At 36.9% G+C, this 144,179-nt stretch overlaps 1 protein-coding gene across 3 annotated transcripts; it reads right to left on the bottom strand.

Moving 5' to 3' along the window:
- Positions 1-30,647: 30,647 nt before the first annotated feature.
- On the bottom strand, positions 30,648-128,843 carry LOC131162301 (DEAD-box ATP-dependent RNA helicase FANCM). 3 transcript variants are annotated; one of them, XM_058118620.1, is made up of 23 exons: positions 128,709-128,843; positions 128,337-128,622; positions 127,427-127,570; positions 125,731-125,813; positions 125,499-125,613; positions 100,689-100,780; positions 100,501-100,555; positions 100,300-100,421; positions 100,093-100,206; positions 93,873-94,066; positions 91,308-91,438; positions 91,153-91,213; positions 90,950-91,020; positions 80,078-80,127; positions 79,847-80,012; positions 75,222-75,367; positions 74,815-75,150; positions 74,659-74,725; positions 69,919-70,590; positions 69,311-69,793; positions 69,036-69,087; positions 63,192-63,341; positions 30,648-31,620 (listed from the first exon to the last, which is right to left on the bottom strand). In XM_058118620.1, exons 1-23 carry the CDS (start codon positions 128,760-128,762, stop codon positions 31,029-31,031), a joined length of 4,236 nt encoding a protein of 1,411 aa, XP_057974603.1. In that variant the 5' UTR covers positions 128,763-128,843; the 3' UTR covers positions 30,648-31,028. The 3 variants fall into 3 exon arrangements, with proteins under 3 accessions (XP_057974603.1, XP_057974605.1, XP_057974604.1); XM_058118622.1 differs by having other exon boundaries at positions 74,815-74,934; positions 128,709-128,830; XM_058118621.1 differs by having other exon boundaries at positions 75,240-75,367; positions 128,709-128,830.
- Positions 128,844-144,179: the final 15,336 nt, after the last annotated feature.

The raw sequence follows: 144,179 nt of genomic DNA, 5'->3' as shown, positions 1-144,179 counted from the left end.
GGATTTCGATGTGTGATCTCCAAATTTTAAAAATATTTTTTATTTGTGTTTATACTATAGTAGGAAAGGCTCGAATCCTTTATTTATTCAGTTAAACTATGTATATTGAATTTCTATCATTTAGCGGGTTTTTGTATCAAACTTGTGTGATATATGTTGAAATGGAAATGAATGTATTTTCTATACTACTAATATAGAATATGGGAATGAAATTCCAATTTGTTATACTGAGAATGTGAAAAACTGAGGCCAGTGATACACCGAGCTGAATCAGTAAACAAAGAGGGGTAAATTGAGTGAAAAGACGCCGGTTTGAACCCGCTGAGATTATTTTTATACTATTGATATAGGGTTGAAAAATACTTTCTTTGCAGAGTTGAAATAAACTACTGTTATATGATACAGCGCAATATCGTAGCTAGATGTACACGTGCAACCACACATACCAAACGATGTGGGTACCAAGATGGTCAGCTAGCAGGGTGAAACCATTGGCTGATATTGGGCCAATGGAGGCAGTCGGATTGTAACTAGGTACTCGATAGTGCCTGCACGAACAAGGCATTGGACAAGTACCAGTGCACAACCCGAGCCACGAGGTAAAACTGGTTTTAGGGATATTTTGCTGTTGGTCATCTAATAAATCATTAAATGGTCGAAAGACAAATGTGGGAATTTTTTAATATGAATAATGATATACCTGATGCATTACTGTATTGAAAATATTTGATTTATATTCCAGATGTTGAATGAAAATATGCATGTATGCAGTCACACACTGATGTAACTCCTTCTTCCTTACTGAGAGGTGTCTCACCCTATCTTACAAACTTTGTTTTCAGGTTTGTCCGTGCATCGGTCCTTGTAGATAAAGGGACTGGGGAGGTTATTTTGGTTAGCTTACATAAGCATATAAATTTTTTATTAAACTTGATGAAATTCCTTTTTGGAGGGTTGTAATATGACGATTATTCTAAGTCCGAATATATGTAAATTATGGATGTATTAGTAAACTCTGGTATAAGGTTAGTAGAAATCCCAATGGATGTTTATGTTTTTCTGCGACATTTACATCATGATTATGTATGTTTTACACCCGTATGTCTGTGTTTTGGCCGGTTGTTTCCATATCTTGAACAGGTATAGGTATTATGTATGAATGAGTGACACCTTGGTCCGAATAAAGGGTCGGGTCGTTACAAGTGGCGAAGACAAGTCAACTTGTCTTCACCCAGTGAGTGAGTGAGGGTTGACTCACATGAGTCAATCTAGGGTGAATTGTGGACTGGGCCACATGTGTGGCTTGGCACGTGGGGTTTTGGGCTTTTGGTTTAAAAAAAAAAAAATTAAAATGGACCTCAGGTTCATATTTTGAAAATGGGACTTAAGGTTTTAAAGTTAAGATATGGCCCGGAGTCATTTTAAACTAGTCTTAGGGGTTTTTAAAATGTAAGTGCGCTTGGGTGTTTTTTGAAAAATGAAAATGGGCTTGGGTAATTTTAAAAATGAGCACAGGCTTTGGTAATTTAAAATGGGGGCCCAGGGGTTTTAATTGGATATGGGCTTTGGGGCTTTTAAAAAAGTAAATGTAAGTGGGCTTTAGGGGGGTAGTTTTCAAATAGGCTTGGCCCAGTTAGATTTTTAAAACAAAACGGGCTAAGGGTAAGTTTTCAAATGAGCTTGGCTCGGTTAGATTTTTAAAAGAAAACAGGCTAGGGGTAAGTTTTCAAATGGGTTTGGCCCAGCTATATTTTTAAAACAAAACGGGCTAGGGGTTTAAGATCAAAATAGGCCTCGATCTAAATACAGTGGTCTGAACCCAAGTTTGGGTTCGGGTCTTAGGGATTCAGGTCCAGGTCTGAGGGGCTTCCATCCTGAGTTCAAGATTCAGGTTCAAGCATGAACTTGAATCTGAGAGAAGGTACCTGCATTCACTCACATATTCACAATGATCATAAGAATCAATTTAAAAATGTAGGGTTTTAGATAGCTACCCTTCTCTTTCCCTCCTCCGGTCTTCTCTCCTTCTCCTATGTATCTTTCTAGTGTTTGTTCAGTCTGAGAGTCTGACAACCTTTTTGTAATCTGCTTCCCTGCTCCTCTCTTTCTCCGCTTCTCTGCTCTTTAGAATTTGATAAAGCTTCTCTAACCTCTGAGGTTTCTCAATTTCTGCAGAACCTCCATCCTCTAACTCTTTCTTCTCTCAATTTCAACATAGGTTTTCTAATGCTCTGAATTGTTTCCTGCTACAGTGCGAGCCTCCCTATTTATAGGGAGGCTTGGGGGTTGATTTTGGCGCCAATTTACCTCTTTTAATAAAATTCCCTACGCTGGCAAGGAATATTTAACAAACTTATTTTGCACATGTAAATTTCAATTTGATTGCATTTTTTATTTTCTAAATTTACCTTACTTTCTGACGTGTTGCTTCTTTTTGTGCGCAGCTGACTTGGGGAATTCTCAGACATGCCAGCTGGCAGCAAGGGACTGGAGGACTTGGAATTTGCTTGTATTTTATATCTATTATCTTTTGTATTTTCTTTTATGACTGTAATTTGTATGTACCGCAGTACTTCACTTACTGCAACATCTTTTTGTAACACTCTTTCCTCTTTCCCTGTAATTTGTACTTTTATTTCTGCACTTTTTTATTTCCCTTGCAATATTTTTGATGTATTTTTACTTCACGTGTGCACACATGCCCTTCCCTTTTTCAATGAAATGAGACATTTTATTTCTTTTGCAATTTTGACTGAGAGGAAACTCCTGGTTGACCTTTTATCTAGGAAGCCCATGGTGACATAAACATGATTTAAAATTCCCTGGAAATTGAAATATCTTGTTTTAATAAAACTCAATTTAAAATGAAAATTTCAAACTCCCAAAAATTGAGTGACTCCATTCAGTAATTTGAAAGATTAGGCACTCTAAGACTCCGATTGAAAAACTAAAATTTCTAGAATGATAAATGAAAAAGGAACTCAAATTTGGAAAATGCAGGACTTGACTGAGCATGTTCTAATTAATTTTGAACTTAAGGAACATAAGCAAAACTCGGTTTAATTTTTGAATTAAAAGGATTTGATTGATTTTTGTTGAAAATGCTAGAGTCGATTCATCATTCTTAAGGAAATTAATTTGAACTCAAAAAACACCATTGAAGGTGACTGGGACTCGGGAACTTAACTCAATTACCATTGCAAACTTGATTTTCAACTAGGTGAAGCAAAAGTGCTCAATTAATTTTGAAACTCATAGTCCCCGACTAAAAGTTAAGGAATTAATTTTCTGAAAATGTTGGGGCTTAGATTTGAAACAGAACATGACTCCTTTTTGAAGTAACATGGACTCCTTTTTTAAGTGAGCATAACTCAATTTTGGGAGGCTCGGAATTCAATTGGGTTTTCTTAAAAAGATCTTTTAACTCCAGAGACTCACAACCAATTTTATTTTACTGGGTGCTTCAGGAAGGGATCTGGTTAAAATTGGGGTGTCTACAATTGCCCCTCTTTGTGGGCTTTGTTGCTTCAATGTAACAGTAGGAACTCTCCTACGTTATTTGTAGCAACAAACCTGTAAAGATAAAAGACACCTATTTTAACCAAGTCACACAACTGCCTGAAGCTGCCAAATCGACTAAATGCAATTTCCTTCTACCAACTGGGGATGAGAGAATTTAAATTGGGCAAAAATAGGAATGCTGCACAATTCTCTAAGAAGTTGGTATCCCTATTTTTTTTTTTTTTTTCGGATTAGTAGGGGTTAGTGATTAGTGGGGAATCACAAATGGTTGAAGAGGATTTGCATCGGATGTGAGAATCCGAGCTTGTGTACTCAAGGGGATGATGAGTATCGGATGCAAGAATCTGAATTGTGGTGGGTACAATGCTCCGAACAACATAATGATGTCTTGCTGCGATTGTGATAATCCGGGCCGCAACGGATTCAATGATCCAAGCCAAAACAACACTAGCAAGGCTTGTTGTAGATGTGATAATCCGAGCCACAATTGATACAATGATCTGAGCCAAAACAACACCAGGATGGCTTGTTGCGGGTGATAATCCGAGCCACAACGGATACAATGATCTGAGCTATCACCCGAGCCACAACAGATACGATGATCCGAGCCAAAACAACTCCATGATGGCTTGCTGCAGATGTGATAACTCGATCCACAATGGATACGATGATCTGAGCCAAAACAACTCCAGGATGGCTTGCTGCGGATGTGATAATCCGAGCCACAGCAGATACAATGATCTAAGTCAAAACAACTCCATGATGGCCTGCTGCAGATGTGATAATCCAAGCCATAGTGGATACGATGATCCGAGCCAAAACAACTCCATGATGGCTTGCTGCGGATGTGATAATCCTAACCATAGTGGATACGATGATCCGAGTCAAAACAACTACATGATGGCTTGTTGTGGATGTGATAATCTGAGCCACAGCAGATATGGTGATTTGAGCCAAAACAACTCTAGGATGGCTTGATGCAGATGTGATAATACGATCCATAGCGGATACAATGGTCCAATCCAAAACAACACTAGGATGGCTTGCTGTGGATGTGATCATCCGAGCCATAGCAGATATAATGATCCGAGCCAAAACAACTCCATGATGGCTTGCTATGGATGTGATAATTAGAGCCATAGTGGATACGATGATCCGAGCCAAAACAACTCCGTGATGACTTGCTGCGAATGTGATAATCCGAGGCGTAGCGGATACAGTGATTTGAGTGAAAACAACTCCATGATGGCTTGCTATGGATGTGATAATTTGAGCCACCGCGGATACGATGATCCAAGCCAAAACAACACCAGGATAGCTTGCTGTGGATGCAATAATCCGAGCCACTGCGGATACGATGATTTGAGCCAAACAACTTAATGATACTAGGGTGTGAAATTCTGAGTTTGGAAAATGGTTACTCCACTAGGGAAAACCCAATCAGGTGCAAAGTCCTGAGATTTCAAATAAGTGCTCGAATGTAGGGCCTAAAAGTTTCAAGTGGTGCCTGGGGTCAGCTGCACCAATTTCTAAGTATGTAAATCAATTTGTGCCTAGAGTTAGCTCTTCCAGTTTCAAAGTATGTCAATTAATTAGTGTCTGAGGTCAGCTGTCCCAGTTTTAAAGCAAATAAATCGATTTGTGTTTGGGGTCAATTGCATCAATTTCAAGGTATGTCAATCTGCGCCTAGGGTCAATTGCCCTAGTTTCAAAGTATGTCAATTCGTGCCTGGGGTCCGTTGCCCTAGTTTCAAAGTAAATCAATGTGTGCCTGAGGTCAGCTGCCCCAGTTTCAAAAGTAAATCAATGCGTTCCTGGGGTCAGCTGCCCCAGTTTCCAGGTAAATCAATATGTTCCTGAGGTCAGCTACCCCAGTTTCAAAGTAAATCAATGCATGCCTGGGGTCAGCTGCCCTAGTTTCCAAGTTAATCAATGTGTGCCTAAGATCAATTGCCCCAGTTTCAGAGTAGATGTCTCAATTGGTTCCTGGGGCAAGCAACCCCAGTTTCAAAGTAGATAAATCAATTTGTGCCTGGGGTCAGCTGCCCCAGTTTCAGATATTAGCACAACAGAAATGGCTCAGTTAGGGGTGTACTTGGACATTTAGAAGCCTATTCAACAAGCCAAAAATGAATGAATGATGCTCTATTACTATATGTGTGCATGTTGCTACTTCCGAACGCCAAAATGCGGGGGTAATTATGCATGTTGCATGAGATGATACGCATGCAGTTTGTATTTTATTTTCTATACAGTGCATGAAATGCACGCTGATGTGTGAACTTTTTTTTTTTCCAACGTGCCCATAATCGACAATCCCAACTCTGACCTTGGCCATTTTTCAAATTCCAATCCAATATAAGAGAGTCCCTGAATTGATTCATTAAAAATTCAACCTGTCATTTGCCCCAATTACATTTATTTTTCATTAATCTTGGCCAAGCTTTCAACTTCTACTCTGATGTGCAGACACCGGAACTTGCTATAATGACGCTCAACATGGAATTTACCCCAGTTAAATGCATCTATAATCGCTCCTGACCATGTTTTCAAATTTTACTCTGATGTGAACACACCGAGACTGGCTATAATGAAGATCAACACGATATTTGCCCTAATTAAATGCATCTGTAACTGCTCCTAACCATGTTTTCAAATTATACTCTGATGTGAAGGCACTAGGACTGGCTACAGTGAAGCTCAACACGGGATTTGCCCCAATTAAATGAATATATAACTACTTCTGGCCATGATTTCAAATTCTATGCACCGAGACTAGCTACAGTGAAGCTCAACACAGAATTTGCCCCAGTTACATTTATTTGTCACTGATCTTGGCTAAGCTTTCAACTTCTAACTTCTATTCTGATGTGAGGGCACCGGGACTGGCTATAAGGAGGCTCAACACGAAATTTGCCCAAGTTAAATGCATATGTAACTGTTCCTGGCCATGTTTTCAAATTCTACTCGAATAAGCAGATCTCAGAACTAGGTCCCAGAAAAGTAATTTCAACAGCCTTGCGGGATACTTCTTTGACTATTCAATTGTTTTTTGGAGCTTTTGAAGGACGAAAGGGGTTTTAAAGATGAATGATCATGCATTTTGGACATCAATTTTGCAAAATCAAAAGGTTATATGCACAAAATAGATTATTTATGATGAGTCCCTCAAATGCACTATTTTAGACCCTCATTTATTTTTGTTTATCCTCATTTAACTATGTATTTACCCAGAGTTATTATTGTTCATAGCTATGTAAGGTTTGTTTGTCTTTTCAAAAAAAAAAAATAGGTTAAAACCATGGGGTTAGGTATTACAAGAAGCCAAGGAGGATTTGGAGGACTCAAAGCTCAAATCAGATGCTCAGCCAAGCTCCTGAAACTTCAGATCATCAAGGGACAAAAAAATGATGTTCGACCATATGGTGCGACTAGCAGCATAAGGGGCGACTAAGTCTTTATTCGTAAACTCTAAGGTTTGGATTGAGATCAAAATGCTGCAAGGTTCAACCGAGTCCTCGACCAAGTGACCCTCCAGGGTGACCACATCGAGATACTGAGCTAGAACTGAGAGCAGAATTACCGAGATTCTCGACAAAATGTTCGACCAAGAGACCTTAAGGGGCAACTATGTCGAGTTCCTAAGATTTCTTGAAGATCGAGATCCTGCAAGTCTTGACCATCAACTCAACTAGAAAGACCTTGAGGCGCTACGTAGTCGAAGACATTGAAGATTTGAATTCCTGATTTCCCGTAAGTCTTGACTAGTCGCATAAGAATTGCATAGGAGCGACTTGGTCTACAGCGACGATCTTCTGCGCGAGATTTGCTGTAAACTTTCCTTACTATAAAAAAAACCTTGTAAACCCTAGAGCCTGTAAGTATTCTCTACGAACACGAGCTATGAGTTCCTCTTTGGCCTCTCTTAGATTAGTAAGAGACTTAAGATGTAATTGAGATCCACTTTAGATTAGGAGTAGAGTAGATTTCAATTCCTGTTTCGGTCTGTGCATGAAGTGTCTGACGACCTATGACAGTCGGTGGCATTCTTGTGCTTCCATGTATATTACACGATCTTCTTTTATACTTTCTAGTGTTAGTGACAAACGTAATGAATGCAAAGGGATGATATTTTTACATGCTTTCTCCTTTACTAGCTTTCACTTTACTGCTTTCTTTAGTTGCTTTTGATTTATTTCTATGTGTGTGATGAAAGGTTGCAGATAAAGATAAGCACTACTATGTCTCTGTCAGAGGGTAATAGTTGGCCACGGATTCCTCGGAGGTGTTTTTGATCGTTGAGACAGGGTATACTCTGGTTCCCGACCGTGCTCCGAACAGTTGGTGCACCCTTACTACCTTGTGCCCTCGTACGTCCCTCTCCCGCTTTGGCCTGAGATTCTTGGGTTGGTACTTCTATCGAAGCCTAAAGGAGTGTAGTCAGAGGCATGGCATCTAGTGCCTGATTTATCCATCAACATGGCTTTGTAGGAGTAGGGTAACATAGGTTTTACATGCTTTCCAGTAGTGTTAGTTTACATGCTTTTGTTTAATTGCTTTCCATTAGTTGGATAGAAAATACCTTTAAAAATATCATCTTTTACTTCTTTTCATATCAAGGCTTTAGTAAACTAATTTTGAAGAGGTCTTATAACTGCACTTTAAGTCTCCATGGATCAATACCCGACTTCCCCACTTTCTACTAAAGTTGGGATAGTTAGGTAGCATAAATTTTATCTTTGGTAGTTAAGGACCCAAGTCTTGGAGAGCTTACCAAATTTTGGCACCGTTGCCAGGGACTTGGCTACGGTTATGAACCAACTTCTAATTTAGGGTATTGTTGCATTGTTCTTTTGATTTGCTCTCCTTTGATTTTCACTTTCTTTATTATTTTTATTTTTATTTTTGTTTACTATTTCTGAAGTTTGAATCTTTGTGCTTAAAAAGTGTGTATGTTTGGTCTACGTTCTTTGGAACCTGAGATTGAAAAATCTTGTAGGTCCCTTAGGAAAAATATCTCTAATCTAGAGAAAGCAGAGTCGGCTAAACTAAAAGTCATGGTTGAAAATAACCCACTGGTTCCACTAAAAAAATCCCGAAACCTCAAGCTCCCTTCCTACCTGTGGTAGGAGAACAACCCCTTCGACCTCTTAGGGACTACTTTGTACCTAATGCATACACATCGCCATATTGCATCCGATTCCTAGATGTCCAAGTAGCTCAATTTGAGATTAAGACTTCAATCATCTAGATGCTACCCAACTTTCATGGGAATACCACTGAAAATCTTTATCAGCATCTGGATGAGTTCTTAGAGATTTGCTCCACCATCTATATACCTAATTTTAGTGACAACGCCCTTTGTCTTAGGCTTTTTCCAGTCTCTCTAAAGGATAAGGCCAAATATTGGCTGACATCTGACTCACTTCTAAAAATGAGCAGCGCAAAGGCTGTCCCAAGTATAGAAGTTACGTCATGTAATAATTAGCCCAAATAGTTTAGATCGTCTCCTCAAAGAATGCATATTGGTTTTAACTTGTGTAAAAATAAAAAGAAGAAACTAAGAAAACAAAGGTTTACTGAACATGGTTCAAATTCGGTTTCTTAGGATTTTTGAGAATTGGTGGTGAAATTAAAACAAGTTGAAACCTAAAACAAGAACATAATACGCCTAAACAGGAAAATACTACCATGCAATTAAACAAAAAAACCAACTGCACCAACTTTTTTTAATTCATTCAACCATCCAAATAAACTATAAAAACTTCAAAATAAGCAAATTAACTAAGGGTCTAACAAAAAGTCCTTCAACAATAAAATACCTTAACACATTACTTGAACAAATATTTAAAACCAACGTTAATTTTAAATAAACGCAGCAAAACAAACTCAACACATAATATAACTTAAACTAGATTTAATGACCTTAAATAAAAAGAGAAACAAACTGACCATAATAATAAATATTAACTCAAATAAACATTTATGATTCAAAACAGAGAGAGAGAGAGAGAGAGAGAGAGAGGAGAGAGAGAGAGAGAGAGAGAGAGAGAATTGAAGCAACTACTTTAACTAACCCCAAACAAAATTTAAACTCAACAGAGACATTAAATTAAATAAAAAAGGACAAACTAAATTTAATAATGCTCCAACAAATATTAAATTAACACAAAGAGAGAGAGAGAGAGAGAGAGAGAGAGAGAGAGAGAGAGAGAGAGAGAGAGAGAGAGAGAGAGAGAGAGAGAAAGGGAGAGATTAAACAAACATTAATCTAATAAATAGTTCTTAATCTAAACAAATGTTTAATCCCAGCTTGAAATGGAAACAAACTAAAATTTTAGCAATAAAAATAACTCTAACAATATTAGAATAACACACACACAGACACACGCGGAGAGAGAGAGAGAGAGAGAGAGAGAGAGAGAGAGAGAGAGAGAGAGAGCAATGTAGATGGAGGTGGCTGGCTCGGGTCTTCAAGCAGCAGCTTCTTGGGTCTCCCTGCTGTCCAGTGGTGCAACTCCCCATGAACATGAAGACCCACACGCAAACTCTCTGCCCTCTTCAAAACCCTACACCCCTTTTCATTCGAGCCTACTTTTCTTTCCCTCTTCCTTTTCCTTTGTTATTCTCCTACCTTCCTAAAAAGCCCCCAGCGCCTCTATGGCCCTCCACACTAACTCCTTTTGCATGGCCGAGTCACTTCAAGACCCGACCTTTTTCTTTTTTCCTTTAATTTGGTTCTCAACGCAGCTCCAATTCGGCCCTCAACTCACACACACACACACACACAAGCCTCCTTTCTTATTTGCATAGCTAGGTTTTTTCATTTCCATTCCAGCATATACACAGCCAGCAAAGCCCATTCACGCATGGCCTGCTTTTCTTCTTTTGCTTGTGCCTTGCTACACATGGCCCAATGTACCAACTGTCCACATAAGACCCAGTCCGCTCCCTTCTTTTCTTTTTCTAGCCTATGGTTGAAGCCCCATGCATGCATGTCACATGCAGACTCCCAAGAACTACCAAGGCCAACCTTCTTGATCTTCAACTTAGCATGCATGGGGTCTCAATTGTCCACACGTCACGGCCAATCTATGTCTTTATGAACACGGCTCAGCTTTCAAAAATTATCCTCAAACACACGGCGTCTCCTTGTCACGCGCATGGTTCACGTACATGGTTTCTCTCACGCACGACCCGCGTACATCTTTAATGTCCAAAAATTGTTCTGCAATAATAGGACACGAATGGCTGTAAATTTATGACAAAAATAGGTTATTTATCTCAAAATTATCAAATGAGCTCAACATTAAAATATTAGACATAATTAGACATTTAATTAAAATTATAATCATCAATGCATGAATTTAAATGTCTAATTACACATCTTTGACGCATAATCAATGTCCTTAAATCCAAATTCAGTGACCAACTGGGCCACCATGCAACATGAATTTTATATTATTGGATTTTTGGTATTTGCTTAGACGGACTCTAGGTTGAGTTATACTCGTTGCAAATTGAATTGAACCACGGCATAAATTTTTTAAATACCCAATTCACTTCCCTCTTGGGAATACACCAATTGTAACATAGGTGTTCTAATGTCATGTAGGATAAAGTTGATTAGTGATGACTTTATCGATTTATTTTGACATATACCTCATTCCCCGCCCATTTCAAAATTTTCATCTCAAGTTTGTCATTTGAGTCGAGGTAATTTGGAGAGTCACCAGGCAAGTGATAGCCCAACATGTAAAATTTATTAAGTGTTACCTATGATCAATACAAGTGCCTAGATAAGAATTTTGTAAAGACCTTGAATCAATTTTACATATCAACACAACTAGCCCAGTACAAAACAATCCAATGCCACTTTAGCCCTCTCTCCCTCTCTCTTATTTCTTTTATCTTTTATTTAATCAATTTTATATCATTCTTCCCTCTTCTAATATGTGTCTATTCATTTCCGTCATTTCTCCCTCTACAATTTTTTACAATTTCTATAATTCTCCTCAAATAATTTCCTATTCCACAAGGTTCCCATTGCAGACAAGACATCTATCTCAACAGCTCTTATGGAGCTAGCATCATGAATACATTCACATTTATTATCTTCGTAACCAATCACTCCATATCCATATCATCACATTTATTAGGCTCTTTTCAAAGGAAAGAGCTATTGGAACTCCACATTTATTTTCATTTTAATCAATGACAATCTTACCCTTAGTTTTTCTAATGAAATGACAAATTTGTCATCTTTTATAACTTTTTGCATGCAAAGTGAAAAGTTAAAAGAATAAAAATTGTCATTTAATACTGTATAAATAATTACTTATTTTGTTTAAAATATACCCTAAAAAGGTCAATTTAACTTTTTATTATTCATTCAAAATCATGTACATTTTATGTTACACTCTATTAATTGATTGTGTGATAACAATATATTTTTAGTAATGGCGCCATTAGTATGCCCGACAAGTTTATGAATCAATTAGGCTTAAGTGATAAGAAATATTACACTTAGTAAGGTCATTTGATCGATTAGATCAGTTAGACTAGTGGGTCAACCTAGCGGTCGAACCGATAACATTGACATGATGTCATATATATAATTATGCAAGTAAGTATTTGTGCATGTGTGTGTGTAAAACTAATTACCTATGTACAAATTTGTAATTATAAATAATAAAAATTTAAAATATCTAAGAATTCAAAGTTTAACCCTTAGCATTTTGAGTATTTACTCTTTTAACATTAATGTTTTAAAAATATTTTTTAAACTTAAAATACATTGAATGGGCTAACCAAGTCGTAAACCCAGATCAAACCGATTTTGACTGGTCAGATTGGGTTGGTCAATTTTGGACTGAATCGCTCCATTTTCAATTTTCCAAGTTCATACGGGCCTGATAAGTGACCAATTCAACTCAAACTAGGTCAGATCGGTCTATCCAACCCAATTTTTAAAATCATAGTTGTGGACAAGTAAAAGTATGATATTTGGCTGGTAAGTCTAGCACTACTTTTATTGTGTAGGATTCAGAAAAAAAAAAAAAAAAAAAAAATCACATTGGATTTGTAATACTGTTTTTATAAAGCTTTTGATAAGAATAGCATATTGATTAATCAAATTGAATAATCAAACAAAATAATATATAATAATAAAAAAAGCTATAAGCATTTACAATCTATTTTATTATTATATTAGTTGTGGGCATGCATTATGTGCATGCTTCACTACTCATTATTTTTTTAAAAAAATTTTTTTTTAAATTATAAAGAAAATAATTAGTAATTAAAAAATATTTAATTTTATATTTATTATAAAGGTTTTCTTAAATTTTAAGAGCATTTTAGGATAATTATGGATAGTTACATATGTTTTGAGATAATTTGTGTTGTTATAGGAATACTTTTGACATAATCATAAGGGCATTTTGAGATAATTATATATAGTTAAAGGGGTATTTTGGAATAATTATGAGAAGTTATAGTGATAAATTTGATATTTTAGAGAAAAAAAAAAAGACATAAAAAGGAGAATCTCTATATTGTGTTAGAAATTTTAAATCATATGTTTTATGATAATATGTAGTTATATTTATTATTACATAATATTTCACAAATTAAATAGTCAAAAACGTTACAAGTCTTTGCTAAAAACGATACCACAATTAGACAAATAAAATATCACTATAGACATGTTAATAATAATACCTAATAAAAATTTTAAACAAGATTAAATAAATGTTAGTTAAGAAAGTAATTATTTTCTAATCCAATAATAGTAGAATTTTAAAAGCGATACATATGATAATAACAATAATAACAATAATAGCATAATATTAAATAGTTGTAATATTATCATTCATAAACCTAATTTTAATCTTAAAGTATTACTAACAACGGCGATAGTGCAATGAAATGGATGTTGATGAAAATAGTTATAATAATAATAACGTACTCACAATCATTGAGTAATAATATAATTAAATGTTAATTTTATTTTTTCCACCCTCATGTTGGGGGTTATGAATCATGCAACATCCCAAAAATTTTGAGTTAATTGTGAGATTGCCCCCCCATTATCTAGTGTTGGACCCTACCCACCTTAACTAATTTACCTAACTTCCAATCTTATTAAACCCTACCCACCTTAACTAATTGACCCAAAAGCATGGTGACCTAAGTCTAAAATTGACCTAAGTTTATGTTAAACAGAAAATGCATGCAAATTTATCAAACCCAACAAGTTTGGGCAAATCCAAGTGACCTAACTAGATTAGATATGCATGCACGGGTTTGCACTTTGCACCAAACACAATAACCTACCCTAAGAGTTTAAAATTTTTAAACATCTATCCTGAGATTTTAAAAATTATCGGGGGCCTCCCTTGAGATTTATCAAAAAGACATAAATTTTTTCCTTATATTTTACAAAAAGATTAATTTTTTTTTTTTTCATAAAATGTCTGTATCTTTTTCCCAAATCTCATGGGAGATTGTAGTATTACTGAAACTTCAAAAGAAGTCTGTGACATTTTTGAAACATAAAGGAAGATCTCTGTCCTCAAGAAAGGTGAGTGTCCTTTGCCCAATTTATTATTATTATTATTTTACAATTTTAGTTATACATTGTATTTTTGTTTCCTATTCAATTGTTGGAATAATAATAATAATAATAATAATAAGTAAGGCTAAATTAGTAAATTGCAAAAGTTGGAACTTATAGTGCAAACCATAAGTTAAATCCACCCACAAGATCATATGGTTCATACTTTTGGGTAATCAATGATTACAAGATGGTGGCTAGACAATACATTAGAATTAGAATGTCAACCCATTTTTTTATTTTTTATTTGCGGTTCAACATAAAATCAACTTGATTTTAAAATTAGATCAATGTCTTTTGTGGTTATTGGTAAATCCAATCTCAATGTAACGCTAATATTTAAAATATTTTCTCAAATATAGCTAAAGGGAGATGTAAGAAAATTACGGCAAACTTTTGAAAACAAATTGAAATTAAATCTTTAAACTATTAAAATCAACACTAAATCTTTAACCTATTAAAGTCAATACCAATTTAGATGGTACAAATCAATCCGATGATTAATTTATAGTTGGGATTGACATTTCTTAATTTGTAAGTTTAGGAAGTATAAAAATAACCTCAAATATTAGTCCTCAAAGTGAAATTAATCCTTCCATCATTTATAATTATACTTCGATAATAGCAATAGTAAACATAATACAAGTAAATAAATATAACAATAATGTCACTGAAAAAATAAAAATAGATAAACGGAGAGAAAAACAATTAATTGAGTTTAGCACTCCATGAAATGGAGGGAAAAGAAAGTCACTCCTTTTATCCCATCATCATTATTCCCTTTCTCATGTATTATTTACAAACTATAACGTTGAATATTTGATGTAGAAAAGAGTTCTTCTTCAACTTTGACATGGCATCATCTTTTGATATTCAAAAAGCATGAAGAATGAAAGAAAGGGACTGGAAGGAGGAAAGAAAAAATTCAATGGGTTTTGAAGGAACGCTAGAGAGAAAAGAAAAAATACTTTACATTGCATTTGAGAGCATGAATTTAAGGCGTTAAACTTAGATTTGAGTAGATTTCGACAAAAGCCAATATAATTTTGTATTACATAAACTAATTGTGGTCCACCTCTTCCCTGGACTCCATGTACGTAGGAGCTTTATGCACCGAGCAATCCTTTATATTATCCAAATCCACACAAATTCAAATTGAAAATCTCGCCCAAACATAGGATTAAATCCAAAGTGTTGGCTTTTTGAGTCTGATCCCTATTTTGATGCTGACAAATCACAAGTTACTTATGTGTATATTTAGTAATTGAACAAGTTATAATTCAATATGCACATAAGGAGACTGGTAATGGAAGCCTTGAAGGACGTAAAGACTATACACTCAGATGCATTCCATGATGTCAGAAGAGTAAAGAAGAAGACATAATTGATTTGATTTGTATATATGCATTTAGGTTTTTATATTTTGATCTGTAATAATGCATGCATTTGCATGATATGTTTAAATGCTCAGATTGACCATAGGTTGACCATAGGACACCTAACATTTCTCCAAAAACCTTTTTCTAAAAGACTAAAATCATACAAAAGGTTTAGAAATAATTTAGGGTCAAATTTGGGGCAAAAACAGATTTTGGTCGACTGACGTGGAAGTTTTTGGGTTAATTAAATAGCCTCGGTCGACTAACCCAATAACGTTTAAATTACCACGGTCAACCGAACACTCCGTAGGCCAAAATGTCAAAAGTTTGACTTGTTCGGTCAACCCACCCACTTTTGAACTAAGCTTCCTAAATCGACCGGCCTCTGAAAATTTGACTTTTTCACCTACTTGGTCGACCGAACTTATAGTTCAAAATCACATTGGTCGACCGAACCTCATAAGTGATCAACCGGCCTTTTTGCCTTGGTCGACCGAACCCACGAAGGGTTCCAAGTTGCCTTACGATGGTCGACCGTTCAATTTCTCTAGTCAACCAAACCTTGTTTAGAAACTCAAATTTACACAAGTTAGGTCGATCGGCCCTTGACTTTGGTCGACCGAACCTCTCGGGTTCCAACTTTTTTAAATGTTAAAAATGCATTTAAAATTAATTAAACTTTTCTAATAATACGAGCGTGTCCCTAACGGTCATATTTTCCTGAAAATCTATAAATACCCCTTTATTAGCCAAGATTAGCAACTTTGATTAGTTTAAAAATCTCTCAAATTATTTCTTAATCAAAGTTCCCGCAAAATATTTTTCATTACAAAAATCCTTCTTTGGGGCAAATTTTTTATACTCTCCCACTTTCTTCACTTTATTTACAAATTTTTTGGAAGAGTGCATTTTAATTTTTGGGCATTCATTTTCATTCAAAGCATAATATTCTCACTTTTCCTTTAAGCTTTGAAAATCATTTGAGAATATTGCTTGATTTTTCTCTCGATTATTTTCATGATAAATATTTTTGGAAGAAATTATTTATTGAATAAATATTTTTCTTGAGCTTAAACTCTAGATTCTCCAAACGTTTTTATTTGCAAGATGTTTGTCAGATAACATATTTATCATTTATATATATTCATATATTTTTATTTGTACAAAATTTGTTGAAGAACAAAATCCTAGGTTCTCTTATATTTTTATTGAAATATATTCTTGGAGAAAATTTCTTATGAGAGTTTAAATTTATTTTGAAAGCACTCTTACTCTACTGAGCACATTTCATGTCATTAGAGAGTGCATGTATTTGAGCTTTTGATGTGTACATCCATGCTTGTATTTAGAAGCGTTTTAATATGTACAAAAGTTTTTTTATGTTGGATTCGGCCCGGAATTGAACAGGAGAGTCTCAGCCTCATAAGAGAGATCGGTTTGGTTTAGCCAGGAAATTGAACTAGGGTGTCTATGCTCCGTAAGGGAGACCAGTTAGGTTCAGCCTGGTAATTGAGTTGGGGTTTACCTCGCCCCGTAAGGAGAGGTTGTAACGGCTTCTGCTCCACCCATTTAAGTGAGTAGAGATAGTTTAATCCTTAGGGGCTATGCCCAAGGCAGGGACATAGGCTAATTTGGCCAAACCTCGATAACAAATCTGTGTGTCACTCTCTATCTATCTCATTTAAATTTTCGCACTTAAAATTGTATATGTGTATTCTTATTTATTCACTATTACAATTATTAGCATGCACACATTTAAATTAAATGAGATATACTGCACATGTGTATAACTGCACTCATAGTTTAATTATTTTTCATATATGTTTGTATTATAAAAATGAGATATGATATGTGGTGAATCAGCGCAAAAGTTTAATTTAGCCAAAAGGTTTTTAAAACCCAATTCACTCCCCCTCTTGGGATCACACCAATTCCAACACAAAGTTCGCCATATTAATTCATATGAATCTTGACCCCCATTCATCTAATTTTAAATCCAATCCATATGTTGAAATGGATGCGGAATAATCAACTACCAAAGAAACTTCATTATAATTTCTATATTTATGCATGGGGCATTTGACAGGCACCAAGTCTGAAATTCACACGTTCAGGGAAAAGGGAATGGTAATCAACAAGCTATGATTGAAATAATAGAATTGCCAAAGTATGCACATTGCTAGATGTTGGGGTTGGATCTAGGAGCAAAAATCACATACGAGCAAAAATCAACAATAGAAATGGAACACTAGATTTACGTGGTTCAGTTGAATCAACCTATGTCCACAGAGCACACACCAAATCACTATAACTGGGAGAATAATACAAGGAGGAGGAGGCTAGTGCCCTCACCTCAACTCTCTCTCTTTCTCACACACAACACACTCTGCTCCCCCCACTCTCTCTCTCTCAATAGAGTACACTATGTTCTTGCCCACATACAATCCTTCACAACTCACATCTTGCCCCACACCTCACAACATAGATTCCACACACATATATCACATATATATGCATGGATGTGGGGTAAAAGTCAAGCAGAGGCGGCTGAAATTTTAGCATGGTCGGCAGGGTTGGTGACCACCGTTCTCCAACATCAACGAATGTGGCTGGGTTGGTGCGGCTGCCTACTCCATTATGAACCACACCCTAACAATCTCCACCTTGGCAAGTATCAACTCCCAAGTCCACAGCTCTACCTTGATACGAACTCGATCAAGGCAAATCTTCATAGTTTGGTTCAAACGTATGAACCATGCAAAGAACATCGCCTTCTTCATTAGAAAACCAAACTCGTCTGTCTGTTTCTGACGACATGTAGTTGTCATCATCTAAGGTCAAACCACCAACCACTGTGGTTCCCATCACCTGATACAACCTACGAGACTCCTTTCCAGTAAAACCATTGAGTTATGTTGAGTCACCTCAATAGCCCCACCTGTGACAGAGATTTGAAAACCCTTAGAATCCTACCGACTAAGGGAGATCAAATTTCTTCCCATCTTTGGAATGAAGTTTATGCCATCCAAAATACGGACCGCTCCAACATGCATCTTCAGCTTCATAGATCCAATCCCTCTGACATCATATGAAGACCCATCACCGAGTGATACTGTACTGCAACGTTCTTTGAAAGAATGGAAAAAATATTTCTTAAAACAAACATGAACTAAACTCCCAGAGTACAAAACTCATCCATCATCTTTTGGACTGCTGCAAGCATTCATGTTCTTTCCCATCAATTTCTGGTACTCCCTCTTCTTAGGTCGTTCTTCTTGTAGTATCGACACTGCACATTATTTCAATTGATTTTTCGATGTAAGCTACTTGCCATTACAAGGACCTCATCATTATCATGCCATGTGGCATGCTCCGATACATTGACACCATTCCGTGTCTTCTTTTCTTCAACATACCGTTTTTTATCTTCACAGTCTCTTTTGAAGTGGCCTTTTTATCACACCAATAGAATACAACCTTGCTCGTGTCTCGTCCTTTTGATTTTGAGCACCATTGTTTACCTCCAAGCTTTCAATCTTTGCCTCTTCCTTGTCTCTCACTATTAGCCACCAAAGCTTTCTCATGAGAAGTCACAACCGGCTTTTTTAGTGTCTCACAATCTTAAAGTGATGTCATCACATCATCCAACTTTAAGGTATCCTTCCCCATGAGCAGTTACCAAACCATCAAATGAAGCTAGTAGAGATGACAAAAGTAGAAGTGCCTTATCCTCTTCATCAATTTTCACATCGAGACTCAATAACTAGGTCAAAATCTTGTTGAAATCATTTGTGTGATAAAAAAAACTACTTCCCTCATTCATTCAGAGTTGATAAAGTTTCTTCTTCAGGAAAAAATTATTAGTAAGGGACTTCGATGTATACTTCTGCTCCAATTTCTTCCAGAATTCCATTGGTGAAGTTTTGTCTAACACTGAATATTTGACTTCATTTCTTAGACACAATCGGATTGTGCTGACCGTCTTCATCTCCAAATCGCTCCAAACATTGGCAACCATACTCTTTGGCTATGTCTCGATCAACAGCTTGGTCAAGCCTTATTGAACCAAAATATCCTTCACTATGCTCTACCACAAGCTAAAGTTGTTCCACCCATCAAACTTCTCCACCTCAAATTTTGAAATGCCAACACCTGCCATTTTACTCCGAATCTCAAAAAACAGAGAGCATGTTTGGATCCAAGATGGCTGAAAACCTTAGAAATGGTTCAATCCATTCGAAAAACGGATCTTAAATGGCTCTGAAAAGTTTGGACAAGCTTCTAGTCAAAAAGGTCAAAATTCAATAAGCTTTAACGGAATATTCCCTCTTGACTGACGGAATATTCTAACGGCGTTAGTGACGCTGTCTGTTGACGTGGCGCTATGGGGCCACCTACTGACATGGCACTTTAGGGGCCCATTGTGGGTCCCAGCTACAAACGTGGCAGCTGACGTGGCGTGGGTCCCCACTGACGTGGCTGCTGACTATGCAGCCTACATAGCGCTAATGTGGCTTACTGACATAGCCATCAACCTAATGATGTGGAACCGATGCCTTGCTGATGTGGCACGTTGACGTCAGTCGTCTTCCTCCTTCAGCCTTGCCGGGAGTTCACCGATGCATGGGCGTGCATGAGAACACCTGAAGATCACTGATGGCGCATGAAGGCACGTGGGGGCTAATGGGAACATCGTTTAGCCATCAATGGTGCGTGCAAGCGCGTGCGTCCTCATCTGAGCTCTATTTGAGCTTCGGTTACCACCATTGGCTTCGTCTTGTAGAGAGGAACACGTTGGTGGTCTCGAGACTGAGTTTTGAGCTACTAGGCAGAGGCTCCAATTTAGAAATTTTGCTCTAATCTAATGATTTTGCTCCAACCTCGGTCTGATACCAATTTTTGGGGGTAGATCTAGGAGCAACAATCACACACGATCAAAAATAAACAATAGAAATGGAACACCGAATTTATGTGGTTCGGATGAATCGATCTACGTCCACGGAGCACACACCAAATCACTATAGCCGGGAGAATAATACAAGAAGAAGGAGGCTACTACCCTCAAATCAACTCTCTCTCTCTCTTTCTCACACACAACACACTCTACTCCTTGCCACTCTCTCTCTCTCAACAAAGTACACTATGTTCTTTCCAACACATATATATTTGCAACTCACATCTTGCCACACACCTCACAACATAAATTACATACACACACACACACACACACACACACACACAGATATATATATATATATATATATATATATATATATATATATATATATATATATATATATGCATGGTGTTGGAGTATAGCCTCACAAATTGAGAAAATGGAATTGAAATCTAAAGAAGCATGTGTCAAAGTAGGAAAACATGAAGGAAATTAGCTATTCTTTCTGTTATTATATTTTAGCTCTATAAATACCTCTCTATACCTAATTAATTCATTAAGTGAAATTCATTCTTCCTCTTAGTTTTCTGCTTCAGTTTTATGTTCATCAAAAACTTAACATGGTATCAGAGCAAGCTTTCTAATTCTTGCTTCTGCACATATAATTTTTTTTCTTCTCTTTTCCTATTATGCTCTGGAATCTTTTCCCCATAGAATTTTCTGCTCCTATGATTCTTGCATACATTCTGATATAAATTTTTCCAATTCAAAGTTTCTGCTTTGGAATTCTGTTCTTGAATTCTACAATTCAAGAATTTTCTAATTCTTGTATTTTCTAATTCTGCAATTCAAATTCTTGCAATTTAAGAATTTTCTTGAAAAATAGCTGAATCAAATCCCCAGATTCTTCAGATTCTTCTCGTTTATCAACTAATTCCCCTGTAAATCCTTTCGATGATTCTTCAAGCCCATATTATCTTCATCCTAGTGACAATCCAAGTTCTTTATTGGTCTCAGCAGTCTTTGTGGGAGACAACTACATTGCTTGGAGTCGATCGATTACTATGGCTTTAACCGTCAAAAACAAAATAGCTTTCATTGATGGTTCGATTACTGCTCCTACAAATCAGCATGTTCATCACTGCTTGGCTTCGTGCCAATAATTTGGTTCTTTCTTGGCTCATGAATTTTATTTCTAAAGATATTAGAAATAGTTTGCTTTATATAGCATTTGTTGTAAATCTCTAGAATGAATTGAAAACAAGATATTTGAGAAGTGATGGCCCAAGGGTTTTCATCTTGAAAAATCTTTAAGCTCCATAACTCAGGGTTCTTCATCGATCACTAAATACTTTAGTGCTTTCAAAACCTTATGGGATGAGTATGTTAGCTATAGGCCATTGCCAACTTGCACTTGTGGAAAAATGGCATGATGCACTTGCAATCTTTTTGATTTCTTGCTACTTCGCCAGCAATCTAACTATGTGTTAAAGTTCTTGGTTGGGTTAAATGATTCGTATGCTTCAGTCATGAGTCAATTACTTCTTGCTTTCCCATTTCTAATTATGGCTAAAGTTTTTTCTTTATTGCTTCAAGAGGAAAGTCAAAGACAACTAACCAATTTTGTATATCATGAAACCCATGCCATGTTAGGCAAACAGAATACTCAACCATTTGCTCAGACAAAGTTCTCCACAGACAAGCATAAGAAATCTTCTTTACACTACACTCCATGTGGATATAATGGACATACAATAGGAAAATGCTTCCAACTTCATGGTTACCCTCCTGGTTGGACTGGACCTAAAGGAAAGCGAAATCTTCCTACTGCCCATGCTGCCATTTCATCTGGAGAAGTTTACATTCAAAATAGTAGTGAGAATCAACGGTTTTCTTTAACTTCTGAGGAATTTACTAAACTACTAGTACTTGCAAATTCAAATCCATCAATTACACCAGCTGTGAATCTTGCTACTTCTCAATCCTCTGGTAAATTACTATACTCTTGTTATTCAGTTTCTTCAACTTCACAATATAATTTCTCTTGGATCTTAGATACTGGTGCAACAAATTACATGATATGTTCACCCCTCTTATATTCTTTTACACCCAAGCAAATTAATACTTCCATTAATTTGCCTAATGGCATTTCTGTCCCAGCTACTTATATTGGTACTGTTTGCCTCTCAAAAACATTATTTTTGCATAGTGTGTTGTGTGTTTCAAGTTTTTCATTCAATTTGATATATGTTTCCAAATTGACAAAAGAATCTAATATCTCTATATTTTTTTTTAATTCCTATTGCCTTTTACAAGAACAATCAACAAAGAAGATGATTGGGATTGCATTTGAGAAGCATAGACTTTACCATTTATCTTCAACAACCTCAAAAGAGGCTACCTGCAATCCACAAAAGTTTAATTCTTCATTTTTTGTTTCAACCATTAATCAACCTCAATTAGATCTTTGATATTATAGATTAAGGCATGTTTCTACCTCAAGATTACCTTTTCTTAAACAATTAGAATCACCCATATCTCTTGGTTCCTCAAATGTTTGTGATATATGTCATTTAGCAAAGCAAACAAAGCTTTCTTTCCTTGCCTCTCAACCTTTTTCTGCCTCTAGATGGCCAAGGGCTTGTTTCTAACAAAAGTGGAAAACTCGAACTATACATTCCAAGAGAATGTTGTTGGGGTGAGGTCCCCTCGGAGTGGCAAAGACAACATCTGTAACGGTCATCTTGCGAGGGGTAATGCGAGTTTCCTCTGAGAGAAGTTCAGTGAGAGCTTGATCCAAAGTAGGTAAGGGACTGCGATGAAGGAGAGATGCACGGACATGCTCGAAGTCAATAGTGAGGGCCATTAGAAAAAGAACCAAGTGTTGACGATCCCGATAGTTGGAAATTTTTTTACCATTAGTGGCATTTGTAAATTCTGGTTCTGAGAAAGCAAGTTGATCCCAAACATAGTGCATCTTAGATAGAAATTTATTGATGGATTGCCCAACTTGTTGTTGCATTCAGTGTAAGGTGCCCATAAGTTGATATTGATGAGACAAATCTGCGGTGGTGTAACATTTCTCCAGAAAGTCCCAAAGTGATTTGGCAGTTTTGAATTTCCCAAACTGAAGACTAATGGAGTGTATGCACGCATTGCGAATCCAAGTGATGATGTGGTGGTTTTTGCTATCCCACCCCTCAAGACGATCTACGTATTTGATGTTTGCTTCACCATTAATTTTCTCCTATTTGGTGATATCGTCAGTGACATATTGCCAAAGCTTTCTTCCCTTAAGAAAGCTCGACATAGCCTGAGCCCATATAGTGTAGTTGGGACCTTCCATAATGATGGCAATGGGTATTGAAGCCTTAAGATGCTCCATAGTGTGCAAAGGTGATGACAGTTTCCGGAGGAGGGCAGTTGTCTGAATGTTGTTGAGACAACTTGTTCTTAGTATCTCAAACCGTCAATGGTTTGCTGAAACCGTCGATGGTTTGGCTCGGGAACCTAGCATAGATTTTCAAAATTTGAATGTGAACGTTAAGTTGGTTGGGTGTTTAGAGGGAAAGCCTCCTTGGTGTTTATATATACATCAGTCTAGGTGTATTAACATTGTAAGAAAAATCTTGTAAGTGAGATATGTTGGAATTGGTGTATTCTCAAGAAGGAGGGTGAATTGGGTAATTAAAAAATTTCTTCCTAGGTATAACTAATCCAGCAACAGTATACCACAACCTATAGTCTATCTAGAACATATACCAATTCAATATATAAATAGTATAATCAGAGTAATGAAAAATATCATACATGTGCGAAAAATAAATTGCAGATAAATAAATCTAACACCAGATATGATATTAGGAATCACCCAATACTGCCTACGTGCCCGCCTCAAGCTCACAAGTAAGAGAATTCCACTATGGTTGCTCACTTGCGAGTGGAGCAACACCGTTTACAACACCTAACTAGGATGGTGCACCTAATTCTCTTAACCGGGTCTGAACCAATCTGGGACTATTCACAAGGCTAATCTCTCTCTTCTAATCATACGTCAGGAATACAATAGATAATCAAATGAAATATTTTGTACAACCAAATATGCTTCTACTACAAGTAAATGTGTACAACACTACAACTCAAAATGCACTCACGTATGATATGAAAATAAGCTCAGTGTGAGTGGTGATTTTTCTTAAAATAATTTATCAGAATCTTTGAGTAAAATGTATGCAGTGAATATTTCAAAGATTCAACTTCAAAATATCTCTTCCCAAAAGATTTTCAAAGAACTTGTTCAAAAGAAGTTAGGGTTTCGTTTTCAAATGAACTTGCGAAAATAATGTGTGTGTGTGTAAGCACGATTGCAATAAGACTTTCCTAACACAAGATAGATGTGCTCAAGTCTTTCAAAATAACCAATATAGATTTTCTCCCAATAATATTTATCAATAAAATATATGGGAGATTCCAGAAGCTTACTCTCAAAAGAAATGATATTCAAAGTATGAATATTGAGAATAAATGCTTTGAATAAAAATGCCCTAAATAAAAACTCTCTTCCAAAATAGATTTTTCAAATAAAGAATGAAACGAGAGTTAAATACAACAACAACAACAACAAAACTAAGCCTTAGTCCCACTAAGTGGGGTCGGCTATATGAATCCTTTTCCGCCAATTTATGCGATCATGGACCATTTCTTTTGATAGATTCAAAAACATTAAATCCTTACTCACTATCTCCTCCCAAGTTATTTTAGGTCTACCCTTACCCCTTCCACTGCCCCCCACAATAACTAAGTCACTCTTCCTTATAGGTGCACTATAAGGCCTACATTGCAAGTGTCCATACCATCTGAGCCGTCCTTCCCTTATCTTATCTTCTATAGGAGCTACTCCTAACTTACCACGAATATGTTCATTCCTTAATTTATCTTTTAATGTTATACCACTCATCCATCTAAGCATCCTCATCTCAGCAACTTTTACTTTTTGGATATTATGTTTCTTCGTCGCCTAACATTCTGATCCATATAGCGTAGCTGGTCTTATAGCTGTCCTATAAAACTTCCCTTTCAATTTTAAGGGTATTCTACGATCACATAGAACACTTGAAGAACTTCTCCATTTTACCGAACCTGCTTTAACTCTATGCATTACATCATCTTCAATTTCTCCTTCAGCTTGCATAATAGATCCAAGGTATCAAAATCTACAAGTACTATTTATTTCTTCATCATCAAGTTTAATTTTGTCTCCAATATTCCTCCTATCATTACTAAAATTACATTTCATATATTCTGTTTTATTTCTACTTATCTTAAAGCCTCTAGATTCCAAAACTTCTCTCCATAATTCTAACTCAGCCTCTACTCCATCCCTAGTTTCGTCAATTAATACAATATCATCTGCAAACAACATACACCATGAAACCTCCTTTTGAATACTTTTAGTCAATTGGTCCATCACTAAAGAAAAAAGATAAGGACTCAAAGCAAATCCTTGATGTACACCTATGGTAATTGGAAATTCTCTAGTTTCTCCATCTATAGTCTTTACACTAGTCATTACTCCATCGTACATATCCTTAATGACATCGGTATACCTACAACATACACCCTTTTTTTCTAAAACCCACCATAGAACTTCCCTAGGTATCCTATCATATGCTTTCTCAATGTCAATAAATATCATATGCAAGTCCCTCTTCTTTTCCCTAAACTTTTCCATTAATCTTCTTAAAAGATAAATAGCTTCTGTGGTAGATCTCCCAGGCATAAAACCAAATTGATTTTCTGAGATCTTCATTTCTAACCTTAATCTTTGTTCAACTACTCTTTCCCATAGTTTCATCGTATGACTCATAAGTTTAATTCCACGATAATTATTACAATTTTGAATATCTCATTTATTTTTGTATATAGGTATTAAAGTGTTTTTCCTCCATTCATCTGGCATTTTCTTAGTTTTTACAATTGTATTAAATAAATTAGTTAACCATATAATTCTGTTATCACCCAAGCATTTCCAAACATCAATTGGGATGTTATCTGGTCCCATAACTTTCCCATTTTTCATCTTTTTTAGTGCAAACTTAACTTCATTAACTCTAATTTTTCGAATAAATCTTATATTTTTAGTCTTTTCCTCATTTGACAATTCTAAATTTAAGCCTTCTATTTGGTTTTCGTTAAACAACTTACTAAAGTAACTTCACCATCTTTCTTTAATATCTTCGTCCTTAACCAAGACAATATCATCCTCACTTTTTATACATTTTACATTTCCTAAGTCCTTGTTCTTCCTTTCTCTAACTTTAGCAAGTTTAAATATATCTCTTTCCTCTTCTTTTGTACCTAATCTATCATACAAACTATTAAATGATCTATATTTAACTTCACTAACGGCCCTTTTTGCATCTTTTCTTACCTCCTTATATTTTTCAAAGTTATCGTTGTTTCTACATTTTTGCCACGTTTTATACCAAATTCTTTTTGTCTTTATGATTTTTTGTACATCTTTATCCCACCACCAACTTTCTTTGTTATTTGAGAATCTTCCCCTTGATTCGCCTAAAATCTCTTTTGCTATCTTTTTAATAGAGCTAGCTAATCTATTCCAAAGAGTATTTGAATCTATCCCATCCTCTAAGGTCCAATCCCCATCTTTGATCATTTTATCTTTAAATTTTATTATATTTTCTCCTTTTAGGTTCCACCATCTAGTTCTCCTACACTGGTTTATTTTATCCTTTTTCTTCCATTTTTTAATGCATATATCTAACATTAAGACTCTATGGTGTGCGGTTAGACTTTCACCTGGAATAACTTTACAATCCTTGCATGATACACGATCTACCCTCCTAGTTAAAAAAAATCTATTTGACTTCTATTTTGTCCACTTTTAAAGGTTATTAAGTGTTCTTCTCTCTTCTTAAAGCAAGTATTCATTATACTAAAATCATATGACATAGCAAAGTCTAAGATCATCTCCCCAGACTCATTTTTGTCTCCATATCCATATCCTCTATATATCCTTTCATAATTTTTATTATCTCTTCCAACGTGTCCATTCAGATCTCCTCCTATAAATATTTTCTCAATCCCTGGTATACCTTATATAATACTATCCATATCTTCCCAAAATTAACTCTTAAGATTTTTTACTAAGCCAACTTGAGGAGCATAAGCACTAATGATATTTATTATCTCTTGTCCTAATACCATTTTGATTTTTATAATTCTATCCCTTACTATAATCACATCCACAATGCTATCTTTTAAGTTTTTGTCTATAATAATGCCTACTCCATTCTTATGTTTTTCTTTTCCAATGTACCAAAGTTTAAAACTTGATTTATCGATTTCTCTAGCTTTCTCTCCCACCCATTCAGTTTCTTGAAGGCAAATTATATTAATTCTTCTTTAATCATTGTATCCACAATTTCCATGCTTTTACCCGTAAGTATCCCTATATTCCAAGTTGCTAATCTAATCCTAGTTTCCTAAACTAATGTCTTTACCTGCCCACGTCCAGAATGATGTAGGAACCCTCGCATATTTGACACCGTACCTGAGCGCTGACACGGCACGTCGCTTTGGGGCGACGACCTAGCCCACCCTTGCCCACTTTTCGCTACACCCAGGTGGTTCAAGTGCAACGCGTTGCTCGTAGGGGATGCCCTAGCAAATATTCGGTAAGGATTAATATCATAGTAATCTGACAAATTGTACGCTGGCTGTCAGCTGCCTAATGCAACCCTCCTCCTTAACCCGGGCTTGGGACTGGCTGTGTGTGAAAAAATTAGGACATTTGTAAAGATAATGCCTCAAATGAATGCTAAAAAACAATGTTCTCTTGTAAGATTTATCAAAAGAATAATAAAAGATAGTAAAAAATTAAGTATATATTTTGAGAGAATTTTTGGGCTAATCTCATTACTGCTCAAGAGTTATGAGGGGGTATATATAGAGTTGGGAGGATTTTTGACCGTTAGGGACATATTAGGTATTTTGGAAAATATTTAATGATGTTTAATTAAAAATAACTCTGTTTTACACACGGTAAAAATGTCCAAACTGAGAGGTTTCAATCGCCCAAGTCATAGGTTCGGTCGCCCGAATAAACACAAATGGAAAATGTGTTTTTCCAATTTGGTTGCCCGAGAAAATGGTTAGGTGGTTGAACCAGGCGATTTTCAAAATGTTTGAGGTTCGATCGCCTAGACTCAACGCCTAAGGGTATTTTGAACGTGAAGTTCGAGCGCCCGTGGAAGGTGAAAAAGTTAGCATTAAACGTTCGGTCGACCGAGAACATTTAGTTCATTTTAGTTCAATCTTCCGAGTTCGGTCAACAATTTTGACTTTTCATATATTCGGTCGACCAAGGCATTTTGAACGCACAAGTTTGGTCACTCGAAGCCCTTTCAATTTTAAAGCCTAAGTCATATTTTTACCCCCTGATTGCATCATTATGATTTGTAAGATTGAGAGGGTTTATCAAAGTGGATGTGCAGGGACCTAGGGTCAATCTAAGGTCTAGGCTTTTTAATTTAGCCTAAAAAATCTAGTGTCGATCGACCGTGTCTGTGGTCATTTGTTTCCATATGGTTAATCTACGATCATGTTGAGCTTATATTCCTACCATACATGTCATGGATTAATTATTACAGAGCGATATAAATTATTACAGACCCAAATATAATAAATGCATTTATAATTTAAACAGTTTTCTTCTTCTTCTTTGCTCGTTCATGGAATGAGTCAAATACATATAATCTTAGTTTTTCTTTTGACTTCCAAATCCCTTAATCTTATATGTGCTGAAATTTAGACATGTTCACATACTTAAGCACACATAAGATACTAGTGTTTTATCAGGATCAAAACAAAGATCGGACTTAAAAAGTCAACAAGATAATAAAAGTTCTTTGCCAATGGCTCCCTTGGATGTAAGCATTACCGAACCACGTAATTCCTTGTATTTTTCTTACTTTCATTTGATTGTTGTGGCTATGTTCTATAATTGTACTTTACTAATTGCTGTGTTAGACTTTTGTTGTGCAAATTCGTGCGTTTTATGCAACAGAAACCCATTTAACATGACCTATTGATATCATTTACTTTTACTATACCAAATACAGGATAAAAGTAACTTAACCAAGCCTAGCCCTTTTTCATCCATTAATAAAACACACACACACACATACATGCACACCTTAAAAATTAGAATATCTATATCAATAAATAGATAAGAAAACAAAAATAAAATATTTTTTACTATTATCTCTTAGTACGTTTTTCATGCTATGTAGAAATTTTAAATTATGTTATGCTTAAGGAAACTTTTAGGTTAGAGCATCTAATCACATCACATTTTAAACAATCATCTCTACTTTTAGATTTTTTTTAAAAAAAATTTAATAAAAAATATTGATTCAAGTCAATCTTAATTTCCTTTCATGCTGATTCTCATACAAGAAGCCCTTTCAAGTCTTCCCCCATTGTTGTATTTTTTTAAATTATTTTGGGATGCACTATTACTGCTCCCAAAAAAAGTTGGTAATGAATTGCCGAATATAACCTTCATATACTGCTTGTCTTTTCACTGAGAAAATAAAAACTAAGGGGTAAAGTTGTCCTTTAATATATTAAATTTGTCATTGAAGGGAGTACCAGTAGTATTTTTTTAGTATGAATAGCACATTTTTTCGTATAATAATTAAGGTTGTGGAATTGCTAGTTCAGTTCAACTTAAAATGTACAGAACCCAAATTATTTGGAGGAGCGAATGAAAACTATAGAGCAGAAACCAAAACCAAATCGACGGAATGGAATTGGGTTGGCTCTACTAGCGAACCTATTGAAATGATGAGTCTTCTCCACAGCAAATGCTATAGGGCATGGATTGCTAAGTATTTTTTTTTTTTTTTGGTAAAAATTGTCTAATCAAGAGGTTCATTTCTAATATAAATCTAAAAGTATAAGATTAGATAAGGGAATATTTAGATTGATGAAATTAAAAGAAATTTCTTCGCCCTCTATTTAATGCCTATGCCATTAACATGTGGTTGTATTGTGAAAAAGAACATCATAGTTTCTATATTTATGCATGGCGCGTTTGACAGGCACCAGGTCTGAATTTCACATGTTCAGGGAAAAGGGAATGGCGATCAGCAAGAAACGATTGAAATAATAGAGCTGCCAAAGCATGCACACTGCTAGAAACAATAAAATGCTAAAACTTATGCATATCGTCATATTTTAGGAGCTCATTATTTACAATAACATTTGAATACAACGAGTCTTGGCTATTAAATATACAGAACAAGCAACAAAACACAACATACATGCGAAACCTTTTTCCCCTTCTTGTGTAGGTGGATTTTCCACCATGAATACATGTGATAAATTACATCTTTTCTGCACTATGATGCCCATCTCTTTCTAACCTATGATAATAAAGCCTAAATCACATCTATCTGATAACAAAATTTAATTCGTTCATTGATCTGACAAGCTTCCTTTAGATCAACAAATTTGTCCATTTCTAGGTAAAAATAATTAGCACTTGCATCATAAAGGAACTGAATTATTTTTTTTCCCTAGAAATTCAAATCCCAAGATCAAATGACGGAGAACCCAGAAGATCAAGATTTTGTGGGTTTGATTCAGGAATCATATTCTGTTCCTGCGTTGACAACGCGGATTTGGATTTGAGAAGCATGGCAGCTTGTGCCTCCACTTCATCAAGATCAAGACCATCATAAAATTGATCGTCATCAAGCACATCAGTATTCACCTGATTTTTATCAGATTGACCCTGTAGGCATGAAACATTGCAGGAAGCCTCCAACTGAAAAGAGAACTCCTGCTCCAAGTTAACTACAGGAACAGAGCCAGCTTGATGAAAACTCAATTTTCTCTTTCGACCTTCCACTTTCTTCTCATTTTCTTTTAGACAAATACCTGCTGTGTGTAGCTCTGCTTCTGAAAAACTTCCCTCTGGGTTTAGTGGATAAGACACAGAATTTACTCCAGCAGACTGATTTGCAGATCCAATTACAGTTGTCTGGAAAGAATTCACGGTATCTGGAGTAAACCCAGGTTTGGTCATCCTGGTGCTAGGAGCCACGCAGTCAGGACTTAACTCAGTGTTAATGTTTGACAGCCTTCCTATAGGTGTTTGGCTGAGCAAAGAACGCCTGTTGTAAACTTTAATCGATTAGTTCTAGCCCAATGCAGCATTAACACAACAAAAAGTACAAACAATGAGATTCAAATTAATTTTGAATATCAACTGAAAGAGTGATCATTGGAAGATTTCAAGACCAGTTCATGCCCGTGAAAGCATTAAAAAAAATCACAATAAAAGACATTGTAAACAACAATTACAGATCAAAGAATGAAGAAATGAAACTTAAAATTAGAAAGGCTCACATTGATGCTTTGATAAAAGAAATATTATGATTGACCTAGATATGAGAGAAGTTTGTAGTAGAAGGACAATGGTCAGAAGAGAAGTCAATTTTAAACAAAATGCAGCAGCAGATACAGCACCAGCAGTGTGCCAAAGTTGTTGCAACTTGCAAGGTCAATTCAGTGGTCAAAAAACAGCTTCCATTTTCCTTTTTCATTTTTACTTCAAAAAATTACAAAAAATGCTACCTTGTTTTCCAATTTTCCAATATTTGCATAGAAAAGTTGGGAAACTACAAAAGGTTATCTTTCAGTTTTTCTATACATAATAAAATTGAAAAAAAAAAGGTAGCCTTTTTGGAATTTAAAAAAATATAGAAATGGAAAATGAATTTCTTTCCACAAGTGAACAGACCCTAAGTTACTCCTCCATTTCCATAATAACTGGTTCCAACTTCCTCAAGTGTTGAGAAATTAAGGGCCTGTCTAATACCACCTTGTTTTCTAGTTTATCAACATTTGTATGGGCAAGTTGGATCTTTCTATTGTTATTGTATCCAAGTTCTCCATATAAATGTTGGAAAACTCAAAAACAAGGTGGCATAATTCTAATTATTTGGAAACTAAAAATGGAAAATGGAAGTTGTTTCCCACAACTAAACATGCCCTAAAGTTCTCCACATTTTAGGGAACTTTAAGAAATATTTAGATCGCTCTTTTGTTTTTAGTGTACAGGACCTGCCTTCATCTTCTTTAATGTCAGTTTGAACCTGCATTTTTCTGTGCATTACTAAATTTTCCATTTTTTCATTAGCAAGCATCCTTATAGTTGTTGGGGTCTCGGGAACAAGGGTGCTAAAGCAACCTTAGTTTTAATATTTTTCTAACAGTAAAAATTTTAATAAGTTCCCCTTTTAATAATAATAAGATAAGGCTATGACCTTTAGCTTCTTTTGGCTTGCCCCTTGTATAGGTTGGGAAAGGAGGAAGGGCTTTTTCAGCTTGCAGCTTACTTTCCTGCTTCCATGAGGCTTAAGGAAAACTGTGTAAAACAAACACTTAATATAGATGCTCAGACCCATTCTGTTCTATGGAAAATAAATAAACAAATGAACACTAAGATAAAATGACTTGAGGTTGGGGACTTCAGCACACAATTACTGGTCAGATTACATAAATTCCCTTTCAGGAATAACCTCTAAAAGAAATCATCTCCCAGAAACAACGTAAATAAATAAACAAGCAATAATCTTTTTCATATTTTAAAAAAAGAAATTATACTGATCTTTGCACACAACCAGCGCTATTTTTCACTCTCTTTTAAGCTAACCACCCCACTTCAAGCTCACATCAATGTTTACCTCACCTGCCCAAATCTAAAAAGTTGTTTTACAAGATTTTAGTTTCTTAAATATCACCACCTGTAATTACTGACCAGCTGAAATGTGTCCAAAGCAATGAAGGCAATCCAAGTAATCAGCAGCATTCGACTTACCAAAAGCAAACTCAGAACAGACTATCCAAAATTGCAAACTTCAAGCCACAATGCTTCTGGAAATTCCAAAGCCACAGAGTATCTACTTGCAATAAGCACCACACCAGTTTTAACAGGATACAATAAAAAGGATGAAATACCCTCAAATATTAGATGTACGAACTAAAGGAACAAAGTTGAAGGAACTTTGCTGCATGCCCATCCATGAACACAATTATGTAGGTATGCCTACAGAAGAAGCCATCACAGAAGACAGTACACCAAACCAGAAAAATAAATAAATAAATAAATTCAACAATGGATCCACAACCTGTCCAGTTGAAACCCTCTGTTAACTCAAATCAGTTGGTAACTAAATTGGTATTCCAATTAGCAACCACAGTAACAGTTGCCCTAGTGTCCAGAAATTAGAACTTCTGTACAGCTTGCCCAAGAAGAATAAAATATGTGGTGCCAAAAGCACCAACAAACACCTCAGGAATTAGCCAGTGCCCAACAAACAACAATTCACCTAATGAAGCAGCCCTCCTAAATAATATGGGAAACTATTAACAAAAAATGAGCAAATGATATCCTGAATATAACCTCGAAACATTTGTAAATATAACCAACCGCCCAAACCTTGAAAACCAGAAAGATAGAAAAAAGGAGTTGGTGGTTAGGGGGAGGATGCTGGGCAAGGAAGATGAACAAATGATAGCTCCAACCTTGAACAGAAGAAGCATCAGATTCACCTAGCAGGGATATTTATTTCTAACCAGCTTTGAGAAAACATGTAGCTTTTCAACCATGTAGAATCATGTGTTATGTATTTAAAAGGTTCACTGACAAGAAAAATATCAAAGAAGAAAGAATATGTAGATTTTGCGAATCATTAATGCTCTGAGAAGTCATTCCAGGTTTGGTCCCACCAAAGCAAGATCCTGGGAGAGGTTGCTAGAATATGACACTAACTTTTCTCTTTTTTGGGGGTGTCTTAGGGGGCTGCTCTCCAAGTCTCAAAGACTTGAATCTGCACACTTACACTTGACAGCCTTGACATTTTTACCATAGTACAAGGATATGGGCTTCCTGATAACTGACATTCTATTTGCTCTTCCTTTTCTCCTTGATTACCACAACTGAGTCTAAATCAATGCATTAAAGCCTTGGTCCAAGCATGAAGGCATTGAAGCTACCTGGGTGGATCAATCCCCTCAGACCCGTCGTGCAACTGCAACTCACCACCACTCAATCTGGTAATATAACCATATAAGCACTGTGGGAATTGCAGATTTATACAGAAAACATACGGCAAATTTTGTTAATATTAAATTAAAAGTTTTTTAATTAAAATCTGCTTAATGTAATGCATGTTACCAATTTAAATCAATATTTCAGTACTTATACACACACTGACTCATACAGACAGACTTGAAGATCATGGGTTTGAGTCCCAAAACAGAACCCTGGAGTTAAATGCACTTTGGTTCACAAATTTTTTTTTTTTTTTTAATTATCTTAATTTTTTAAATCACTATACATCATAAATCATTGCAATCTAGAGCGATTATTGGACTGAAATTGCAATTATTTATAATGTACAGTGACCACATTAGAAAAAGAATTGCAATGGCTAAAATAGAAAATCTTCAAAAATTTAAATGCTAAAAGGGTATTTAGACCCCAATGTGGCATGGGAACTTTGTGCATTGGTTGTGTCATTTAAATATATAACTTAAAGCGTATGGTCAATTTTCAATATCTTATTATTTACTTTCATGTAAATATTTACTTTTCAATTAATAATTTCATCTAAATTGTTGAAGCATTGGGTAAAATGGAAGACCTAATCACAACGATAGGTCCCTCTGTCTATTATAATATATGTCAATTACATATGTCAAGTTCATTACAATGACCATAATACCCTTATTAAGTCATGCTTACTAACTTAACACTAGCACATACCAAAAATGACCAAAATAACCGTTAACACTCTAATATAGGACAAGAAGCAAGACCATGGGTAGATCTTTTTTGGAGATTAATTTAGAATATTAGGGTCAAGGAATTGCTGGGTTTAGTATTATTAGTATTATTTTTGCTAGGCTAGTGGATTATGTGTTTAGTTTAGTATAGGGTAATGCGTATTTCGGGGCCTTTTTGTAATATTTATGTGTTTTAGGAGTATGTTTGTAGTTTCATGTAGTTTTAGGGGTATATAGGTAACTGTTATTTCTTATAAATAGTGTGTGAAAGCATGTAGGAGTTGGTTATTGTTGAAATTGAATTGATAGTGGACATGTGATTTTCCCCCTTGTATCTCATTCCTTCTCTTCTTTCTTCCTTCTTCTTCCCATCTCTCCTCTATCTCTCCCAAACTATTGCCTGTAGTTCCACGACGCTGTCCTACATCATTTGGTATCAGAGCCCAATCAAGATCTCCATCCTTCCATTTTCAGTCCCCAATTTTCCTTCCAATCGTTCTTCTTCTTCCCCCTTCCTTCTTCTCTTCCTCTTCTTCTCTAATTCTCTCCGCCTACGATTTCTCAATCATTTCTTCCATTCTGTCCAACACAATACCTTTCTTCTTCTCTTCTTCTTTGTTCTGTATATGATTCTCTTTCTCTCTCTACTATTCCTTCTCTTTTGTTGAGTCCCAAACTCTTAGCTGCCTTCTAATTCTATTCTGTCATTCTGCTTATGTTTCTATCTTTCAGTTTTTCTTTAGTTATCTCTCTCTCCTTTAGACCTGGCAAAATGGATAAAAATCCGTTAATCCGACACATTTTAACAGACTTATAATCAACTGGCTAAATGAGTCGAATATGGTTTTCCATTTTCAAATTCGCTTCCTTAGTGGTCGGATCGGGTTTATCTGGTGGATATCCACCAATCCGCTAAAAAGGTCTATTACTAATTAACCCGTAAAAGCCCAGCTGCCCTGCCAAGAGCCCAATGCGGCAATGCCCACACACCACACAGACAGCCTACACGACCAAAAGTCCGTCACTCCCACTCCCATGCCAGCCCAATCCCAGATCTCAAAGTCTCACACCCAATATCACACGAGCCACAACGATGACGATTCCCATTGCCGTCGCCGACTGCCACCCACGAGCCACGATTCCCTTGCCCAGTCGGCCCTCGCCAGATGCCCATCTCTGTCCTTGCTCTCTTCTTTCTCCCTCCTGGCTTTTCTGATCTACGATCCCAACTTTGAAGCCGATTCGGGTTCTTCTGGGGGATTTTGTTGCTGCGTGATTGTGGTTTCGGAAGATTCCTCCTCCTTTTTGTCGTCTTGGTGACCTCCTCCTTCGATGACGTTGATGATGAACCGGTTAGCCCAGATCCTTCTGCTTCTGAGGAATGGGGAAGTGTTGAAATGGGGAGGGGATGGAGATTGATGAGAGAGAGAGAGAGAGAGAGAGAGAGAGTGAGGGGTGTGGGTTTTCGGGTAGCTGCGAGAGATGCTATCGGGAAACGAAGGGGTAGGGGGAGCACCATAGCTATGCACACTGATTTTTGACACACAAAATCACATTACTATATTTTATTAGAGCCACTCTCCTCCTTTACCAAATTATGGGGCAATGGGCTTTGCTCATATTTTTGGGAGAAATTTTATTTATTTGTTTGCTAGGTTTGGTTCCTAAGAGTAATGAAACTAAATTATCATTAAAGTTCTAAATTTTTTGTGAAAAATAAAAATTGCAATTTAATTTGGTTTTTTATAATTTAAATTGTGATGCAATATTTGTGCTCAAATTTTTAGAAGGGCTTGACTTGAGAAGATAATGGAGACAACAATAGACTTTTGTTTATATGTTTGGTACATATAAATGGAATGAAATATTAGGGATGGTGAATAGAATTGAATTTATTATCTAATTTTATCCTTCTTAGCATTCAAATTTTCATTCCATATCTTTCTACTCCCATTACATTTGACAAATCAAACATGAAGTTAGAAGGCACTATAGCAACCAATCCCACATATTTGAGTTGGCTCGAATCATTTGAGACTATTAGGTATTATACATACATACATACATACATACATACATATATATATATATATATATATATCCTTAATATATAAAATATAATTAAAAAATTGATTTATGATCAATCGATCGATTTGTGGCTTATATTTTACCTTTCTTTTCTTTCTTTTTTAAGTTTTTCCTGCATGGGTTTTTGCTGGTATTTATTAATTAAGTTACTTCCAATGTCATCTTAAAAGTTCGTTTGAGGCCACTGAAGACGATTTAGCATGGTATGTATTAATTTGATTGCTTTGATGTTGTAGTCTATAAGTTAAATTGTGTCACTATGATTAAAGTAAAATAGGCAAGAAAAATAATCCATGCATTTTTTATGTGATTTCTTAACTGTTTAAACATGAGTTCACGTTAAAAAAAATGAACTTGTATTTTTAGTGTGTGGTTGTTGATCAACTCTTGATCCAAGATTTTGCTCAATTTTTGCATTAACCATTTTTATTAAGGGTAAAATACATGTGCAAGAAAAAAAATTACCCTCTTCTTGTTGTGAAGAGTGAAGGCTAATACCTTTTTTCTATTGAAGGGATTAAACTTAACATTTTTATAATCCTAGGAACTACCATAAAAATATATTACAAAAAGGAAAAGAAAATATCATGGAATCCTCGTATGGTTAAATGGGCATAGTTTAAGCAATAGGCAAAATATCATAAAAGAAAATATTACATGAATCAGGAGTTGTTAATTGGTATAAACGATTGAATGATTGATATAGTTACTAGAAAAATTAAAACACAAACTAATCGCAAGTTATTGTATACAACTTAAATTATTATGACACAAAATAAATTATTAATAAAATCATATTTGAGAATGGCGGATTATCCGCCCATCCACCATGAATTATCCGACCCAAAATCACCTAATCCGCCACTTAAACGAGTCGAATATGGATTATGATTTCTTCACCCGATAATCCACCTTATCCGCCATGGATTATCTGACCCAATCCGCTTTGCCAGGTCTACTCTCCTTCTCTTCTTCTATTTCTCTCCCGTAATTCTCAATTCTATATCTGATTTCTGATATCTGTTGCTGTCTTTTCTACTTGCACCAGTTTTCTATCCAACAGCTATTCCTCCTCTCTCTGTCTCTCTGTTGCTCTTTCTGATTCTTACTTCAATTACCAGTCCTAGATTTCAACAAAAAAAAAAAACACCCGCAACTTCCACCGAAATTACAACCATGCCCCTCAAAATTCAAATCCTAACTTCAAGCCATCATATTCCAACACCACCCATACCATCAAAAACAGACTCTTACGAAAGGTCCCTTCCTAAAATTTCATGTCCATCTTATGAGCAGTGTGGGCCTACGTGCCACCTGAAAATTTTCCAGCCATCACCCTTCTGAAATTCTTAAGTTCCTAGGATATTTTGGCACACCACTGTGACCAAATTTCATCACTAGGGCGGGCCTTGCTGGCAGGACATACGCCCCACATGCCGGTGACACCCGTGAGGAAACCTGCCAGTCTCCTTTATTCTCCAGTTTTGTAAGAAATTGTTCCAGCCACAAGACTTCGGGTTTTTTACATGATATTTTCATCTGCAGCATGACATTTTTATTGGGGACATGATATTTTTGCAAACAAGTGCGATATTTTGAGATGAAAGACTATAAATTGAATATTTGTACCACTAGAACTTTGGAGGATGGATTTGTCACTGCCAGCAATAAAAATCAATTTACATTGCAGCATTCGTGAGTTTTCTACATGAATTTTTTAGTTTTTGCATGGACTCTAGGTCTAGGCTACATACAAATTGAAGAAGATTCTTGAGAAATTGGGTGTCAAAATTGAGGTTTACATGAGTAGATTGACAATTTTCGGCAAGTTGTGTTAAGGAATTTTGGTGATATATAGTTGCAGTATATATATGTGTATACACACACACACACACACACATATATATAAATCTAGCAACACTGTGACAACTTAGTGCTTACTGGAAAAAGGAATTGCCTTTATCATACTCTGGGCATAATATCAGTTTCTTAAGTGTGGAGAAAATGTGCCTGCAAGTTCATCATAGTAGGAAGATCTCCTATGAATGTGGTTTCTAGAGATGGAATCTCTCGTATGCAACTTCATTCATAACCCCACGCAAAACCTTATGACATATCTTGGACTGATAACACTACTTTACATGTTTGAGACAGATGTTAGGTTCCTATCCAAATTTGTATTATTTTGATAAATTTTGGTTTGATATCTTACCCATGAATATTGGCGAACTCAAGGACATGAGAACACGTAAGTCTTCCACTATAAAGGTAAGAAGATCATTTTGAAGTATGCTCTACCAACCAACCATGACAAAGATTCAAAGATTATTGATTGTGGCGAAGTTACGCAACTTGAAGACACTATAAGCAAGGAAATGCATGCGTGTGAAGACATCTGTTGGAAAGTTTCCAAATATATCTAATCAACGCTCCTTGATTAGAGGAGAAATTTCTGTAATTACGTAAATATTCTTAGGAGATATTCTAGGATATATTCTTAGGAGATATTCTAGGAGATTTTGTTAGCAATTGTCATTCTCTCCTTTTGTTATTATTTCCCTTATTATTCTTTCCTTTTAGATTATCCTTGTAGTCTATAAGACATTCAAATTGTACCTTAATTTAATATAATAAGAAATACTATTTCAATTCTTCTCCACTTCTAGATGATATCAGAGCCTGGTTTTTTTTCCTTTCGGCAATCATAGCCTCTAAAACTTAGGCTTTATTGCCTTAACCTTGTTCAGCCTCCATTATGTCTGAAATTTCCAAAACTTCCACCATGGCCAGACCTGAACCTGTGGTCAACACCAAAACTGAAACCAAAATAGCCCATACCGAACCCCATTCAGTCCAATTCACCAATATTCGTCTCAATGAAGCCAACTTCTTGAGATGGTCTTAGTTAGTTTGAATATATATCCGCAGGAGAGGTAAGATTGGGTACCTTACTAGTGAAACCAAGGCCCTTGACAGAGCAGACCCATCATATGCTATATGGGATGCTGAAAATTCCATGATTATGACTTGGCTTGTGAATGCAAAAGATTAAGATAGTGCTAATTACATGTGCTACCCTACTGCAAACGAACTCTGGGATAATGTTAGTAAGATGTATTCGGACCTTGGAAATTATTCTCAGATTTATGAATTGCAGCAAAAAATTGGCAAGATCCAACTAGGGGAAGACAGTGTGACAAAGTATTTTAATGTCCTTAAGGGAAAGTGACAGGAATTGGATCTATTCAATGATTATGAAAGGAAGAGCCCTGATGATTGCAACTACAACAAGAAGATGCTAGAAAATGCAAGAATTTTTAAATTCTTGGCTGGTCTCAATGATGAGTTTGTTGAGGTTAGGGGGAGGATTTTTGGTAGACAACCTCTACCTCCAATTGGAGAGGTATTTTCTGAAGTGAGACGTGAAGATTGTTGTCAGAATGTTATGCTAAAGAAAAAAGAGCTGATGGAATAGTGGAGAACTCGGATTTGGTTGCTGCTAATCCTACTGTTTTGGCTGCTGCTAATGCCTCTCTACAACGGTCATATCCCAATCAAAAATCTTGAGTATGGTGTGACTATTGTAATAAGCCACGCCATACAGAGAAACCTGCGGGAAACTACATGGAAAACTAGCAAATTGTAAGAGCAGCAAACCTGGACCTAGAAACAACCAAGTGATTCCTAGAGCAAATGAAGCCCAGACCAATGTTCTAAGTTCAGAGCAGATGGATCAACTTCTTCAACTACTGAAATCCAATCCGATATCCGGTACTTCTATTGATTCCTTGGCCCAAACAAGTTATATGTCGAGTGCCTATTCCAATTCTTAAGCCTTTACACCATGGATTATTGATTCAGGTGCATCCGACCATATGACCAGTATATCTCAATTGTTTCAATCTTATTATCCTTGGCCAAGTAATAAAAAGGTTAGGATTGCAGATGGGAGTCTTTCATCCATTGCAGGAGCAGGTTCAATTAGAATTTCTAGTAAAATAGAAATAAAATGTCCTTTTCCTAAACTTACTTGCAATCTTCTGCCTGTTAGTAGATTTTCTCATGATTCTAACCGTCATATCATATTCTTTCATTCTTACTGTGAATTTCAAGACCAGAACTGGGGGGGCAATGATTGGCAGTGCTAGGATGATCGATGGCCTTTATTATTTTGATGATACCCTATTCAACAATAAACAAGCCTAGGGCTTGAGTGATAGTACTTGTTCAATCCCTATGCATGTTCAAATAATGCTTTGGCATCTTAGATTAGGGCATCCTAGTTTTTCTTATTTAAAATATTTGTTGCCTAGTCTATTTAAAAATTTTGATTGAACTTCTCTTCATTGGGATGTTTGTCATTTATCAAAAAGTCATCTAGTTCCTTATAATTCAAAAGGCTACCATGCATCAAAACCTTTTCATTTGATTCATAGTAATGTTTGAGGTCTCTCTAAGGTTACTACCTTATCTGGAAAAAAAAATGGTTTGTGACTTTTATAGATGATCATACTCGGATTTTTTTGGGTATATTTGATGAATGGAAAATCTAAAGTTGAAATATTATTCAAGAATTTTTATAGTATGATCGAAAATCAATTTCACACAAAAATAAGCATACCTCATACGAATAATGGTACAGAATATTTCAAACAAGTTTTGGGAAATTTTTTGAAAGAACGAGGGATTCAACATCAATCCACGTTTCGTGACACCCCACAACAAAATGGCATCGCCGAAAGAAAAAATCGTCATTTAATTGATGTTGCACGGGCTACAATGTTTTCTATGCATATTCCAAAATATTTGTGGGGGGATGCTAGTCTAACTACTTGTCACCTTATTAATAGAATGCCTACCCGCGTGCTGCAGTATATCACTCATTTGGCATGCCCAAAAAAATCCTTTCCTGATAATAGGATAATTTATAATCTGCCTCTAAAAGTATTTGGATGCACTATTTTTGTTCATATTCCAGCTCATCTTAGATCTAAACTAGAACCTAGGACTGAAAAATGTGTGTTTCTTGGATATGCTCCCAATAAGAGAGGGTACAAATGTTTGAATCCAAAAACAAACAAAAAAAAATTCACACCAGCATGGATGTCGTTTTTGTAGAAAATCAATCTTTACTTTAACCAAACTTATCTTCGAGGGGAGAAAGAGAGTAGGGAAGATCAGTTTTGGCAAACTTCTACACTAATGCCTAATGTTTTCCTTGACATTGACATCCCTCTACAAAACATTCAAGGAACTGAAATTTTAAATAGTGAAAAAATGGAAATCCCAATCTGCCTGTACAAAGCATAAGGGCATCACAAACATGGGGAGAATTGCTACAAAATAATCCCTCTTATGAACTTCGTGATTATACTAGAGGCAGGTATCGTTCTAATACTAAGGATCATCCCACAATTTCAGAGCAAAATCAATCAACACCTCCAAAAACTGGTCATTTGGAAATCCCAAGTAATCCTTCTACTACACTTCCAGATCATCAATCTACTGACCTTGATGTACCTATAGCCATTAGGAAAGGAGTTAGAACCTGTACCACACAACCCATTGCCAAATATTTATCATACCATAGACTCTCTCATAATCATAAGGCCTTTACATCCAATATTTCTCACCTATTTGTTCCAAGGACCATTCAGGAAGCTATGGATCATCCGGATTGGAAGTTAGCAGTTCTTGATGAGATGAATGCACTACGGAACAACAGTACTTGGGAAATTGTTGATTTATCAAAGGAAAAGAAAACTGTAAGTTGCAGGTGGGTGTTCATAGTTCAATGCAAGGCTAGTGGCAATATAGAGAGATATAAGGCGAGACTCGTTGCAAAAGGGTTTACACAAACATACGGAATTGACTATCAAGAAACTTTTGCTCTAGTGGCCAAGATAAACTCAATCCGAGTGTTACTCTCCTTAGCTGTACATTCTAACTGGTCCTTACACCAGTTGGATGTAAAGAATGCCTTTTAAATGGAGATCTAGAGGATGAAGTGATTATGGAATTACCACTAGGTTTTGAAGGTAATTTTGGCAGGGATAAGGTGTGTAAATTGAAAAAATCATTGTATCGGCTCAAGCAATCTCCGAGAGCTTGGCTTGAACGCTTTGGGAAGGCTATAAAGGGTCATGGTTACAGCCAAGGTCAAGTTGATCACACCATGTTCTATAAGCACTCAAATGAAGGGAAGGTTGCTATTCTAATTGTCTATGTTGACGATATTATTTTGACAGGTAATGACAACAAGGAACTTGAGAAATTAAAACAGATGCTTCCTAATGAATTTGAGATTAAAGACCTGGGTGCCTTAAAGTATTTTCTCGGTATGGAATTTGCAAGGTCAAGAAAAGGAATTTTTGTTTCACAAAGAAAATATGTGCTTGACTTGCTTGGAGAAACAAGTTTACTAGGGTGTAAAGCAGCTGAGACACCTATAGATCCTAATCTTAAACTACAACCTGCCAAGCCTAAAGAAGTAACCAATAGAGACCAGTACCAAACATTGATTCAAAGGCTACTTTATCTATCATATACACGTCCTGACATAGCCTTTGCTGTCAGTATGGTAAGCCAATTCGTGCACTCACCAAGGCCTGACCACTTTGATGCAGTTTATAGAATCCTGATATATTTAAAGGGAACTCCAGGAAAAGGTCTATTGTTTGAAGACCATAGACATCTACAAGTTGAGGTATACACTGATGCAAATCGGGCTGGGAATATAACCGATAGAAGATCAACTTCTGGTTATTGTGCCTTTGTTGGTCGAAATTTGGTTACATGGCGAAGCAAAAATTAAAAAATGTGGTAGCTAGGAGTAGTGCTGAGGCAGAATTTAGAGCAGTTGCTCATGGAATTTGTGAAGTGTTGTGGATTAAAAAATTATAGGAAGAATTGAAATTCATTCATCCATTACCTATAAGACTGCATTGCGATAAAAAATCTGCCATAGCCATTGCTCACAATCCAGTGCTTCATGACAGAACAAAACATGTTGAGGTTGACAAGAATTTTATAAAGGAGAAGCTGGACAATGAACTGATTTGTTTACCCTATATCCCTACTATTGAACAAGTAGCAGATATACTTACAAAAGGACTACCAAAGAAGTAATTTGAAAATTTAATCGGCAAGTTGGCTTATGTAAGACATCTACAAACCAGCTTGAGGGGGAGCGTTGGAAATTTTCCAAATTTATTCAATCAACTCTCCTTGATTATAGGACAAATTTCTATAATTATGTAAATATTCTTAGGATATATTCTAGGAGATTTGTTAGCAATTGTCATTCTTTCCTTTTGTTATTCTTTCCTTTATTATTCTTTCCTTTTAGATTATCCTTGTAGTCTATAAGACATTCAGATTGTACCTTACTTTAATATAATAAGAAATACTATTTCAATTCTTCTCCACTTCTAGAACATCCAAAGTCTTTTAAATATTCTAGTTGTTGAGTCCATCATTCCCGATGTGTTCATTGATGTCAATTATTACTTCAAGTCTATGGTCCCAAGAAAAATGTGGTTTCTTGCATCATTCAGGCACCAACTTTCGAAGAGGTCCAGGTTTGCTTCTTAATTTTGATCGTTTCACATATCAAAATTTAAGGCAAAATTTTTTTCAAATTTAGGGATGTTTGATGTGGGACAAGAAGCAAGACCATTGGTAGGTACTTGTTACATACCAATTCAGAAGAATAGGATCAAGGGATTGTCGGGTTTAGTTAATAGTTTATTATGCATTTAATTTAATTAGTATAGGACTGCGTAATTGAGGGTTTGTTCGTAATATTCGCATATTTTAGGGGTGGGTGTGTAATCTCATGTAGTTTTAGGAGTATATATGTAATTTCTCGTGTTATGGCTTTCTTATTGTTAAAGCTGGATATACATTGTTGGCCCACAACCTAATAGCTTAAGCTTTTAGGTGAAGTGGTAATCTAGCATGGTATCAGAGCTAGTTACTAGGAGGTCCTAGGTTCTAGTCTTGTTGCCTGCATTTATTGTGTGGTGTTTAAAAAAATTAATTGTTTTCCCTATCATGGGTGTTATTTATTGTGTATTTATCTCTCCACTTGTTGTTGGGCTGCACGTGCATGGGAGTGTTAAAGCTTGATATACATTGTTAGCCCACAACCTAATAGCTTAAGCTTTTAGGTAAAGTGGTAGTCCTACACTTCTAAATAGTGTTTGAAAGCCATGTAGGACTTTGTTATTGCTGAATTTGAATTGATAGTGAGCATGTGATTTTCCATTTTGTATCTCCTTCCTTCCCCTTTCTTCTTTTTATTCTTCCCAACCCCTCTCCTCTATCTCTCCCAAATTATGTGTTGGTTGTAATTCCACGAAGCTATCTGCAAAACAATTCCCCCTCAAAAGCATAGATATCAGATGCTCCTAGCTTGTTACAAATCAATTTAACATCAGCACCCCTAAGGCTTTGGTGAATAAGTCAGCAAGCTACAAATTAGACTTCACATGAGTGGTTGCAATGAGCTTTTGCACAAGTTTCTCCCAAACAAATTGGCTATCAACTTCAATGTGTTTTGTCAGCTCAAGGAAAACCGGGTTGGGGGCAATAAGAGTAGGAGCTTGATTATCACCATGGTCTTAAATTTCCATGAAATTTTCAAAATTCCCATCCAAATTTTTGCTTTTTATCACCCTCCAAATTGAAATGGCAATCCATTTCTATCTTGGATGATTATTGTCAAATTTCATCGAATCAACCAAAATTTATCAAAATCTCAAAATTTCACTGAAACTTATTGAAATTTTAACCATGGAGTGGAATTTCCTTGGAATGCAAATGTGGTTTACACGCAAAGTGAAATTTATCTATTAATCTATCTTATTTTTTTATTAAAACAAAAGATTATTATAAGGACTTTTGAAATTATATGGAAAAACAAACTTACAACAACAATTTAACAATTCATATCTATATTATTTGTATTTGTATAATAAATAATATTTAATTGATTTATGAATGTCATTTATATTAACCAAATATGTTTAATACACATATTATTTTACAACTATTGCACCCCAGATACAAGATATTAGGTATACCTCTTATGTCAATAGTGGCAAGACTAAGGCAAGAAATACTTGATGACAAGCAAGTTGTAGGGTTACCTGAGCAAGAGATGCAATGGGAAGGGAATCTTGTTGGGATGCTTGATACCGAAGGAATTTGGACTATTATTTCTCTAACATAGATACAATATGCTACTCCTCACTTGAGCCCGTAAGTGTCAACCTGTGCTGGCTGCATTAGAGATCTTAGGCGGTTTACCTTAAAGATACTAACAATGCTCAATAGTATGACCTTCTCTTCCACAACAAGTGTGCTTGTGACCTCGCCCATAGCCACTTGAACCACCTCAAGAACATCTGCTACTGATGTGCCCTAAAGAAGCACAAAGAACATAACAATAAACATGAACAAAGGATGGCAACTCTCCACTAGCAAGAATCTAGGACCGGATTGCCTTAGACTCGGGTTTCAAACCCACTAGAACCTAAAGAACTGTTTTTTGTCCCTTACTTTTGTATCTCATGAAAATTGGCAATTATGGTTGCATGATGTTAAGTTCCTTATGGACATGCTACATCTCTACATCATACTTTGTGGCACTCTTATTTTCTGTTGAAACCGAAAGTACTCCAGTGATAGATCATATATAAGTGTAATGCAACTAGAATACAAGAGCTTGACATAATCCCAAATCTCCTTGCATCCATCTAGATGCAGCACATCCGTCCAATATAGGGTTCCATCGAGTTCCACAAGAGGGACACCAAATGCATCTTCCTGAAGCCACACTTATTCCCTTTTATCACCAGAGGGCCTAGAAGAGAACAAACGTTCAGATTTACTAAAGCCTGTCAAATCAATCTTAAAAGCCTTAAACCACTGAACAAAATTTTTTTATATTAAAAATTATCTAAAAGAAAAAGACATAATTACAGTGGAATGAGGATAAAAAATCTTCAAAGGAAAAAATGCAAAAAGAAATACTTAAATACTAAAAAATTACATTATAGCTGCCTTCCAATCTCTTTGCGTATTGGACAGCAAAAGACCCCTCAAAAACCCCAAAAGAAGAAGTAAGAAAAACAACTTTCTCCCAAAGAAATCTTAGAGAGGTCTTCTGATCATTAAAAACTACAGCATTCCTTTCAAGCCAAAGTGGTCAAAGAATTGTAAAAACAGAACAATCCCAAAAAACTATCCTTTCTCACCTTCTCAAAGCCCCAAAACTTCACCTTCAAAAAATGTTGAATGGTAGCCGGAGCTGCCCAATCCTTACCAAAGTATGAAAACAAATTGTTCCACAAGTTCCTCACTACCTTACAATGAATGGACATATGGCTACTAGTCATATTAGACTCATAGAACAACATACAAATATATAGAGTGAGGGCTTTGTAGGGCCTCATCTCTTGCATATCATAAGTATTGATCTTGTTGAGAATTATAGTCCAAATGAAATGAATCTTCTCTTTCCAAACAGCTTTGTGTAAGAGGAAAGCACTAGGATTTGTGGAACTTATGAGAGTGGAAAAGAAAGATTTTTAAGAGAAAGATCTGAAGCATCTCCAATCCACACCCAGTAAACACGCTAACTCATGAACCTCTTTTTCATTGAGATTCCTAAAAACTTGGAAATTCCAAGGAATAGAGCCCCCTTCAAAAGTATAAAAAGCCGAAATTGATGCATTGTGAATAGAAGTCTAGACAAGTGCAACACCAACATCTCCAACAAAGGCTCGCCAAACCAAATGTCCTCCCAAAAATGGATTTTTTCCCCATTGCCCAAAATAAAACGTGTGAGAGGAAAGAAAAGGACAGCAACTTCGGAAGCAAAGTTCCAAGGACTCGTATGAGTGGCAATACCACTCTTGCTAGAATCCCACCAATTCCTGTGTATTCCATACTTTACTCATTATTGCTTGATACCATAGGGAATTAGATTCTAAGAGAAACCACCATAACCATTTCCCTATTAAGGATATGTTCTTAGAAACCACATGACAAAGACCCAAACCACCTTCTAACTTAAGACTCTTAAAAACATACCAACTAACTAAATGATCCCTTTTATTCTCCAAGCACCTAGCCACAAGAAACTTCTAATAATCTTCTCCCACTTCCCAACCACCCCAACGGGAATTTAGAAAAGGGATATAAAATATAATATATTAGCTAGTGAAGCACTAATGAGAGTGACTCCATCCCCTAGTCAAAGACAAGCTCTCTTCCACACTTCTAATCTATTCCCCACTCTCTCAATCATTGGGTCCAAAACACATCTAATAAAGGGTTAACCCCTAGGAAGACCAAGATAAGAGAAATGCCAAGCTAAGGACTCACAACGTGCTAAAGATTCAAAAATCTCAAGATCCCTACTACACATTAATGCCCACTACACCACTCTTGGACTTGGACATATTAATCTTCAACCCTAAGATTTGCTCAAAAATTACAAGCAAAGTTAAAACCTTGAACAAATTTCACAGTATTATTTTCAAGGAAAAAAATAATATCATCCGCACACTGAAGGTGAGACACCCTCACCCCCTTCCCTCCTATAGATAGGCCACTAATAACCCTTAGGTCCTCAAGAAATCATCCTACTAAGAACATAATTTAGAGTAAACAAAAATTGGGATAATGGGACTCCCAGCCTTAACCCTTGTGAAACACAAACCAATCCCTAGGCTGCTTAACCCTTGTGAAACATAAACCAATCCCTAGGCCACCTCATTACCAATCACCAACAGAATAGTAAAGCTGAGACACCCTCTTATCCACTTACGCCAAAGATTTACAAAACCCTTTTTTTGCATAACTTTCTCCAAAAACCCCCAATTGACCATGTCATGGGCTTTTTCAAAATCCAATTTAAATACCACAACCTTCTTGCCTCTCCTCCTTGCATCCTCCATCACCTCATTGCTACCAAAATGCATCTAAGATTTCTTTTTCATTCACAAAAGTATACCACGCCAAAGACACTGTATCCCCCAACACCTCTATCAACCTCCTCAAAAGAACAATAGAAAGCATTTTATTAACACTAGTAACCAAAAACTGATAGGCCGAAAATCCTTCACACTCCTAGACCTATCCATTTTTGAGATAAGAGCAATGAAAGTAGAGTTGATACTCTCTTTGTAGGATGATTCACACTTTTAATTTGTGGGTCTTTTAATCTGCATGTGCAATCAAAATCAATTGTTCACGGTTGAAGCACATATTTTCTACATTTCTGTATCTACAACTCTATATGCACATGCATGTATACATGTACAAGTATATGGATGTATAAATATGTTCCCATACATATCCATATGCATGTGACCACACATGTATGTGTATAATTTGTTGGCCTAACAAGGCTTAATCTCGTTTTGATGATAACAAATCAAGGTTACTTAACATGTTCATTTGAGTTTTAGTTTCAGGACTTAAGTGATCTTATGGTTTCAAGTGGATGTGCTTGAAGAGAAGAATGAAAAATCACACTTAAGGCTATGAGACATGATAAACATGAAGAATTCAAGTTATGTGAGACATGAAACTCATTGAAGCAGTGCATAAAGCTCAGAAGAGTCTTGGAAGCTTCATAACATGAAGACTTAGGCACTAAGATAGGAAAATCGTATGAAAGTCCCATGTAAGTACTTCGAATTCCAATATTGATTGATTAAAGCTCCTAGGATATGTCATGGGACTTAGATACCTGATTTTAAACATGGAAAATATTTTTTCAAAGTCCAAATTAAGTTTTCCAGTACATGAATTAAGTTTGGAACCAAAAATATTGAGAAACAAGGTTTGCTGAAAGGACAGGCGACTGATGATGTCTCATCAGGCGACGGTGGTGCTATTGTTTTTGAAAATATGCAAACAGAATAGGCACAGACGACTGACCTATCGAGCACGGTCGACTGACCCCATTCTGACTTTCAGAATACACTGATTTTAAAAGAACACAGGTGACTAACCCTTCAAGGACAAGCAACTGATGCGTATGTCGAGTTACAGTGCTCATCGTGTTTCCATATCTTGCATGATTGGTTTCCAAATTAAGAGAAAGTCTTAAGGAAACTTTTTTAAAACCCTAGTGCACTATTTAAACATCATATTCTCGCACATTAGGGTAATGAAAATTTCAAAAAGAAAGAGAACGGCACGTTCATACTTTGAAAAGCTCTCTAGTTGTACTACTGTTGTGTTCTCTGCAAATACTCTCAGAAACTGATCTGATCTTTCAAATCTCATACGTTTGAATCAATTCTGGTGATATACTTTTGAGCTTCAACTTTCATATTGTTTATTTGAAGTATTGTTTTGAATCTAATGTGTACTAATCTGTTCATTTGAGGAGTTTTTTTCTTGTACAAGCAATTGTTGTTGTTTGTTGTATTGTTTGACGGTTCAGGTATTGAATCGTTGCATAGTGAGAGGGTGTTCTCGTTAGAGAGGCGAACTCCACCTTTAAGGGAGAGAGGTTGTAACTTTACCTAGTAACAAAGTTGGGAAAGAAAATCCTCACAGCGGGTTGCTTGGGGCAAGGACATAGGCTGCGGCCGAACCTTGTAAAAACAATAGTGTTCAGCTTTCTCCTCCCTACTCTTTTTATTTCTGCAAGATATAACCTGCGTGCTTGAATATATTTTCATTATTATCTTGCAAAATATTGAATGGTGTGGAATATCGAATATTGGTAAATATCCATTCTTGTTGAATATCATATTGTGCTGAAATTCTGAACTTGTTAAATATTGAGTCTTGCTGAATACTGGTTGTTTGTGATTAAACTTGTATCAGCTATATGGTTGAGTTGTTGGATTAAAATTTCAAATAAACATATAACTTTGAATCTGCAAGTAATTTATCTGAGGAGGAACAAGTTGTAAATTGATTTTCAGATGAAAGCATAAGAGCTGAAATCAAAAAAGTGATTTACAAAATCTGTTTCCAAAGGAAAATTTAATTATTGCTGTAAATCAGTTCTTAATCTCTATTATACCATTGAGGCTTAAAACGAATCACTGAGTTTATTTTTTAGTACATTGTTGATTCTAGCAGAAAATCATATTCTAAACAAAGGGCCTAACTGAATGTATTAATTTTATTTCACTTAGTAAATTCAGATTGTGCATTGATCTTTACATTCATACTTGACTTCTTACTTACATAGCTTGATAACTAATTAAAAATATTGTTTGTGCTGGACGTTAAAATAGTTAAGGGTTTAAGTACATAAAGAATTCCGCAAATAAATTTTTAAATACCAAATTCACCCCCCTCTTGGGAATACATCCTAATTTCATAATCCACATATTTGAATGACTGCATGAGCAACCAGGGATATCTGTGTGCAACTGCTAGTGATGTATGCATAAGCATGTGCACATGCTTTTTGCACATGCATATATACACAAGCATGTGTGTTCATGCATGCAATGCTACATGCATGCGTGCAAGTGAGTCCATATGAATTATGTTGATGCACATGCAACATACAAATAACTTCTGTAGAGATGACTTAGATTCAAATAATAATATAATATATCATATATAATTCCATTTTTTTCACATTATATAGACAGTTAGATTCACAAATTCTTTTAAAAGAAACATGCAACAATTTTTTTGTAAATGACGAGATTTTAAAGTTTCATCCCTTAAAATTCTAATGATATTAGGAATTATTCACAAATATTTAATCTGAAATAGCATATCATCTATGAACAAAAATTACTAAAATATAGAAAAACATTATGCACAAAATTGTTACTAAAAAACTCATACAATTTCTTATAGTTAAAATATTTAATGAATATCATGTGTTGTCTATTTACTTAGCTTGCATCAACTTTTTATCAAATTATGATTTATTATTTATTGTGGACATAAATACTATGCAAATCACATGCCAAAAACATGTGAATGGTGTGTGTGCTTGTGCAAATATCCACATATACACATTATTCATCAATATTTAGGGCTTTTTTAAGGTTAGTTAACAAGGTAAACTCTACTCCCCCGCCCCCCGGCCAATTCAATCTTTTTTTCAATCAACAGAGTTGCTTTTCTTGTTCAATTTGTATTCATTAGAAACATGTTGAACAAGCAATTGACATCACTTAAATCTTTCATCAAAAAATTGTTAAGCATCATTTGAGAGGCTAACACAGAAGGCATGTACTAAGGAGATCTTGCCCATACAAGGATAGCATAGGCTTCAACCCTTGTAAGGTGCCTTTTATAGGGCAAAACCATAAGGCCTAGTGGATCAAAGAGAATACCTTGCTGGAGTTGGGCTAAAACCATTACATTAGACAGAAATTTACATGATTATTGTTAAGATTTGATTAAAATCAATGACCTAACTTGAAGATAGGTCTCTCCCTCTATTTATGATACAAATTAAATACATTCTAATGACAAAAATACCCTAACTCTCACTAATTAACACACTAACACACTCAATAATAATAATACTAAAAGACATATATAACCTCTAACACTCTCCCTCAAGCAGGAGCATCAACAAGCTGGAGCATAAATGTCGTAAGCTCCTAGGTTGTTACAAACAAATTTAATACGAGCACCCCTCCCCCCAAAAAAAAAAAAATGCTTTGGTAAACAAATCAAAAATTTGCATGTCCGACTTCACATAAGCGGTTGCAATGAGCTTCTGCACAAGTTTCTCCCGAACAAAGTGGCAATCAACTTCAATGTGCTTCGTCAGCTCATGAAAGACCAGGTTAGGGGCAATATGAAGAGCATCTTGATTATCACACATCAACTTCATAGGCTGAGAATGCAAAAAAAAAAAACCCAATTCTTCCAACATGTTCTTCATCCAGACAAGTTCACAGATAGTGTGAACCATAGCTCTATATTCTAATTCAACACTTGAACTTGCCACCACAGTTTGTTTCTTACTTTTGCAAGAAACCAAATTACCACCAACCAAGATACAATATGCAGTAGTAGATCTCCGATCGAAGGCAATCCAGCCCAATCTGCATCTGTATATCCATGATATAAGGGTGATCCTATAGAGAATGAGAATGAATCAATTGTATATTCAATCGTGTATTCTTTACATACTCGGGTCCCTATTTAACATGTACACAGAGAATAAAATATGGAAAAACAGAAGAGGACACAACTTGCAGTTGAGATGTGTAGTTTAGCTTCGGTGGGGGGTCTCAATTTATAGCCTCTGGCTTGTGGCAAGATCTCATGGTAGGTGGTGGTGGCTCACCCACCATGATAGGCGGTGGTGGCTAACCTACTATGGTAGGTGGTCGTCATTCACCAACCGTGGCCGTCATTCACACTGTTGGTCATCATTCACCAACCGTGGCCATCAATCACATTGTAGGGATGTCTACACTCCCCCTCAAGTTGGATCATAGATGTGGAACATATCCAACTTGCCAATGAAATCCTCAAAGAGTTGCCAAGGTAGTCCCTTGGTGAATGTGTCTGCAATCTACTCCTTAGTAAGGACATATGTCATGCAAATAGTTCCTTCTTCCACCTTTTCTTTAATGAAGTGTCTGTCAACTTCCACATGTTTGGTTCTGTCATGCTGGACAAGGTTGAGAGAGATACCGATAGCTGCCTTATTATCATTGTACAACTTGATAGGTAAGTCTAACTCAACATGTAGTTCTTCCAATAGCGGCATAGCCTCCGCAGCAATAATCCTTCACATATTCCCTGAGCAACAGCTCTAAATTTTGCCTCTGCACTACTCCTTGCTACAAAATTTTGCTTCTTGCTTCTCCAAGTGACCAGATTTCCCCATACAAAGGTGCAGTATCCAGTCGTGGATCTTCTATCCTCTGTAGAGCCAACTCAATCAGCATCGGTGAATATTGCCACTTCCTTTTGTTCACTTCACTTGAACAATAAGCCTTTCCCTGGAGATCCCTTTAGATATCTTACGATCCTGAAGGCTGCTTCCTGGTGTAATTCTTTTGGAGATTGCATATGCGGACTTGCTACACTTACTGCGAAAGCTATGTCTGGTCTAGTATGTGACAAGTAGATTAGTTTGCCGACTAATCTTTGATATTTCTCCTTATATAATGGCTTCCCAACATCTTCTGTTCCTTTTCTAGCTTCAATAGGTGTGTCGCTTGGTTTGCAACCTAGCATGCCTGTTTTGGTCAGGAGATAAAGGGTGTATTTTCATTGTGGAACACTAATTCCCTTCTTTGACCTAGCTACCTCCATCCCTAGAAAGTATAGCATTTTCCCCAAATCCTTCACTCCGAATTCTATGGCTAGAACTTCCTTCAATCTTCCTATCTCCTCAATGTCATCTCCGATGAGGATAATGTCGTCTACATGCACAATCAGAATAGTCTTCTTCCCATTTTTTTTGTTTGAAAAACATAGTATGGTGGGACTGTCTTTGGCAGTATCCCTCTCCTTTTATCACCTTTGTAAATCTATCAAACCATGCCCTGGGAGATTGTTTGAGTCCATATAAGGACTTTCTCAATTTACAGACTTTGTTTTCCTCGGCCCTTTTACTGAATCCAAGGGGTAATGTCATGTGCACTTCTTCTTTCAGCTCACCATTTAGGAATGCATTTTTTATGACGAGTTGTTGAAGTAGCCAATCTAGATTGGCTGCCAATGATAGAAGCACTCAGATAGTGTTCAACTTTGCCACAGGTACAAAGGTTTCTGTGTAATTGATGTCATACGTCTGAGTATATCCTTTTGCAACCAACCAGGCCTTGTATCTTTCAATTGTCCCATCTGTTCGGTATTTTATAGTGAATACCCATTTGCAGCCTACTGGTCTCTTTCCTCGTGGCAAATCTATACCCTCCCATGTTCCATTCTTTTCCAATGCCCTTATCTCCTCCGTTACAGCCTCTCTCCGTTCCGGAATTTCAAGTGCCTCCTCAATGTTCTTTGGAATTTTAACCTTGTCAAGGTTAGAAGTAAAGGCACAGTATCCCATGGACAAGGTATTATAGGACACAAATTTTTCAATTGGATGAAGGGTACATGAACGAGGATGTTTTCTAAAAGCAATGGGCATATCAATATCATCCTATTTATTAGGAGTCGGTTCTATTACCTATTCTGAGTTGTTGGGAGGTTCTTGGTTGGGCTCTTGGTTGCTCGGAGCTGCCACCAATTTTGACTCTCTTGGTGCTTCGGGTATGAGTTTTTCATTACCACTTGGCTTCGGCCCTCATGAGTAGACTAGTGTCTCCTTGTTATTCTGTTGTTCTATCTCTCCCCCTGGGTTTAAATTCCTTCTATGACTGGCAAGGAGGTGGAGGAGGATGGTAGATTGGTAAGAGGAAATTCTAGGAAAAACATGTCACCATTGGAATTATTCCGAGTCTGGGATTCGCTCTTATTCTCCCCCTGAATAGAAGACTTGGGATAGAATGAAGTGGTCTTGAAAAAGGTGACATCAAGGTTGATAAAGAGACGACCACAAATAGGGTCATAGCAGTTGTAACCTTTTTGAGATGGAGAATACCCAAGGAAGAGACACTTGGTGGCCCAAGGATCCAGCTTGGTGCGCTGGTGAGGGTGGACATGCACGAAGGCAGTGCATCAAAATAAACGAAGAGGGAGATTGGAGTCCAGCTGAGAGGTAGGGAAAAATTCGAGAAGAGTGTCAAGGGGTGTAGCATAGGACAGAACACAACTGGGCATTCTATTGATAAGGTAAGTGGCTGTTAGAACAGCATCACCCCAAAACATTGTAGGCATGTGGGTAGTGAGGCTCGTGCTACCTCAAGAATGTGTCTATTTTGCGTTCGGCAACCCCATTTTGTTTATGGGTGTCAACGCATGAGCTTTGATGAATTATCCCTTTTTCTTGAAAGAAAAGACCCAAGGTGTGGTTGAAATATTCCGTGCCATTGTCAGTATGCAAGATTTGAATCTTGGTGTGAAATTGTGTTTGGACCATGGCATAAAAGTTAATAAACACCGAACGTACTTCAGACTTATCTTTTAACAAGTAGACCCAACAAGTACGAGTGTGATCATCAATGAATGTCGCAAACCATTTTGTGTGAGTGCGATTAGAAATTCGGGAAGGTCCCCATACATCACTATGAATGATCGTGAAAGGTTTTGTGGGTTTGTATTTGGATTTTGGGAATGAAGTTCTTCGGTGTTTTGCGAGTCCACACACTTCACATTGAACATCAAGAGACATTTTATTCGAACATAGCAAAGGAAATAAATGACACATGTACTGAAAATTGGGGTTACCCAACTGAGAATGCCATAGCATTAGGTCACTATTCTTAGGGATAGAGACAGAATTACTTTGACACTGACAACTCATTTTGGCTTCCTCGAAGTAGTAGATTCCCTCATACTCCTTGGCACTGCCAATCGTCGTCCCCGATGACAAGTCTTGAAAAACACAATGGGATGAAATAAATTTAGCAGACCAATTGAAGTGTTTAGTGAGTTGGCTAATAGACAAAAGATTACAAGATAATTTTGGAACATGAAGAACAGACTCTAACGTAACCGAGTCAGAAATCCGAATACTCCCTTTGCCGGCTACAGGAGCAAGAGATCCGTCAGCAATTTTGATTCTTAGGTTACTAGCACATGGGGTATATGATAAGAAAAGGTGATAAGAGTCTGTCACGTGGTCAAACGCTCCAGAATCTATAATCCAAGGTGTATGGTTACGAAAGGTGTATAGGGCTTGTGAGAATTTACCTCCGTGTGCCAAATTACCAGATAGAGTATTTCTTGGTGACTGACTCGAGGCTTGGAGAGTAGATAGCATCTCCATGATTTTTTGTAGTTGGTCATGGCTAGAGGTGCTGCTACTGCCACTGTCAGAATGGTTGCTCGCCACTTGTTGCCTCTCGGGTTGAGTCTAAGAACAAGCTTGATAGCCTCTGGTTTTGGTGCTCTGCCGTGGTTTCCAATCAGCTGGCTTGCCATGAATCTCCCAACAATTATCCTTGAACAGCACACTGTCCTCAGCACAGCGCCATTCTTCTTCGCTGCTTAAATCCAGTTCTTGCCATAGTGCCAACATCTCCATGTAATAGTTTGCCACCTCCCTCTCACCTTATTTCATCTGCCATAGGCGTTTCTTAAGTTCAAAGACTTGGGAAGAACTCTCCTCGTCAAAGTAGGTTTCTCAGACTGCATCCCACAACTCTTCGGCCGTGGGTAGGAATATATTTGTTTTCCCGATAGTTGGCTTCATGGAGATGATAAGCCATGAGGTTATCAAGGAAGTCTCTAATCTCCATTGCTGGAGTGTCACAACATTCGTTGAATCAGGTATCTATGAGTCACTGAAAAGATACCCGAGCTTTCCTCTGCCGTCGACTGCGAGTTTCACGGACTGGACCCATTCTCAGAAATTCTTCCCGTTGAGTTTTTCTACCAACAGTTGGACAGAAGAGCCATCTAGTCCATTCAAACTGATGATGGCATTGGTTCGACTCGTTTGAGTCTCTAAGGTTGTCGACTCTCGACTGTTGATGGAGTTGTCCCCCATAGTTAGCTTGGTTTAGCAAAAAACCAACTCTGATACCATGTAGAGATGAGAATGAATCAATTGTATATTCAATTGTGTATTCTTTACATACTCGGGTCCCCATTTAACATGTACACAGAGAATAAAATATGGAAAAATTGAAGAGGACACAAGTTGCAGTTGAGATGTGTAGTTTAGCTTTGGTTTGGGGGGGGGGGGGGGGGGGGTCTCAATTTATAGGCTCTGGCTTGCAGCAAGATCTCATGGTAGGCGGTGGTGGCTCACCCACCATGGTAGGTGGCAGTGGCTCACCCACCATGGTAGGTGGTCGTCATTCACCAATTGTGGCCATCGTTCACACTGTAGGGATTTCTACAGATCCTAATCACGATATAAAAGACCTCTCCCGGGGTGCACCTTTGAGATATCTTAAGATGCAAATTACTACTTCCCAATGACTTACCCATTGAGAATCTATAAATTGACTCACAACACTTGTTGCTAAAGATATATCCGTCCGAGTAACTGTGCGATAATTCAACCTTCCAACAAGTCTCCAGTATTGTCTAGGATTAGGTAGCAAATCACCCATATCCGACATTAACTTGATGTTAGGATCCATGGGTGTATCAACCGGTTTAGATCCCAACAAGCCAGTTTCATCCAACAAAGCAGGAACATACTTACTCTGTGACACAATAGTTCCGATACAAGATCTAGATACTTCTATACCCAAGAAGTATTTCAACGGTCCCAAATCTTTAGTCTAAAACTTAGTCCGTAGAAAAAGCTTGAGACTTCGAATTCCTTTATCATCATCACCTGTAATAACAATATCATCCACATAAACAACAAGAACGATCCTACTCGATGAAGTTTGACGATAAAACACGAAATGACCCACAACACACTATCGAATACCAAACTCAAGTTCTGCAGTCCTAAAACGACCAAACCATGCTCCGAGAGACTGTTTTAAAACATATAAAGGCTTCTTGAGCCAACACACTAAGCCCGACTCCCCCTGAGCAACAAACCGAGGTGGTTGCTCCATATAAACCTCCTCCTCAAGGTCACCATGCAAGAAGGCATTTTTCACACCTAGCTGATGCAAAGGCCAGTGACAAGTAGTAGCCAAGGAGATGAACAAATGTTTTGATGTAAGTTTGGCAACCGAAGAAAAAGTATCAATATAATCTAGACCATACACCTAAGTGTATCCCTTAGCAACAAGACGGGCTTTTAGACAAGCCATAAAACCATCAAGGTTTACTTTCAAAGTGTAAATCCAGCGACAACCAACCAAAGGCTTGTCAGGAGGAAGAGGTACCAACTCCCAAGCACCATTGTCATGTAAAGCATTCATCTCTTCAACCATAGCATCCCTCCACCTTGAAAGGCTTCCAAAACATATTTAGTAAGGGTAGTAGATGATAAAGCAATGATAAAACAATAATAGGGGGGTGATAAGGAGTCATAAAAACATAGTTGGAAGTGGGGCGTTGAGGCTTGTACCTTTCCAAACATCAATAGGAGGATCAAAATCATGGAAAGTATGATCATCAGACGAGGAATCCAAAGGCGTGATAGTAGAAGCTAGAGGGGACTCTCTTCCTTGGAGTTGCCATCGCGAATACACCTACAAATTAAGATGATCAAGGCGATGAGAAGGACTTGAACTACATGGAGACTTAGATGATTGGTCGGGCAAGGACAGCAATGTAGAATCTGGAAGATTAGGCAAAGGAAGAGACTCATTGAGCTCAAAAACGCTTAGTGACTAGGTGTAGTACGACATCAGCAGAAACAAAGAAGCAATGCAGCACGAGGCTATGACAACGATATCCCTTTTGGGTATATGAGTAGCCCAGAAAGACACATTTTATAGCATGAGGATCCAACTTATCCACCATAGGCGTTAGATGATGAACAAAGGACGCACACCCAAAAAAAACAAGGAGGAAGAGAAAATAAAGGTGAATTAGGAAAGAGAATGGAGTAGGAAATTTTACAACTAAGAATAGAGGATGGCATTCTATTGATCAAATAACAACCAATAAGTACAGCATCACTCCAAAACACTTCAGGAACATGCATTTGAAAAAGTAAAGTGCGAGTGATTTCAAGAAGATGTCTATTTTTTGGCTCTGCAGCCCCATTTTGTTGAGTAGGGTGGGCACAAGACGATTGATGAACAATACCATACTGACTCTGTAAGTTGTGAATTGTGCACTGAAAAACATTTTAGAGTTATCACTTCAAAGTATTCGAACTGACAAATCAAATTGAGTCTTTATTTCAAAAAAAAAAAAAGAGCACAAGATACATGAAATAACTCAGATTGATCTTTTATTAAATATAACTAAGTCATTCTTGAATAATCATCCACAAAGTTTACAAAGTACCGAAAACCCAACTTGAACACTACTAGTACCCCTAACATAAAAGGAATTGCAACCACATTTATCGACTCAGGAAGGGAAAGAAACACGATGATGCTTTCCTAGCTGACAAGACTCACAATTGAGACTAGACAATAGAACTCAAACTAGGAACAAGACATTTTAACTTTTCCAATGAAGGATGACCCAAGCAACAATGAACTTGGAAAGGTGTGGAAACAGTAGTGCAAGCAGTGGAAGAAGATAGTGGCTCAAAGTGATAGAGTCCACCAGCTTCACGCCCTCCACCAATTTTCTTCCTCATCTTCAAATCATGAATAACCACGAAATCAAGGAAGAATGTCACTAAACAATTCGTCAATTTAGTAATTTTTCTAATGGACATAAGATTGAAAGGAAATGTGGGAACATATACAACCGAAGGAAGAGAAATAGAAGAAGTGGGATTTACAATCCCAATTCCCTTAACTACAGTAGTGGATCCATCAACAAGAGTAATACAAGGTAAATTTGTAGGATATTGAAGAGTGAAAAAAAAGCTAGGTATACCTGTGATATGATCAATGGCAGCGGAGTCTATGACCCAAGGACAAGGACGAGAAGTACTGGATGATAGGCATACTATGTGATTACCTGTTTGGGCAAGAGATGCAATGGGAAGAGAAGCTCGTTGTGATGCTCGATACCACTGGGACTTGGAATACTCTTCCTTTGACATAGAGCTAGTACATTGCCCCACACTCAATCCCAAAGTAAGGAGTCGGTAGAGGTTGCATTGGCTGCCCCCAAAGGTGTGAAGTCCGGTGGCTGCATTGGCAACACATGAAGGTCTGTCGTGAAGATCCCAACACTGCTCAATAGTATGATTATTCCATCCACATTGAGTGCACTTGCAAGGAGTGCCTCTGCCTCATCCACTTCTACCACTACGACTACTCAAACCACCGCGATAACTTATGCGGTCATTTGGTAGAGAACCAGAATCACCCTGTTTAGCAAAGGCTGTCCTCTCAAAGCTAGATGCAAGAGCAAAAGAATTTGTGCTAAAGGAAGCACAAAAGACACGGGAATAAACATTAGCAAATGATGGCAGCTCAGCACTACTGAGTATCTGGGACCGAGCTGCCTCAAACTCAAGCCTCAAGCCTACTAGAACACAAAGACCAGTCATCTACTCCCTCTGCTCCTGCATCTCACGAGCATCAGCAGTTATAGGTTGCACAATGTCAAGATCCTCATGAATACGCATCATCTCTCAAAAATAATCTGCAATGCTCCTATCTCCTTGTTGTAACTGAAAGTACTCCTAGGATAAATCATACATACATGTAATGTTACTGAAGTACATAAATTTGACATAATCCCAAATCTCCTTGCATGTATTTAGATGCATACACATCCGCACAATCTGTGGCTCCATCGAATTCCATAAAAGGGAAACGATCAAGGCAACTTCTTGAACCCACACGTCTTTTCTCTTCTCATCAGAAGAATCAGATTGGAGCAAGTGGTCAGATTTCCCTAATCCTGCTAAATAAATCCGAACAGCTTTAGACAATTGAACACAATTCTTTCCATCCAACCTCTGAGTCGTTATTTGCAGCAGCGATGAAGGAAACAAATTTTTGGGTTTCATAGATTCCATCCCAACACTCACAAATCAGCAATCACACCAAAAACAAGAAAAACAATCAAAATTAATCGGGACAATCACAAACTATGTGAAGCACCAACACAACGATGGACGAGGTGAACAACTCACCAACGGATATAGTACTGCCATAGCACTTGCAAATCAGCAACCACAACAAAAATAAGAAGAATAATCAATAATCATAACAATCAAAAACCATGTGAAGCACCAACGCAACCACGGACGAGTTGAACAACTCACTGATGGATATAGCACTACCACAGCGTCACAACTGAACATATGAAAGCGGCCACGGCTCCAAAAAAACTCACAAGAAAGCTTCACAAACCCTGAACAGAAATTAATGGAATACCGCAAGTGCATGGTCGAAAAAGGTTGAATTTTTTAGCAAAAAAGTGGCTTAACAGCTTGATAATATAATCTAAAGAAGGAAATAGAGCATGGCAGAAGAGGAAAAAAAATAAAGTGGTTGGAACTTCACTCATGCGCCGGCGCGTGGGGTCAGCCCTGTCAGCATTTGGCCGGCGCGTGGAGGCAGGTGGAGTGCCCTCCGTCAATCGGATTTTGTGGGCTGGGTCGTTGGGGGGTCTAATTATGGGTATATGGTTGGTTTTGTGATTTAGTATGGGATGGAGGTGGATCTAGGAAGAACAGCCTCGGGGAATGGTGTGTTCCGGCGACATCTGAGGGAAATAGGGTTTAGATAGGATCTTGCTCTTATACCATGTTAGGATTTAATCAAAATGAATGACCTAACTTGAAGATAGGTCTCTTCCTTTATTTATAATATAAATTAAATACATTCTAATGACAATAGTACCCTTACTAACTCTCACTAATTAACATACTAACACACTCAATAATAGTAATACTAAAAGACATATATAACCTCTAACATTTATATACCACATTTTTATTTTAAATGTCATTTACCTCAAAACAATAGTTCTCCCACAAATTACATGCAATCAAGAAAAAAACATTTGTAGTTCCTAATATGGGCACCATCTATATTTTGAATATTCTTAAATTTCACAAACAATGTTAACGAGTTCACTTTGTTTTTACATATGTACCTTCATACTTATATTTATTTTATGTGATCAAAATATAGCATATGTGCCTCTCAGACGGGGGCCAATATTCATTCTTGCAGGCTAACAGGCATACGAAAGAGAAAGAGAAATTGCAGACCTGTAAAATGCCATCATGTCAACTCTATCTTCTCCAGCTTGAGTACCTGCTGCCGTAGGATTTATCCTGTCATCGATGAAACTATCATCATATGAATTATTGTCTTGGCCATCTTCCTCATCATCAGATACTTCAGTGTCCGAAGATACCCTGAACATCACAATAAAACACATCAGCATGACAATATAGTCTATTAAAAATTACTGATATTCTCAAATGCTGAAGACACCTACCCAAAACCATATTCAAGTCTTCCACTAAACAGAAATATGATCATCACCTACCAACAACTAACCAACAATCGACCATCATTGACTGTAAAAATACTACTACTACTAAAAAAAATGGTAACAATAATAATAGCAGGAGCAGGAGTTATAATATTTCAAAAAGAAACATACTATTTAGAGTAAGAAGCATCTTAGTCCCTCCAAGTTTGAGCTGGTGTCAATTTAGTCCGAGTTTCAATTTTAAAATGTCAACCCTACAGTTTAATCCTATCCCAATGCCAAGACAGGGTACATAGGGACATTTACAGGTGATGCCACATCATATTGTAGAACATCTCTCTCTCTCTCTCTAACAACAAGACTAAAGAATAGCTGCACGCTAGCCCTTTTTCAAGTCATCAATAAACCCTGAAAACTAAGAAGACTACAGTAACAGAGAAAATTACAAAAAAAAAAAAAAATGAAAAAAAAAATCAAAACAAAACCAGAAGACTAAAGAGTAGTTATATTAGATTACCACTTAACCTTAAATCTTAAGCTATTACTTTGTGGGCTAACAATGTATATCAAGCCTTAACACTCTCCTGCATGTGCAGCCCAACAGCTTGCGGAGAGATAAACATATGATAGATAATGCCCATTACAGGGAACACAATAATTTTTTAAACACCACAAAATAAACACAGGCAACAAGTCTAGAACCTAGGACCTCTTGGTAACCAGCTCTCATACCATATTAGATTACCACTTTACCTAAAAGCTTAAGCTATTAGGTTGTTGGCCAAATCCCTTTTCCAAACCCGACACAAAACCTTCAGAGACAGAAGATAAGCCCCCTCTATACCAAAAAATATACTAAAAGACTTATTTAAAGTTTCTCAAGAGAAAACACCATGCAAATACAAACAAATGAGAAACATTCTCACCACCTAAATGACACAGCACACATACAACAGGAGATAAGGCCTTCTTTGAAGGACATAATTTGTATTAATGCTCTTAAGGGCTGCAATTCACATGAATGCCTTGATTTTGGGGGGAACTTTAGATTTTCAAATGAATGATTCTAGTCAAAAAAAGGACGAATATTAGGCACAGGAGCAAGATGATGAAAAAATAATTTGTAAGAGAAGTGCCAAAAAAAATCAAAGATATAATATCCCTCTTGAATGTAAGATGAATAGAATGAAGTACATTAATCAAAATAATAAGACCATAAGTGTCCCAATATTCAAGTTACAAATATGATACCGATTTCAAGAAAGTAAATCCCATTAAGCAAGAAATAAATCAATAATGGAGCATTACGAAGATAGGATAAAAGTTACAAATAAGGAAAAGTTCAAAAGAAACGAGCTTCCTAAATCCAAGGATCTTCCAAAAACTGAATCTTCTCACCAATAGCAACTTTATATTCACCTGTAGATAGAACGTGCAAAATTGGGAATATAAGGTTGTTTAGTCATGAAGAACAGTTTTCCTTTTTCATTTTTCATTTTCTAAATAATCACAAAACATCCAGCTTATTCTTCAGTTTTGCAACATTTGCATAATGAAACTGGAAAAAGTAAAAAAAATTTACACTATTCACTAGTGGAAAATAGTTATATTCTCTATCTCCAATTTTTCAAATAATTACATAACAGCGGCCTTGCTTTCCAATTTTCTAAATTTGAAAAGGAAAGATGGAAAAAATCCTTTTATTGTTTTCTACATTTTTATTTTTTAAATATTTTTAGGAAAATTGGAAAATAAGGTGTGATTTTGTTATTATTTGGATATCTAGAAATGAAAAACAAATAAATGTATTTCGCAACTGAACAAATCCTTTATTTGCTATCTTTTAATATAAAGCTTGGAAAAATAAAAAATAAGCTGGCATTTTTATAATTTTTGGAAAAAATAAAAATGGAAAGTAAAACTGTTTTTCACAACTAAATAGGCCCTAAATTTCCATGGACTAGCATGGCTAACGTTCACCTCACCTTTAGCATCCAACTGATTCTTTTTTAAGCCTATATTCAGAATCACCTAATGCCACAAAGAGCAATTCTAAACAAAATCGCCATAACCACTTTCCCACCACGGAGATGTTTCACCACTGTCCTCCTTACATACAAACCATATCCCATCTATCCAAATGATCCCAATAACTAAAACCATATCCCACCTGTCACTCTAACTAAAATCCCATACTAATCTGTAAAATGTACCATATCCAACCAAACCAAATCATCCCTCTTACTAAACGCCACACCAAACATTAAAAATCCCTTATATTTTTTTCAACTGATGAGATACACATACCAAAAACCTTACCGAGGATAAAAATGATAGATGAGAATCAACAAAAGACATGACGGAATCAAGTGACCATAACTCTTGAAGTAACAAAAGAAGTTCAAGAACCCTCCACCGGTCCAGCCTCCTAGAAATCTTCTCAACCACAATCCCAAAAAGAAATGGAATTAGGACTACCACCCAAAATACACAGATAAGTAAAAGGCCAATCGAAAATAGTACAGCCCGCTACCAAGGCACCATGAGAAAGAACACTAGAATCAATATTAAGCATCACAATCCCACACTTAGATATTAATTCTTAAACCAAAAACCTTCTCAAAGACTTGTGAAATAGCTAACACATTAGAAAACTCCTTTTATAACCTCAAATATGAAAAGAATGGTATAATCAAGTGTAAGTGACAGATATACCCCTCTCCCCAGCATTCTGCCAATACATCCACAATGAGGGTGAAAAGGAAATGTGACAAAGGATCAACTTGTCTATAACCACGCCCATCTTGCTTGGAAGCCTTGAACCAAGACTAGGGTTCCCCATTTAATTAAGGGCAAAAAGACCAGAGAAAAATGCAACCTTAATTCTCCCAAGCCTGTTCTCATCCAACACCCTATCAACAAACCTCCAGAAAACTCAACCATAAGCTTTCTCAAGAGATGATCATTTTTTAACCTCTTCTTCTGAACATTAACCACTGCATCATTAGCCACAAAAGCTGCACCCAGGATCTGCCCACCACCATTGAAAGCACTGTGGCATCTATGATCAGGTCTACCAGCACTTTGCAAAGCCTATTAGCCAGACATCTAGTTAAAATTTTAAACAGTACTGACCAAACTAATAAGCCTAAACTCCTAAACTTTAGCCAGAATGATCCTTCTTTGGCCCCACGATAAGGAAATATGGGATTCATGCTCGCTCTTCCCTAAGACATCATTGGCAGAAAAATCACTGAAAATTTTGATAAGTTCACTGTTAATCAAATACTAGCAACCCCAAAAAAATGTCAATGATAAACCAATCAGGCCCTGGAACCTTATCTTCTTCCATCCCAAAAAATCACTGTCCTTACTTCCTCAAAACTTTTCTCCAGCCATAAAGCATTATCCTCATAAATCAGTCTAACCCTTCTATCATATGTCTATCATTTACATCCACATAAACAAACCTATAAAATGCCAGAGTTATCTCCTTAATAACCATATGATGCTTAACAATATGGCCCCCCTCAACCTCTGACTCTAAAAAAATTTTTTCTCCTAGCATTAGCCAACCTATAAAAAATACTAGTGTTACAATCCCCTTTCCACACTCAATTTAATTTAGTTTTTTGTCTCCTACTAATCTCCTTCCTCAAAACAACCTCCTCAAACCCTCAAAATGTGTAGCTTTATATCCAATATTCCACCATTTTTTTCTTTTTATCCTCAACTTATTTGTCAAGCCTATGAATTGACCACTCAATTGCCATCCTGTTCTCCCAACCCCATTGCCCATAAACTTGGATCAACACGCAAGGTTGGTCATATCAACAGATTGAGACACTGGCAGGCCAGCTCCTTTGTGGCAATTGTGGAATTCTTGGAACCAACACAGTAGTAGCACCAATGTCAGCAGCCAATCCAAAGGAAAGAGGGGTGACATCCAAAAGGCAACAAAAGAATGCAGCATAAACAGCAGCTGTAGGCCACAGCTTTGTCTGATTTAATGTCTGCCTGTTCCTCATCCTCCTGTTTCTTTTTGTTCTTTGTAGATTACATCCAAAAAAAAAAAAAAGTGAGTTTTACAAAAAAAAAAGAACAGTCTGAGAAGGGTGATCCTCTGCATTCTGCCACAGCTGGTCCATCTCTTCTCTTCCTCTGATTTTTATTTTCTCCGGTTCTTCTTTCCTCCTTTATACTTCTTTTCTTTTCTAGCAACTAAACAAAACAGTGTTACAATCATCATTATTACCAACAACTTCCTTCACAGCAAGCCTGAGAACAACGTTCCCCTCAGCCCAGTATGCACATCAGGCAAAACTCCTCTTTGAATTTGCCAATATATCACACACTGATTTAGTTCTGAAGAGAGAGAGAGAGAGAGATTTTGTAATTTGGGGAAGATATTTTAAAAATTTTAACTCTTAATAAAACTAGAAAACAACATAAGGCAAAAAAGATGGAGAAAATGACATGGGAAGGCCACGCAATAGTCAACATCCCATTTGAATCCAATCCTACATTCCAAATGAAACTTAAATAAAGGCTTTTGATGTTCAATAAATTAAAACCAAGGTACCTAAATTGACAATAGCCACAAATTTTAGCAGAAAAAAATATGTTATATACCCTAATGATGATAATAATTATCATTACTACTACTACTACTACTACTACTACTGCTACTACTATTTCATTGTCTTACATCCTATTTTGTAAGATAAGAGGCTGCTTGGTATCTGTTGTGCTTCCTGTTTTCTATTTTGTCACAGTATAATGGGGAAACAAGTGGTGATAATGCATATGTTTTCACTTTTTTCTTTATAGTTTATATTGTAAATTTTCAGCAACAGTTGCAATAACTAAAAAAAATTCTGGTTTTCACTCATTGACAACCTATTGTCAAAATATTTTGAAATCCAAAATTCATTTACCTATATTAAATCATTGCATACACAAATTTTTAATAAAAAAAATTAAATTTAAAATGTCCCTAAAATTTCTCAAAATTTGGAAATAAAATAAAATAAAAATCATCCAAAAATACTTCCACATTTTCAACCTTCATTTACAATAGGATTGTTCCTGAAATACTAAAGAGTATTTTGAAAAAATACAATAATTAAATGAAATAAATATTAAGAAATTCCTGTTTCTTATTAAAATATATTTAAATCTGTATCATTTTATTTTTCATTATTCGAATCATATTTTATTTTATTTCTAATTGTGATTTGTTAATCTTTAACAGTGGCACCATTTACTTGCTATGAAGAATTTTATGGTGATTAAAGAATGGTTTGATAATTAATTGTGAATTCATCGAAGGGAAAAGATGAGTACATTTTCATTCAGGTTTATAATTTGTTCTAATTTTATAAATATAAAGAAACAGTTGCCATAGTATCTGTTTCTGGTTTTTAGTTTTCATTTCTTGTTTTCGTTTCATAATATTCTACAGTGATACTAAACAGCTCCTTAGCTTTTCATTTCAGTTCATGGACATCAAATCTTTTACCTATTATTTCAAAAGCATATCTTTGTTAAATGAGGAAATAAATGTTGTTTGGCAGCATGCAATCAATTGCTAATTACCCAAGCAAGGACTTACTCAGCTTCCTCTTCAATGAAGGCACTGACAGTGTCAACTGGCTTCGTTTTACCTAGATGAAAACAGCAGATTTGCAGTACTTATAAAGAGTTCAGCAGTAAAAAAACGAAAAAAAAAATGATCCGCATACAACTTGCAACCTCTTGCACTGCAAGCCACAATAGAATCTCAAAAAAAGAAAAGAACTAAAATTGTTCAAGAATTAGGAGTTCCAGGTGTAACAATCAGGCTATAGCACTTGAGATGAACATGTAGACAGACAAAATTAAAGTTACCTCTGGTATGCTTTTTTGAGATATGAGTGAAACGAGCAAGAGATTTAGCAAGTGTTTCCATAGGGACAACTGAATTTTCTTTCATACTTTCCAAAAGATTCCTTTTTTCAGAATCTTCATGCTTGCGCAACCTTTTAAACTTGCGTACCTGGTTGACACTTTCAGAGTTGTCTCCAGAACTCAAACGCCAATCTTTGCTACAGCTACTATTTGTGAGATTTGCCAAAGGGGTTTGAATTTCATCATCGATAGGAAAAGTCAACACACATCCCCTTGCATTGGCACTACTGTTCACCTTGAGCAAAGGAGTGTGAATTTCTTGGCTAATAGAACCATAGACATCCCTCACTCTGCCATTACTCTCCTCAATGGCATCTTTATTCTTATCTGAACTGGGAGACTTCATTAGCAGCTCCGCCTGCAATTTGGCCGGAGAAACAAGCTCTGGAACCAGAAATTCATTTCTCTCTTTGGCAGTTGACCCTGCAAAAGCCAAACATTTCAGCATGGAATATTTACCCGCATATATTATTTCTATCAGCACAAAGGTCTCCTACTCCAAGCTTAAAGAAACATTCAAGCATTATCTTGTTAGAAAGAATACTGACCATCATCAATTGGAGACTCTGGAATGACACCATTTTTCATCAAGTTACTTAATCGAGGACTAAGCTCACTATCTTCAAAATCATTGCAGCATTTCTCAGGTAGCAATATTGGTGTTTTGTTTTCCACGGCATCAGACTTCTCATGTTCACTATGTCCTTCATTTGAGGGAGTTTTCTTCATTTGAGGCTTCCCATTTTCAATTACATCTGGCATTCTGCCTTGCTGAGCATCAGAGTTACTTGATCCAGGTATTTGCAGGGTCCCATTCTTTCTGTATGATATGGTAGGAGAAGGCAGCTCTGCAACAGTTGTTTCTTCGATGTTTGGCTCTTCATATTTTCCTCTCTCAAATTGGCAAGAATCTTGCTTCGAATAATTTAGTGCCACTGTAATGCTTGCACTTGCACATTTAGTATGTGAAATTTCTTTGAAGGGAAGCACAGGGACAGATAAAATTAGGACTTTTCCAAGAGCATCAACAGCAACAAAATCTGAGCCAAAAAGGTATGAATGCAAAGGAGGGGCTTGGTCTCCAATATCAGACATACTATTAGTTCTTGGGATCCCTGAAGGTGATACTTCAGAATCTAATACATTTCTTTGTGATCCTTCAGAATCTAATACATTTATTTGTGATTGCACTCTCGAGAGACCGTCAACTCGAAGTGAAGCTGCAAAAACAGTTGATATTATATGACAAATTAACAACATTTGAAAATCTGTAGCTTGAAATTTAATGATAAAATAATATCCATAATGTAAAAAATACATACTTTGTCCATTTAGAACATAAAAGGCAAGATGCATCATTCTGGATCAGAGTTGGTACACAGCACATTTCAGTTTCAATTTTGGTTCAAATGTTCAATCAACATCAATTTCAACCACCCAGCCAAAAAATAAAAAATAACAAACAACAAACATCAATTTTAAACCAGCAAGCAAAAACTGGAATAAATTAAACAATTGGGGAATGCTGTTCCAAAAGCACATTGGGAGGTATTTTGGTGGTATGGGACTATCAGGTGGCAGCTAGAGTGGACTTTATTAGGGGCTTTTTTCCCTTGTCTGTTTTGTTGGAGGCATAGAGAGAGGACAGCAGTCTATGGTCCTTCTAGGCCTACCTTTAGGTCCCAGTTTTGGGAGGAGTTTGGGACTGTTTATGGGTTGTGTTATCCTAGATGGCTAGTGGGTTTGAACTTTTAGCATATCTAGGTTTCTGTCAGGAAAAAAGGAGGTGGGAGATTTTCTTCTAGCATCACTCTTTTGATAATTTCATTACGGAGTGTGGCCTGAGAGATATTCCATTGCATAATGATATGTTCACTTGGTCAGTAGGTGGGGAAAGATCAGTAGCGAGTCTGCTTGATCACTTTCTTTTTACTAACTGTAAATGCATAAAATTACCATTATGTTCTAGATTACGAAATTCATGACCAAGAATAACTTTGCATGTGCATAATAATTAAATTAAATATTGATTATATTCAATTGGCATCCTTGAGGGTGGTCAAGATTGGCAGTGTGCCAGGATTGGACATAGGGACACGTTGTGGGGTCTCTACCAATCCTTGTCTTTGTTTGTTCTAGAGAGTTTGACTTGGCAGGCTAGAATCAGGGTTGGCTAAAGGGGTTCCCTACCCCTTAGCCTTTTCTTAAGTTGCTTAAGCATCCACTGATCATTCATGAAACGTGTTTCCTTTTATTTTCTTCACCCTATACAAACCCAAAATATTGATAAAAGCAATTTTTGAAGGGATGGATGACCCAAATGAGCATGCCACTAGTCAAGAGAAACATCACGAGTAGAAATCAAAGAATCCACATCACAAGAACTAGATCTAATACCCCCACCATCAAAATAGTACAAGCCCTCCACCAACCCTTTTCTTTTTGTAGAGGTTCTAAATAGAAAAAATGAGAAGGAAAAAAGGTTAAAAAGCAATTATGAGATGTAGTCAAACGAATAACAAGTCCAAGGAAAATTAAGGCACATATGAAACGGAAGAAAAAGGAATATAGGGAAATGAAAGAACAACAGTAACCTTAGTGTGTCGATAAAGAGTTTAAAAGACAAATAAATTAGGACTACCTTGGAGGAGAAACCAAAACGAATAACTTAGATTGAGGAGGATGAAGAGGCAATTCTGCGAATCAGATGCAAAAGCACTAGATGTACCAAACTAAGTTAGGTGTTATTGAACCATGCAAACAAGATTGTTATAGTCCTCACCAAGACACAATAGATGTTGCATTCAACTCCCTAGTCTTGTAGCTAGTGCACATCAAGTCTTGACATAGAATCGCCTTCAGCGCCAAACTTATCTTACAAAAACAAAAGACTCATTGGCCTAATTCGATTATCCAGGGCGATCCCAATGGAACTCAAATAGTATAATTGTCCAGCCACGATGTGCATAAATGCAATAATGGCCATAACAAACTCCTTGTCCTGATACATTACCTCTGCCATAACCACCATTCAAACCTTATCCCCATCCTCCAACACTTCCCTTACCATGATAAGAGGCAATCCCAACTATCGCTAAAATACCACAAGAAGAAGCTTCGAGAAGAAGACTGAGAGCCTTCTTTGGTCATACATTGATTCTAGCATATGCCTCATTCATGGATAGTATGGGTTCATCGGAAAAAATCTAATCACGACTGGATTGAAGTTCAAGACTCAACCCAAACAAAAACTTGGTAGCCAAAGACTATTCATTACCTTTTTATCATCTCAACTATGAGAACTAACTCATTGATAGATATGGAACACCTCCCCCATTACCCTTGAGAGTGCCATAATACTCATTGATGGGTATACCTTCTTGGTCATATTTCAAAAATACTTTCACATGTTAAAAACACAAGTTTGGTTTTTATCTTGTGAGAAGCTTTCACAAAGACCACCCTAAATGGATTTTGCTACTCTATGAAACATCATGTTCACAGCAATTTGCAGATCCATGTTGTTCCATAATCATACAAGTAATATATCATTTTGTTTCATTCAATATTCATGATCCTTAGGTTTGAGTAATGGTGAAGAATGCAACAGATACTTGAACTTTCTGTTTGAGTTAACATACAGATATTAACCTTGAGAGTGCTATAATCCTCACTGTCTAAGACCACAAGTAGTTGGAGGATCCAACCAGTTTGACTGCTATGATTTGAAGGTAAACAGTATCAGCTAAAGCTCTAAGTATATAAGCCATTTGGACCACCCCTAGCACATCACAATCAGAACAGCCCAGAAATAATGCAGAATCGGGCAACACACACCAGCACAAGACAGCACTCCAAAACTTCAAAGGTCCAGAACTTCAAGAGGCAGCCATGACCACGGAGCTGGAATCACAGAATCCTAGGAGGAATCATAAACATAAATGGTCTCATTATCTTGCTGAACTGGCTTTGACCACACATAAGAGAGCAGACACATTCTAACCACACAGAATACAGCAGACCACAAAAAGCACTAGAGGCACTAAAAAAGTAGTACAGGCACTCAATATAAAACCTGGCAGCAGCTAGAAGCATATGCAAGCATGGAAACAGCAATCACAACATCATCACAGAATCATTACTTGACCACTAGTGTCAGGAGTCAAGCCTGTAGACAGCAATATGCTTGCTTGTGTGCATGATAAATTAGTGTAGGTTTTATTATTGTAGGATAATGCTTTAGTGAATATAGTGAATATGAATCATCAGTCAATTTGATGTTTCCTAGTAACAGAGTGAGAATAGCATAGAAAGTTCTTCAGGGGAGGGTCAGTGTTTATCAATCATTGTAAACTCACTCACCATTGTAAATGAGTTTAGCCTACTTGCCTTCCCTGCTAAACACACATTGCCCACAGAAGTGTGAACAATGACCATGTGACTCATGTTTATGAACATGCTTGTTTAGTGCTTCTGCTAAGTTTGTATTCAATGGATGTGAATTTGCTAATGTGGGGAAATTGTGGTTTACCTTTTCCTGACTAGTTAAGCAAGTGTGCTACAACTAGTGCAGCACAGCCCTTCAAAAGGTGTGAAGAGTCCAGCTTGTGATAACTATTCAGAGGAACCACAGCAGCAACAGGCCCACCAGAAATAGTAGATTGCTATCTTTACATTAGCAAATTTCAATGAGCCACACAACACCCACAAAAGTGGCTCCTAGCAAAGAGAAGAGGATACAAAACTCTTTAAAATATCTCTACTTTAGAAGTCGACAAGGGAGAGAAAAGGACAGATAAGTATAAGGGCTTTAAATACGTTAGTGTAATCAGATTCAGAGAAGTTTAGTGCTCTTACACAATGTTGTAAAACTGAAATAAATCAAAGATTCAATGAAGAAAATGGAGCACTAAGGATCAAAGAGATGGAGACAAGAACAAGAGAAGAATAGAAGAGGGAGAAGGACCAGTTAGCAATGTCCTGGAGCATGTGTACAGCCCAAGTCTGCCCTCTTATATATTAATAATAAAGAATAAAAATTTTAATTTAAAAAACAAATGAAGCACAAAATGCGTCCACTCACATCAACTAATTACTAAAATAACGTATTCTCTCCTAACTCACAGTCTCACACACATTATTTATTTATTTATTGCTCATGTAAAAAGAATGCAAAAATCTCTAGACCCAAATAAAAAAGGAAAAACCACTAATAAAGATTTATGAACACTCATATTTTTGGTTATGCCAATTTTTTTGACAAGTTGATGAGCTCATTAGTACATTACCCTCTCTGCTATTGTCTTGTTTGTCAACAATTTCAACTCCCAAGCACTGGAATGAAGATGCTTCATCCTAGATTTGTTGGAGATGAGTTACATTAGAAACTATAAATCAACATAAAAAGACGAAGCAACTGTAGCACAAAATAATTTGAAACAAACCTCAAACGGGAAAGATTTAGTATCTTGGCCAAATGATAATCCTTGCAAATGTTGCATAACATCAATAAGAATCCCTGTTCTCAAGGAGTGCATTACTTGATGCACTCTAGAGGGAAACACCTGAAAGTGTGGAAAGGCAATAAGAGATGGCCTCCAAGAACTCTCTCTGGTAGGGGGGAAATACTTTGAAAGCAATTCAGTCTCTGCACCAGTTAGTTTATCTTCAAATATAGGTGTTTCAGAAGGGTGATCATCCTTAATTTTCCGTCTACGAGGAACAAACTGCTCAATTGACATCTCAACAAACTGAACTTCTGGTTTGAAAATATGTGGAATCTATTGATAAACAAAAGAGAATATAATGGTAAGAAAAGTTACAGGAAAATTGAAGGATGTACTGGACAGACCTCTCTGATAGACCTTACCATCCTCGGACTAGGATGGAAATTGAAGCTATTCATCCCTCCATTACGCATATGTTTTCTTACAGCCCTGCTGTTTGCTTGCTTTCGCATGTAACCCTTCAACTCTGATCCCTCACAAGCCAAAACTAGTAAAACAACTTGTCAAGGAAAAATCAGAATAAGCGCAAAGAACTTCCAAAAGAAAAGTCTAATACTCAAGAACCTAAAAAAGGTGCAACTGCAAATAGAAGTAGGAAATCTGGGTATATAATCATATGAATCAAACCCACGTCGATTAACAACCTAGTAAAGCCACTTGGCTAGCTGGACCAGCAGGCCAAAATGGTGCCTTGTCTGTCAGCATCACCCTCACACACACACAAAAACACACAAATTATAGCAGAAAACACCTAATAGCAACAACTAAAACCATTTTTTACCACCTTCCCTATTATTTCTGAAATATTATTGAAACTTACTGTTATAAATATTTTTACGACTTACAAGGCCAACAAATATAAGAAGGCAGTGAGACAGAAGCTCTTATTCAGTTATAAAAACTTTAGTTAAAAGGGAAAAAGTTTGTTTCATTTATTTGTATATATGCCCAATTGGTCTTAACTCAAAATCATAATAATAATCATAATAATAATAATGATGATGATGATGATGATGATGAAGAAAAAGAAGGTTTGAAAATGCACCCTGCTGCATGCTGAAGATTGAGGGCATGCATGGTATTGTCGGAAGTATCTTCCCAAGGTTTTGCTAGGCTCCATCCATGGGTCATTCCAAGGCCAAATGCCGCACTGTTGACTTGCATAGAATTGTTAGCAAAAATGCACCCTGTTGCATGCTGAAGATTGAGGACATGCATGTATTGTTTTAAAGCATGGTTGGAAGTATCTTCCCAAGGTTTTTCCAGGCTCCATCCATGGGTCTATTCCAAGGCTAAATGCTGCATTGTTAACTTGCATAGGTTTGTTAGCGAGGTTGTAATGCATATTAATGATAGTTTTGAGGCTCCTTCCTATACCAACTTGCCTGGCTATTTTCCAAGTGCGAAGGCTATTTTCAAATACATGTCATGATTTTGGTCAAATCCTGTAAGTTGTATTGCGGGGATCCTTACATGGGAGGTTGACCATCGGGTAGGCTGGGTCTATAAAAGGGAGAGTTGTCTCATGGCCATGTAAAGTGCGTGTGTAGGGAATAAGTTCAAGCCAAAAGTGAGAGAAACTCACCTATTCACAAATCCTCACAAAACCAAATTCTAAAACCATCCCCTATCATATACCGGATCAAAGAAATAAAATAAGGATATACTTGAGAAATATAATTCCCAGGATAAACATAAGAAACATTTTCCTTCACCTTAGCCTCCCAAACATTTCTACGGAGCTCATATTTGCTCTTGATTACTGTGAAAGGGATTCAACTTCTAAAAAACTCACAGCTTCTTCCCCTCGAAAGAAATGTGAGTACGGTAAGTAGCCTATCCTCAATCCTCCTTCATATTTAGGCTCCCTCACAACCTCCCAACCCACTAGATGATCCTTCCTACCCTCAACCACAATGACCAAATTCATAAAAAAATAAAATAAAATAGAAATACTAGACAGATCAGTAGAAACCAACCCCCTGTTTGGTTCACGGAATGGAATTGAAGTAGAAAAGAAATTCAGGTAGGAATGGAATCAAGGCAGGAACGGAATCACTGTTGGAATGCGATTGAGTTTGCTTATTAACACAGATTGACTGTCAGAATCATAGTTTCTGTCCTTTCTAACACTTTGTATTCTTCAATGGTGGCCATAGAGTAATGAGAAATAAGTCATTTTTCAGAAATAATACGGCCACATAGAAAAAAATATAAGATTCCACTCTTCCAACCTCTGAGCAACTTGCTTAATAACACAACATCAAAAAGAAGCAGCATAAGGATTGCCTCCCAATGTAAATCCCTGTCAAATGCCACTCTTGAACTTTACAATCAGCTAAAGGAGCATAATGAGAATCTTCCACTCAAATTCAAACCACTTCAACTAGATAAGAAATTAATCCTAAAACCAAAAACAGCCTCAACATTTTGTAAAATAGTTTAAGACATTCTTAAATCTACCTAAGCCACATTTTGGAAAAAGAACAGTATCATCATCAAACTGAAGATGGGAAGCAGCAACCTCTTCCTTACCTACACTGTTCCCCTCCAAACAAGCCAAATCTTATATGCATAAAGCATTCTACTTAGAATATCAACCATTGAGGCGAACAAGAAAGGGGGAAGGGGTGACCTTGACTTAAACCCCTCAAAGCTGAAAACAAGAAAAACAACCCCTAATCCACTTCCTTCTCCTAGGATCCTCTACAACTTCATGCACAACCAAGTCAGCATTAAAAAATGTACCTACTTACTACAACCACTGGCTAGGAAGGAGAAACAGCAGAACTCAGCACAGCATGCAATCTTCTACATAACATCTTTGTCAAATCTTAGACACATTTGCTACCAAACTAATAAGCCAAAAATCCATAACATGTAAAGAACAATCTTTCCTAGGCACAAGGGTGAGAAATACAAATAATAATATTTCCTATGAAACCCAGTAGCATGAAAATCATTACCAGCATTCAAAAAATCATCCTTCACAATATCTCAACAATGATGAAAGAGGACAATAGTAAATCCATCCATAGCAGCCGCTTCATCCCCCTTCATACCAAACATTGCTTCCTTCACGTCATCATTATAAATTTCCTCTCTAATCAAAAGCTTTGCTCCCTAGAAACATGATTTTAAGCCAGTTTACCAATCATCAGCCTTAACTCATTTTTCTTAGAAAACAAAACCTTATAAAACTGAGTAACTTTGCAATAGCACCTAAATGATGAGCTATATACCCACCACCCACCCTTAATTCCTTAATCATATTACAACTCCCACTTGCTACCTGGTGTAAAAGAAAGGTACCACAATTTCCCTTATGCATTATCTTTGAATTTTGCCTCCAAGTAATCTCCTCCCATAATACCCCAATCTGCATCAAAATGTCATTACTCTCAAATCTCCAAACACAGCCCCATTCCACACCTTACGCTTATCTTTTAAAAAATTTGACTTCTTCACAAAAACAAAATCCAACCAACCCTGAAAATGACAATCTACCAACCAGACAATAGCCTATCAAAATCATGGCAACTTAACCACATATTTTCAAAATGAAATGGGCTACGCCCCATTCACCTAATTTAGCTCTTAGCGCAATGAGGAAATGAATAGAGACTGGTCTAGCAAGAAAATATGAAATTAAAGAAGGAAACAAATCCACCTACTCTATACTAAAAAGAAACTATCAATAAGGCATGCCACCTGCCTCTTCCCTGAAACATACCAAGTAAATTGAGCATCAGAGAAAGGAATATCTCCCAAATCACAATCTCAAATAAAATCTCAAAACCCCTCATACTAGCTGTGACTCAAGATCCCACTAACCTGTACCAGAGACATTAAAATCACCTTCCAAGCACCAACACAAACTATAGAACCCAAGGAAGCCCCCAAGATCATATTAAAAAGGTCTAAGGAATGAGAATTAGGTCCATAAACATAAGTAAACCACCACTCTCCTCCACCTCTAATATCTAAAAGAACAAACAAAATAAAAGACCCTCCAAGAGAATCCACCTAATAAGTGAATCTCATATCCCAAGCAATAAGAATATATCTTGAAGAACAAGACGACAGCAACCAAACCCATTGCATGTTGGTACATGATACTTTCAAGCCTCCTTCCCACATGACAATGTAAATGGCCATCTCCCCAAGAGGGTAACGCTATTTTCAAAGCCATCCATTGGCTTTGGGCAAAATGCATAGATCATATTGCATGGTCATTAAATGGACAGTTGAGCATTATATATGTTCGGTCTATAAAAGGGACCAAGGGAGGTGGGTGTGTGGAGTGTGCAATCAAGCCAATAAGTAATAGCCTCCTATACTTTTCTTTTCTTGATTTAGAAAGGGTTTGTGCGTTTTCACAACTTGTGGGGAGTGAAGACTCCAACTCTGTCATATTAATCACACTCTCTGTTGTATTTCTCTTCAGTTCGATAGTTGGTTTGCTCTTGCCAATTATGGATGTAGGCCAAGACCCGAAAACATAAATTCCTTGCCTTTTGAGTGCTTTATTTGTTATTTTTCTTTTTTCTTGAAATTTATCTTGTGCCTTTGCCAAGGCAATGCAGTGGCCCTTGTGAATCACCAGTATGTTTCTCTACCCAGACATAAAGTAGGTTGCCTACATACCCTATTTTTTCAATATTTAAACAAAAATTAGTGTTGGCACAGCCAGTAATTCCTAATGTCCTGGAGAGGCTGAAGGTTGAATTTGATGTACCTTTATTCAAATATCTTTTTCGGGTAAGAGGCAGTTTAACCTGGCCAAGTTAGACCAAATTGCCAAGTTCACCTCAGTTAACATTAATTCGTTTTTAGTGTACAACTTGGACTCATTGTCAGACCAAATTTAGCCAAACCCACTTGGACTGGCCAATCTAGCCCATGTTTGGAAACTATGAATCAATTTGACATTTAAATACAAAAAATAGAATAGCTGAGATAAGGATATCAACTTGTCCATCATGTTTCCTTCCCGTCCTTCCCATCCGCTGAATCATTCTCAAAGGGGAGACATTAGCATCAAAGCATATTACAAGATCAACCTCCATGATATCCAGGCCTTCTTCACCTATCGATGTGGCAACAATGACATTGTATCCCCCGGCTCGAAATTTCTGAAGAAGAATGAAGTAAGCACATGCAATAACATAAGCAAAGGATCAATGAGTAAGCTAATTACCTCCAGGACAGCTTGTTGAACCTTTTGCGATTGTCCTTTCAAAGTTTTTCCTATAGAAGGATGTAATCAATAAATATTAACAAATAATTACTCAACATATTAAATGAATGCCCAGTGATGCTAATGTAATTTTAGGAAAAAAAAATTATATACAAGAAGTGCAATTGAAGCACAAAATCATCCTAGAATACAAGAATTTCCAGTAATATCTCAATTTTATGGTAAATTTTAAATTTTGAAATACTTGACCAACCAACCACCTGGATCAATTTATTCTCTTTAAGCAACTAAATACATACAGCAACAAAGAAAGAAGGGGAGTAAATCAAGAAAATTTCTGCTCCCAATCAATAACAATAGAGATACAGTCCTTATTTGATGAAATTAAGTGCTAAACACAGAACAGAGGATCTCCTATTATTCTATTTTCAGGAGTAATAACTGAAAATCTAAAACAAAACTCGAAATTTCTTCAAAAGACACCAAACAGGTCAAGAGGAGTAGGCTTCAAAACATTTTTCTAAGTTAACCAGCAAAGCAAAACCAACCAACAGTTTTCCAATCTAACATCATAATAGGTACTAGGGAGATCAACTTCAAGAAAATATATGACTTGATGACAAGTGGTGAATCACATTGATGTGGGACAAAACACTTGAGGATAATTAGACCCAAAAAAAGAGAATATATATATATATATATAGAGAGAGAGAGAGAGAGAGAGAAGAAAGGGAAGAGGACCAAAAGACTTCAGGAAAGGAGACAAGCAGACAAGAAGAAGAGAATAAACAAGGAAGAGAGAATTGGGAATTAAAATCTGCAAAGAATTCTATTTTATTAATCGATCCAACCTATCTATTCTGAAATAAAACTAGAGGTGTTCTTTCTGCTCACTAAACACAATTCCAAATATGAACATAAATCAAATCCTGAACCCCTAATATCCTTCTTACCTACAAAAAAAAATAAAAATCAAAAAATCAAAAATGAAGCTTTAATTTCTTCTGAGTGATGTCAGCCATATAAAAATATTTCCTGTCAATCTGCAGAGTCTATATTTAGAAAGTTTCAGAGTAGCCAATTCTTTTCAACAGTACCTGAGTCCAATTACTTTAGGTGAATGCCTCCTACAGTATCTAACATTCTAACATCAACTAAATTTTTGTTTCTAATTGAAGCGTTATTTAGTCTACTTGAAACTGGTTGAGCAAAGGCAGCAGCCATGTACAATATGACCCAGACACGCAGCAATACGGCTACTCTAGCTCCTACAGGTAAGCCCAACTTATTGCCTCTAACCCTAGTTCCAACTTGCCACTTGTTTCTGGTGCCTCTGATCATATGGCAGGTGAGTTGTCTTGTTTATCCAATTTGCATAATCCCTCGAAGTATCCTTCTATTATTCTTGGTAATAGTACAATCTCTCACGTACACAGAGAAGTTAACATTTCTCCTACTCCTAATATTTCGTTATTTTCTGTTTTGTATGCACCAAATTTTCCCGTTAATTTGCTATCAAATAATTAACTAAGTCCCCCAATTGCTCTATTACATTCTTTCCATCCAATTGTGTTTTTCAGATGAATATGATGATTGGTGGCAGTCATGAACTGCATGGTCACTACTACTTGGATAGACCACCAAATAAACCAAATGCACTTCTTCAGTGTCTCCTTTGCAATGGCATGCTTATTTGGTTCACTCAACCCCTCCAAAGATACATCAGATTATTCCTTCTATTCCTCCTGCTTCATTTTTTCAATGCAGGCTTCTGAGCTGGGTAAACATCTCTTGTCTGTGTTCTATCCTTGTGCCAATAAACAAAGTCCTAAAATAACTTTAATCCGTTCTAATATATGTTGCATATCTACTATCTAGTATCTTAGGCTTTTTATATCTGTTACCTTTGATGATGATTCTAGTGGCCTGGTTGTTGTTAAACGACTGGTCAGAAGTTCTTCCTGACTTCAAGTTCAACAACTTCAACTTAACAAGAATTGATGTGTTGAGATTTGGTGCGCTAGAATATATGCACAGTTATTTATCATCATTTTGCTCTGACGAGGGTATCCTTCATTAAATGTCATTTCCATATACTCCAAAGTACAACAGATAGGCTGAGAGAAAGAATAAACATCTAGACATTGCCAATACAGTGATGATTTGCATGCAGTTCCCTAAATATTTGAGCTGATGCTATCTTTGCTTGTTACTTATTTATGGCTCGTCTTCAGCTGTTTTGGGATGACACTATACCTCACTCTATTTCATGTTCCCTTGCATAAATTTAGGGTGTTTTATTTGTTCAGAATTTCTCTTTTGGGTTGGATAAACTATACCCAAGAGCTACCAAGTGCACTTATTTTGTGATATTCCTGTACTCAAAGCGGCTCCAAACTCTTCAATGGTGGTACCTTTTTTTTTTTTGAAAACACACCAAATGATATACCAGAAGGATCTGCGATTGCTCCTAATATGTTCTACAGCTCATGATTTCTCTGTGCCACTTCTACTTTCTATAGATACGCCCCTCTCCTCTCCTGTATCTTCTACCTCATGTTCCCCTAGTGAAGTATTTCCTTCCAAACCGCTACAGTATATCAGCAGCAACAGAGAACATGTAAGACGGTACCTCTATTAGCTCCTCCTACTAAATAATCATCCACTTCTTTTCAAGATTCACCTCCTTTGAGCTGTGTGTACTCCCATTTTTATCTTCTCCTTGCTCTTCGCAAGCTCAAACACAATTACAAACAGTATGCACTTACTAATTTCCTTTCGTTGGTTCATATGTCTCCTACACATCATTCCTTTTCCACTGCTTTTCCTTCTATTGTCATCCCTAAATATTATTAAGGAATCTTGAATGGAAGCTTTGTGTAGTCATGGTACTTGGGAAATAGTCAATGACCTCCAGGTAAATATGTGGTTGGATGTTGGTGCATGTATACAGTAAAATATCAGCCAGACAGCACAAATGAGAAGCTCAAAGCTAGACTCGTGGCTAAGCGCTACACTAAGCATCGACTACTTTGGAACATTTTTCCAGTTGCTCGATTACACTCAGTTCAAGTTCTTACCTCTACTATTTGATGTGCCGAATGCCATTGTGTGATGACTTGGAGGAGGAGGTCTTTAAGGAGCAGCCACCAGGGTTTTTTGCACAGAAAAATGACAGGAAAGTTTACAGATTGAAAAAAATAAAAAAAAAATAAGGCTATTTATGCATTAAGCAATCTATGCATGCTTGGTTTGAAAAGTACAGCCATGTCGTTATCTCCTATAGATTTTCCAGGTCACATGCTGACCCTTCTATATTTGTTCGGAGATGTCTCCAGAGTAAAGATTTTGACTGCTTTATGTTGATGACATTATTATTTCGGGTGATGATGTCGATGAAATTGAATCAGTAAAATTGTATAAAGAAAATACTTTCAAACAAAGGATTTGGAAGAGCTACAATGTTTTCTTGGCATTGAAATAGCTAGAAGTAAAGGAATTTGCCTTATCTAAAAGAAAGAATGTGACAGATCTACTCTCAGAGACCAGTAGTCTTGGGGGGCCAAACCAATTGAAACACCTAGAAAAGTGAATGCTGAACATGAAGACTGAAGCCATGGATGGTATAGAATTTGAGAATCCCAAAAAAGTACAGGCAACGGTTTGCTAAGCCCATCTACTTAACAGTTACAAGGCTGGACATCATGTCTACTTTCGGTGTAAGCTGGTCTGTGAAAAAGCCAAAACTAGTACTCTGGGAGGTATTTAATAGAATTTTCAGGCATCATAAGAGATTAAGAGTGCCTAAGGTAAGGAATTAGTCTATAAACCACTAGGACATCTCAAGATTGTTGTTACTCAGATGCTGACGTGGCAACCTATGAATCTGAGGGAGAACTACTAGGTATTGTACATTCCTAGGAGGCAATATTAAGTGGAAAAGAAAGAAACAAAACATGGTCGCGCAAATGTAAAATTCAAGAGTATAGGCATATGGTGCTTATTGCATTTGAGTAGATGCTGTTGAAAAGCTTAATGCAGGAATTTGGTGTTTCCTGTAATCAGCAAATGATCATGTTTTGTGATAATGAGGGTGCAATTTTCCTTGCTACCAGTCCAGTATTCCATAATAGAAGGCACATTGAAGTACAATGAGATTTTGTATTGAGATGTTGTAATGTCATTTCTGCACATTATGTCCAGCTCGAAATAGAAACTAGCTGATGCCTTCAGTAAATCTCTTGTGAGGACATTTGTAGCAAGTAGGGCATGGGGAGGATATTAGCAGGTCAAGTAGAAGTTCTTTGTTAGTAAAGGATTTAACAACTAATTAAAAAAAAAATATGGGGTATTTTCCGAATCAATATTCAAAATGGTTTTCTTTTAGTACTTTAAAATTATAAAAGGGTCAGCTCTCCGAAATCAGGAACAACTATTTTGTTCTCTCTTCTCCTTGGGTTAACCAAGTTCTATTTTCTTCCTTCTCTCTTTCTCTTCTTTCCAGATTAAGCAAAAAATTACCAATGTAGGTGAATTTGAGGTCGCACATAATTGAATTACACCCTTAGATTGAGTACATTGGATGGACTAGCGTTTTGAGTCTAAAAATGTGTGAACAGAACCAACTCGACGCAAGTCTGCAATTTTTATATAATTTTCTGTTTATATCAAATGCTGTTATTAATAAGTGCTAGGGGTGATTCTGTAATTTCTGAATTTTTTTTAGGTTAATTTTGGCCAAACAAGCTTTTGGGGGTCATTTAATATTCCAGGGTACTTTTGTGATAGGAATTACTTTTAGTGAGTATTTAGAAGATAAGCAGATTTTAGGAGTAGTTATGTGCAAAATGGGAGTTGGCTGTCTAGAAAGCCTTGCAGTTGGTATAAATATGAGCCTTCAACCACTTTTCCAAGAGGTTTTTTCTTTGGTCTTTTGAGAAGATTTCTCTGCAGAGCTCGGATCCAAACCAACTAGGTTGAAAAAATTTGGAGGATTGGGTTTTTAGTCATCGACCCTGCAGTGTGTGCCAGTACCTCCATCACAGCTAGAAGCTCAAGAGGCCAGTAAAATAGAAGTTGATTTAGCCTTGGGCTTGATATTTCTTGAAAGCTCGGCAATGTATCAACTTGCATTGGGCACTAGTATGGGGATAAAGTTGCTCTTTTTCTTAGAAATTGCCCTATTTTTTAACTAAAAATCACAGCAGTAATCTCTTTACTATTTGATGATTTAGCAGTTATTTGAATCAAAGAAAGAATTAAAATACTATCAGTGTTTATTTGTAAAGTTATTTTCTATACCAGCACCTATTTGCATCAAATGGTATTGGAGCAAGTTCGATCTTGTGGGTTCATAGCCACAAGGGATGGAAGAGAAAATAGTGGGCGTAAAGGCAAATATGTGACTATTGAGATGTTTGAAGAGCTGTAGGAAAAAGTTGGACAACTCACTCAGCTTGTTACACAAGTCATAGGCAATCGAGACTGCTGAAACAATGGCGATAAAGAATACGATTTTGTTACTGAAGCACGAAATGAGATTAGTGAGCAAGCCACTCCTCGCCAATGTTGAAGACCAAAACAAAACTCAGTCAACTAGAGCACCACTGAAAATAGCCCAACCTGACAGGAGAGAAATTGAAGTCATCCTTGCAAACAAAGAGTTCACATGATCAAGGAAGAAGCAACACGAGTTTTTAGTGAAGTGGAAAGGCTTTGGAGAAGAAAGAGTCAGTTGGATGTCAATGAGAGACATGGAATTGTTCATGGACAAAGTTGAAAAGTACCATCGAAGTCTACAAAAATGTTGCCCACATAAGTTGGGGAGAATGTCAAAAATAGAGCTTGTTCAGGCCATTATGGCTACCTATAACCGCCATGGTCTTAAATTTCCACGAAATTGTCAAAGTTTCTGATTTTCATCACCCTCAAAATCGAAATGGCAGTTGATTCACACAATTTCCATCAAACTTTCAACGAATCATTCGAAACTTATCAAAATCTCAAAATTTTGGGGAAACTTGTCAAAATTTTAACTATAGAACAAAATGTCCACAGAATTCAAATGAGAGATTTAGGAGCGAAGCGCAATTTCTCCCTAAATTTTTTTATTTTTTTATAAAAACAAAAATATTATTACAAGGGCTTTTGAAACTATATGAAAAAATAAACTTACAACAACATTTTTTCATCTAACCATTCATGACTAAATTACAATTATTTGTATAAGAAATAATATTTAAATGATTTACGAATTTCAATTATATTAACTGAATATGTTTAATGCACATTATCTTATCAATATGTTTGATACACAAATTATATCACAACTTTTCCACCTCATACACAACATAGATCTACTTAACTTGTAATACATTAGTCCTAAAACTTATATTATTACGTCAATTAACCATTTATAATTTTTCATAAAATAATTTCCATGCTTTAGCTATTGATTTCCATTATTTTTTCAAATTGAAATCAAAATTGACATTGAAACTGAAATTTCAGTATTTTTGGAGCTTCAAAATTTGAGCGAAAATCAAAATTTAAGACCTTGGTGACCGCTTGTATTGTGTACACAGGATGGGTAACAATCATGTAAATATAGAATAGGTTTATGCAGCAACTGTGATAATGTCGTAATGTAAAATGGGAGTATGATTCCTCGGTCAATTTTATATTTGCTAGTGCTAGAGCTAGAATAGTGTAGAAAGCTCTTTAGGGGAGGGTGAGTGCTCATTAATCACTATAACTCACTAGTGATAAACATGTTTAGCCTACTTGCCTCCCCCGCTAAACACGTGTTGCCTATGAAGGTGTTAATAATGAATTGTGTTGCTAACAGTTTACCGCATGACTCTCATTTGCTTTTTTGAATGTTTACTGGTTCCGCTTAACTTTGTACTTGATGGTTAAGATTAATCGGTGAGGGAATGTTCGATTAAAAGAACAAATAGAATGTCTTGCTCTCTCTCATCCCCTCTCTCTATCTTCTCCCCTCTCGCAACTCCCTTTCGAGCAATACAATGACATGGAGTTTATACAGTAGGTCACATTGAATCGGTCAATCCAAATAGAAGGAAAATCCTTCGAATAACCAGAATTGTTCGATCAGTGGCAAGGAAGTTAGGGTTTCAACAAGAGCAACTATTTTCTCAGATGCAGTTAGGGCTGCGTTCAGAAAGAAAACTGCAAATAGGAATGAGCCAAGCGGTATTTTTCAGGCCTTAGGCCTAGCCCAAATAATAGAAAAAGAAGGTCAATCTTTTCTCGATAAACTGGGCCAATTATTTGATTAGACCCAATTTTTAAGGAAGTCTCAAGGGGGCTCAAAGGGAGATTCTGATCCTCTAGGCCTCATGCAGATGGGCCAAGCTTGTAGTCCAGCTTATGTCTTGGATAATAGTGATCCAAGTACTTCCTTGCTGGAAACCAAAAATGGGCAGGCCCAAAATACTGTTCCTAGAACCCAGAAGCCAAGTATTTGGAAGGTCACTATACCTTTTGATAGTACAATACATTCCCAATCTACAGATTTCCAAGTTATGAGTCAAATTTGGGACAAACTCACATTAGCAATAGAGAAGATCTGAAACAAGATTGTGGTGTTAAAAAAGCAACCAGTTTTAAACAGGGATTAGAAAGAGATGTGGAAAAGATTAAAAAATTAGTAGTTGCTTTGTGTGGGGAGGAAATCTTAAGGTTTTTGTCTTATTATAACAAATTAGAGGGAAACAAGGTTTATGCTCGTCGGAGGGCGGCTTATATGGGTGCTGAAATGAGGAAGGTGTTTGAAGATAAGAGAGACAAATCTGGTGAGTCAGTGGCAAAGTTATTAAAAAGAAATTCTAAAGGAAAGCTTAGTATAGTGGAAGATTCTCATGCTAAGTAGGCTGGAAGTAGTAATGGGGTAAGTAACGAAAAAGAGGGAGGGAAAGAAATGGGTGGATTACTCAAATTCAGAAAGTGATGATCTAAGTGAGTTTGATTGTGATGAGGAGCTGTTGTTGGATTAGATTCAAGAAAAATATGGGTATGTTTCGGATTCTTATGAAAATATAGGGGATTTATCTTCTAGAACTTGAGGGAGTTTATATCTTTGATGATGAAGGTCTGGTTACCAATTTACAGCCAAGGGATAGAATTTTGCCTAACCCATGGAGGAGGTTCCTAAGCAGTTGGTTAGGTGTCGTTGGGTCTACATTGTCAAACATATTCATAGTAGCTATATTAAACAGCTTAAGGCTCGATTGTCTGCCAAGGGCTACACTTACAAATAGTATTGATTATTTTGGGACCTTCTTTGATGTTGCTACACTGAAGTCTATTCGAGTTCTGATTTTGTTGACCGATAATTGGGATTGGCCCCTTTACCAATTCAATGTGAAGAATGCCTTCTCGTAAGGAGATCTACAAAAAGCGGTATACATGGAGCAACCTTCTGGGTATGTTGCTCAGGGAGAGGATTAGGGGTGGCAAAACGGGTTCACGGGCCGGGTTTGGGCGGGTCGTAAACGGGTAGGGTTAAACGGGTTCGAGTTCAGAATGATCTGTTTATTAACGGGTCACTACTATAGTACTATGTAAACCCTAACCCGCCCATTTAATAAATTGGTCATAAACAAGTCACCCATTTAAAATATATAATTTATTTATTTTAAAAATTGTTAAATATTTCACATAAAATGACATAATTTAAAAAAAAAAAAAAAAAGAGTATCTGTAAATTTAATTTGACTTTTTCTATGTGAGCTAAAATCAATAGAGAAATTAGGTGATGGATCACACTTAAAAGAAATTGAGATCACTTTATAGCCCACATGAACAATTCTTGAGGCATTCATTCTCGCACTCATCTTCAACAGCAGGCGACCGCTCGGCGAAGTCCAGCACTTTCATCATCTCATGCTTCAAAAACCCATCTGGTTCGTCTTCATATCCACCGCCGCTGTCAATTCTCTCACACTGCAGTTGCCTCCCCACACACCCCCTGCTCCAGTTTCCTTCTTGCCCCAATCTTCAATGTGGCTGATCTGCAGATCTGGAGCCAGGAGGGAGCAAAATAGCCGAATTGAAATGCCACAGCGCCGCTTCTCACTGTGAGGCCGTGAGGGAGGCCGTAGCAGGGAGCTAGCGAGGCTTCTGCAATTCTGCTTCTGCCACATCGCTTCTCGCCGAGACGCTGTGAAGCCGTGACGGAGATGGGTAAGGCCGTAAGGGTTAGTGGGTTATTGGGTTAGGTTGTTTCAATGTTTCATTATATATATATATATATAAAAGAAGATAAATGAGTGACTCGACCTAAACCCGCCTAACCCGTTTAAAAAATGGAGCGGATCTGGGTTGACCCGTTTATAAATGGATCAGCTTACATTCAACCCAAACCCGATTTAAACGGGCGGGTCACGGATCACCGATCGGGTTTCGACCCGTTTTTCCACTCCTAGGGAGGATATAAGGTATGTAGGTTGCATAAGGCCACTTATGGTCTTAAGCAATATCTTTTTTCCTAGTTTGAAAAATTTAGCAAGGTGGTCTCTACATTTGGTTTCATTTAGAGCTACTTTAATCAGTTGGTATTTATTTGTTAAAACAAGACATGTGGGGTGCTCCTTATAGTTTATGTGATGACATCATCACCACTGCAGTGACCAAAATGGGATTACGGATGTCAAGCAGTGGCTTCAAGAAAATTTTCAAATCAAGGACTTGGGTACTCTATATAACTTTCTTGGTATTGAGATTATATGGTATAGAAAAAAGTTATCACAGTGAAAATACACCATGGACTTGCTTAGAGAGACTTTTATGTTGGGAGGTAAACCAATTGATGCTCCTATGAATCCCAACGTGAAGATGTCTAGGGATGTTGGACCAGTGTTTGAAGAAAAACGTCAACATAGCCAATTGGTTGGCAAGTTGATATACTTCATTGTCACTAGATCCGACATATCCACAGTTGTGGGGGTAGTGAGTCAATTTATCAAAAATCCAAAACAACCACACTAGGATGTTGTTTGTAGGATTCTAAGGTATCTCAATTGCACTCCTGGTAAAGGCTTGATATGCAAATGTAATAGAAACGGTGAGATCATGAGAGGACAAGCACATGCTTAATTAAGTCAGGCAGTGTTTCCACAAATGCTTAATTAAGTCTGCCTTGTCTAGTGGTTGTAACAAGCTGGGGTTAGATGATAGTTATGCACCTTCAGCATGAGGGGAGTGTTAGAAGAGATAGGCTTAGTCTTTCAAGTTTTATATTACAAATAACATAAGAGGGCAAACCTGGAGCTGAACATAGGGCTCCAGGAAACTGCCGCCTCCTTCTCTTCCTTTCTTCTTCCTTTCTTCTTTTCTTTTCTTCTTCTCTCCTCCATCTCTAACTTTGCAACATTCACAAAATAAAAATTTAAAATCAATAGTAAATTATTTCTAATAATAGATCATTTATTTTATTTCTAGAACAATTAGGTGTATTTTCCATCTCATATCCAACAATGTCCAACCATAGTACCATTAAACAATGATAATATGGATACAATTAAAAGAGCAAAAAGCCTACAGAAGGCTCAACTAAACATAGAGTCAGATGTGAGAGGATGAAATGATAATCACCCCAAGACACGGGGATTGAGCTTTGCTGTATTAAGTAGTATAGGGGATCTTTAATTTTAATACTCAAAACTGCATTCATCAAAACTGACAATGTAAGAGCATCTATCAAACCAAATGATTTATACTGAAAATTAACAAATACGGCCTTAGATCTCAATCAAATCAAAAATATAAAATATAAAATATAAAATATAATTTTTTTTACGAAAAATAATGTATCTACAACAGGAAAATAAAAGAACAGAAACCAAAAACCTGAACTTTGACCAATAAACTGGGTAGCTTTCACCGACTCCCCAATGCTCGCCAATGCATCCATTATGTCCCTAAATGTGAATGAGTATCATTACACCAAAACAAGAAGGTAAACTTTAAATTTAAAGGGTAAATTTCATGCAATAGTAGTAATAAACATTACAAACTTATGACATAAACAATATTAAAGAAAACATATTCACCTGACACTCCCCCTAAAATTTGAGAAAATGATAACCCGTGAATTTTGAGGATCATTTGTTTCTGTGCCAAAAAATTTAGTCATCAAATTAAAGATTCAAAATTTTCCCTTGAAAAAGAATTTTAAAAAATAAAAAGAAGATGCCTACAAACTTACTAAAATGATGAATCAGCACATCTAACATTTTTAACAATTTAGGGTTTGTAGCGCCATGAGATAAGCTTTGCTGCATCAAGAGCTTTGCCTTCCAGATGACTTCATTTTTATTCATTAATCTACCAAAAGACCTGCAACAGTAAAACACTTTTGATGACTCTTAAACTGACAAAAGCTGCCTTGGATGACTATTAAACTGACAAAAGCCAGTGCAGCATATCGAGGAAAATGTCCCCCAATATTTGATACCCCATAAATGCACTAGACAAAATTATAGAAATTTTTTCCAAGCAGGTTGACATAAAAAATTATGCTGTTAACAAAATCATAGATACATTCACTGAGGCTCCGTTACACAAGAAATTATGCTGCCTGATTTCAACAACGATCTGAGCATGTTCTTCTAACAAACTGGCTCATGGTTGGGGAACAGAGGATCCTTACTTTACTCCAAAAAACAAAATATAAGTGTTATAATCTATTGCTGATGATTTTTGAATAACATTAAAGTCAGGGACTCCGCTCAAACTGAAAAAAGGTTCAAAGATCAAATAACCGAATTGCAGATACTTCAGCTATCAAGCAATTTTTTTTATAGCAAAAGAAATTCATTAATAGGAAGAGAATTTACACCGGAGAGAAAAGGCATTTCCCAAAAAATCTGGAACAAACCAGAGAAAAATTAAAACCTCAAAACAAAAATCAAACCAACCAATACCTCCAATCCCTATTTAAATCCTGAAAGCTGACTTTTCTAAAAATACCAAACCAGATTCACCATAAAAAAGTCAAGAACTGAAACTTTTCCCACACCAAATATGAATACAACTTCTTCCAGGAAAAAATCTGTGCAATATGTTCCAACCAAAGATCCCATAAAACTGCATACTTACTACACTTCCAAAGAGCTGCCCTTTCCTTCCTTCTTCCAAAGCCCACAAAGGAAGTGATTAACAAATGGTCCACTGAATAAAGGCAGACCCACCTCTCTCCCATGATACCAAACAATTTATTCCAAATCCTCCATGAAAATTCACAATGCTAAAAAAGGTGAGAGGCTGTTTTGGAATTCCTATAACAGAGCACACAAACATTTGGAGAGAGCCTTCAAAGGTCTCCTAACCTGTAGCAAGTTATTGGTATTAATTTTGTTCAGCACAACCAACCAAGTAAACAATTTAATTTTTGGGGGAACTTTAACCTTCCAAATAACCAAATAAAGAGTAAGGGGATTATTTGAAAAGTCAAAATTCAAAGAATGATTTACAAGAAAACACCCCAAAATGATCCAGACACCAAGAACGTAGATCCCTACCCAAGGATAATTTGCAATTGTCCAATACGGACAACAAAGAAGACAACTCCACCATCTCCCTATCATTTGGAGGTCTTCTAAAATGAAGATTCCAAGAGGCTCGAAAACCCCTCCCATTATCCTCAAAGGAAGAAATAACTCTATTTGGATTAGAACATAATCTAAAAGGAGGCAGAAAAGAAATGGAAAAAGAATCATTCCCGAGCCATGGGTCTTTCCAAAAACGAATATGGGATCCTCTCCCCACTACAAATTTAAATAGACCCCCACGAACTCCCCAAAGAATATCTCAAGCTACTATTGGTATCCCACCCATTCTCATCCAACCCAAACTAACTGCGAATAACTATATGTCACAGGGAATTATCTTCCAAGGAGAAACACCCAAACCATTCAGCTAAAAGAGCACTGTTTTTAGACACCAACTTACCAAGATCCAACCCCCCCCCCCCTCCTTTTTAGACTTACTAACCTCCACACAGTTTACTAAATGGTCCCTACGACCCCCCAAATCAGACCACAGAAAATCCCTCATAATTCTCTCAAGCTTGCTCCCGACTCCCTCTGGAATTATGAAAACAGATAAAACATACAAAGGAATGCTACAGATTCAAGCCTGGATAAGTGTGATTGTACAACCAAAAGAGAAAGGGGCACCCCTTGAAACCGGCTAATCTCTTCATAATCCTCTCCACTACTGGATTCCAAAAATCCACCCCTCTAGGATTCCCACCCAATGGAGCCCCTAAATAAGTGAGGGGCCATTCCAATAAACCACACCCTACATCAGCTGCCCAAACTCTAATCCTCTCCACTACTGGATTCCAAAAATCCACCCCTCTAGGATTCCCACCCAGTGGAGCCTCTAAATAAGTTAGGGGCAATCCAATAAACCACACCGTGCATCAGCTGCCCAAACTCTAATCCTCTCACCAAGGACATTTAGGGCTGCTAAACCACTTTTCCATATATTAATCTTAAGCCCAAAAACATTAAGAATACCCAAAATTCTTCTAAATAAAAGCTTATGGTCATCAAGAAAAAAAAATGATATCATCGGCAAATTGAAGATGAGAGAAAAACTTTTAACTTAATTAAAAAGGCTCTCCGAAAAATTCAAGAACATTCCAATGATGGCATTTCTACAAATCAAAACGTGCACAAAACAAACCCAGCAGGCACAGTTTCAGGAAATTTGAGCGTTAGAGTGCCATTTGAGATGATGCTGAAATGAAAGGTCAAGGACATACCCATGTTGCATCTTTTCTTCAAGCATCTCATATGCTGGCCTTATTCCATGGCTTGAAAGTAGCTTACGAATATGGTAAAGTGTTATAAGCACTGCAAAATATCCTTCAATTTCTCCATATTTGATATGAGGGAGTTCTTGTGGTGGTGCTTGACGAAATTTCTCCCTCGAATTAAGTAAATCACATGGGCTTAGCTGTTAAACGCTAAATATGAGTTCTAGGGAAAAATACATTAGAAAAAGAGATAAAGAGATATTTTTAAAGTGAAAAAAAAAAAAAAAAAAAACAGATGATGATTATAATAAGCACTGACAAGAACTGTGTCAAATGGAAATGTGAATAAAGAAGATAAAACAAAACATGAAGACAAACCAAAAGAATTAAAAGAAATTTTTATTTAAAATATAAATAATCTCAGAAGCTCTAAACAGCTTATAAAAGCTTATAATTTATCTTTGATCATCTTAAAATAGACAAATACCAATTAGAAAAAGAAACTATGAGGAGACAAGTTAGCCTAAAATATAAAAGGGAATAAAAGAAAATTCATATAATCAGCAACTGATTATGAGATTAATAAAATATAACATGAAGCAGCAAGCTCCCAGCATACATATAGCAAAAAATTGGAAATTGCATCAGGACAACCTGCTAAGCCTTCAACTGATGTACCAAGAAATGTATCATAGCAAGCTTCTATAATATACATAGTGCATGTAACCATAATATCCACTCTGATAAAACTTGTCCAATGAACAAATAAAATTTCAACTACCAATGGAATGTAGTAATTTACAGGTCATTAAAACTAAGGCTCGTTTGCTTCATAGAAACAAATAACAACAGAATGGAATGAAGGCACAAACGGAAATAGCAAAGTGAGTTCAATATTTGGTTGGAATCTGGTCAGGTGGAATGCCAATTTTATTCAGTGTCTGTTATGCCCAGTGAAACTAGGATTATGTATCAGATATTTTGTAAAATTTATCAGTATTTCCTTGAATATAGGAAACAAATATAAAGTCAAAAAACTCAACTTTTTACACTTTATAACATGAAGATGCATCAGTGATAAATTTTATATAGCTTGGATAAAATATAACTTTTTTTTTAATTTTTTGATACAAAACAATAAATTAATAAATCCAATAACCAGCCACCAAACAATATTTGATAACACAAGTGATTGCTTCGAGCAACCACAAAGCCAGAAATTTCATATGGAGGTGACCATGCCACATCTATCTACAGAATCAAAAAAGAACATAAACAATATTGCACAATAACAGTAAAATCAAATTTTTATTTAAACCACAAACCATGCTTTCATAGTACTAAAATCATCAATGGTCTTTTATCCATACAAAAATTTTCAGCAATTTCCTTCTTAATATTACAACTACGAAATTTCAAAGAAAATCATCCACCATCTAGCTACAATGTCCAGTCTTGGCAATATTCATAGTTGAAAAAGCCCGTTCCAGAAATGTTAGAAATCTAAGAGTTAGCGCACAAGTAGATCCAACCGATCAATGAGTGGATACTTCATTGATCTTCTACTTTCGACTAACTCTCACTAAAGTTCAGCAATTGTTGATGTTTATCAGGAAGCTGATGAACATCAAGCTCCAAAACACTTCAACTCTTAAGGTACTCTTTCTCTTGCTGAGGAAAATCAACTCGCAAAAATTTGATAACAAGGCAGCGAATTTTTTCAACATCAAGTCAGTATAACATTAAAGGATAGATTAAAGAATGAATATATTCGTAATAAATTAGGCATAGCACCAGTAGAAGATAAGGTAAGGAGGGGCAACCTAGTTGGTTTGGACATTTGAAATGCAAACCTAGCAGTGCACCAGTGAGAAGGAGTGAGCTAGTTATTCTTACTAGTAATAGAAGGGGTAGGGGTAGCCCTAAAATAACATGGAATGAAATAATGAGGAAGAATTTAATAGCTCTTCAGCTAGTCGAGAGAGCTGCCCTTGATCGTGTGAATTGGTGAAAAGGATTCATGTAGCTAACTCAACCTAGTGGGACTTAAGACTTGTTTTTATTGCTGTTGTTCAAGTGAGTCAATAGCATTTATGATCTAAATCCAAAGTAAGAAAAAGCGCTTCCAAGTACCCATTGAATTTATTATTCAATTCTGGCAACCAATAGATGTTGCAAGAATTGTTTTTTTTTTTTTTTAATATTCACAAGAGATGCATTATTTAACAATTTGATATGGACAATATTTTCTTGAAAAATATTTATTCTGATAAAATTAATAATTTGATATTTATTTTCTCCATTTTTCAACTTCAAGCTTCTTTCCTTTCCTAGTTTTTTCTTGTCCAAGTTGTTAGTGCTTTACTTATTTATGAATAATTTTTATGATTATATATTATAATTTTAAAGCTTAGCTTATAGTCATACAATATAACTTATTGGTCTAAATTTATTAAATTTGGAACTTGTTTAATTTATTGTATTATTTGTATGTCTTATGTGTCCAATAGATTAGTGGAGTGTAATGATTTTGTTTTATTAATTAATTTATCAAATATATGGTTAATGAAAAAGTAAATACATCAGGTTTGTTGTTTTGTTGTTAGTGGTTTAAAACGAATGCAAATTTTTTTGTCCTTAACAAACAATGTCTGTAACTTGAATTAAAGGATCCAAACATGCAAATATACCAATATACATAAGATGGTGTGTACTTGAAAATTTTCACAGCCGTTACACCCACTTCACGTTACGTCACATCCTCTACTCCTGCTTCTCGCTACCTGCTACTGCTATTTAAAACCATGATCTCTAGCAACAGCAAAAAAGTGAGAGAGAGAGAGAGAGAGAGAGAGAGAGATGAATATGGAAGAAATAATATACAAAGAAGGAGAAAAAGGAATCTTCCTAAGAAAATAATAAAAACTAAAAGAAAAGATAACAGTCAATATAACACAGCCGGCCAATCACACTGAACATCCGCAAAACATGTCCCTTTGAAACAACCTGCTGCAACAGCCCGCAAAGAATATTGAATCCTATCTCAAACTAAAAACCAAGGAGTCTTCTTTCCCTTAAAAACACTAGAATTACGTTGCATCCAAATGCCCCACAGCACAGCACATAACCTATCTTTATTCCTACCAATACCTACAATGTCCGGATGAACTGAATTTTCTCCAAAGATATCAAATCACTATTTCCACATCCTCCATGTGAAAGAACAGTGCATAAACAAATAGGAGGTAGATTCGTAACTATGAATACAAACAAATACGAGGCAGATTTTGAACTATAAAAGCCAAGCATGCACACATCCAGGATATTCCTTAGGAAACCTCCTATGCAAAACTATTGCACCAAAAAAATATCCACTTGATATTCAAGAATGATGCTCCGCTACATCTGTTTCCTTATTCCAACCATTGCCTGCCTGAAACGAGAATCATCATCCACAAATGAATTGCGTAAAATGAATTTACATTCTAAATCAATGCATTCAAACTACTTTTCGACTTTTAGATTAAATCTTCCATTGTTTGGACAATGTTTACAACATTTGATATATCTAAAGAAAGATGTTGTAAAAATGTTGTAAAGCTTGACAATGATTAATGCTGATCTCCATAATGCCATTCATCATGGGAAAAATATGAATGAACTAAAAATAAAAATTAAAAAAATCTCAATTCACCAATAGATAGCATACGCTTCTCCCTGAGAATAATTAGACGCACTAATATTTTGATGTTTTGAAGAACTATACTCACTGCACAAAACATTTTTCTAAAACACTCATTGACTTGAAATGGGATCCTCATTGAGTATCACCAGCATTTTGTAAAGTGGCAATTTGATTCTCAGCTCTTTTAAGCACAAGCTCATCCTTCAAATCAAATGAGTGATTTCAATTGCTTGAGTATCCATTCATTATTAGATTTGGAAACAGCATTGGCAATATAAAAACTAACTTTCAAGAAATTGACGCACTTCAACCACTTCTTTAGCTGCTGCAACCGATGTTAATTCTAGTCCAAAAGTGACTATAGACGTATGCTACCAGACCTCTTAAGTAAGGGTGGAATAGTTCATTGTGTAAGGTGCAGAACATTGCATGACAATTGGTGAATGCAAAGGTGTAAGTCATAACCAATCAAACGCCTCTTTATCAGCAAGGGCTTCAAAGCTAGATCTTTTTTTCGATAAACATAGAAATTTTTTAAAAGAGAGAATAATGTACATCGGAAGAAGAGGCTTCACAACTAGATTGAGGAGAAACTTGATTTTGAGAAAGAAGGGGGACAACAAGCAAGGAAATGCGCTCCTAATCTACGCCATCTGTTGCAACAAGAAATGGATTGAGCAGTGCAAAAGCCATTCACTGACACACATCCATTTCCTTGCTTGTTAAACTCTTAGAGGACTAGGGCTTGTAAGTCATAACCCTTTCATTCATCAATGGGACCCTGGTCAAGCACTTCTCTGAGCCTGAATTGATCAGTGAAAGTCATAAAAAAGACATGCTCCTCCTCGTGCCTCAGATCAAAAGGAAGTGTTAGATTACCACTCAACCTAAAAGCTTAAGATATTAGGTGTTGGGCCAACAATGTATGTCAAGTTTTAACATTCCTCTGCACATGCATCACAACAACACGTGGAGAGATAAACACACGATAAATAACACCCACTACAAGGAATACAATATTTTTTTTAAGAAAACCACACAATAAACACAAGCAACCAGGCTAAAACCCAGGACCTCCTAGTAACCAGCTCTGAGCCAACAATGTATATCAAGCTTTAACAAAAAGGATAGTTGACAAGCTCACATAGTTCACCATTCATAATGCTTGATGCAGTACATTCCTGTCCGCTAAGATTTTGTATATCCAAACTGTGATAAGAAGGAACAAATTTTCCAAGGGTTGGCTACTGATAAGAAGCGAAGGAATATGACTAGGAAATTGGGACTAAGGGGAGGAGAGATTGCTAGTTGCTACTGATTCTTATTTGATATCGGAGGAGATTACAGATTTTTTTGTCAATTTGTTTACTGAGGAGGATAGTTGTAGTTCTACATAAGAGCAGTTGGGGCTGAATACTATTTGTAGTAATCAGATAAGATGGCGGGAATGGCTTGTTGAGGAAAGCGAGGTTAAGGCGTTTGTATTTAGGATGGAGAGGGATAAGGCTCTGGGCCTGGATGGGTTTAGTATGGCTTTCTTTTAGGACAGTTGGGATGTGGTTAGAAGGGATTTAATGAAGAACTTCAATGAGTTCTTTTTTAATGAAATTTTGGGTAAAAGTATTAACTCAACTTTCATTATCTTGGTGCCTAAAAAGAATAGGTCTATTAAATTGCAGATTTTCACCCAAATAGTCTTGTGACTAGTGTGTATAAATATCATTACAAGGGAATAAGTTGATAGGTTGAGTTTTTTGATAGGTCATATTATTGCACAGGCTCAAAGTGTTTTGCTAGGAATAGGCAGATTGTGGATGCTATTGTAGTAGCAAATGAGGTTATTGAGGTTGTTCATATAAGAAGAGAATAAAAAAAGAAGTTTTTTAAATTAGACTTTGAAAAGGCTTATGACCAAGTATGTTGGAATTTCTTGATAAGATCTTTTTCAAGGAGGGGTCCAATGAAAAATGACGGTCTTGGATGAGAGGGTGTTTATTAATGCTTCTTTCTCAGTCATTATTAATGTAGAACCTAAATCTTGGTCTAGGACTTCAAGGGGGTTAGTATCCTCTTTCTCCTTTCCTGTTTGCTCCGGTAGTAGATGCCTCTAAGTATATTGGTTTATAGGGCAGTAGAGAAACCGTTGATGAGAGGGATTAAAGTGAGGAATGAGGGTGTTGTGATTTCTTATCTTCTACAAATTGCAGAACTCCCAAACTGACATGATCCTCGGCGTGAAAATTGGTGGATTCTTTTCAAGATTAGCATCAACAGAACTCCCAAACTGACATGATCCTCTACAAATTGCAGATGCGCAACACAAGCATTACAAGAAATAGATCTTTAGATCAAAAGAGAGATAAGAAACCCAAAGATGGCTTTTTGGGGTTCTAATACTATGATGAACATGGTGAAAAAAAAAAATCACTCTGTAATTTATGAAGTAGGTCAAATCTCAATGCTATTTTCAACACAATGTAGCAAGATTTACAGGGTTTCTTTAAAGAGAATACATAAATCTATAATTTAAAGGAACTGTACCGTCTGAAAGTCCCTATTCTGCAGCACTCCAATACCACAAAGCTTAGCCACAAATGGGCGTATCACTTCTGACAGCAAATTGTTTACCTCAACGGCATCTCGGCCCATTGCAACCTAGTACCATTGCAAGGAAAATGTTAAAGCCTGTTTGCTACAATCAAGAAGATGACAGACCTCAATATGGACAAACCATAGAATTTTCCATACCTCTATTAATTCTATCTTTCTATTGTGAACATATGGGCTGACATCATGGTCACTTTCATTGCGATATTCAAGTGTTGATATATGTAGATTATCAATAATCTGCTGAACAGCCTGCTGCTTTGCTGAATAATTGCACTAACCATAAGGACCAAATATTTAGAGAAAACATTGCAGAACCCAGGTAGATGGCCAGTAACTCACATCCTGGTGTTGCAGTCAAAGCTAATATTCTCAGATGCACTGGTACTGCCATTAACTACAAAATTGAACCATCATTAGTATTTTAACCAAATCATATGTGTAGACATTGAACCGGTAAACTAAAAAAGACAAATAAAAAGTCCAACATAATTACCCTGTGATTAGAGAAAAATGAAAAAGAAACAAACCTCACGAACTGCCACACAGTAGGAATAATTTCCCGATGCTCGATGAGCTTCATCTATCACCAAACACACAAGGTGTTTCACCAAACATGCACCTAAAAAACAAGTTAATTTTTATAAGCAATCCAGCATTACAGCACATGGCAAAAGAAAGTTACAGAAAAGTATGGGAGCAAAATTGAAAAGAAATATATTAAGAAGTTTAAAATAATGTATGTGAATTTGTCAGTGCCCATGCAAGCACATGGCACAAATAACAAGTGCAACACTGAAGTACCTACTCTTAACTAAAGGGAAAACAAAAATAATAATAAAAAAGGAATGAACACATTAGGCTTTTCTAAAATCCAATTTGAGAATGATAACCTTACCCTACTCTCCTATTAACATCCTCTACAATTTTATTAGAAGCCCGCACTGCATTTTTGCAATAGGCTGTTTCCAAGCCTCGAATCTCCCACTCCCCTAGACCCTCCTCCTCTGGGACAAGGGCTATTAAGGTAGAATTAATATGATTCCCCACCATCCCATTACAATGGAACTCATGAAAAGGCCCCCATAATATCCTCCTAAATTACCTCCCAGCCTGAAAAAGGCAATTGCAAAACCATTAGGGGTCTTTAATCTTTATCCCATCCATCTCAAACACCAACCCATCAATATCAAAAAGCCTCTCCAACCAAAGAGCACTAAACCCCCACCCCTCCCACCACAATGGGTCTCCAACTATTCCCTCTATCATCAACTTCTATTGGACTCACTATTGTAAAAAATTTGCAATCATCACACCATTTTAGCTCTGAACTCCCATAAAAGCAACCCAACTCTAGCTCCAACTCCTAAATAAGATTTTTTTTATGCCTTCGATTAGCCACCCTATGAAACAATCCAGAGTAATAATCCTGCTACTAGAAGTCGAGAAGAATTGAAATAGTATTTCTTATTATTTTAAAATAAGGTACAATTTGAATGTCTTATAGACTACAAGGATAATCTAAAAGGAAAGAATAATAAAGGAAAGAATAACAAAAGGAAAGAATGACAATTGCTAACAAATCTCCTAGAATATCTCATAAGAATATATCCTAGAATATCTCCTCAGAATATTTACATAATTACAGAAATTTCTCCTATAATCAAGGAGAGATGACTGGATAAATTTGGAAACTTTCCAACACTCCCCCTCAAGCTGGTTTGAAGATGTCTTCCATAGCCAGCTTGCCGATCAAATTTTCAAATTGCTTCTTTAATAGTCCTTTTGTAAGTATATCTGCTACTTGTTCAATAGTAGAGATATAGGGTAAACAAATCAATCCACTGTCCAGCTTCTCCTTTATAAAATGCTTGTCGACCTCAACATGTTTTGCTCTATCATGAAGCACTTGATTGAAATCAATGGCTATGGCAGATCTATTATCGCAATACAGTCTCATAGGTAGTGGATTAGTGACTTTCAATTCTTCCAATAATTTTTTAATCCACAACATCACAAATTCCATGAGCAACTGCTCTAAAATCTGCCTCTGCACTACTCCTAGCTACAACATTTTGCTTTTTGCTTCACCATGTAAACAAATTTCCACCAACAAAGGCACAATAACTACAAGTTGATCTTCTATTGGTTATACTCCCAGCCCAATCTGCATCAGTGTATACCTCAACTTGTAGATGTCTATGGTCTTCAAACAATAGACCTTTTCCTGGAGTTCCCTTTAAATATCTCAGGACTATAAATTGCATCAAAGTGGTCTGGTCTTGATGAGTGCATGAATTGGCTTACCATACTGACAGCAAAGGCTATGTCAGGATGTCTATATGATAGATAAAGTAGCCTTCCAACCAATCTTTGGTACTGGTCTCTATTGTTTACTTCTTCAGGCTTGGCAGGTTGTAGTTTAAGATTAGGCTCTACAGGTGTCTCAGCTTCTTTACACCCTAGTAAACCTGTTTCTCCAAGCAAGTCAAGCACATAGTTTCTTTGTGAAACAAAAATAACTTTTCTTGACTTTGCAAATTCCATACTCAGAAAATACTTTAAGTCACCCAAGTCTTTAATCTAAAATTCATTAGCAAGCATTTGTTTTAATTTCTCATGTTCCTTGTTGTCATTACCTGCCAAAATAATATCAACATAGAAAATTAGAATAGCAACCTTCCCTTCACTTGAGTGCTTATAGAACATGGTGGGATCAGCTTGACCTTGGCTGTTACCATGACCCTTTACAGCCTTCCCAAAGCGTTCAAACCAAGCTCTCAGAGATTGCTTGAGCCCATACAATGATTTGTTTCAATTTACACACCTTATCTCTGCCAAGATTACCTCCAAAACCTGGTGGTAATTCCATAAACACTTCATCCTCTGGATCTCCATTTAAAAAAGCATTCTTTACATCCAACTGGTGTCAGGGCCAATTAGAATGTACAGCTAAGGAGAGTAACACTCAGATTGAGTTTATCTTGGCCACTGGAGCAAGAGTTTCTTGACAGTCAATTCTATATGCTTGTGTAAACCCTTTTGCAACAAGTCTCGCCTTATATCTCTCTATATTACCATCAGCCTTGCATTTAACTTCCAACACCCACTTGCAACCTACAATTTTGTTTTCCTTCGGTAAATCAACAATTTCCCAAGTACTGTTGTTCCGTAGTGCATTCATCTCTTCAAGAACTAGTAACTTCCAATCCGGATGATCCAAAGCTTCCTGAATGGTCCCTGGAACAAATAGGTGAGAATGTTGGATGTAAAGAACTTATGATTATGAGAGAGTCTATGGTATGATAAGATTTGGCAATGGGGTGTGTGGTACAGGTTCTAACTCCTTTCCTAATGGCTATAGGTATATCAAGGTCAGTAGATTGATCAACTGGAAGTATGGTAGAAGGATTACCTGGGATTTCCAAATGACCAATTTTTGGAGGTGATGAATGATTCTGCTCTGAAATTGTGAGATGATCCTTAGTATTAGAACGACACCTACCTCAAGTATAAACATGAAGCTCAGAAGAGGGATTATTCTGTAGCAATTCTCCCCCTATTTGTGATTCCCTCATGCTTTATACAGGAAAATTGGGATTAATTTCAGTTCCTTGAATGTTTTGTAGAGGGATGTCAATGTCAAGGAAAACATTAGGCATTGGTATAGAAGTTTGCCAAAACTGATCTTCACTACTCTCTTTCTCCTCCTGAAGATAAGTTTGGTTAAAGTAAGACTGATTTTCAACAAAAACGCCATCCATACTGAAGTGAATTTTTTTTGTTTTTGGATTGAAACATTTGTACCCTCTTATTGGGAGCATATCCAATAAACACACATTTTTCAGCCCTAGGATCAAGTTTAGATCTAAGATGAACTACCATATGAACAAAAATAGTGCATCCAAATACTTTTAGACGCAGATCAGAAATTATCTAATTATCAGGAAAGGATTTTTTTAGGCATGCGAGAGGAGTGATATACTGTAGCACACGGGTAGGCATTCTATTAATAAGGTAACAAGCAATTAGAATAGCATCCCCCACAAATATTTAGGAATATGCATAGAAAATATTATAGCCCGTGCAACCTTCAATAAATGACGATTTTTTCTTTCAGCGATGCCATTTTGTTGTGGGGTGTCATGACAGGTGGATTGATGTTGAATCCCATTTTCTTTCAAAAAATTTCGCAAAACTTGGTTGATATATTTTGTACCATTATCCGTACGAAGTATGCTTATATTTGTGTGAAATTGATTTTCGATCATACTATAAAAATTCTTGAATTATATTTCAACTTCAAATTTTCCATTCATCAAATATACCCAACAAATCCGAGTATGATCTAGAAAAGTCACAAACCATTTTTTTCCCGAATAAGGTAGCAACCTTACAGGGACCCCAAACATAACTATCAATCAAATAAAAAGGTTTTGATCCACGGTAGCCTTTTAAATTATAAGGAACTCGGTGAATGACAAACGTCACAATGAAGAGAAGTACAATCCAAATTTTTAAACAAACTAGGCAACAAATATTTTAAATAAGAAAAACTAGGATGCCCTACTCTAAGATGCCAAAGCATTATTTGATCACACACAAGGATTGAACTAGTACTACAACTCAAGCCCTAAGCTTGTTTATTGCTGAATAGGGTATCATCAAAATAATAAAGGCCATCGATCATCCTAGCAATGCCAATCATTGCCCCTGAGTTCTGGTCCTGAAATTCACAATGAGACTCAAAGAATATGATACGACCACTAAAATCACGAGATAATCTACTAACAGACAGAAGATTGCAAGTTTAGGAAGATGAAGGACAGATTTTAATTCTATTTTCCCAGAAATTCTAATTGAACCTGCTCTTGCAATGGATGAAAGAATCCTATCTGCAATCCTAACCTTTTTATTATCCGGACAAATATAATAAGACTGAAAAAATTGAGATATACTAGTCACATGGTCGGATGCACCTAAATCAATAATCCATGGTGTAAAGGCTAAAGAACTGGAATAGGCACTCGACATATTGCCTAGTTGGACCAAGGAACCACTAGAAGTACCGAATATCGGATTGGATTTCAACAGTTGAATAAGTTGATCCATCTGCTCTGAACTTAGAACATTGGTCTGGGCTTCATTTGCTTTAGGAATCACTTGGTTGTTTCCAAGTCCAGGTTTGTTGCTCTTCCAATTTGCTGGTTTTCCATGTAGTTTCCAATAGGTTTCTCAAGTATGGCGTGCCCTATTACAATAGTCGCACCATAATCGAGATTTTTGATTGGGATATGACCATTGTACAGAGGCATTGGCAGCAGCCAAAACAGTAGGATTAGCAACAACCAAAGTTGAGTTCTCCACTGCTCCATCAGCCCCTTTTTCTTTAGCATAACATTTCGATGACAATCTTCATGTCTCACTTCATAAAAAACCTCTCCGATTGGAGGCAAAGGTTATCTACCAAGAATCCTTCCCCTAACCTCATCAAACTCATCATTGAGTCCAGCCAAGAATTTGAAAATTCTTGCATTTTCCACCATCTTCTTGTTGCAGTTGCAATCATCAAGACTCTTCCATTCATAATCATTGAATAGATCCAAGTCCTACCACAGTCCCTTAAGGGCATTAAAATACTTAGTCACACTGTCTTCCCCTTGTTGGATCTTGCCAATTTTATGCTGCAATTCATAAATCAGAGAATAATTTCCAAGGTCAGAATACATTTAACAAACATTATCCCAGAGTTCTTTTGCAGTACAATAGGGCATGTGATTAGCACTAATATCTTCATCCATTACATTCACAAGCCAAGCCACAATCATGAATTTTCAGCACCTCTTATAGCATAAAATGGGTCTGCTCCGTCAAAGGCATTGGTTTCACCAATAAGGTGCCCAATCTTACCTATCCTGTGGATATACATTCGAACTGACTGAGAGCATCTCAAGAAGTTGGCTTCATTGAGACGGATATTTGTGCTTTGGACTTAATGGGGCTCAGTATGGGCAACTTTGGCTTCAGTTTTGGTGTTGATCACAGGTTCAAGTCTGGCAATTGTGCAAGTTTCGGAAATTTCAAACATAATAGAGGCTGAACAAGGTTAAGGCAATAAGGCATAAGGTCTAGGTCTTAGAGGCAATGACTGCCGAAAGGAAAAGAAAACCAAGCTCTGATACCATCTAGAAGTGGAGAAGAATTGAAATAGTATTTATTATTATTTTAAAATAAGGTACAATCTGAATGTCTTATAGACTATAAGGATAATCTACAAGGTAAAATAACAAAATGAAAGAATGACAATTGCTAACAAATCTCTTAGAATATCTCCGAAGAATATATCCTAGAATATCATTAAGAATATTTACATAATTACAGAAATTTCTCCTATAATCAAGGAGAGTTGACTAGATAAATTTGGAAACTTTCCAACATTGCTCCACCCATTTTATCCTTGATTTTTGTTCAAATTAATACGGGTGTACAAAAATTATCCAAAAATTGGAAACGAGACCAAAATCGAACCATTTTATGTTTCAATTTGATTATTTAGTTTTTGGTTTCGATTTTGGTTTTGAATTTTACATAAATTCAGTTTTCAGTTTCAATTCCAGTTTTATTGTAAAATCGAACCGAAAAACTAAACTATATATATTAATATGTTTTCTTTCAATATTTAGGTTAAATACATGTATCTGTCATTATTTTCCATTAGTTAATTTTTCACCACGACAAAGGGTAATAGATTAAGTATTTATAGAGCAAGATGGCTCTCCCCCCTTCATCTTTTTGTCAATGTGGGACACGGAACTGGGAACAAGCAATCAGCATTTAGAGAGGCTGGGCTGCATTGATAGTGGGTAGCTTGTCCCACATTGTTTACATGAGGAAATGTGAGTCTTCCTCACTCTTATAAAAATTCCTCCCAACCATGGTCTTAAATTTCCACAAAACTGTCGAAATTACTGTCAAAATTTCTAACTTCAATCACCCTTGAAATCAAAATAGCAATCAATTTCCGTTTTACATAATTTCCAGCAAAATATCAACTATTCATTTGAAATTTATCGAAATCTCAAAATTTTAGCAAAACTTGTTGAAGTTTTAACTATAAAACGAAATTTACCTTAAATTCAAATGAGAGACTTAGGAGCAAAGTGAAACTTCTATCTTAATTTAATTTATTTTTTTATTGAAACAAAAATATTATTACAAGGGCTTTTAAAATTATATGAAAAAATAAACAACAACAACAACAACAAAACCAAGCCTTAGTCCCACTAAGTGGGGTCAGCTATATGAATCCTTTTCCGCCAATTTATGCAATCATGGACCATTTCTTTTGATAGATTCAAGGATATTAAATCCTTACTCACTATCTCCTCCGAAGTTATTTTAGGTCTAACCCTACCCCTTCTACTGCCCCCCACAATAACTAAGTCACTCTTCCTCACAGGTGCACTATGTGGCCTACGTTGCAAGTGTCCATACCATTTGAGTCGTCCCTCCCTTATCTTATCTTCTATAAGAGCTACACCTAACTTACCACGAATATGTTCATTCCTTAATTTATCTTTTAACGTTATACCACTCATCCATCTAAGCATTCTCATCTCAGCAACTTTTACTTTTTAGACATTATGTTTCTTCGTCGCCCAACATTCCGATCCATATAGCATAACTAGTCTTATAGCTGTCCTACAAAACTTCCCTTTCAATTTTAAGGGTATTCTACGATCACATAGCACACTTGAAACACTTCTCCATTTTACCCAACCTGCTTTAACTCTATGCATTACATCATCTTCAATTTCTCCTTCAGCTTGCATAATAGATCCAAGGTATCGAAATCTACGAGTGCTATTTATTTCTTCATCATCAAGTTTAACTTTGTCTCCAATATTCTTCCTAACATTACTAAAATTACATTTCATATATTCTGTTTTATTTCTACTTATCCTAAAGCCTCTAGATTCCAAAGTTTCTCTCCATAATTCTAACTCAACCTCTACTTGCGTCCCTAGTTTCGTCAATTAATACAATATCATCTACAAACAACATACAGTGTCCCTAGTTTCATCAATTAATACAATATCATCTGCAAACAACATATACCATGGAACCTCCTTTTGAATACTCCTAGTCAATTGGTCCATCACTAAAGCAAAAAGATAAGGACTCAAAGCAAATCCTTGATGTACATCTATGGTAATTGGAAATTCTCTAGTTTCTCCATCTACAGTCCTCACACTAGTCATTACTCCATCGTACATATCCTTAATGACATCGGTATACCTACAACATACACCCTTTATTTCTAAAACCCACCATAGAACTTCCATAGGTATTCTATCATATGCTTTCTCAAGGTCAATAAATATCATATGCAAGTCCCACTTCTTTTCCCTAAACTTTTCCATTAATCTTCTTAAAAGATAAATAGCTTTTGTGGTAGATCTCCCAGGCATAAAACCAAATCGATTTTCTGAGATCTTCGTTTCTAACCTTAATCTTTGTTCAACTACCCTAGCTTCCTGAACTAACGTCTTTACCTGCCCACGTCCAGAATGATGCAAGAACCCTCGCACATTTGACACCATACCCAAGCGCCAACACGGCGCGTCGCTTCGGGGCAACAACCTAGCCCACCCTTGCCCACTTTTCACTACACCCGCGTGGTTCAAGTGCAACACGTAGCTCGTAGGGGACGCCCCAACAAATATTCGATAAGGATTCATATCATAGTGATCTAACAAATTTTACCCCGGCTATCAGCTACCTAACGCAACCCTCCTCCTTTACAACAATATTTTTTATCTAACCATTCGTGTCTAAATTATCATTATTTGCACAATAAATAATATTTAAATGATTTAGGAATTTCATTTGTATTAACTGAATATGTTTAATGCACATTATCTTACTAAAATGTTTGATACACAAATTATATTACAATTTTTCCACCTCATACACAACATAGATGTATTTAACTTGTATATTGGTCCTAAAACTTATATTATTGCATCTATTAACCATTTCTAAAGGTTCATTAAAAGAATTCCATGCTTTACTACAGATTTCCATTATTTTTTCAAATTGAAATCGAAATTGACATCGAAATTTCTGTATTTTTAAAGTTTTGAAATTTGACTCGAAATTGAAATTTAAGACCTTGCTCCCAACTTCACATTCTCCACTGTGTTGGGCTGGAGCCCAAATGTGTTGTGCAGTGCATCGAGTGGGTTCAGGCTTTATTGCCTCGAGCCGGGCTTAGTTGCTTAGCTCAAGTTTAAAAGTAGTTTGTTTTTGGTCAACTATTACTTATTTAAAATAAAATAAAAAACCGACAGGTACCCAGCTAAACTAGTTTAACCACAATTTAGATTTTTGTTGAACCAACAGTTTTTGGTTCGCTTTCCGGTTTTGGTCAAACTGAACCAAATAAAACCATTTACAACCCTACAAATTAATATCCTCTTTTAAAAAAGCACCTCCAAGTCATTATTAAGATGAACCCTTCTAGGCCCATCCTCCTCACCCAACAATCCACTCCTCCAAACCATCCAAGCTACAATCTCGAAGAGTGTCACTTTTTCGTTCTATTATGTTACCAAAAACATCTTTGTTCAACAATTTCACACTGTTCATGAAGAGAAGAAAGAAACGGAGAAAAATAAAATGAAAGACAAGATAATCAAGCTAACAAAGCCATCCAATCCCCCTGAAAATCCAAGAAGCAAATCCTATTAAAGTAACTCGATGAAGAAGCCCACAAGCAATAAAAAAATGATTTTGTCCTAAAGAAAATGTAAACGCATACATCAACCATGAAAAATATAAGCATTCCTGTCGAACCAAATGCGACAAACTGTGACAACCATACCCTTTAGGCCATGGTAAATTTAAATTAGTTTGATAAATTTGCATGGTTTTTGCTTTGTTTTTGTATTGAACAAGTTCATACTAACCATGTTGCTCATTAATTAAGCTATGTTAATTCACATTCGAAATTCCATTCAATTTATTAGTGGAAGGAGGGGCTTAGAAGAAAGGAAGTTATGAGGGTCATGCTAAAACATAAATAACATAAGAGTTGGGGTAAAGGAAAAAAAAAAAAAAGCAGGGGCATGCTGAAACCTGGTGTAACAACAGCACCGCAGACCAGCGGCAACCACCTGGCAGCATTGCAGACCAGCAGCATACACCCTGCGCATAGATGACAGAAATAGGACCCTTCTCGCCATCAGCTGCTGCTGTCCTGCCATGTTTTCAGCCTAGAAGACGACACTTGGCTGGCAGCCGAAAGCAAGTAATTGCTGTCATGACCCATTTCGGCCATGCAGGGCAGCAACAACATAAAATGCCATAAATTTGTGCTGTAAACCCGAGTTCGAAAGGGAGAGAGGAAGGGAAAGAGAGAACTCTGCAGGAAGTGAGGGAAAATCAGGAGACAATACAGAAACTCAGAGGGAATTTAAAATAAATTTGGAGAAGCTGAAATTCAAGGTAGGTGTTCTTAATTTTCATTTATTCATCTAGGGATTTTGGGTATTCGAAGGAAAGAGGGGTAGAAACTTGCATGGAATTGAATCCTAATAAGGAAGATTTAAGCTTCTTATTTTTAACCACTTGATAATTGGTATGGCATATATGTTTTCTTTGGTTATCATAGTTTCATACCTGCATATTTTGTTTAGTTGGGAAATTTTCGTGTGATAGATATTCATCTCATAAGAATGATGGTTTTACTTGCTATGGCATAGCTTGTGTTTGTGGATGCATATGTTAAGCTGCTAGCGTGAAATAGTTGGCACCGTGTGTTGTTTGTGGCCTTGATATTGCGATATTTGAGCAAGTAGAGACTGTGTTTCTCTTGGGTGAAAGGCCCTAAGCTTCCAGAGGGTATTTCCATGTTAAGCAGCAGTTGGCCATGCTGGAAATTGGCACTTGATTGAGATACAAATTGCAATTGTTTGAGACAGCACTACTAGGTTGAAATAATGTTGAAATGCATGCTATTTGAATGTTTTTTCATGGTAACTTTAAATAAACAGATTGCTAAGAATAAAGAATGTGTTCTTGCACAATACAATTATGCATGAGGGCAGCCCAGTGCACAAAGCTCCCGCGTATGCAGGGTCCGGGGAAGGGGCGGACCACAATGGATCTATAGTAATTACAATGTGTTCATGCACAATATAATTTTGCATGCATATAAGAAATCACATCTTAAAGTATTGAAATACATATGGGTGCTCGTGGTTGCTCACCTTACTTCTATAAAAATTTCAAGTTCAATTGGACTGAAGGAAAGCCCCACATTTTGACATGTACTAACAGTTGGCAGGAAGACACAAAGCCTCTGTTTGTTGATGAATGTACTTAGTCCAATGAGTGTGGAAAAAAAAATTATAACAAAAGAAGAGATTACATTAATAGGAAAAGAATTTACAAAGAGGAGAATAAGACTTCTCCTGTCAAAATTCTGGAATAAACCAGAAGAAATAAACTAAGAAACAAATAAAGAATAGGAAATATCAGAGCAAAAGATTCCTCCAATCTCACGGAACCTCGAAAAAGCTAACACCTTGAAAGCAACCAAAGCCAAAGCACCATAAAGAGGCTAAGTATTGAATCTTCTCCTGTAGCAGCTGCCAACCATAATCCCCAAAACACTGCAAAAAAGCTGCATTTCAAAAGTACAGCCCTCTATTTCCCTCTTCCAAAAGTCTCAAAATAAATAGACAACATTCCCTCCACCGACACAGGGCAAACCCAATTTTCTCCCATCACACCAAATAATTTATTACAGATTCTCCAAACATAATCAGAGTGTAAAAACAGATGAGGTTCCGTTTCAGAATTAAAATAACAAAGCACACAAACATCTAGAGATAAGGCTTTCAATGGTCTCCTAATCTGCAACATGTCATTAGCATTGATCTTACTGAGCACAATCAGCCAAATTAAAAGCCTTAATTTTGGGGGGAGCTTAATAGACAAATATAAAGGAAACGAGATTTGGAACAGGCCAAAACTCAAAAGATGATTTGTAGAGAATGAGAATGAATCAATTGTATATTCAATTGTGTATTCTTTACATATTTGGGTCCCTATTTTACATGTACACAGAGAATAAAATATGGAAAAAAAAGGACACAACTTGCAGTTGAGATGTGTTGTTTATAGCCTCTAGCTTGTGGCAAGATCTCATGGTAGGTGGTGGTGACTCACCCACCATGGTAGGTGGCGGTGGCTCACCTACCATGGTAGGTGGCCGTCATTCACCAACTGTGGCCGTCGTTTACACTGCTGGCCGTCATTCCACACTCCCCCTCAAGTTGGATCATAGATATTGATCATGTCCAACTTGCAAATAAACTCTTCAAAGTTAGACCTCTGTAATCCCTTAATGAAAATATCTTCTAATTGTTCTCTTGTAGGGATATAGGTCATGTAAATTGTCCCCTTCTCAATTTTCTCCTTTATAAAATGTGTGTCCACTTCTATATGTTTAGTTCTGTCGTGCTGAACAAGATTATGAGAAATACTAATGGCGGCTTTGTTGTCGCAATAGAGTTTGATGGGGAGCTCTACTATTATGTGTAGTTCTTCCAAAAAGTTTTTGTAACCATAGCCCTTCACACATCCCTTGTGCAAAAGCTCTGAATTCAGCCTTGGCACTGCTTCTGGCTACGACACTCTGCTTCTTATTCCTCCATGTTACTACATATCCCCAAACATAGGTACAGTAGCCGGTAGTAGACCTTCTGTCTTCTATTGATTCTGCCCAATCCGCATCTATGTAAATCTCTACCTTCTTACTGTCACCTTTCTTGAAGAATAGTCCTCGTCCTAGAGAACCTTTCAGATATCTAAGAATCTTATATATTGCTTCTAGGTGACTCTCCTTTGGTGAGTGCATGTGTTGACTGACCACACTTACAACGAAAGCAATGTCAGGTCTAGTGTGAGAGAGGTAGATCAATCTACCTACTAGTCTCTGATATCTCTCTCTATCCACAGGCTTTCCTACGTCTTCCATTCTTTTTCTTGCCTAGATAGGAGTATCGCTTGGTTTCCAACCAAGCATGCCAATCTCGATCAAAAGGTCAAGTACATACTATCTCTAAGAGACACTAATTCCCTACATTGATCTGGCGATCTCCATTCCCAGGAAATGTCGCATTTGACCCAAGTCTTTTACCTCAAACTATCTTCTTCAATCTCTCCACCTCTCCTGTGTCATCTCCAATGAGAATGATGTCATCGACGTACACAATTAGGATGGTCCTTCTTCCCTCATAGGACTTTCTGAAGAACATGGTGTGATCTGACTGCCCCTATCGATATCCTTGATTCTTTATCACCTTTGCAAATCTATCAAACCACGCCCTCAGTGATTGCTTGAGTCCATACAGGGATTTCTTCAATTTACACACTCTTGTTTCTTCTCCCTCCTTGCAAAATCCGAGTGGTAGCGTCATGAACACTTCTTCTTCTAGCTCACCATTCAGAAAAGCATTCTTGATGTCAAACTAATGGAGTGGCCAGTCCAAGTTTGCTGCCAGGGACAAGAGAACTCGTACAGTGTTCAGCTTTGCTACTAGTGCAAACATCTCGGTGTAGTCAATACCGTATGTCTGAGTGAACCCCTTTGCCACAAGGCGGGCTTTGTATCGTTCTACTGTGCCATCAGCCTTGTACTTTACTGTGAACACCCACTTACAGCCCACTGGTTTCTTCCCCATTGGCAAAGTCATCACCTCCCAAGTTCCATTCTTTTCTAGTGCCCTTATCTTTTCCATCACTACCTCTCTCCACTCTGGAATCTCCAAGGCTTCTTGAATGTTTTTAGGAATCTGGATTCTGTCAAGGTTAGAAGTAAAAGCATGACACTTAGCAGAAAGAGCATTGTAAGATACAAATTTTGAGATAGGGTGAAGAGTACATAAACGACGTTGTTTTCTAAAAGCAATGGGTAAGTCATGTTTTACCTGGTCAGGATTGGAGTCGGACTAATAAGGAGTTGGAACTATCACCGGTTCTGACTCTTTTGGTGCTTCGGAAGTGAGTGTCTCTGGACTTCGATTTTGGCCTCTTTGAGTAGATAAGTGTTTCCCTATTTGTTTGTATTTCTGCATCTCCCCCTGAGCTCAAGTTTCCTTCTGTACTAGGCGAAGGAGCGGATATAGGGTATGGAGTGGTCTCGAAAACAGCAATATCGAAGTAGTCTGAGTTTGAGGGTCGAGCTTTACTCAAGGACTCCCCCTGAAGCGAGTAGTAGGGGGTTATGTTCGAAGAAGGTGACATCCAGGCTAACATAGAGTTTCTGGGAGATCAGGTCATAGCATTTGTAACCCTTCAGTGTGGGAGAGTAACCAAGAAAGATACCTTTAAGTGCTCTGGGATCCAATTTGTTTTGCTTGGGTGCGTGAATGTGGGCAAATACAATGGACCCAAAGACACGAAGCAGAAGATGTGAACCGAGCTTAGAATTGGGAAAAGTCTCTTGGAGTTTTTGGAGCGGAGTTGCAAGGGATAGGACTCTACTAGGCATTCGGTTAATGAGGTACGTGGCTGTCAAAATTGAGTCAACCCAAAATTTTGTTGGCATGTGAGGTGAACAACAAAGCACGAGCAAGTTCAAGGATATGTCGATTTTTCCATTCAGCAACCCCATTTTGTTTAGGGGTGTCAACGCAAGTTGATGGATAATACCATTCTCTTGAAGATATGTGCCCAAGGAGGTACCATTGTCAGTACGAAGAATTTGGATTTTTGTGTGAAACTAGGTTTGTATCATAGAGTGAAAATTTATGAAGACTGATCTAACCTCAGTTTTATCAGTCAATAAATATACCCAACACAGATGAGTGTGATTATCAATAAAAGTAATAAACCATTTTGTATGGGTCCTATTAGGAGTACGAGAAGGTCCCCATAGATCACTGTGAATCTGATTAAATGGCATGGATGGTTTATACTAAGATCTAGGAAAAGTAGTACGATGGTGTTTGGCAAGTTCACACACTTCACACTAACAATCCAAAGCAATTTTATTCGAACATATTGAAGGAAATAAGTGCTGCAAATACTGAAAACTAGGATGTCTCATCCTTTTGTGCCATAACAAAAGCTCACTATCCCTAAGACTAGATGCAGAATTACAAACAGTGGGAGGACACGGTCCATTCACATTAGCTTTGTTGAAGTAGTAGAGCCCATCATATTCCTTAACACTTCCAATCATCTTCTTCGATGATAGGACCTGAAAGACACAATGAGAGGGTAGGAATTTAGCTGAGCAATTAGACTATTTGGTTAATTGACTAATAGACAGCAAATTGCACAATAAATTAGGAACATGGAGGACAGATTCAAGAGTAATAGATTCAGAAATATGAATATTCCGTTTGCCAGCAACAGGGGATAGAGTCTCATCTGCAATTTTGACTTTTAAATTACCGGCACAAGGTGAGTATGTTGAAGATAAATGATGAGCATCGGTCATATGGTAAGATGCACTAGAGTCAATAATCCAAGGGGTAAAATGAGGAGTGGTACTAAGGGCTGTCAAAAAAGTACCTTTGTGGGCTAAAGAGCCAGATGACATAGTATTAGCGGACTGACCCATGGCTTGGAAATTGGAAAATAGCTCATACATTTTCGCAAGTTGGTCGGAATTAAATCCCCCACTAGAAGCTGTTAGGCCATGGGCTTCTGTGGGTATTTTTTTTGCCTAGGTTTCAGTGGAGGACTGATGACCACGGGCTTTATTGGGCTGTCTGGGCTTCCAATCCGCGGGCTTACCATGTAAGGTCCAGCAGGTGCCTTTAGTATGGCCCCTTTTTTTGCAATGCTCACAATAGGGCCTTCTAGACTGCTTTGGGCTGGATCCAGTATGAGGCCCACGGGTTATAAGAGCTGATGCCTCAGGTCCAGACTTGCTTTGCTCCTTCAACATCACGTTCCTCCTACTTTCCTCACGCCAAACTTCAGAGAAGACTTCTTGGATGGAGGGCAATGATCGGCGACCTAGAATCCTACTCCTTACGTCGTCAAGCTCTCAGTTCAACCTTGCCAGAAACTCAAATACTCTCTCGTTCCCCATCTTCTTCTTGAAACATACACTGTCACCCGTGCATTCTCATTCCTTTTCGTAGCAAAGATCGAGTTTTTGCCAAAGTCCGAGCATCTCGGTGTAGTATTCCGTGACTTCCTGATCTCCTTGCTTCGTCTGCCATAGCTGCGTCTTCAACTCGAAAATCTAGGAAGCATTTTCAGCATCGGAGTATGACTCATGCACCGCATCGCACACGTCCTTCGCCGTCGGGAGAAACAGGTATGTTTTGCCAATGGCTAGCTTCATAGAGTTATCAAGCATGACCTTATCAAGGAGATCTCGAACCACCATTTTTGGGATGCCACTGCATCGACAGGAGGTGGTCGCCGAGTCTTGCCGGTAAGAAAGTCGAGCTTTCCCTTACCGTTGAGCTTTCCCTTACCGTCGATAACGAGCTTGATTGACTGTGCCCATTCTCTGTAATTCTTACCATTTTCAATGGTAAGATGGAGTGGGGAATTCTCGAATACGCTGGCCGAGCCCATGGAGGAGGTTATCTCTAACTCTCCTTCCTGGGTTGCCGACTGGCTAGACTCATGGATGTCTCCTTTTTGGGCAGCCATAGATTGCTTAGGGTTTTAAAGTAACCTGAGCTCTGATACCATGTAAAGAATGAGAATGAATCAATTGTATACTCAATTGTGTATTCTTTACATACTCGGGTCCCTATTTTACATGTACACAGAGAATAAAATATGGAAAAACAGAAGAGGACACAACTTGCAGTTGAAATATGTTGTTTAGCTTTGGTGGGAAGTCTCAATTTATAGCCTTTGGCTTGTGGCAAGAACTCATGGTAGGTGGCGGTGGCTCACCTACCATGGTAGGTGGCTGTCATTCACCAACCGTGGCCGTCGTTCACACTACTGGTCAGCATTCCACATGATTTACAAGAATACACCCCCTAATGATCGAAAGCCCAAGACCAAGTATCCCTAGCTAAAATAAGATAAATAACAAGAAGGAAAGTTTCGTCAGCTCTTTATCATTTAGAGATCTTCTTAAATGAAAACTCCAAGCAAACAATAGGGCTACCCAAATCAACCACAAAGAAATAATCATATATTCAGCCCTGAGCTCAATTGAAAGAGACAAGGAAAAGATGTGGATTGAACATCATTCCCCAACCATGAATCTTTACAAAAAATAATCCGACAAACCTTCTCCACAATAAATTTAAAGTGAGGAGTGAGTAACAGATACTTCTGAGAAATAAATCACCATGGACTCTCCAATGAACATCGCAAACTAACATTAGTATCCCACCCATTCTCACCCAACCCGTACTAACTTCTAATCACTTTATGCCAAAAGGAATGATCTTCTAGGGGAAAATGCCACCACCAAAGCTACAAGGGCAATGTCTTTAGACACCAATTTTCCAAGACCCAGCCCTCCCTCCAATTTAAACCTACAAACATCTTTTCACCTTATTTAATGATCCCAAAAACCCCCGACTCCAAACCACAAGAAATCTCTCATAATTTTATCAATCTTGTTAAATATCCCAACTAGAATCTTGAAAATAGATAAATAATATAATGGGATACTAGATATCTGGTATCTAGTCTAGGAGGACCTTTGGATTGGGGAGATGTCGTTGGCTATTCCCTTTTTATCAAGTCTTTATTCTTCATGATACTCCTATTTCAAGTTTTCCCCTTTTGCAAGGGTTAGTCTCTCTTGGAATTTCCATTTTAGGAGAAATCCCAATGATAAAGAGATTGATGAGTTGGCTCCTTTAACCAATTTGCTTAATTTTCTTCATGTTAATTTGGCAAATGATAAAAAGGTTCGGAGTTTGGATCCTTCTAGGGATTTCTCTTGTAGATTTTTTTCTCTTTTTTTATTCGCAACCCTAATGAGGATCCTTTAGGTTTGTACTCTTTGAATTGAACAGCTAAAGCTCCCTCAAAAATAAAAGCCTTTATTTGGACTGGTACTAAATAGAATTAATACTAATGATGTGCTTCAGAAAAAAAGGCATAATAAGGCCCTATCACTGGATGTTTGTGTCCTTTGTTTTGAGTAGTGGGGAGACTTGCTTACATTTGTTTTTTCAATGCCCCTTCACTTGTATTGTCTAGAATAAATTATTTGGTATATGTGGTGTAGATTGGATTTGTGCCTCCGCTTTAAAGGCTTTTTGCTCTATCACTTTTAGAAGTTTTGGAAAGGGAAGGATAGGAAAGCCTTGTGGAGATGCACTATTATAGTTCTTATTTGGTGTGTTTGGTTCGAGAGAAACGTCAAAATTTTCAAATGGGTGGCCATAGCTAATAATTTGGTTCAAAGTCTAGTGGATAATCTTGCGTTATTGTGGTTGTTGGCTAATGACCGATTTTGTTATGTTTCTCTAGGAGACCTGCTGTGGGATTGGTTCACTCTACTTCATTGATCTGGCTTTCAAATTATGATCTTATAGTGTAGTTTTTTGTTTTGTGTTGAAGGGAGGATTTCTTAAGCTCCTGGTTTTCTTTTCTTTTCCACATTTTTCTTTTGTTGTACATTCTTATCTTTTCTAATAAATTTATATGTTTGTCAAAAAAATATATATAATGGGATACTAGATAACCAGGGCTAAATAATTTCAACCCCCAAGGGAAAAAAGTTGCACCTTCCAACCATCAAGTGTCTTGGCCACTCTCTCTACTACCAGGTTCCAAAACTCCCCACATCTAGGATTACCACCCCCCCCCCCGGCCCAAAAGGGACCCCTAAATAAGTCAAAGATCAATCCAAAAGACTACACCCCACATCAAAAGACCACTCCCTAACTCTTTCAATAGGCTCATTAATATTTGCTAAACCACTTTTCCCCATATTTATTTTAAGCCCCTAGACCCTCTTAAAGACTTTGAGTGTACCCAAACTACAACTAAAAGAAGGTTATGATCATCTAGAAAGAAAATAGTATCATCCGCAAAATGGAGACGAGAAACCACCACTCCTCTCCCCACTTTCAACCTTTTCACCAACCCCCTATCCACAGCCCTATCCACCATTCTACTAAACACATCAGCTACTAGAACAAACAAAAGGGGGGAAAATGGATCACCTTTCCTAATACCTCTTAAGCCCTAAACCAAGACTTAAGTTCCTTATTCACGAACACATTAGACAAAAAACCCTTAACCACAGGCGCCAACGTTCATTAAAACCCTTCCTCACAAAATGTATATCCAAAAACTCCAACTAACTCTATCACCTTCTTAAAATCCAATTTAAAAATGAAACTCCTCTTCTACCTTCTACGAATATCCTCCACCACCTCATTAGCCACCAAAATAACATCCATCATTAGTCTGCCCCCTACAAAGCACTCTGAGTTGTAGATATAGTCTTCTCAAGCACTGCACACAGCCTATTAAATAGAACTTTGGTGCTAATTTTATAAACATTAGATACAAGACTAATCGGTATGAAATCCTCTACCATGATGGGTCTAGATTTCTTAGGCACGAGGATAGAAAAATGGAATTAATGCTTTTACTCAAAATCTCATTCTCATAAAATTCAGAAAAGACTTTTAAGCAACTTAAACTCAATAATATCCCAGCATTCTTGAAAGAAAACCAAATTAAAACCATCTAGACCCAGAGCCTTATCCCTCTCCATCCTGAAACTACACCCCTGACCTCCTCTTCATCAAAAGGTCTCTCTAACCAAAGCATCTAATCTCTAGAGATGGAATTCCATTTTAACCCCTCAACCATCGGTCTACAAGCCTCTTCCTCAAAATAAAATTATCAAAAAAAAATTCGAGATCGCAAAGGCAATCCTACTAGGATCATTACTAATTCTCCCTCCCCTAGCTACAACTCCCAAATCATATTTTCCCTCCTCTTTCCATTAGCTATTCTATGGAAGAAGCCAGTATTACAATCATCTCCTTTGACCCATGCAAATTTAGTTTTTTGCCTCTAGCTCCTCATTTCCTTAAGAATCACCTCTTCCAATTCATTCTTTAGGGAGATCCTTTTGGCCTCCTCACTGTTCAAGAAATTAGTCACCTCTTCCTTTCTATCCAAAAAATGCACCTCACATAGGATGCTAGATTTTTTAACTTTAACATCACCAAACACCTCTTCATTCCAAATTTTCATATTCACCCTCACTCGTTTTAACTTCCTCATAAATCTAAAACCTTCCCAACTCATCCTAATTTCCTCTTCCCAAGAGCACCTCACTAATGGCTTAAAAGAAGCATAGTCCAGCCACATATTCTCAAACCTGAAACAAATGGGACCCTAGGATACCCTACTAGATTCCAGCAAAATAGGGAAGTGATCAGAAGTAGGTCTTAGTAAGAACAATTTGAGAGAGCTTAGATAATTCGTCCCCCCAATCACTACATAATAGGAATCTATCTAGTAGCACCACCCTAGCCACCCCCACAAACCATGTAAAGGTAGCATTACTCAAAAGGAAAATCTAGGCCACACTCCCTAGTAAATAGGTCAAATTGCTGCATACTAGCAGTAACTATGCCCACACTTTTCTACTCCCCCAAAAACCTTACTACACTAAAATCACCGCCCACTGCCCACTTAGGGGACCAAAAACCTAAAAACATTATAGAGCTCATCCTAGAAGCACTCCTAAGACTTGGTCTAGGAGGACTGACTCAAAAGAAACCCACCGTTTGCCCCTCCCTTTCACTTTCAACACGAATGGAAAAGGAAAAGAAATAAATTATCCACTTTAGGGTTAGACCGACGCCCCACATGACTAGAACACCTCCAAAAGCACCGCCCAAATACTCCTGACAATATCCAAAGAGTAGATAAAACTTCCTCAAAAAGGCTCCTCCTCCTAGCACCCCCTAAACCTCTCACATTCCTACTGATAATCTTCATATCTTGACACACTTACCACCCTTCCCAAACCCTTTAACACTCGCATAGGTAATAAAAGAAACCAAATTTCATAATTCTTTCTAGACTTTCTTTTTCTTTCTCTCGTATGCCCTAGGGTTCAAACCCAACCTCACATCCTTACCTAAGGGGTCCACTAGTTTTAGGCCTAAGTCTTCTCCTAGTTTATGCAAATCCTGTAAGCCTCTCTCACCTCCCTCAGAGCTAAATCCACAGCCCTCTCCCCAACAAGAATCCTCCCTTTGGCATACAGTTTTGGAAACAAGAAGTGACCGCGTGGGAAGGAGAAGAATATCATTACTAGTTTTAGAGGAACACAGATCCCCCGAAGAAACATCTACCTATCATCAATATCCTTCCAACACCCAAGGAAAAAACATTCAAATTATCCACATTGAGAAAATCAAGCTCAGGGTTAGAAGGCAAAGGCCCCTTATCATTTAAGGCGATCAATTGGTCTGAAAATTATTAAAAGAATCTCTTCCTGCCCATGTATGGATCCCAATGTTGACATTCTATCTACATTTGCTGCGGCGTGTTTCCACTGAGTTCATTCTGCCTCGAGCCAATCAATCATTGTCTCCATTCACTCCTTCAAATAGTTGAAATAGATCAGTCTCCTCAGCAAGTTCGAAATCAGCTCTCAACTAGTCAACTAATGGTTCCTTCTCAAATTCACATATGCTGCTCATATCATCCCCCAAATTCTGAATCTCCTTAGAATTTGACTTTATAGGAGAAAATTGGTTACTCAAACTAAGCATGAAATCCTGTAAGCCAATCAAAGAGTTCCTGATTAAATTAGAGCTTCCCTCCCTGCTATGAGAAGCATCATCAGTTGCTGACCATTTACCCGCTGCTCTTCATTCCTTTGCTGACTGCAGCCTTCTGCCCATCATTACACATCAGCACATTGTGGACATGTTTACCCTTCTCTTTGCCCTCAATTCTCTTAACCTTTGTGCCAATATTTGAAGCACACCTGCCAGCCTCATTTGGAGGAGAGGCCCTCTCTTTTTTTTACCCACAGTAGTTTTGTCTTCAACTTCATAGACCCAACTGAACTCTGCCTCTGAACACAAGGCCCACTTGCTTCCAGCCCTTTAAGCTCATTATGATTATTAAGTTTTGCAAATCCCCCATTAGCTGTAATGCGCTTAATTAAAGTTTATGAATTAGGAAATAAACCCTCTGAATCCCTGTGATTCTGGACTTCAATGTTCTCTGAGCTGGCCTTCTAAGTCACTGGAGCATCCCTGATCACATCAATGAAGAAGGGCGCCACCGAAGTACGTGCTTTCTGCCTACCTCCCCCTCCTTTTGAATGTTCCACGAACCACACTTGAAGCACATTGGACTGCCCTTGAGAATGTCTGCTTCAGCCTTGCTAATCCTAGACAATTCCAGCAGACCTACAAGGAAGGACTTCCACCCCATTCGCTGTTCCCCCTCTGATATTCTTATGTCCGCGCACCTCCCTCCACTAATTTCCTTCTTCAACGGGAGAAAGTCGCCTCTCTTCTTGAAAGAGGCCTAATAGGCTAATACTGATTGAACTCCCTTGTCAATTATGGAATGAGACCCCCTTCCATCTCTATTCCTCCAAGCCCTTCATACAAAACCCCCATCATCTTCGTCACCAAATGAACTCCTCCTCCTTCAGCACAATGTCGGAAATGTTCCATCCAGTGAATCAGTGATTTCATATGTCGAGGAGTCTAGCTGAATCACACTAAACACCTTTCTATCTATTTTAACAGAAGAGTGGTCTTCAATTTTTTTGGTACCCTGGACGAAAAGCAGAGAGAGAGAATCTACTACTGCTTGTTGTAGGACAAAAACTAGCGTGGATCACTGTAGACAAAATTTTCCAGTGGTGCAAGAGGGATTTCTAGTGTGCAAAAAGAAAACTCTGATGGTAAACGACGGTTCTCATATTGTCAAGCGTTGAAAACGGAGTCTTTGATGGTAAACAAAGGTTCTAGTATTAACAAGCGATGGAAATAGAGTGGCCAATATTCCAAATGAACAAAGGAAAGAGAGACATTGGTTTTCGATCTTGTGACTTGTAGAGTGACAATGAGTTCCAGTGGATAGATTTCACCAGGCTTGGTGCCTTCACTGAATTTTGAATGGAGTCACGGCTGGTCAAGTGCCAAAAATAGGGACGTGACAAAAATACCTCATAGAGTGCACATATAACCCTGCTTGCATCCTTAGACCTCCCAAAGAACTTGAAAGAAATCAACCAAAAAAAAAAGTCTCCAAAAGCTTAAGAACATCCAACAGTCACCAAAGAAGCCAAATAGCTTATTCTATAAGCTCTAAGCCACTAAACAATGCAATATTACATAAGAATGTAACTCATCACATCAAGAAGACATCCAGAGGAAAAGTCTTATGAGGCCTTCTTATTTGTAGCAAATTGTTGGGGAATTAAGGTTGGCCAACCATGTAAAGTCTTGACTTTGAAGGGGATTTGAGTTTAATTATTCAACTTAAGTCTCATAGATGATTTTCATTGAAGATAAAATCAAATAATTCCCTCATCTTTCTTTAGTTTCCACATCTTCTACTAAATTTCTGTTTTAACACCTCAATTCTCTCAATAACAATTTCTATTTTCCTATCTTCTATAAAGATTGTATTGTGCTAGTGATTTGTATATTATTTACATCTTCAAAATGTGTGAGACCAGAACTCTGTTTTTTAGTAATTTGCCAAGTAATCATTGATAATGAGTCATTTTTTGTTCCATGCTAATCAAAATAGATGAGCTGAGTCATAAAACTCTTTCCCTTCAACTTTGAAAGAGCTTTCTGACATTGGGTATCGCCAACATAGTTGTTGCATGCCATGACAGGAGTACAGAGTTTTTTCTTAATATATTTATTTTGTTATCTTAAAAAAATTGTGCCATGCTTGCACCCATGAAACCAGTTATTCACAATCTTACAAGTTTCGGAATAAGTTTATAGTGCCTTCACAAAGTTTAGATTTTAATGCATTACGCAGCAAAAGTGTCAATAATGGACAGATAGACTTACTTTTCCTTTTGTGGCCAGTCAGAGTCTATATTGAGCAACACTAATTCTCAGACATTTTACTAGGACTATGCACAATTCAGTGTAAACAGAAAAAACCAACCGAACTGAATCAGTTCAGTTCATACAGTTTGTTGTCAAAACCTATTAGGTTTGGTTTGGTTTGATTCGGTTCTAATTATGTTAACCAAAATTTTTTCAATTCAGTTTTTGGCCTTGCAATTGAAATTTCAGTTCCAACCGGAAAAACCGAATTAGATGCTCAACAGCCCAACCTCAGCTCCCCTGCGGGCCTACCCTTGTGTTCACTAGTCCAGGCCTACCCAAGCTTTACCCTTTTTTCTTTTAGCAAAATAGGGATAGCCCCAGTGATCAGAATATCAGATGATTCAAATCTGCGTTGTATTCTCTTCTTCGGCCATGCGAACTCATGAATGCGAATCGCTGGACTTCCTCGATGAGTGATGACAGCTGACTCCTCTCTGGCACTATGCAGTAGGCCACTGCCTCATATCCCTCCAGCCTCCTTTGTTAGCTCGCCTGCCAGCCATTAATCTGTGATTACAGATTTTAGAGTGAAAAAATCTGATTCTGGAGACCTTAAGTCAGTGAAGTCACAGGTATGTAACTCTGTTCTTACCTTCTTCAAATCTTGGGTCCGCTACTTGCCTTTTGTTTTGTTGGTCTTCAGACTTCAATAATGTTCTGAAAATCAAATGCTAGTGAAACAAAAATTGTTTGAATATTGTTATATAATCCTATTTGATGATGGTTCTAGGCAGTGGCCATCTATAGTACTTGCTGCCAGGAAGCTTCTGGTGTCATAGTGTAAGGCAAAGCAATGGTCAAAATTGGTTCAGTTCTTGTAGTGTAGGGGTTGGTGATCAGTTCAGTTTTGCTTTATGATTGGTTAGGAAGGTTTGGTTAGGGTGGTTCTGTTCGGACTTTAGGATAAATACCCAATCTAATTTGGTTGGCTTAGTTTCAGCTTTACCGAAGAGCTCCGTTTCAACCGAACCAACTGAGTGCACAACCCCACATTTTACATAAAATTCTCCCTTGACACAGATATAATAACCACTACAGAACTACAGTGAATATTTCCTGCAAAATCATATGAGCAGTACTCACAATAAAAATTAAACAAGAAAGCTTTACGCACATCAACTCATGAACCATATTCTACATCAAGGATGCCCCACCATTGCTGCTCAAAGCCCCAGGAAATTCTTAAATTCACAACTCAGCCTCATTTCAAATAAATTGTGAGAATAGGGTTTAAAGATTCACCAGATTGAATATCCTTCTCCAGAACTTGTGGAGTGACAAAGAAAACTCGTTTAGTTTTCCAAAGACATGCTCTTCTTGCAGGAGATGTCTGACCTGTCATATCAATTGTCCATTCCTGCAATCATTAATCTGAATCTTCTCAAAACTGTGCAAATGATTTGGATAATTTTTTACATTGTGAAATTAGAATTTGAGCGAGCCACTTTATGGAACTGTCAAAATGGCATCATACTTGTGGTATTCCCACAATATTATGGCATGCTTCTATTTGCTGCATAACAAGCGGTCGAGAAGGGGCTGAAAAAACTATTTTCCCTGTAAAAAATGAAAAAAACAAAAACAAAAAACAAAAAACAAAACAAAACAAAACAAACAGAAGTAAATGTTTCATAAGTCAGCTGTTAAATTAAACTCAAAAAAATAAAATAAAAGTAACTGTTAAAAGCATGGTACTGGAAAAATCAGTCATTGTGAGAAACAAAAGATGATAACAAAAGGAATTTATTGAGAGAATAAGAGAGGCGTAAAGAAGTCCTTGGGAAAAATACTAAGAAATCCATTTTTAAATCCCCTCCATCATAATTAATAGAACTCCCTGAGATTTTCAACTCCCTCTGCTAATTCCTTTTCTTATTGCTAGTCTTCATCAAAGTTGATTCAAGATTCTTTTTTTTTCCTCTCAAAATGAGTAAAATAAATGCAATTTAACCAAAAAGAACAGCAAATATCAGATTGCAGAATGAACCATGATTCTAATTTTTCAAGTTTATCAATTTTCAATCATTTATTAATGGATTGAGCAGAATTTAGATGCATTCGCGCTTGCTTCAAGGAAATATACATCAAAATATTAAGTTCCAAAATATGAGAATTTAAACTTTATTTTAGGTTCAATGTTGGTCACCAGAGAAGTGACAGAGGAGATGCTTGGAATCAATTACTGCAAATGTATTAAAAAAAAAAGAAAGTCCTTAAATAAGAAGAGTTTGCAGAAAACACAGAATCCAGGAAACCATTCTATCTCAAAGCAAATAAGAAGCCTATCCCAAAGAAAATAAGAAATTGTAACTTGATATCCTTCGAAGCAAATACTTATGGATAGTGTTTTTTCAGTCAACCCTTGATATGGTCATTTTTTAATGTTCAAAATTATTGGGTGGTACCAAACACAGAAATTTCACCAATAACTCCAGAACTTCTTAACGGCATGTTCACATATTTTCATGTCCTATCAAGGAATACTCTAGAATCTATAAGCAAGGAAGTTCAAAGGCATTGAAAATGGAAAAGAATTTTCCTTGTTGACTTATAAAAGTTTAAGGAGACCAAGATATTTGAAGCAATGTTCATGAAAGGTAATTCTATTCGGCAGCTTGTTTTGTTTTCTGGTAGATCCTCTCCCTTTCCATATGAACCTCTAATTATCCATTTCTCCAAAATATAGAATATTAACAAAAATAAATAAATAAACTGATAATATACATGAAATAATGTTAACATTGTTTTCAGTTTCTTCTAGGGGAAGCACGCACTGCACAAACCAATACTGAATACATCAGCATTTATTAGAATGCTCCAATTACAAAACGAGGTCCTGCTGCATCAGCAGTGTTTATGCCTAAATTCATTATCAAATTAGGTAAAAGCCATGCTTACTCCACAACATAGCTATATGAGCAATATTTTTGGCGCTGCAGCTGTGATCATATAATTAAAAACCACTAAGATCCATCTGTTACCCATAAAAGATAATGTAGCCTGCCAGCGATAATCCTCCATGATTCCACAATCACCCGTTGAAAGAAAGATAGATCAAGTCAAGCATGCAATGTACGAATAACAAAATGCAGGAGTATTATTTTGAAAAAGCAATATCAAGAATCATGTTATATACACACACATATACATACATATATACATCACATTACCCTCTGGAAACCATCTGAAATAATTATACATAACAACAGCAGCAATAAGAGTTTTCCCGAGTCCCGTTGGCAATGCCACTATTGTGTTTGAAAATAAAGCTGTCTTGGTTATTGAGAGCTGATAGTCACGAAGAGGAATATTAACTGCAGGAAATATTGCAGAAGAACAAAATCAGAACATAAATGCAGAACTCTCAGCCAAAATTCATATATTCATGTCAATATTATAACAAGATTCCTAGATTCAAAATTGAAGCATACAATTTGAAATGAGCTTTGAGGAACCTTTTGGAGTAAAATCAAATAGTGATTTGTCAAATGCTGAAATTATGCAAGTCATGCTTTTAAAAACAAAAAAGACAAGTTTAATCAGACAAACAGTAACAACAACAACAAAAACAAATCAAGCCTGAAGTCCCAGTAGGTGGGTTTGGTTATATGAATCCTTTTTGCCAATTTGCACAATCATGGACATTTTCTTCTACAATTGAGGGCTATTAAATCCTTACTCGCTATTTGATTCCAAGTTATTTTAGGTCTATCCCTACTCCTACCGCCCCTCACCACAACTAGCTCATTCCTCCTCCATGACGCACTATTTAGACTGAAGAAAGGTATGGATACTATCGATTGCCCCACCAAGAACTGAAGAAAGAAAGAAAGTTTGAACTTGTTCAGAAAATCCATATTCACCAATTACTCGTCCGATCACATTTTGATTCCACATTTTAGCTACCTCAGCATTAATATAATGTACCAAATCAAAGCATACTCGGCTTGTGAGAAAAGTGATGATTGAGAGCTACACAGGTGAAGTGATCGTAAAACCGGAAATAAATTTGAATTCAAATAAACCCACTTGCCCGCTACAAGAAAACAACATAACAGTTCAAATGACGGTCTATAAAACCTGGGTATATCCATGTTTTGGCTGCCTCAGTATCAATGTTGACGCAACACCTCCCTTCATCACCGTTAAAGTGATGATCATTCCTGATCCTGGGAGACGGTTTCTCCGAAAGGGATCTGGGGCCCGCTGCACAAACAAATTGATCAAGAGTGGACTGCCGAGAAGCGCTGAATTTCTTGTTCTTAAGAGGAAGTGAATGAGAAGGTTCCAGTGGGCGTGAATTGGAGGGTTTTGAGCTTTGGCAAGCGATATCCACCACTTTAGCTGCTGCTTCCCAATCGAACTCCTGAAGAAAGAAGAAGCAGTAAGACGAGAGTGAGAGAGAGAGAGAGAGACAAAGAGAGAAAAAGAGAGAAGTGCACAAAGCTTTACGTCGTCGTCGTCGTCGTCGTCGTCGATGATTTCGTAAGGAACTGTCGACGCCATTGAACACCTAATGCTTTGGAGTCCTCAGTTTCCCCGGCTCTGGCACGAGAGAGAGAGAGAGAGGGAGAATAGGGAAGGAAGGGAAGAAGGGAGCAAATGGATTGGGCAGCGAAGGAAACTGGAGAGGTATGAAGAGATGTGGCGGCAAAACTTTAGGCTGCGTTCAGTTTCAGAAAATGTTTTCAAGTTTTTACTTTTATTTTATACTTCAATCCTCCATTCCTATTTTCAAATTAATAAATTTGAAAATTTATTTGTGTAGAAGACAAAATTATAAAATATATATGAAAATTTTATATTCTACTTAGTTATAAAAAAACAGTTTTTATTTTTTATTTTCCAGTTTTATAAATAATTACAAAAATATCAAACTGCTTTTTATTTGTTTGACAACTACAAATAACACTTAGAAAACAAATAAATAACATATTTCCCAAATTTCTATAAAAGTTTTTGAAATCTTGAAAAATATGAAATCAATTTGCAATTACTTAGAAGTGAAAAAAAAATTATTTTTCAAAATAAAATAGAACTCAATTTTTATATATGTAAGTATTGAGTAATGGGATGCACACAAAAGGGATGGATAAAAATTAATTTTAATGTAGCATTTAATCTCAACAAGGTGTAATTGTTTGTGTGGCAAAGGATTGCTCAGGTAATCATTAGGCTTGTTCGAAAATATTTGAAAATTGATCTAAACTAAGTTCAATATGAATCGAACTCAAATTTCAATTAACTAATTTGTTCGATTTGGTTTTGGTTTATTTTTTTATATATTTTGGTTTCGATTTTTATGTTCATAAGTCGATAACCTGAATGAAACCCGTATATATTTATTTACAATATATATATATTATATTATATATTATTGTATAATAATATATATAATACATCTTAAAGTTTCAAAACAGTATCACAAATATTTTTGGGATGATTAATTTATAAGGTGAAATCTAGACATCCCTTGAGTATTTTTGAAAATAACATTTCACCCCCAATGTTTTCAAAAACTACCAAATAACCCCTTAAAGTTTAATAACTTTTAACAAAATAAACCTTCCATTAATTGATAGTTAATCAACTATTACGTATATATGAAAAATAAAATTAATTTTAAACGTAATAAAATGATATTTTTAAAATGTCACCTTTTTCATAAATTAATTTTGAAAATTTTGGTAAACATAATGTCTTGAAAACCAATTAAGCGATTTGAAGATCTAATCGATTCTCAAATTAACTAGTCTGCCTAGTCCAAGTGATTTAGATCAACCAATTGACATTATCATAACAAAAAAATTTATTTTAAATTTATATATATATATATATGAAAATTACTAATAAATTATAAAAATATCTACAATTATAATACTATAAACTGTTTATTAGATGTAATTTTCATAAAAAAGAATTAATGACGAAACAGGCCATGAAACAAATATAGCATAATTCAATGTCTTTAAGTTCAAGTAACTAATCAAACATAGTCTTAAAAAATAAAATAAAATTATAAAATTTATTATTTATAAATTTAAATTATAAAATGGATGTTAATTTTCTATATCTAAAATATGAATGTTAAATGGATAAAAAAAATCTCAATTTTATATTAATTGATTGACTATTGTTTGAGACAATTTACCTGATTTTTCTTGATTTTGTTCAAGTTGTTACGTTATTAAATATGATATTCAATCAAACCCAAAAAAACAAGTCACAATTCGACCAACCATCTTATCCAAATTAATTTTTTAAAACTATAATTTATTTGTTAAAAAAATCTAGAAATAGTAACATCTTGTTGGATGATATCTCTTTGGTACAATGATTTTTCTAATATGATGCAGGTAGATTTGAATGAGCCAAGCAAATTAAATCATTTATTGGTTTACAAATTAAGTAACGAAAAAGGGTATTTTCATTTGATAGAAAAAGTAAGCTTGAGAATTATTGAAAAGGTACGACATGTAACTCTAAGATATACACATTTGGATAAGAAAGATAAGTCAGTTGATAGTAAATTATATATATTAATCTTGTGTTTGTTGTCATTATTATTTAATTATTTTTTATTTTTACTTACTATTTTACATTTACTTGCATTCGTAATTTATTGTTTCAATCACTATCCCACCATTTCCTAAGACCTCCTTTGTCATATTTGACATGACATAAGTTCTTCTTTAGAAGTGAGTGTATGAGCATGCATATGATTATCTTCATTCATTTTTAATTAAGTGCAATTTACTATTAGTGCTAAATCACACACACCTCACTATGTGTTTTCCTTTGTTCCAAATAACTCTAACCTCTATTCTCCTTCTAGAACATTACATGTTTTCATAAGCCCAACTTTCCCAATTAAACTAGTCAACTTGGTGCATGGGAACTCCATGAGTCACCCCCTTTTTCTAAGGATTCTCTATTCCCCTCTTTCAAAGCCCTCTTTAGAAAATCCATTATTTTTGACAAAATATAGGCTATTAGGCTCTTTTCATTTTCAGTATCCCTCCCTTGTAATATTATTTTTATGTCATATATTGCTATTATTAATTCATAGAACTCCTAACAATTTTGCATATGGAAGACGGATTGATGATGACCCATGGTAGCTGACTCTTTGTGCCACGAGCTGGAGATTTGAGTAAGGCACTATTGAGAGAGTGTCTTGATACCATGTGAGCTAGACATCGAGGATGATAGCACACTTCGGCCTTATTGAAGAAGAGATATTATTGGCCACACATGCGTGATGATGTGGTCAATTATACCTGAACTTGTCTTACCTGCCAACAAGACAAGGTGGAATGGAAGAACATTACAGGGCTACTAGAGCCCCTACCAGTACCATTCAAACCGTGGAAAGTGTCTCACTATACTTCATCACCAACCTGCCCAGAGTGTGAGACGCAGGGTATATACTTGTCATTATGGACAGGTTTTCAAAGTATGGTACATCTATACCCGCACCAAAGTAATGTTTGGCGGAGGAGACGATACAATTGTTCTTTAAGAATATTGTGAAGTATTTAGGTGCTCCCTAAAATATTGTTAATTAGTAATCGAGACTCAAGATTCACCAGCAACTTTTGGACCGAACTTTTCAGAATCCTCGATTCATAGCTTGACATCTCTTTGATTTACCATCCATGGACAAACAGACAGATAAAGAGATTCAAAGGACTACTAGAAGAGTACTTGCGCCATTTTGTCAATGTCAACCAGAATAATTGGGTGCAACTACTTGATGTGACTCTGTTCTGCTTCAATGCCCAAAGGAGCTCAACAACCAACAAGAGCCCTTTTGAACTTCTTATAGGCCAGTAATTGCTATTACCTCATACAATGGACGGGCCGTATAGAGGAAAGAGTCATAGGGCATACATCTTCACTATAGAATGGAGGCAGAATGCAAAGATTGCCACAGCCTACCTATAGAAAGCTTCTAAGCGGATTAAGAAGTATGCAGATTAGGTGAGAAGATCAACATATTTCATCATAGGTGTGGTGCCGCGAATTTGGTGGGGGCCCGAAGTGCTATTTCTACATGCATAATTCCCTATAATAGTCTCTCATACCATAAATTACACCACCCGCCCCCGAAAGGGGATCCCGGGTATTCCTACTCATAACTAAAAACAAAACATGCAACGGAAGACATACAACCTCAAAACACTTTACCAAAGTTTTAACCATCCCAGTTATACATATGAATCTCCATATTATATAATACATCCCAAAGTAAACTAAACATAATAAGCTAGTGTCTCACTAGCACTTATAATAACTACCAAAAATTCTAATCCCAGCCCCGTAGCATGCTAGGCACGATTCCTTGCAGGACCTGAAATATGAGATGAATTTTGGGGTGAGACACTTCTCAGTAAGACGGATTAGATTATCATCAGTGTGGCTAATATGAGTTTTAGTGTAAACATAATATTTCCATTTATTTAACTGAAAGGAAAATGACATTTAAAAACTGTACTCACTTGTATAACTAAAAATACATATACTTTCCTTCATAACATAATTCGACTCAATATAACTCATTTCTCATAAATTCACAAATATATGCATAGAAGAACCAATCTTGTTGGGATAACTGGACTAACGACATGCTTCCCTCCATGACGAGTTGTGCAGTTCAAAGACTGGACTTAGCATATTACCGGCCGACCAATGCTAAATCAAAACTGGTATGTCTGTAAGTACGATTTGCCTACTCTGTCCTGGAATGTCCTTTAGTAGGGTCTCCCAAAATGTCCTTCAAGAAGAGTCTCCGGGAATATCCTTCAGGAGTAGTACTGTACCCAAGCCAAATCGACTATCCCACACCACACTATCAAACCAATGTGGTTGCACTCCCTGCCTGACTGTAGCTACGATACCGTGCTTTCATTACATCTGATCCCTTAGAGTTCTTAAACCATATATTGCAATTTACAAAATAAAAACGGTAACATGATTTCATTTTCATAAAACTGTATAAAACTTGACATGTTCATAGTTCTGTATAAAAAAAATATGTCATTTCTTGTCTCAATATAAAACCAGCATATCATAACTTGGCATAAGCCATTATATTCTGTCTCGGTATAAAACTAGCATATTATAACTTGGTATAAACCGTCATATTTTGTCTCGGTACAAAATTGGCATATTCTATACTGATAAAATCATCTCATAAAACCAACATGTTTAATTATGTCATAATACTTGTTCTCAAGCCACACAATTTTGACTAATAAATCATAATATAATAAACTGCCTAGGGAACATATAATTTGCTAAAAACAATGATATGATCATCTCTAGGGTTTAACTTAACTCAACTTGAGAGAGAGCCACGAGAGAGAGTGAGAGAGAAAACCCTAGGATAAAGAAAATGTGAGTTAGAATGAAAAATTATAATAAGATTCTAACTTATGAGTCTCAGCCCCGCAGGAAGCCGTCGATAATTTTCCTGAAACCATCGACGGTTTGGTCACTTACTAAACTAATTTTCTCATTTTCTTATATAAAAGCTCTCGGTAATTGAAACCGTCGACAGTTTTCCTGAGCTCCCTAAAACCGTCAACAATTTGGTCTTGTGTCAAACCGATTTTCCTTCTTTTCTTTGCCTTTCTTTTTTTCTTTTCTTTTTCTTTTATTTTCTTGGCTCGGGTTCCTACAATAGGTGACTTGGTGCTTGTTAAGTTCAATCCTAAACAGATCATGTCACTGTGGTGATGAGTTAAGATTGACCCATCTTGTTGAAAGTCAAGAAGGTCTCTTATAGAATTAACCCTCCAACTTGGATGAAAGTGTATCCTGTGTTTCACGTCAGCTGTCTCAAGCCATTCAACACCGACACTGGAGATCCGAGCAGAAATCAGTCAACCAGAGCAGAATTGAAGACGGTGCGACTTGACAAACGTGAAATTGAAGACATCCTTGCAGACAGAGAGTTCAAATCCTCAAGGAAGAAGCGGCGGGAGTTCTTAGTGAAGAGGAAAGGCCTTGGTGATGAAGAAATCAGTAGGGTTTTAGTGGAAGATATCCAATCGTTCCTGGACAATGTAATGCCCCGACCCGATACGTAGGCTCGGGGTACTACTTTAGTGACGTCTGAGTACCTGATACCATATTCATCATATAAAAGTTGCAGAAATAAATGACACATTCTCTAAAACATTTTTAGAGTTCTAAACTACCTTTATATACAAAGGTCTCCAAATATCCATATTACAGACCAACCAAAAGAAAGAAAATTAACTCAGTCCATATGACCATATTACATATCCAGGGACTTCAAACATAACTTAAATACATTAGAGTTGTTACAGATACTCACAAAAACTGATACTAAACTGGCTATCACACTGCCCTGGAGTTCACTAAACATGATCTCGAGATGGTCCCGAAAAATCATTTGTATATTGGGGTGAGTCACTTCTCAGTAAGACAAATTAAGTTAATATCAGTGTGTGGCCAATGTGAGTTCTAATGTATACAAAATATCATCAGTTGTTAATTAACCACAGTTATAAAGTCATTCTCAAACTATACTCTCTCACATACACACACACAATTATTTATAAGTGAAAGTTCTTGAGGATATACGAGATTTCACGCTCATACATGTAGCTTCCCTCTGCTCTAATACATTATGCAACCTGGTACAGCTACAATTGATACTTATCAGGGTACTCGTCTTTCTCAGCAAGCCCTCGGGCGAAGAATTTGACTCGCCACAAACATTCATGCATTTGTATTCACATACAAGTACTCACACCTTTACAGTTGAAAAATATGCATTTTCTTTCTCAGTATAAACCAATTCAATAAATAATAACACCATTTACATAAGAGACTCCTTGGAACTAACACACCATTTACTTCCCCTATGATATGGGTTGTGTGGCCCGAAGGCTGGACTTATGCCCTAGGGGATCAGCCCAGATACAGTCAAAGTAATCATCTGCAAGTGTGTCTGCAGGCATCCACAACTAAGTTGCAAGTCTGATAGCCTTACTACTTCTTGGTCCGGTTTCTAGGAAAGGTACTTCATCCTTACACAGGCTAAACGGCAGAGACCACCCTACACTTCTCAGTACAGCGTGGGGGCACATGGTCTCAAAATAATTCCCGAACAACGGTACCGTGCTCACAATACAACTAGTCCTTAGGGTTCTTAAATCATATCATGTAGTTTCGGTAATAAAAATGTAGTATAAATATCATTTCATATAGAACCTGTCATTTAATAAAACCCGGCCCCCGACCGTCAAATAAAACCCGGCTCACATCCGTTAAATAAAACCTGACCCTCGGCCGTTAAGTAAAACCCAACCCCCGGCCGTTATATCAAACCTCGAAATTTTACAAAGATAGTTCCAGTATGTTTCACAAACAGTTCAGTATTTTCACAACCATACCCAAATCCGGTTATACAATATATCATACCGATTATTCACTTGCCACACAATTTCAGAATTTAAACATAATCCATGAATAACCAAAATACTGTATCATATATCCTATATTTGTATTATATATCACATTTACATTGCTTGAAAGCTTCCTTATTTTTGAAAAATTTCAAAGTTCAATTTCTCCTGTACTCTTCATTTCAAAATTTATTTTAGAGAAACGTGTGCGCGCGCACATGCGCACACACACACGCACGCACCCACACCCACGCACTAACACACGCACACACGCACCCACGCACGCACCCATGCACGCCCGACACATGAATGCAAGCATGCACGCACGACGCACGCCGCATGCACGCACCCACCCACCCATGCACGCACGCACGATGCACGACGCATGCACGCACGCCGCACGACGCACGCCGCACGTTGTACGCACGCACGCACGCACATCTGAAATATCTTCTGGAGAACGCTTTGAGCATATATTTATTGATATACATTTTGCTTGAAAATCTTCTTGAGAAACTCTTGAGCATACATTCATTTATATATGTATTTTCTTGGAAGACTTGATTATTTCTAATTGGAAGGTCATTGTTTAAAAGGAGAAAATCATTTTCCATACTCTCACTACTTTTAATTGGAAAACATTTTTGAGAGAAAACGATACTCTACTGAGTTTCATTGTTTAAATCATATGAGAGTGCATTTAGATTTCAATGTGTACAACTATACTTTTTGAGAAGCATTTTCTTTATACGAAAATTTATATCTGTTGTATTTCAGGTGTGGCCTAAAGAAGGAGACTCGGCCATGTGACGAGTCCCAAATAGACTTAGGTTTAGAAAGTCCCGAATAGGCTCAGACCCAATTAGGAAAGCTAGCAGGTGCACGTTCCTGTGAAAGGGTATACCTCTTGGTTCCGCCCGGAAAGTGAATCGAGGTGTCTCTACCTCGTAAGAATAATTGGTTGCGGCTCAGCCCCATAATTGAGATGGGGAATCTCCGCCCCGTAAGGAGAGTGTAAATGGCATCGCTCCACCCAGTTAAAGTGAACACTTAGTGAAATCCTTGAGGGTTTGCCCAAGGCGAGTACATAGGCAGTATTGGTCTCTCTCTCTCTCTTGTTTATTTTTACGCACTTCAATTTTCAAACGACATTTAATTTAAATGGGATATGTTACACGTGTATGTTCGCATTCATTGCTTAATCATTTTACATACACACTTATATTTTGAATGGGATATGATTTGTGGTAAATCAGCATAAATTTAATTTAGCCAAAACATTTTAATTCCCAATTCATCCCCCCTCTTGGGAATACTCCACTCTTGTCACTTATATTGGTCTATTAGAAGTCACTAAATATTGGCGACCCAAAATGGGTCTTCACAACCCAATTTTGATGATACTGATTTGGCAACATCATTTTTGCAATAACATTCATGCATCCAATTGTTTTCTATTCTCTCACCAAAATGTTTTTCAATATATACAATTTAAACCAATTTCAAGGAAATAAGGACTTTTATCCAATTTTGCATTTGATGGTATGCACAGGTTCTCAGGACATTCAACATATGAAGATATATGCACAGTACATGGATTCACATTTCTAGCCAAATTTAATCACATCAGATAACAAACTAGACAAAGATTGGGGAGATTGATACCTACCTTGTGGAATGTAGAATGGCCATTTATTTTCCTTTCCCTCTTGGCTTGGTTAGGTGTGCCCTTCCTCTACTATGGGCGGGTTGGGTTCTTTCCCTAAAATCCAACCACTCCTACTTAGCTTTTTCTTCTTAGTCTACTCTTAAAACCATCAAAGTAGCATCTCCTTTCATCACCAACCTGCCCAGAGTGGGAGACACAGAGTCTATACTTGTGGTTATAGACATTTTTTCAAAGTATGGTACATTTATACCCGCACCAAACTATTGTTCGGTTGAGGAGACGACACAATTGTTCTTCAAGAATATAATGAAGTATTGGGGTGTTCCCTAAGATATTGTTAGTGATCGAGACTCAAGATTCACTGACAACTTCTAGATAGAACTTTTCAGAAACCTCGATTCACAGCTTAACATCTCTTTGAGTTACCAACCACAGATAGACGAATAGACAGAGAGATTCAAAGGGCTACTAGAAGATACCAATGACATTTCGTCAACACCAACTAGAAGAATTAGGTAAAACTATTTGATGTGGCTCGGTTATGTTTCAATGCCCAAAGGAGCTCAACAACCAACAAGAGCCCTTTTGAGCTTGTTACAGGCCCGCAGCCAATGTTACCTCACACAGTGGACAAGTCATACAAAGGAAAGAGTCTCATGGCATACATCTTCACCATAGAATATAAACAAAATGCAGAGATTGCTCGAGCCTACCTAGAAAAAGCATCTAAGCAGATGAAGAAGTGGGCAGATTAGGTGAGAAGACCGAAACACTTCATCATAGGTGACTTGGTGCTTGTTAAGCTCAATCCTGAACAGATCAGGTCACTTCAGGGATGAGATTGGAGACTACTTTGTAAATATGAACGACCAATCCCCATCTTGGCCAAAGTCGGGAAGGCCACTTATAAAATTGACCCTCCAACTTGGGTGAAAGTGCATCCTATGTTTCACGTCAACTTCCTAAAGCCATTCAATGTCGACACCAAAGATCCAAGCAGAAGTCAGTCAACCAAAGCAGAATTAAAGACGGTGCAACTTGACAAACGTGAAGTTAAAGACATCCTTGCAAACAGAGAGTTCACATCCTTAAGGAAGAAGCGGCGGGAGTTCTTAGTGAAGTGGAAAGGCCTTGGTAATGAAGAAATCAGCTGAGTTTCTGTGGAAGATATGCAACCATTCATGGACAAAGTTGAAGTGTACCTAACATCAAAGTTTACGACAATGTCGACGACATAAGTGGGGAAGTGTCACGAGTCGAGCTTATTCATGGCATTATGCTTGCATGTAACTACTTGTCTCGTGTGTTTGGGATGGGTTTCAATCATGTAAATACTAGTGTAGGTTTATTTTCCAGTAGTGGTTTCTCCCCATGCTAAAAAAGACAGTATGACTCCTCAGTTACTTTGATGTCATCTAGTGCTAGAGTGAGAATAGCATAGAAAGCTTTTTATGGGAGGGTGAGTCTTCATCAACTTGTAAAACTCAGTAGCTATTGTCAATGTACTTAACCTACTTGCCTCCCTCGCTAGACATACAATGTTAACGAAGGTGTTGTTAATGAATTTTGTTGCTTCAATGTTTACTGCTTACGTGTCACTGCCTTCATAACTTGCTTACTGTTTTCGCTTACCTTTGATTGAATGACAATGAAAGTGTTTAGTGGGTGAATTGTGGTAAATCATAACTTGACTAGTTAAACAAGAGGGCTTTAGTTAGCGCTGCATAGTCCTTTCACAAAGGTGTGATATGTAGAGACCCGAGAAATAATAGTCATTTAATAATTAAGAGATAGGAAAATAGGTGGAAGGAAAAATAAATTCAAAAAGGGAATTAAGTAGGATTCATCGACGAACCCTTTGATCTCGTCGACGAACTTCCTCTTAAGTTCGTCGTGCACCTGTGTTCGGTCAACGAAAATATACCGAAAGGGATTATATCAGAGCCTGAAGTTCGTCAACGAAGTTACGAGTTCGTTGACAAACTCCTTTCTTCGACTCGTCAACGAAGTGACGTGGCTCGTTGATGAGACCACATTCTATAAATATCCCAAATTCAGGCTTTCAGCGAGGAATTTCATGCAAAACTCTCTCTCTCTCTAGAATTCGTCTCTCCCACCTTCTCTCTAGGATTCCGGCTTCGATTCTTGCCAATTTGACGATTGGAAGCTACCACGTTACTCCTGGGAAGATTCTCTACAATACAGCTGGATCAAAATTTTGATTTAAAGTATTTGGGCACCATCCCAAAATTTGGGTAAGTTGGTTATTTTAAGTTTTATAAGTTATTGGGTATTTCTGGACTGAAGGGAATGTGTTGGAAGGTGTTCTACTGATATATGTTGATTTGTTTGGAAAAATGTAAATTTCAGGGTGTTGAACTGAGAACACACAGGAGTAGGTTTGGTAAGGTTTGTGGGCTTCTCAGTAAGCCAGATAAGCGGATAAATTAAATAAACATTTTTTTATGAAATTATTTATTATTATACAGCATTTATTTTCAAAAATAATGTATGTTATAATATAATGTTTGAGAATACTATTGTTGAATAGGAAAATATATTTACTACATTTTATTAGAAAATATGATTTCAGATCAGATTTTATGTTTAGTGTATTACTCACATTTGTGTGCCATGAGTATAAATTTCCATGAAAATTATGTTATATCATAATAATATGATTTTTTCAGAATAAGCATGTTACGTCAGTTTTTAGAAAAACCATAAAAACAAGTATAGAAACTATGATTTAAAATATTATGTTAAACAGTGCATAAAATATATGTTTAGTATGTTATGATATGACCGGCGTAGATGCAGTGATTTATATGTTATAATATGACCAGCGTAGATGTTGTGATTTACAATAGGCATAGATGGCGTAATTATATATGTTATGACAAAATCCATGAAAATATTATCATGTCAGATATTACTCAGAAATACGAAACAGTTATGTATCAGAAATATGAAATGTACTATATGTTATAAGAACTAGGATGGCTTAGTTTACTCTTTCAAAGCACGGTACCGTAGTTATACGTATAAGTTCAAGTTTATGTTAGTGCTACCACACATCTCAGATAGAGTGTGAAAGATAGCAGTCGATGTGGCTTCAGTGTAGTGCAGGTGTTCCCCTGGCAGTCCGAACCAGATGGGATATGCTCATCGTACTTATAGACTTATGTTGACTTAGTGTATTCGGTCAACCATTATTAGGCCCCGCCTTCGGGCCACACAACCCCGTCATGTGGGGGGGTTAGACATGACATCAGCTAGCTATCCATCATGGGTATTATTTCAGTATTGTACAATTATAGAAGATGTTTTACATGATTACAGATTTTTTTACGTTATTTACTATGATATGATGAAAACATGTTTTACTCATAATTTATACAGCCAATTTTATCAAATATATAAAAATTATGTATAGTTCATGTTTAATAACAACATTACTCATGTTGTCACACACTAATATTAGTTTATCTCCCTTACTGAGAGGTGTCTCACCTCAGCGTTACAAACATTTCAAGGAATCTAGATAGAAGGGCGGATAAAGCTCCGCAGCAGTAGAGGTTGACCGAACTACCTTGTCAGAAGGGTAAGTAGTAGAGTTAGGGTCAAATTGATTTTTAGAGTTATGACCCTAGGATACTATTTGGTCCTTTTGTGGATGTTTGTATACATATGACAGATTCAGTAGGTTTCTAGTATTGTGCCCGTTGTTGTATGACATGTATGTAATTTATGTTTTCCGCTGCTTAGGTATCAGAGATGTATGACAGGTATATTCTCGGTACCCATGTGTCTAGGATGATCATGACTATATCAGTTTAGCAGAATATCAGAGTTTATTATAAGCAAGTCATTACAGTTTGGTATCAGAGCCTAGATTGCTAGGTTTTGTAGACTTTAGAGTGCAGCGGAAACAATACCAGAGTATAGGAAAAGGATTTGAGATTTTGTTCTGTAGTCTGGAGGCAGGACTTCCATGGTGGTTTCTTAGGGTGACGATTTCAGGAAAGTCATAATAAACTATTGCTAGGTATTGTTTCTATAATGTAGGACCGAATCTTGATTTAAGATAAGGATGTTAAGATAGTGGCTAGATACGTAAATTTTAAAGACAATATCCCTTGCTATGTTTATTGTCTTTTCAGGATGGACACTGGGGGTGATAGTGCTCATGCGAGCGATAGTGAGGGTGCAGGGCCCTCAGGCGCTGCGGAGGTGATTCAGATGCAGTATTACGCAGTGTAACTCAATGGGTCATGGCTGAGATTGCACGAAGCTCTAAGGAGCAAGGAGGCCAGTCTGCAGGTCATGGGTGTACGATAGAGAAATTCACCAAGATGAATCCTCCGACATTTTCAGGAGGAGCTGATCTTGCAGTCGCCGAAAATTAGATGCGAAAAATTGAAAAAGTATTGGCGGTGCTGCAGTGCATGGAGGAGTAGAGAGTCTTATTTGCCACCTATATACTGACAAGAGAAGCCAACAGATTGTGGACTGCTGTAAAACTATTGGAAAAATAGAGGGCAGTACCTATAGTTATGACTTGATGCCGGTTTAGAGATTTGTTTTTCGACAGATATTTCTCGACCACTACAAGAGAGACTAAAGTAGAGGAATTCATAAATTTGAAGCAAGGACAACAATCAGTCCAGCAGTACGCAGCGAGATTCATAGAGTTGTCCCGCTTTGCACCATATATCATTCCCGATGAGGCAAAGAAGGCGAGACAGTTTGAAAGAGGTTTAAGGCGTGAAATATATAAACAAGTAGCGGTGTTGAAAGTACATGACTTTCGAAGTTGGTAGATAGAGCAACTGAGGCAGAGACTAGTGAGCGGATGGGTGCAGAGGAGCAGGGACAGAAGAAGAGGTCCACACCTTCAGAATTTCAACAGGGATCTAGTCGGGGCCCGCAGAGGAGAGGTAATTATGGTAGAGGACAAAGGTAGGAGACGAGGGGCCGTGAGATTCAGGGTATGCAGATCTGCCCAGTTTGTCAAACATGTAGAAAGAAATATCTGGGGGAGTGCCGAGCGGGGAAAGGTGCATGCTATCATTTTGGTGGACCGGAACATTTAGCACAATATTGCTCTAGACCACCTGGTACTGCTCTTGCTCCCAGACCTTACCAGGGAGGTTATCAAGCGCCCCGTAGAATCCAGCAGAGGAGTGTAGCCCCGACGAGGGTTTACGCATTAACGCCGAGAGACGCTAAGACCACAAGCGACGTCGTAACAAGTACCCCTACTATTTTATAATGTTAAGCTATTGTTTTATTTGATTCTGGTACCACCCACTTTTGTGTCAGCGAGATATGTTAAACCGTCTAGTGTTGAGACACAAATATAAGATGTTGAATGGTTAGTAGCTACACCAGCAGGGTTAGTGGTAAAGTGTCGTAGGGTGTTCAGAGGCTATCTAGTAAATATTCAAGGAAGAGTATTACCAGCTGACCTAATTGCCTTAAACATGCACGGATTCGATGTAATACTGGGTATGGACTGACTGGCAGCTAACTATGATAGTATCAACTGTCATCTAAAAACAGTGATATTCAAACCATCGGAAAAGCAGGAATTCGAATTTTTGGGGTCGCAGGTGTGTTCCCTGCCTCAGTTAGTGCAGCCATTCAGGCGAAAAGACTACTCTTGGACGGATGTCAGGGGTTTATGGCCTATGTAAAAGAGGTGACATAAAATGAATTGAAACATGTTAGTACACCAGTGGTAAAGGAGTTTCTAGACGTTTTTCTAGAGGAACTACCCGGGTTGCCTCTCGACCGCGAGGTAGATTTTGCTATCGATTTACTTCCAGGGATGGTACCGATCTCTAAAGCTCATTATCGAATGGCTCCAACAGAATTGGGAGAATTAAATGATTAGTTGCAAGATTTATTAAATAATGAGTTTATCAAACCTAGTGTTTCGCTTTGGGAGCTCTAGTTCTATTTGTGAAAAAGAAAGACGAAACTGTGAGAATGTGCATAGATTACAGGGAGATAAACAAAGTAACAGTTAAGAACTGGTATCTTCTACCCCATATAAATGATTTATTTGATCAGCTTCAGGGTACATGAGTTTATTCAAAGATTGATCTACACTCTGGATACCATCAAGTAAAAGTTAAGGCAGAGGACATCTCTAAGACAGCGTTCTGAACTCAGTATGACCATTATGAATTTTTGGTCATGTCATTTGAACTGACGAATACTCTTGCTGTATTTATGATTTTGATGAATAGAGTCTTTCATCAGTAGTTAGACCAGTTCGTTGTGGTTTTCATTGATGATATACTGGTCTACTCGAGGTGTTTTAAGGAGTATGAGACGCACTTAAGGCTAGTACTTCAAATGCTCAGGGAAAAGGAATTGTATGTCAAGTTTAGCAAATGTGAATTCTGGTTAGAGAAAGTTATGTTTTTGGGGCATGTCATATTAGGAGATGGAATCTCAGTAAATCCCAACAAGATAGAGGCAGTGGTGAATTGGGCTAGGTTGAGAAACGTTCAGGAAATTAGGAGTTTTATAGGATTGGCGGGTTATTACCATCGGTTTGTAAAGGGATTCTCAGGATTGTCAGGGCCTTTAACACAATTAACTAGGAAGAATGTCATGTTTGAATGGAATGATGATTGCAAGCAAAGCTTCTAGGAATTGAAGTAGAGGCTAGTCACTACACCGGTATTGACTATTCCATCAGGAGGTGATGAATATATGATCTACAGTGACGCATCTTTAAAAGGGCTCGGATGTGTATTGATGCAGTAGGGCAGAGTTGTAGCATATGCTTCCAGACAA

The sequence above is a fragment of the Malania oleifera genome, chromosome 8 (assembly GCF_029873635.1).
Source record: "Malania oleifera isolate guangnan ecotype guangnan chromosome 8, ASM2987363v1, whole genome shotgun sequence".
Classification (NCBI taxonomy): domain Eukaryota; kingdom Viridiplantae; phylum Streptophyta; class Magnoliopsida; order Santalales; family Ximeniaceae; genus Malania; species Malania oleifera.
Note: the sequence above shows the minus strand (reverse complement) of the source record. Positions and strands in the feature narration are given on the sequence as shown.

Coding starts and splice junctions, on each gene's coding strand:
- LOC131162301 (XM_058118620.1), bottom strand. CDS start 128,762: ATGGCGTCGACAGTTCCTTACGAAATCATCGACGACGACGACGACGAC. Junction 100,556..100,688: donor ACTGTGTGGCAGTTCGTGAG/GTTTGTTTCTTT, acceptor TCAATTTTGTAG/TTAATGGCAGTACCAGTGCA. Junction 70,591..74,658: donor ACAAGACAATAGCAGAGAGG/GTAATGTACTAA, acceptor CTGTTTTTGCAG/CTTCACTTCGAGTTGACGGT.